At 46.0% G+C, this 122,335-nt stretch overlaps 5 protein-coding genes and 1 pseudogene across 12 annotated transcripts; 3 read left to right on the top strand and 3 right to left on the bottom strand.

Moving 5' to 3' along the window:
- The first annotated feature begins 19,121 nt into the window (after positions 1-19,121).
- Positions 19,122-30,156, top strand: LOC136460057 (F-box protein SKIP24-like). Of its 3 annotated transcripts, XR_010760321.1 has the most exons (6): positions 19,122-19,504; positions 19,591-19,764; positions 27,116-27,278; positions 27,362-27,527; positions 27,800-27,892; positions 29,081-30,156. XR_010760321.1 is itself a non-coding variant. In XM_066459893.1 (5 exons), the coding sequence occupies exons 1-4, from the start codon at positions 19,248-19,250 to the stop codon at positions 27,488-27,490; spliced, it is 723 nt and encodes a 240-aa protein (XP_066315990.1). In that variant the 5' UTR covers positions 19,122-19,247; the 3' UTR covers positions 27,491-27,527; positions 27,800-28,705. The 3 variants fall into 3 exon arrangements, 2 of the variants coding, with proteins under 2 accessions (XP_066315990.1, XP_066315991.1); XM_066459893.1 differs by lacking the exon at positions 29,081-30,156 and having other exon boundaries at positions 27,800-28,705; XM_066459894.1 differs by lacking the exons at positions 27,800-27,892; positions 29,081-30,156 and having other exon boundaries at positions 27,116-27,243; positions 27,362-27,501.
- A 289-nt stretch (positions 30,157-30,445) lies between these two features.
- LOC136457238 (uncharacterized) lies at positions 30,446-33,711 on the top strand. 2 transcript variants are annotated; one of them, XM_066457299.1, is made up of 3 exons: positions 30,446-31,122; positions 31,909-32,336; positions 32,882-33,711. In XM_066457299.1, exons 2-3 carry the CDS (start codon positions 31,944-31,946, stop codon positions 33,470-33,472), a joined length of 984 nt encoding a protein of 327 aa, XP_066313396.1. In that variant the 5' UTR covers positions 30,446-31,122; positions 31,909-31,943; the 3' UTR covers positions 33,473-33,711. The 2 variants fall into 2 exon arrangements, with proteins under 2 accessions (XP_066313396.1, XP_066313397.1); XM_066457300.1 differs by having other exon boundaries at positions 30,447-31,122; positions 31,937-32,336.
- An 18,121-nt stretch (positions 33,712-51,832) lies between these two features.
- LOC136457235 (pentatricopeptide repeat-containing protein At2g02980, chloroplastic-like) lies at positions 51,833-54,221 on the bottom strand (annotated as a pseudogene).
- A 457-nt stretch (positions 54,222-54,678) lies between these two features.
- Positions 54,679-60,320, top strand: LOC136457236 (type I inositol polyphosphate 5-phosphatase 10-like). 5 transcript variants are annotated; one of them, XR_010759701.1, is made up of 13 exons: positions 54,679-55,261; positions 55,671-55,772; positions 55,854-55,929; positions 56,541-56,600; positions 56,702-56,771; positions 56,848-56,952; positions 57,383-58,019; positions 58,094-58,287; positions 58,376-58,484; positions 58,864-59,012; positions 59,396-59,598; positions 59,697-59,848; positions 59,926-60,320. XR_010759701.1 is itself a non-coding variant. In XM_066457296.1 (12 exons), exons 2-12 carry the CDS (start codon positions 55,743-55,745, stop codon positions 59,705-59,707), a joined length of 1,644 nt encoding a protein of 547 aa, XP_066313393.1. In that variant the 5' UTR covers positions 54,679-55,151; positions 55,671-55,742; the 3' UTR covers positions 59,708-60,320. The 5 variants fall into 5 exon arrangements, 4 of the variants coding, with proteins under 4 accessions (XP_066313393.1, XP_066313394.1, XP_066313392.1 ...); XM_066457296.1 differs by having other exon boundaries at positions 54,679-55,151; positions 59,697-60,320; XM_066457297.1 differs by having other exon boundaries at positions 56,705-56,771; positions 59,697-60,320.
- Positions 60,321-62,185: 1,865 nt separating this feature from the next.
- LOC136460055 (non-specific lipid transfer protein GPI-anchored 2-like) lies at positions 62,186-64,739 on the bottom strand. Its single transcript, XM_066459892.1, has 3 exons — positions 64,040-64,739; positions 63,395-63,484; positions 62,186-62,525 (listed from the first exon to the last, which is right to left on the bottom strand). The coding sequence occupies exons 1-3, from the start codon at positions 64,404-64,406 to the stop codon at positions 62,404-62,406; spliced, it is 579 nt and encodes a 192-aa protein (XP_066315989.1). The 5' UTR covers positions 64,407-64,739; the 3' UTR covers positions 62,186-62,403.
- Positions 64,740-67,322: 2,583 nt separating this feature from the next.
- On the bottom strand, positions 67,323-71,868 carry LOC136457234 (uncharacterized). Its single transcript, XM_066457294.1, has 6 exons — positions 71,133-71,868; positions 70,356-70,536; positions 69,850-69,955; positions 68,886-68,976; positions 68,725-68,787; positions 67,323-68,302 (listed from the first exon to the last, which is right to left on the bottom strand). The coding sequence occupies exons 1-6, from the start codon at positions 71,724-71,726 to the stop codon at positions 67,643-67,645; spliced, it is 1,695 nt and encodes a 564-aa protein (XP_066313391.1). The 5' UTR covers positions 71,727-71,868; the 3' UTR covers positions 67,323-67,642.
- Positions 71,869-122,335: the final 50,467 nt, after the last annotated feature.

Below are 122,335 nucleotides of genomic sequence, written 5' to 3'. Positions count from 1 at the left end.
TTCAAAATGGTATCTATTGGTCTTCACCAAGCTTATAATTGGACTTCACATTGCTATTGGAGTAATGAATTGGAATCTATATGACTATCCTCTACTCCAACATTGCAAAGGTATCATTGTAATGTGCATGATCATTTCATCCCTTACTAGTATGCGGTTAGTGCATATAGTACATGCTTCATAGGATCATGCATAACAAATGAAATGATTAAATTCATAGCCGACCACTATTGCTTGAATGATTACTTGATCTAGTGGTTAGTACATGAATTTGTTCATGAGCTAGTGAACCCAAGTACTTGACTTAATTTGGATTGCTAAACAAGTAACAAGTACAACATTGACAAGATAACCCTTAAAAGAGGTGTGAAGAAGCTTGTCATTGGTTCAAACCGGACTTGAAAGCTTAAGCAAATCAATTTAGTTCAAGTCACATAAGAAGCTCATGATAATGATAAGAGTACAAGCACAAGACAACAATGCAAATGGATATCTAGTTTGTATGTATCAACTCACAAGTGATATCCTATAAGTGGTACTCATGAAGATAGCAAATGTTCAAGAAATGGTCTTTATTGATAAATCAACCAAGTGGTTCTATACTAGAAGATTCTTTCAAATGGTATTCACTTCCTACAAGTGGTATCTATACATAGTAGACGATGGTTCCACAAGTGATCCTCAACTTTAAGTGATCATCAAATGAATAATGCATCCCTCACCTACAAGAGCTTAAGTGCATAAAATGGATGACCCATGCATAGAATGATAAGATACATGTAGTACAAGTTGCAAATTCTAAATGGTATCTACATGTGGTGTCATTTCCAATATTCAAGTAATGTCCATCAAAAATGTAAAATTCTAGTCTCAACTATCTACCCCAAAGTGCACACCTTTGCATCAATAAGAAGCATATCTTTTATGGAAATTGATGACAAAGGGGGAGAGATTGTACAAAGATATGAAGCTTGGGGAGAGATTGTACAAAGGGGGAGAGATAAGAAGATAAGATATGAAAGAGGTTGGACATGGACATGGACAAAGAGGGAGCAACATTGGAGAAAATAATGGATCACAAGTCTTGGACAAGAGAAGCACACAAGTAGGGGGAGCAAGCTCATGAACTTTGATTGATTGCATTTGATATGTGCATATTCATGTGCTTGCTTGCATTGCATAAGTTTTCAAATTCAAATATGCATGCTTGTGTGGTGTATGCTAGTTGTAGAACTTGAATGATGATTTGATAACTAGCATGCATAGGATGATAGCTAGACACTTGGTATACTTTTCAAGAAATGCTAGCACCTTGTTTTAATGTTGATCTCATGAGGTATCTAGTGTTTTTATTTTCAAGTGACATCTAGCTAACCATGGTGCTAAGGATGAACTTAAAGGTGTAACTCCGATTGGTACACGCTTCAAAGGTTTATTCTATACACCTGTCGATGTTTTACCACCGATAGCCTGCCACGGGGGTACCCGGGGCAGTATGTTCGGGCTTCGGCGTATGTCGAACTCGATGGTTTACGCAAGAGACAGCCGATTTATCCTGGTTCAGGCCCTCGATCGTAGATCAAGTAATAACCTTATGTCTAGTCGGCCTTAGCCTTTGCGTTGGATTGATTATGATCTGTTCTGTTCTCTCTTTTGACAGGAGCATTGCCCTCCTTTATATAGTCAGGAGGCCAGAGTCCTAGTCGGTTTACAATGAGATTTCCTAGTAGGATTACTTGATAGTTCTACTACTAAGATTTATATGGGAAGAATCCTAGTTGAACTAGATCTTCTCTCTCCCTTGCGGGGTATCCTGTGGGTCCCATATCGACAAGCCCCCGAGCACTTCATGGTTGAGCTCTAAAAGTCTCGCTCTGCCCCTTCAAGTCTTGTTGAGTAGGAATAAGATGTCATCCGAGTGCTTTCTGGAGTGAAACCTTGTAGCGCTTCTTAGGATCTTTGAGTGGTGAGTGCTTTTCTGAAGAAAAAATACATCCATCTGGTTGTAGCCCCCGAGCCTCTTGCTATTTGGAACAAGGAGCTGGAGGATCTTGTCTTGAAGTTGTTCCGATTATTCGTTGAAGTTTTATCAAAAAGAACTCGAATATGGCTCGTTCTGGGTTCTTTTTGTCGTAATGTCTTGAAATGGTCTGTGTTGAGGAAGTCTTTTGGTGACGTGCGCTTTTTCGAAGAAAAAGGGCACTCACTGAGTGTAGCCCCTGAGCCTCTTGCTATTTGGAACAAAAAGTTGGAGGGTCTTGATCCTTTATGTTGTTTGAAAATTTGTGTTCTGAAGTAGTCCCCAAGACTTGGATTAAACCATCGTCCGAGTAGTCTCGCGGCATCCTTCCGAAGCGGCCTTTTAGTCTTGGATTAAACCATCATCCGAGTAGTTTTGCGGCATGCAGCCTCCGAGCTTATGTCCGTGTTGTTTTGTTCAGGAAGAAATCGGATGCGAGGTCCTGGCGTATTCTTTGATGGTCTGCTGTTGCCAGATGTAGTTGTATGGTGGTGGTTGAGTGTAAATGCCTTTTGTTCACGGGTTGTACTGTGCTGGTATATTCTTCCGAATATGCCCGTCTTCGAGTACTGCTTCCTCTCGCCTGAGTCATCTATTATTGAGTCCTGTCTTTTCACTATGTCCTTTGTTAGGCTTATTTCGTTGGTACTCCTAGTCCATGTGCGCCGATCCTTTGGTCTATAAATACTGTCCCGGAGTGCTTGTTTTCATTCATTGGATATTCTGTTGAAACCTTAGTGGTCATGATCATGGTAGTTTGTGAAGTAGAGCAGCCCCCGGGCATGTTTTGTAGTTCCTGTGTGTCTTGTCGTAGCTGGAGAAAGTCTTGTGATAGGGATTAGAGGTAGGCTAATCCCGCGACAGCATTGTGCCAGGATGTACGTGGTGGTAGTTGGAGGAAGTCTTGTGATGTGGGCTTCGTTCCTTCATCCGGCAGTTCTGGGTTGATCCTCGTCGCCTGTCTTGAGACCGTTCGGTGCAGATCAACACCATATCTAGCATCACATCGGTCTTGGGTAGACAGATGCCTGCCGACCTTCTATGCTCCATGTTGCCCTGCCGTGCTGTCGATTTCCGCTTTGGATGCACTGCGTCCGTCCTTTGAAGAAAACAGTGTAACTGATGGCGGTTTGTCCTTCCGAGTAGCAATTTGGGACACGTAGTCGTTCTAGAGCCTAGTCGTGTCCGTGTTCCTCTTTGCTACTTTGCTTTTCGTGGTGCCGAGTTCGTTGGGTCTTGTAAGATTTGTAATCTTCTATTTTTGAAGTCGCTTATAATGTAACGAATCTTGTCTTCTGAGTTGTCTTTGACTTTTCTGTTGTGATCCCTGTCGTTCGTGAGACTACCGAGTTCTTTCTTACATAACCGGGTTCTTTTGTTCCTCGTGAGGTAGCCCTTTCTTTCTTCTTTCTTTCTTTTTGGTTTGATGGGTTGTTCTTGTATCAATCTGATAACCCTGCCATGGCGTTGGACGGATAAGTCTGAAATCTGCCCGTTGGTTTGTACCGTTGTGAGGATTCGTGCCCTTCGTCGTTTTAGCTGCGTCGGTAAATGGACCGTTGCGTTCCCACATTGTGTTTTAACGGGCCTTATGGGCCGTTTGTATCACTGAAAAATCTATTTAAAGACCTTTTATCTTCCTTTCCCTTGTCGCCCAGCTCTTGCCTTTAAACCCTAGCTCTCAGAAATCCGCCGCCGTCATTGTCGCCATCACCCGAGCACCATCATTCTAGCTTCATCTTCCTCAGTGCCTTTTTTTGCTTCCGCCAGTTCATGGGAAAGAAGAAAACCGCAAGCAAGTCTCAGGCGACCTTCGTGGACGAGGAGTCATCCCTGTCTTTGATTGAAAACTAGGAGTTCGTGGCCATGAGGGCAGCTCAGAAGGTTTGGCCGGCTCCAACAACAAGCGAAGACCAGCTACGCGAGCTCGTTAGCGACGGCTTGATCCAAAGCAAAGTCATCGCTGAATGGAGAGTTCCGGGCGAGCATCGGGTTCCGGCTCCAGGTCCTGGTGAGATTGTCCTTTTTGTTTCCTTTGTCTGCGCTGGACTTTGTCTTCCTGCTTCCGCCTTCCTTCATCAGTTTCTTGGTTATTTCGGGGTTAGTCTGAACCATCTAACCCCCAATGCCGTTCTCCATCTTTCTGTTTTTGTTCACCTTTGTGAAGCCTTCCTTGGGATCCCTCCTTCTCTATCTCTTTTTCGCTTTTTCTTTCGTCTGAAACCTCAACCCTGCCGTGAAGAAACCAGCGCCCTCGGTGGTTGCAGAATTCAGTTTCGCTAGGGTCTCAAAATTAAGTTTTTTGATTATGACCTGGTCGATTCTGTCAAAGATTGGCGTGCCGAGTGGTTCTATGCTGCCAATTTGATCCCTTCTCTTGTCGTTCACTCCGGATCTGGTCCTGTGGTGAATGATCGATGGGACAACAAGTTTGAGTCACCTGCTGAGATTCAAGCGATCCAGCCACTCCTTGATAGGATTAGCATGCTGAAACAGTAGGGTTTGACCGGCTTTGGTATTGTTTCAAGCTTCCTTCGTCGCCGGGTTCAGCCTTTGAAAGAGCGGGAGCATCTCGGCTTTGAGTATTCTGGGGCCGAGGATCCTTCACGCATGGTCCCAGCTCTTGAGCTGACCGGTGAGGAGGTACTTGAGCGCCTCCAGAAGATGCTGAAAGGAGTGAGCGTCATTCCTCCTGCCATCTCTGAGTTCTCGGCCATCAACCCGCCCCCAGCTGTGAGCTGTCTATCTTTTTGTTTGAGTTCTTTATGTACTCTTGCTGCATCCGTTCTCGCTTAGCTTTTCCTTGTCTCGGTGTTTTATCTTTTTTCGCAGGAGCTTGGGCGGAACTTTGTCGATCCGATCCCCCTTGATGTTCTCCCTGCCGTGGCGGAGACTGGGGATCGTCTAGCTGGTACTTCTGCAATTAGTAAGTCTCAAACCTTTACAGCCCTTCCTGGGGTTTCTTTCAGATTTGTTGATGTATATGAAGAATATGTTCCTCGTCTAGTCCCTCGTGGTCCTCGCAGTGTCCCAAGTACTCCCTCAGGTACTCCAGTTGTTGCTAGCATGCTCTTAGGTGAGCACATTTAATACTCTTTGTTCTTTTATTTTCATGTTTCTCTCTTGAACCGAGTACTTTTCATCTCCTTTTCAGCAGGTGCTCTAGTTTCGTTGGCTGAGGAAGAAGAGGATGATGAAGTCCCCCTCATCATGCGGCGGTGAGTTGTTTTTCATATTCTTGTTGCATTGAATTTCTCCTCTTTGTTTTGAATTTTAGTCTTGAACTTTTTGAAGTAATCGGAGGTCGGGTGTGAGTTCTTTCGAGGCTCCCGCGCCGACTTCTTTTGAAGCTCTGGTGTCGAGTTCTTTGGTTGCCCCTGTCCCGAGCTGTACCGCTCCTCCGGTGCGGAGTTCTTCCACGGCTCCAGCCCCGGCTTCTTCCGCGGCTCCGTTGTCGGCTGTCCCGCTCCCGTCGCCGGGTGGCGGGGACGTCTTCGCCGTCGTGGTTCCCCCTGCGAGGCTTTCTCTTGGCTTCACGAAGAAAAAAGTAGTCGGGTGAGTAGATTCTAGCTTTATCTTTTTGGCTTTTATCTTCCTTCCTCTGGTTCTTATTGGTGCTTCCTTTTATCACTTTTCAGTGTTTCGTCTTCTCTAATTTCTTCATCGACTTCTTCTCTGCCTCCCGCCGTGCCGACGAGTTCCGAGCCTCGAGACTCACAACATTCTGTTGATGAAGTCGCCGCGGGGGCTTCAGAGCTACCTGGCGGAGTTGCGGACTTGGTCGCTCCGGAGGTAACTGTGGCCGTCGCGCCGGGTCCTTCTGAGGGTTTGGCTCCGGCTTCCCTAGAGGTTGCTTTGGTCGTTCCTTCTTCGCCCCAGCCAGCCTCTCCTTCCCCTTCTCTTGCTTCCGATGGCCCCTCCTTTTCCGGTGACGTGGTGCAACAGTTCGATGCCACTCGTCGGTTATCGGAGCTGACCACAGCCTGGGGGAGCTTGTCGACCCTCGCGACTTCTTTTGGTGAAAAGCTCCAGGTAGGTATTACTGCCACTCCTCTTTTGCATGCTTGTTTTTCTTCTATTCTTACGCCTTGTTTCTCTTTGCCTCTTTTTGCTCAGTCTTTCTCTCGTGATCATTCTGGCTTCTTTTTCTCATCTGAAAATGAGAGGAAGTTGTCTTCGGAGGTGGATGCTCTGAAAGCCAATCTTGACCTCCTCCAGGCTGAGTTGGAGACGGAGCGTGAAATGCACCAAAAGGAGGAGAAAGCCCTTCGCGCCCGGGTAGTGGAGACAGAGAAACAGAGAGATGCTGCGGTGGAGTCTGCGAAGAATGAATGCAAAGGTGCCGTGGGTTCTGCCTGTTTCTTCTTGTATTTTGACTTCTTTTTCCGCTGACTTGTTCTTGGGTGTCCTGTCTAGCTCTCCGAGTTGAGAAGCAGAAGCTCTCGGAGAGCATTGATGAAATGAGGGCCCTTGTCCGTTCTAGTCATAATAGAGCTGAGGAGGTAATTACTCATGCTGAGGAAGAACTCGCCCTTGCTAAGCTGATTAGGCGCGGAGCTGACAGAGATCTTGTGCAGGCCAAAAAAACTATTGAAGGCTTGTCCGGGAAGCTGGCGACGGCTACTGAGAATTGGAATGTTTTGTGGAAATCTTTTCGTTCAGTAGCCGATGTCCTCCGGACTCCAGCGGATGACGGGCAATCTTGGGCGCAGTTCATTCCCCAGATTCCGACTCGTTTCCAAGAGTTCACGAAGAGGTGTGCCCAAGTATGTACCAAGAATGTGCTGGCCCAGGTCTGGGTCCTTGCTCCAGAGGCACCTCTCTCCAAGATAGCAGAAGAAGCTGAAAGCCAAGAATATCTTGACGCCGTTGAGAGGATGGAGTCTGAGGTCGAAGGTCTAGCCAGTAGGGTTGTAGACAGTCTAAATATTGACATTTCCCTTTCTGATGACAACGCCTGACTCGATTGAGCATCCCCTTGTAATATTACACTCCTTTTTAAATGAAGATTCTTTATTTTTGTTGATGTATTCTTTGCCTGGGTGCGGTTGAAGTTACTTGACTTGCTGAGTACTTTGTCCTGTTTCCGTCTCTGCTCCGCAAAACAACTCTGTGCGTTGTTCTGACGAGACCCCTCGATTTGTCGAGTACTTTTCTTTTCTTCCTCCTTTGTGATCCGTCGAGTGCTTTGTCCGTGCTATGACTTGTTAGATGTAGATCTTTGCGTTAACAACCTTTCGCCTGCGCTATGTAAAACGACTCGGTATAGAATGTTGCCTTGACAAACTTCAGCATCCGAGTGCTTTCTTGAGTGGCGCTTGTGCTTTTCTGAGGAAAAAGTATTCCTATCTGGATGTAGCCCCCGAGCCTCTTGCTTTTCGGAACGAAGTGTTGGAGGGTCTTTTGAAGTTAAATTTCGGTCGACTCAGCCATTTTGCTTTTTGTTTCGGGTGTTAGCTTTAAGCTACCCTCATCGGCGAGCTCAAGCGTTTTTTCAGCTATTTTGCTCTTGGCCGGGATGCTCAGGCATGTTTTCAGCCATTTTGCTTTTTTGTTTCGGGTGTTAGCTTTTAGCTACCCTCATCGGCGGGCTCAAGCGTTTTTTCAGCTATTTTGCTCTCGGTCGGGATGCTCAGGCATGTTTTCAGCCATTTTGCTTTTTTGTTTCGGGTGTTAGCTTTTAGCTACCCTCATCGGCGGGCTCAAGCATTTTTTCAGCTATTTTGCTCTCGGCCGGGATGCTCAGGCATGTTTTCAGCCATTTTGCTTTTTTGTTTCGGGTGTTAGCTTTTAGCTACCCTCATCGGCGGGCTCAAGCGTTTTTTCAGCTATTTTGCTCTCGGCCGGGATGCTCAGGCATGTTTTCAGCCATTTTGCTTTTTTGTTTCGGGTGTTAGCTTTTAGCTACCCTCATCGGCGGGCTCAAGCGTTTTTTTAGCTATTTTGCTCTCGGCCGGGATGCTCAGGCATGTTTTCAGCCATTTTGCTTTTTTGTTTCGTGAAAACAACTCATTGAAGGTCATGACAAGACATGCTGTGGATGAATGCCATCTTTATTGATCATGAGTATAAACTACTACATATGTTGTTGAAGAGTATTGCTTTTCGTCGATTGTGAACGTTGGTCCCTTGTGGCTTGCATATCTGTTTTTTCTTGAGTTGTTTCTACGCGTAGAATCTTCTTAGCTGGCTAATGTGCCATGTATTGCTGACTTCTTTTCCATCTTCGGTTATTAACTTGTATGTGCCTGGTCCGGTGACTTTTGTGACAATGAAGGGACCTTCCCATGGACTGAGTAGCTTATGTCGTCCGTCAGTCTTCTGTATCCTTCTTAGTACTAAGTCTCTGACTTGTAGTGATCGAGGTTGGGTATTCTTGTTGTAATGCCGTCTTAAACCTTGTAGGTATCTGGCTGATTGGAGGGTAGCGTTTACTCTGATTTCTTCTGAGCTGTCGAGTTCTAATCTTCTTGTGTGTTCCGCTTCTCCTTCATCGTATTGCTCTATCTTTTGGGATGTCCATATCAAGTCGGCGGGCAATACGGCCTCTAACCCGTAAACTAGGAAGAAAGGTGAGTAGCCTGTTGCTCTGCTTATTTGAGTTCGTAGTCCCCATACTACTTTCGGTAATTCTTCAATCCATTTGGACCCATAGTCCACTAGTTCTTCGTATAATCTTGGCTTTAATCCGGCTAGTATGAGTCCATTAGCCCTTTCTACTTGTCCGTTGGCCTCTGGATGTGCAACAGACGCATAGTCTATACTGAAACCACAGTCTTGTGCCCAGCCCTTGAATTCTGTAGCTGTGAAAGGGGAGCCTAGATCTATGATGATTCGATTGGGCATGCCGAAGCGGTGCATAATGTCTTGGATGAACTCGACTGCTTTGGTTGCGCTGCACTTCGCGAGTGGTTTGTATTCAATCCACTTGGTGAATTTGTCGATTGCTACGAAGATGTACTCGAAGCCGCCTTTTGCTTTTTTCAGGGGTCCTACTTGATCTAGCCCCCAGCAGGAAAAAGGCCAAGCGGGTGGGATGCAGATAAGATTGTGAGCTGGTACGTGGGCTTGTCTTGCAAACATTTGGCAACCTTTGCATTTTTTGACAAGCTCTTCTGCGTCTTTCAAAGCGGTTGGCCAGTAGAATCCGGTGCGAAATGCTTTGCCAACCAGTGTCCTTGAAGCGGCATGATTTCCACAGCAACCTGAGTGTATTTCATCTAGGATTTCTTTGCCTTCTTCAAATGAGACACATTTTAGTAGTACTCCTGATGATGCTGCTCTGTAGAGTTTATCCCCTACTAGAACGTAGTTTTTGCTTCTGCGAACAACTTGTGTGGCCTCTGCTTTATCTGCTGGCAGTTTATTTTCTTTGATATAGTCAATGAAAACTTGGGTCCATGAAGTGTTGATCATCAAGATCTGAACGCCTTTAGCCTGAATTTCATGTGTTGTTTCACTGGGTTGTTTGATAGAGGGAACTGATATCTCTTCTATGAATACGCCGGGTGGAACTTTTGCTCTGTCTGATCCGAGCTTGGCAAGGACATCTGCTGCAATGTTGGAATCGCGTAGGACGTGTAAAATTTCTAATCCTTGGAAATGCTTTTCAAGTTTCCGTATTTCAGCACAATAAGCACCCATGTTTTTTTGGTGCAATCCCAATCTTTATTGACTTGGTTGATGACCACTGCTGAATCGCCATATACGAGTAATCTTTTTATTTCGAGTGTAATCACCACTCGTAGCCCGTGGATGAGGGCTTCATATTCTGCTTTGTTATTTGTAGCTTGCTATAATATCTGAAGGACGTACTTGAGTTGTTTTCCTTCTGGAGAAATGAGGAGAACGCCTGCACCGGCCCCGCCTAGTTTGAGTGATCCGTCAAAGTACATCTTCCAGTGGTCGAGGATTGTATCTGATAAAGGCTGTTGAATCTCTGTCCATTCGGCCACGAAATCGGCGAGGGCTTGAGATTTGATTGCTTTCCGTGGGGTGAAATTGATGTCAAGAGCTCCAATTTCAACTGCCCACTTGGATATGCGCCCCGTGGCATCTTTATTGTGTAGGATGTCTCCGAGTGGAAAATCTGTCTCCACGGTAATCTTGTGGCTTTCGAAATAGTGGCGAAGCTTCCGTGAGGTAATGAGTAGAGCGTAGAGTAGTTTTTGTACATGCGGGTACCGGATTTTGGATTCTGACAGTACTTCGCTGATGTAGTATACGGGACGTTGCACTTTATACATGCGCCCTTGTTCTTCTCTTTCTATGACTATTGCTGTGCTGATTACGGTAGGAGTTGCCGCAATATATAGCATCATATCTTCATCTTTCTTTGGAGGTGTCAGGATAGGCGATGAAGTGAGGTATTCTTTAAGTTTTTTGAAAGCTTCGTCGGCCTCTATTGTCCACTCGAACTTGTCTGTCTTCTTTAGTAGTTTAAAGAAAGGTAACCCCTTTTCGCCGAGTCTTGATATGAAACGGTTGAGGGCCGCCATGCATCCTGTTAGTTTCTGCACATCTTTGACACTTCTAGGTGGGCCCATTTCTGTTATAGCTCGAATTTGCTTGGTGCTGGCTTCGATCCCGCGCTGACTGACCAAAAATCCAAGTAGTTGTCCTGAGGGAACTCCAAATACACATTTATTTGGGTTCAATTTCCATCTCCATTTCTTCAAGTTTTCGAAGGTTTGCTTTAAATCTTCAATTAGAGTGTCTGGGTTCTTTGTTTTCACCACCACATCGTCCACGTATGCCTCCACATTTTCACCGATTTGATTCCCAAGGCAAGTCTGGATAGCTCTTTGGTACGTGGCGCCAGCGTTCTTTAGTCCAAACGACATGGTCTTGTAGCAGTAGGCACCAAACGGGGTGATGAAAGATGTCTTGCTCTGGTCTTCTTCTTTTAGTACGATCTGGTGATATCCTAATAGCAATCGAGAAAAGATAATAGCGTAGATCCTGCTGTCGAGTCAACTATCTGGTCAATGCGTGGTAGCCCGAACGGATCTTTTGGGCAATGTTTGTTGAGATCTATGTAATCGACGCACATACGCCACTCGTCCGTGTTTTTCTTCTATACAAGGACCGGGTTTGCTAGCCAATCTGGATGAAGGATCTCCTTGATGAATCCGGCTGCCATCAGTTTTGTTATTTCCTTTTTAATTGCTGCCTTCTTGTCGGGTGAGAATCGTCGTAGCCGTTGTTTTACAGGCTTGGAGCTTTTGTTAACATCAATTCTGTGCTCAGCCAACTCCCTTGGGACTCCTGGCATGTCGGCTGGCTTCCAAGCGAAGATATCTTTGTTGTCCCGAAGAAAGTTGGTGAGCGCGAGTTCCTATTTTGCCGAGAGGTGAGCACTGATAGTTGCTGTCTTGGAGGTATCGCCTGTGCCTAAGTCGATTTGCTTGACATCGGCTTCTTTTGGTGGTGCGATGATGCTGGGCTTTTTAGCCGGTATTTCTAATTCTTCTTGGCTTGTTTCTGCAGCGATTGCGGCTATTTCTTTTCTTCCATTGTCGGCTTGCGCTTTAGCTGCAATTTGGATTGCTTGAACGTCACAGTCAAAAGCGCGCTTTAAATCGCTTCGAAGAGAAAGGATACCGTTGGGTCCTGGTATCTTAAGCAGTAAGTACGGATAATGTGGTATTGCCATGAATTTGGCCAGTGCTGGACGTCCGAGGATTGCATGATATGATGAATCGAAGTCGGCGACTTCAAATTTGATAAACTCTGTTCGGTAGTTTGAAGGAGTTCCAAAGGTAACAGGTAAAGTAATTTGTCCGAGTGGCATGGCTGCTTTGTCGGGTACTATTCCGTAAAAAGGTGTGCTTGTTGGCGTAATCATCCCGGCGAGTTGTAGTCCCATTTTCTTAGAGTTTCTGAAAAGATGATGTTAAGTCCAGCTCCTCCATCGATTAGTACTTTGGTGACGGTCATACCAGCAATAGTCGGATCTAGAACCAGTGGATAATGGCCTGTGTTTCCCACGCTAGTCCATTGGTCTTCTCTGGTAAATTGGATAGGATACTATGACCAATTGAGGTATCTTGGTGTAGCCGGTTCTACTGTCATAATGGTCCGCAGTGCTAGTTTTTCTTGATGTTTGCTTCTGCAATCCGGAGCCCCTAAGAAAATCACTGCTAGTGTTCCCCTGGGTTTTTGAAATCCTTTGTCCTCGTGGTTGTCTTCTTCTCTTTTCTGATTGTCCTCTTTGGTGTTTTCCTTACTATCTTTTCTTGTGTATCGATCATTGAAAGTGTAGCAATTTCCGATGGTGTGCCTTCCACTAGGGTGCAATGGGCAACGTATGTTTTCAATGTCATCATATCTTTTGGGTTTGGGAAACTTCTTTGATTTGTCGGCCATTGCCACAGTATTGTCTGGTCTACGTTTTCTTTCTTGATGTCTGCTATTTCGGTGATTTTGCTTGTCCAGGTTGTCTTGGTTGCTTCTGTCCGGAAACCTCTCTCGTGTTTTTTCTTCTGCAGTAATCATCTTTTCTACTGTACGTCTAAATTCTTCATTGTTTCTCGGATTTTCTTTGCAGAAGTCTTGAAATTGCCATCTAGCCATGATTCCGTGAGAGAAGGCTTCAATTACTTCTCGTTCGGTTATGTCATGCACTTGAGCTCGTAGTTCGCCGAATCGTCGATAGTAGTTTCTAAGACTTTCACCTCCCTTTTGCTTGAGTCCTTTTAGTTCTGCATGAGTGATTGGGTGTGTAATGATTCCTGCGAAATTCTCACAAAAAGCTCTTTGCAAATCCTCCCAATTTCTGATAGATCCTGGATTTAGTTTATCGAACCATTGGAGGGGCATGGCCTCCAGTGCCATGGGGAAGAAAAGGGTTTTGATATCGTCGTCTCCTCCGGCTAGTTCAATTGATTGTGAATATATTCTGAGCCATTGCTTTGGTTCAGTTTTGCCATCATACTTGGAGTGATTAGACGGTTTGAATTTGTGAGGTAATCGCACCAATGCGAGCCTGTTCGCGAAGCAGGGGAACCTGTCGTGTGCCTTGGTTTCTTTGAATTTAGATTCGGCGCCTTCCTCTGGCCAACTGTCGTTCTGATGGGAACAATCTTGCGAGGTTGTCTGGGCAGGAACCCTGCTCCTAGTCTTCCTTAGTTGTTCAAATCGGTGGCCTTGATTATGTTCCTTCCTACTTCCTCAGTCATGGCTTCCACCCGGCCCAAGTCTTTCGAAAGCGGATTTCCTTTGATTTTGATCTTCTTGCCGGTGGGTTGTTGATCTGGCGGGTAGTCTTGATCGAGCTTTCTCTTCATGCGTTCTCGGGATTGTCGATCGGAGCAAGTCCTGGAGCTGTTCATACTTCTCACCAGGATGCGAAGTTGCTCCGAGTTCTTCTAATGCTTCTCGAATCTTATCGTAAGGCGTATTCGCCGTGCGTCTTCCTTCGACTTCTCGTTGCGATTTTCTTTTGTCGTACTCAGCCAATTCTGACTCGTATCTGATCCAAGCTTCCCTGCGCTACCTAGCACGGTGTTGGCGCCCTTGCTTCAACTTGTTTTTTCTTTCTCTAGCTTGTTTCTGACTATCTGTTTCTCCGTCGTAGCCCTAGGCAAAGGGTGATATGTTGGATTCTGATTCATCTGATGATCTGACATCGGGTGCTTCTGGGGGATTTAATGGTGACCGTGGTCGTCGAACCATGAGCACTTCTCGTGCATGAGTCGTTCTGTTATTGGTGTTAGTTTTCATGCTGTCGGAGTCGCTGATAACTTTAGTGGATGCCTCGGTGTCGTAGATCGAGTCTCCTTCTTGGTAAGGTAAAATAGCTGTTGTTGTTGTGCCGACTAGTTGGGTTTCGCTATCCTCAGGAACGGAATCCGACCAGTGGATGATACAGTCCTGCGATGTTATCGTTAGCACGAGACCCTCCTGAGCTCCTGTCAGTGGTATCCCAAATCTTGGATTGAAAAATCTTTCGACCTGTCCCTGATAGGATTTTGCCATGTTGTCGAGCCCAAATGGAAAAGAACTCGACTTCTTGAGAGAATTCTGGGGGTAATCCGAGTTGTTTTGGGTTGTGCTCTGGAATCTTGCCAAAAAAGAACTCGGTTTCTTGAAAGCACTCGGATAAAACTTCGCCTTGGAGCTTGAATTCGAATCGGATACGAGTGGTCGTGAAATCCGATTTGACTCGGATACTATGAGCTGCGCGAATCTTCTGGTGAGCTGATCCGTTGTAGTTGTTGAAATAGGAACTTCTTTTAGATGATCTGGATCTTCGAGGAGATGGCTTTGAAGCTTGCCGTTGTTGTCTGCCTCGTAGATCCATGAGCCGAAGATGAAAGTTGATCCCGTCGGGAAAATTATGTTGTCGAGGTCCATCGAGCTCTCGGAAGCAAAGTCGCCGAAAGCCCCTACTTGGCGCGCCAGCTGTCGATGTTTTACCATCGATAGCCTGCCACGGGGGTACCCGGGGCAGTATGTTCGGGCTTCGGCGTATGTTGAACTCGATGGTTTACGCAAGAGACAGCCGATTTATCCTGGTTCAGACCCTCGATCGTAGATCGAGTAATAACCTTACGTCCAGTCGGCCTTAGCCTTTGCGTTGGATTGATTATGATCTGTTCTGTTCTCTCTTTTGACAGGAGCATTGCCCTCCTTTATATAGTCAGGAGGCCAGAGTCCTAGTCGGTTTACAATGAGATTTCCTAGTAGGATTACTTGATAGTTCTACTACTAAGATTTACATGGGAAGAATCCTAGTTGAACTAGATCTTCTCTCTCCCTTGCGGGGTATCCTGTGGGTCCCGTATCGACAACACCTTAGCATCATTGTGTAGTATTTACTCTCCCACATTTTTCAATCTATGCATATGTGCAAGCTTCAAATGAAATACTCTAGCACATATGTAGGGGGAGCTAATACTACCATTTTGGGTTTGTGGTACTTGTCCAAAATCATTTACACATGGTAAAATTGCTTGGGCAAGCAACATGAATCCAAAAGAGCTTAATTTATATATCTTTGTAGAGTTGTCATCAATTACCAAAAAGGGGGAGATTGAAAGGTCCTTGTTTGGTTTTGGTAATTGAGTGACAACCTAGGTGGACTAATTGTGTTTATGTGAGATACATAGGTGATTAGTCCATAGGTACATGTGTGTGAGCAACATATGCCATGAAGGTGAAAATGGCTTGGAGATGTTGTAAAGCTCACACATGTGATGATGAAGGAGCTTAAATGCACATGAGACATGACATTGAGTCATGTGATCAAGGTGGAGAAGATCAAGACAAGACTTGGCTTGATGGACCGGTTGCAAGCGTGAAGGGCAAGTCGAAGGCTTTGGAGTGATGGACCGCGTGGCGGTGAAGCTTGAGCAAGACTTGGCGCCGATGGACGATGGCAACGGTGAAGAGCAAGTAGAGTCAAGATCGATGAACCAATATGATCATGTGATGATATGAAGTGGATCATATCATTGTTGATCGTGTTGGTGCATATGTTGCATCGACATTGAAGGAGATGGAATGAAATGCGCAAGGCAAAGGTATAACCTAGGGCATTTCATTTCACCGGTCATAGGTGTGTAGAGAAGTTTATGACCGGGTTTAGGATATATGGCCGTACTATCAAGAGGGGCAAACTTGTTTGCATATCGGTCATCTAGTGCCACTCGAGTGATCTAACTTTGCATTGTCGCTAGAATCGAGTGGCGTGGCAAGTTGAGTGGCTAACATCCTTTGGGAAATGATTGTGAAAATGCTAACACACATATACATGGTGATGTACACTTGGTGGTGTTGGCACATTTACAAAGGAGGTGGTGTTTGTAGGGGTGAGATGGGTTTGGGTCCCTCTCGGCGAGATTCGGCGCTTTCGGGAAAATGGAATGTCTATTTTCTATTGCGCCAGATGCAAATTCTGGTGGTTAGCTCAGTGGAGCAAGGGTGAAGAAGTAAGAAGTGAAAACGAGTTGGTCGCGAAGATGCTGGCGTCGGTCAACTGACCGGACGCTGGATCTGAATGCACCGGACGCTGGAAGGCTGTGTCCGGTCAGGCTGACGTACGGTGACGCAGTAGCTGGAGTGTGACCGGACACTGGCTGCGTCCGATCGCGTTCGACCGGACGCGTCCGGTCATGCTCGTGAGCTTACTGGAAACGACCGGACGCTGGGGGTTCAGCGTCCGGTCAGTTGAGTGCTGCTGCGTCCGGTCAAGTCAAGTGACCGTTGGAACCAGGACACGTGGTCGTCTGTGAGCGACCGGACGCTGAGGTCCAGCGTCCGGTCAACACGACCGGAGCGTCCGGTCGGCCCGACCGTTGCCCAGTGAAGGGGTAACGGCTAGTTTAGCCCTTAGGGCTATAAATAGAAGTGGCCCTCGGCCATGGCTGGTGTTGAGCACTTTGGGGGACTTTGTGTCCATGCTTGAGAGTGCTTAGGAGCCCTCCATCTCACACATACTTGATAGCGATCATTTGATTGTGTGAGTGAGCGATTCTAGTGCGATTGCATCATGAGGTTGCATCGAGTGGCACTAGGTGATCGAGTTGCAAGCCGGTGGTGCTTGTTACTCTTGGAGGTTGCCACCTCCTAGACGGCTTGGTGGTGGTCTCCGTCGAAGCGCGCAAGAAGTTTGTGCGGCGCTCCGGAGAAGTGCTTGTGAGGGGCATTGTGCTCGCCCCGCGGGAGCCGCGAAGAGCAACTTTAGTAAAGTGTGTCATTGAGCTACCCTCACTCAAGGGGTAGGTTCTTGCGGCGCCCGACGTGCGGGCTTAGCGGGTGATGCTAATTAGCCGCCGAACCACCAAGTGAGCGGTCGACACAACGGGGACTAGCGTGTTGGCAAACACGTGAAATTCGGGAGAAAAATCATCGTGTCAACCTTGTTCTTCCCGTTGGTTTGCATCCCTATTACATAAGCTTGTCATTACTTTTATACATATTAAGCTTGTGTAGTTGCTCTTGTAATTAGATAGCTTGAGAAGCTTGCTAATTACCTTCTTGCTTGTGTAGCATAGAAGTAGCTCCATTGCGTGGCTAATTTGGTTTTAGTAACCTTGTTAGTCACATTGCTTAGTTTGTGTAGCTAAGTATTTGCGCTCTCTAATTAGGCATTGGTTGCTTTGTTATTGAGCATTGCTAGTGAGCATCGTTAGCTTTGTGCTTTTGCTTACTAGCATGTGTAGGAGCTCCCTTGTTGCTTAAAGTACTAGTGGCATAGGTTTGTGTAACCTTGCTCCTAGAATTGTTTAGGAGAGCTCTAACTAGCCCGGCACCTTTGTTGCATAATTATTATCTTTGCAAGGTGCTAGTGAACATATATAGTGGGGTATAGTCTTGGTTAGACCGATAGTTTTAATTCCGCATTTGTATCGGTTAGCCGACGCGATTAAGTTTTAGAAAAGACTATTCACCCCCCTCTAGTCGCCATCTCAACCCTTCAACAGGGAAGCTCTAGAACCGTCAGAGCATCTCCAAAACTGACCAACAATGACAGCCAAAAACTGATTTTGGTATGTCGAGCAAAAACATCCTTCCAATAGCAGCCTAAATCACCACCTTATTTTGACTATTGCTTAAAACCAACGTCAAATCTCCTCAAATTTGTGCTCTTTCTCCGGGCGCTCAAAAATAGATTTTGGACATTTTTGGGGAAAACACTATTCCAGCATAAGCCTCTTCCTGCTTTAGCCAGAGGTGACCAGAGAGGTCTCACGAGATGATTAGAACCCAATACGGGCCTGTTTGGAATGCGGGATTTTTTTCCCATTCCTGCGTTTTTCCTGTGAAATTGAACTGATTTCTGTGAAATTCCTGTGTGATTCCTGTGAAATTTCTGCGTTCCAAACATGCCCTACATTTTTGCAATTACCAAAAGCTATAACTTTTGGTCTCTCTCTGTTTTATTTTTAAAGTCTTGGAGATGCTCTAGTCAATGCGCTTGCGAAAGCTCTAAGTCAATTGAGAGTGCTTTGTCATTTTTTAATTTGGTTTACAGATTTCAAATTTGCAAAGACATGGAAATACTCCATCCGTCCCATAATAAGCACTTGTAGAGTTCAAATCTTTTCCCAAAATAAAAGCACATCTACATATGAGACAAAACAACTCTCGTCCTATTCGTTTGGGCTGGTTTGGCTTATAAGACATGGCTGAAAGTACTGTTGGCTTGTTTAACGTGAGAGAAAAATATTGTTCGTTGGCTGATAAGCGATGGCTTATAAGCCAGATACGAGCAAACGAACAGACTGTCTAGTTGTCCTTTTCTACTTTCTCTTTTCTCAAAGCGTAATAATTACACCTAGGTATATATGTAATTTCTTACTGGCATTGATATCTTCGTCACACTTTTAGAAGTGCACTTACTCCGTATTAACAAACTTTCAGCATCTCTCAATTCTCAGGTCTTCTCTAACCTGACAAGTGACAACCGTCCAAACATGATGGGCGCTGGGCGGGCTCAGACGCTCAGGGCGTCCCCAACGAGATCAAATAGCCAGCCTAGATTGAATTCCATTGGCCACAAGGCAGACTCGGCACAGGCTAACGAGTACTGCCTCCGTAATAACTTTGACTAATTATAGATAAAAAGTATTCATGTTAAATACAATCAAATTAATTATGAAATATATTTTTATAATAAATTAATTTAAAGATATAATTGTAAATATTATTCACTAAAAATTTAGCCAAACATAAATTACTTTTCGTGATACGTAATTCATACTTACATTCTTTTCACCACAGCGCTAGCGATTTCTTCTTGGCCACTGAGAGCAACCCCATCGCAGGTATATAGGATCATGTGCCTCGTGAAAAAAGTGTTCATCCATGTAGGAGCAGCTGCATTCAGACCAACGCTGTCTCAACGTAAGGTACACTGCATATGCCTCCTTGATCGCAAACGGTACCTCCGCAGGCTCCTATGACAGTTTGAAAGGCTACCATCTTTTTACTTTTTGCATCCACCTGGCATCCGAGCCTACATGGACAAATGAAACCACTGTACAGCATGGAGCGTTGGGTCTGCTCTGATGAGGACGCCCTCAGTGGCCTGTGGCCGGGACCAATTCGTACCTTCCTGTCCTGATTCCTCCTCGCCTCTGAAGTCTGTCTGAACCCTTCCTCCACATCCAAACGAGACGAAAAGCGGCGGCCGCGTAGCTCGCCCTCTCGCCCTCCCGCCGCCTTGGCATCGCAGTACTCGCGCTCGTGCCGTGCGCCACCGACCAAACCTAATAGGGACATGTCGGCGTCGGATCTTCCCGACGAGCTGTGGGCGCGCGTCCTGGAGATGGGAGTCGCGTCGTCCGCGCTGGGGTTCCGCGATCTCTGCTGCCTCGCCATCGCTTCCCGCCGCCTCGGACGCCTCTCCGTCTACCCCGCCCTCTGGTCGGAACTCCTCTCTCGCGACTTCCTCTCCCAATCCCATCCCTCCACGTCCTCGGCCTCCACCTCCCAGCCGCAGCAGCAGCTCCACCCCAAATCCCTTTACAGAATCAAGTAATTTCGCCATCTCCCCTTTCGCCTCGATCGCTATTGTTGGTCTTGTGCGTGCAGGTTGCTCCACTGATGCATCTCTGCTGCAGGTTTGAGAGACACAAGGTGCGGATGGCGGAGGCGAGGCGGCGGGCGGTGTTCGAGGCGGAGGCGCGGGTGCTGGCTTCCAGGAGGCGGCTAGCGGAGCTGGAGGGGTCCATTCGGGAAGAGGGGGAAAAGATGAAGACGGCTGCGCAGGAGCTCGACAACCTCGAGAGAGTCAGGTCCGTTTGCTAGCTTTTTATGCCAAATCTATCATGTTTCATCCGTTTGTTGCTGTCTCTGTACTTTGCAAAGGCTTACTTAATCATCTGCGTCTTAACGAAACGAATGTATCAGATATTCGCACGTAAATTTTAGTGTAAAGCAGAAAGTAGAAACATCAATTTGCAGACCAGTAAGGAATTATCAGAGCTAAAGTGCGTCTATTCAACTGAAAAATGTGTGCTATTTTATCATAGTAGTACAGCTGTGTTTCTGAACACTCATCTAGTAATTGGCAGTGCACGAGAAGAAAAAAATGCTTATGACTGTTATTTCCATGATATATTAAGCTATTTGTTTACACAAGAGCCAGGCAGAGATTGTTCTTTGAAACCACATGTACGGCTGGTTAGTTCAGTCAATGATCTGCCCTTGTTTGTCTGCTTCAAATCTTCATCCAAACTAGAGTCTCCTGTATGTAACTCATTACAAAAAGGACATCCTACAAAAGTGTCATATTGATCAAGACAGTAGCTTCCATCCTATATTGAGCTGCTTGTTTACTCGAGCTTGAGATTGCTTTTTCAGACCACTGATTATAACTATTAATGTTTTTTCCCTGTTTGTCATGTTTATCGAAATTGAGGCTCGTGTATTTTGTTCATTTCAAAAGCAATGTCTTGCAAAAGTATCATATTGCTCAAGACAGTTGCTTCCACGATATATCATCTGGTCACTTAGACAAATGTTAGGCCAATCTTTCAGACCACATGTACAACTAGTTAGGCCATGTTAATGATTTGCTGCTATCTGTTCCATCCGAATTGAAAGCCTCTTGTATGTTACAGTACTGAAACAATGCCTTGCACAAGTGTTCTTGGTGAACCACGCGCTCCCTCGCGCGACGGCGGCACTGACCTCTTCTGTGGACCCACACGTCAGTGACAGAAGTAGGTAGAAAGGGGATTGAGAAAAATCTGTGCCAGATCCCCTCCATTTGAGGGATTGAGGGGATTTTTTGAGGGATTGAGAAAAAATATAGGGAAAGGGGATCTGCTGGAGCACTTTTTCCACCTCATTCCCCTATATGACAACTTTTAGGGAAAGGGGATTGTTTTTCCACCTCATTCCCCTATATGACAACTTTTAGGAGTTTGCCCATCCTCTGAGAGCTTCCCCAACGCTGTTTTTTTACTAGTAGCCCCAAGTGTCATGTAGGATCGGATAAAAAAAGTAGGTGCTCTACACTTGTCATAGTGGCTTGCAGAAACTACATATGCTTGGGGAGAGAGAAGGTGGTTCATGCTAAAAAAGAAGAAAAGAGGAAATAAAGGTGATGTATGATGAAAGGAAAAAATTTCTTTGCAAACCACAAGTAATGTTAGTTTGCATTGTGTGAATAGTAGTCTCAATATTTCCTAGTCTATGTGGATCACTTTATTTGCACTAGAACCACTAAGAGTGTTAGCCTCCATTGGTGGTGCCCTGATGTGTCATGTGGGGCCGCGCCTATACAAGGAAACGGCGCGCCCGGGATGCACGCAGGGCCATAGACGGCGTGCCAGCGGCACCTTAGGCGTGGTCACCGCGCACGCAGAAGGCGCTGAACAGGCAAGAGCCTAGAAGGCAGAAGAGCTGATCATGGCCTATATATTCTTGTAATCAGTATGGAGATAATCAAGCAAGAACAATTACCAAAATTCTCTAATCTACCTTTGCTGAAACAATAGGGTGCTGAGGGGTAAAACCTCACCACTAACCACGGATTGCGGCTACGAACTACGTAGCCAGGGTCCTCCTACCCTGTCCCTCGACGCCCTTGACAACTTGGCATCACGATCCAGGCCTTCCTCACCTCGCCGATCATCCTCGCCTTAGCTGCCGCCGCGTCCCAACTCTGCACCACCCACTCCGCAACGCGCCGCCGCCATGGGAGACACTAGCGCCAAGGAGGCCGCACTCCAGGCCACCCTGGACATCCTGGCCGCCACCCTCAAGTCGCTGCAGGCTTCCGTCGATGCCAATTCCCAGGCGATTCAACGCGTGGACGCGAACCGACTGTCGTCGTCTTCCTCGAGCTCCAAGTCCGCCTCCGGGGAGCACCACCAGGACCGGCCGCCTCGGTTCCAGAAGCTCGATTTACCGCGCTACGATGGCAAGTCTGATCCCCTGATTTTCATCAATCGTTGTGAATCGTACTTCTATCAACAACACATCATGGAGGAGGAGAAGGTCTGGATGGCCTCGTACAACCTGGAGGACGGTCCAGCAGGACGAGGGTACTCCGTCCTGGCGCCGCTTCAAGGAGCTGCTCCACCTCCGCTACAGTCCGCCCCTCCGATCCAACCCACTCGGCAAATTGGTGGCGTGCAAACGCACGGGCTCCGTGGAGGAGTACCAGGACCGTTTCCAAGCACTCCTCCTACGCGTGGGCCGCCTGGACGAGGACCAGCGGGTTCAGCTCTTCACCGCCGGACTCCAACCGCCGCTCAACCTTTCGACGTCAAGGTTCACAACCCCCAATCCCTTGACGCGGCCATGAGTTTGGCGCGCAAGCTCGAGCTGCGGGATCAGTACGCGGCGCCTCAGCCCCAGGCGACATCGCGCGCACTCCTTGCAGCGCCCGCCCCGCGCCTCGCCCTGCCGGCGCCACCAACGGTCACCCCGGCCACGTCCACCCCGGCCACGATCACCGTGGAGGGCCGGCTGGTCAAGCGACTCACCCAGGCCGAACATGAGGAACGCCACCACCTCGGACTTTGTTACAACTGTAACGAAAAGTTCGGCCGCGGCCATAACAGGGTATGCCAGCGCCTCTTTCTGCTAGACGGTGTTGTGGAGGACGCGGAGGTCTCTCCTGAGACGTCGGAGGAGGGCGCAACAGAGGAGGTCGTCCCACACTTCTCCCTCCACGCCATCGCTGGAGTCCGCCTCAATGAAACAATGCAGATCCACCTCAAGCTCGGTAACACCTCCCTCGTCGTGCTGCTCGACTCGGGGTCCACGCACAACTTCATCTCCGAGGCGGCGGCGCGGCGGACTGGGCTCCCTCTGCAACACCACCCCCGCATGACGGCCACGGTGGCAAACGGCGAGCGCATCTCTTGCCTGGGCGTCATTCGCCGGGCCGCATTCAACGTCAACTGCGACGACTTCCTCGCCGACCTCTTCGTCCTTCCCCTGGCCGGGTATGACATTGTCCTCGGCAACCAGTGTCTCGCCACGCTGGCCCCATCCTCTGGGATTTCAGCGCCCGCACGGTGACGTTCCAGCAGCGCGAGCACCGGGTCCGCTGGCAGGGCGTGGCCGGCCCGGAGGCACCCAGGCTGCACGCGATCGACGCCATCGCCAACCTGCTGGACGCGCTCCTCTACTCCGACGTCTTCGCCGAGCCCCACTGGCTACCTCCACCACGCTGCCACGACCACAGCATCGTCCTCCTCCTAGGATCGTAGCCCATGGCCGTACGACCCTACCGGTTCCCGGCGACACACAAGGATGAACTGGAGCGGCAATGTGCCGCCATGCTGGACCAGGGGCTCATTTTCCGGAGTTCCTCCGCGTTCTCCTCCCCGGTACTCCTCGTCAAGAAGGCCGACGGCTCGTGGCGCTTCTGTGTCGATTACCGAGCCTTGAACGCGATCACCGTCAAGGGCGCCTTCCCCATTCCGGTGGTCGACGAGCTGCTGGACGAGCTTCACGGCGCCAAGTTCTTCACCAAGCTCAATCTGCGCTCGGGCTACCACCAGGTCCGGATGAGTCCGGCCGACATCGCCAAGACGGCGTTCCACACGCACGATGGGCTCTACGAATTCCTGGTGATGCCGTTTGGGCTATGCAATGCCCCGGCCACTTTCCATTTCTCCGCCGATTCGTGCTCATATTTTTTGAATTTTGATGACATCCTCATCTACAGCACCACCTGGGCGGATCACCTCCGGCACCTTCGCGCTGTCCTCGCCTTGTTGCAGCAGCACCGCCTCTTCGTCAAGCGCTCTAAGTGCGCTTTTGGGGTCGGCTCCAACTCCTACCCGGGCCACATTATCACCGGTGCGCGGATTCCTTGGCTTAGCGGGCTACTACCGCAAATTCGTCCACGACTACGGCTCCATTGCGGCCCCCCTCACGACGCTCCTGAAGGAGGGGTTCAGCTGGAACGACGATGCTGCCGCGGCCTTCCAGGCGCTCAAGACCGCGGTCACATCGGTTCCAGTCCTGGTTTTGCCAGACTTCTCCAAGCCGTTCACGTCGAATGCGATGCTTCGACCCACGGCTTCGGGGCGGTGCTCATCCAGGAGAAGCATCCGGTCGCCTACTTCAGTCGGCCCGTCGCACCTCGCCATCGTTTCCTTGCCGCCTACGAACGGGAACTGATCGGCCTCGTCCACGCCATCCGCCATTTGCGTCCGTACCTCTGAGGCTACCGTTTTCTGGTACGCACGGACCACTACGACCTCAAGTTCCTCCTTGATCAACGCCTCGCGACGATTCCGCAGCACCATTGGGTCGGCAAACTCCTCGGTTTCGACTTCACCGTCGAGTACAAGCCCGGTGCCACAAACACGGTGGCCAATGCCCTCTCGCGCCGCGACACCGATGAGGGCGCCGTCTTGGCCATCTCCTCGCCGCGGTTCAACTACATCGAGCGCCTCCGCCAGGCACAGGCCACCGATCCGGCCCTCATCGCCATCCGGGACGAGATCACCGCGAGTACCCGTGCGTCGCTGTGGTCTCTGATCAACGGCATGGTGGCCTTCGACTCCCGCCTCTACATCCCGCCAACGCGACCCTGCTGCCGGAGATCATGTCTGTCGTGCACGAGGACGACCACAAGGGTGTGTAGCGCACCGTGCACCACCTTCGCCGCGACTTCCACTTCCCTAACTTGCGCCGCCTGGTACAGGACTACGTCCGCGCGTGCTCCACCTGCCAGCGATACAAGTCGGAGCACCTACATCCGGCCGGTCTCCTCCTGCCTCTGCCGGTACCGCAAGCGGTCTGGACCGACATCGGCCTTGACTTCGTGGAGGCTCAACCGCGCGTGGGGGGAAGTTTGTCATATTGACGGTGGTCGACCGCTTCAGCAAGTATTGCCACTTCATCCCCGTGGCTCACCCGTACAATGTAGAGTCCGTGGCGTAGGCCTTCTTCGCCAACATTGTACGACTCCACGGCGTGCCGCAGTCGATAGTGTCCGACCGTGATCCGGTGTTCACCTCCACGTTCTGGTAGGAATTGATGCGCCTCATGGGCGCCAAGCTGCACATGACGACGGCCTTCCATCCGCAATCGGATGGACAGACGGAGGCGGCCAACCGCGTCATCGTCATGTACCTGCACTGCTTCACCGACGACCGCCCCCGCCAATGGCTCCGCTGGCTGCCCGAGGCCGAGTACATCTACAATACGGCCTACCAAACTTTGCTCCGCGACACGCCGTTCTGTGTGGTGTATGGCTGGGACCCGCCGACCATTCGTTCCTATGAGCCGGGCGAAACACGCGTGGCTGCTGTCGCCAAGAACATGGCGGACCGCGACGAATTCCTAGCAGACGTCCGCTATCGGCTGGAACAGGCCCAGGCAGTCCAGAAGCGACACTACGACAAGCTTCATCGCCCTGTCTCCTATGCGGTTGGCGATTGGGCTCTGCTCCGCCTACGCCATCGTGCTGTCGTCTCCCTGCCCTAGGCGACCAAAGGGAAGCTGAAGCCTCGCTTCTTCGGGCTGTACCGCGTCACCGAGCTCATCAACGCTGTCGCGGTGCGCCGTGCTCTGCCCCCGCGCACTTGGCTCCACGACGTCTTCCACGCCGGCCTCCTCAAGAAGTTTGTCGGTGTTCCGCCAGCTGCTCCACCGCCCCTCCCAGCCATCCACAACGGTGCCGCAGTCCCCGAACCTGAACGTGCGGTGCGCACCCGCTCTGCTTGGCGCGCGGCGTCCGCCAGGTGCTCATCCACTGGAAGGGTGAGACCGCTGCCTCCGCGACAGGGAAGATGTGGACTCCTTCCTCGACCGGTACCTAGCATTCCAGCTCGAGGACGAGCTGCTCGTCGAGGGGGGGAGAGATGTCATGTGGGGCCGCGCCTATACAAGGAAACGGCGCGCCTGGGATGCACGCAGGGCCACAGACGGCACACCAGCGGCACCTTAGGCGTGGTCACCGCGCACGCAGAGCGCGCTGAACAGGCAAGAGCCTAGAAGGCAGGAGGGCCGATCATGGCCTTAGATTTAGGAGCAATTGGCTCCAAGCTGTTATGGCCAAATGACCTATATATTCTTGTACTCAGTATGGAGATAATCAAGCAAGAACAATTACCCAAATTCCCTAATCTACCTTTGCTGAAACAATCGGGCGCTGAGGGGTAAAACCTCGCCCCTAACCACGGATCGCGGCTACGAACTACGTAGCCGGGGTCCTCCTACCCTGTCCCTCGACGCCCTTGACATGATGAGAGGACGGTGGTACCATCAGCCAGTCAGGATTTGAACTGAGAAGCCAATACAATGGCATCTCTAAGGCTGCATTTGGTTGAGCTTCTGAAAAGTGCTCCTGCTGCCAAAAAGCATAAAGCCAACCAAACGGGTGAAACTTGAAGCTGTTTTTTCAGAAGCAGCCGCTTTCGTGTAATACAATTTTGGAAGTATCTTGGACCCTGCTTTTGGCTTTCTGCTTTTCAAAATGAATGGAAATATAGAGCTATTTCATGGATGTTTCAAGGGAGATAGAGAGAGGGAATAGGTTTTATACTTGTTTTAGTCAAACAGTTTACAGTTTTTCCACAGCACATAGCTCACGACAGCTTCTTTTCCACAGCTCACAGCTCAACCAAACATAGCCTAATTGTCTTCCCTCCAGCGGCAGTCTGAATCCTGTGGAGAGATGTTGCTTCTTTGCCTAGCACTACGGGCGTGTTTGGTTTCACGCCAAACATTGTCACGCCACAGGTTTTTGGCTGCCACAGAAATCGAGGACGCTGTTTGGTTGATGTTTCATCTGTGGCACGCCACAGCTTTGCATGCACCTGCTAGCTCATTTTTTGTGGCAGAGTGTGGCGCCGATTTCTGCCGCCTAAGGTTCGGCGCCGCCACACCTGTGGCTGTGGCAGTGTGTGGCCGTATACCAAACACGCCCTACATTGCTACAGACTATAGTCCTGCCATATAAAGGACAAACACAGTCCTTCCGAAGCATGTCGTTAGAGACAATATATTGCTTGGTACACAATGCATTGTCTGCGCTATCTCCAACCATTGATGACTTGGAGTTAAAATGGCTTCTGCACCATTTCTTTCATTACTGTCATGCTTGCATATTTCTTACCATTAGTGTATGCTGATTGTGCAATTTCTTACTCTCTGAAACATATGCAGGAGAGCTTCTGTGGCATTAAACGTATGGCAACCACAAGTTGTTCGTGGGCGTCAGAAGCAGTTGGTTCAGCAATGCACAGTTCCTGTTGATTCTCGTCTTAGTAATCTAAACATGGAGCTGAAAGTTTGTAAGCAACAAATAGCAACTTATAAGAATGCTTATGTATGTGATCATGGGTTTAACTACAATTGACAGAGAAGAAAAGGCTAGCCTTACTATAGTTGTGCTTTTGTTGTTATCATCAGAACAAAGAGAAGCACAAGTTGAATGATTATGAGGAAGCATTGCAACGAGCAAAGTATCACCCACTGCAGGATAGTCCTGCAAGTGGAATTGTCAATGAGCCACGTGCAAAGAGGAAGAAACTGAAATAAGCCTACAGTCTGCCTTCAGGTTCTCAAGGAACTCAAGGTATTCTAGATTGATTGAATATACTTGACACATTTGCTTTCAGTCTTTCACAATAAGAGTACCTGTGCCTGAAGGAGACTTGTATTTTGCTATGTTTTTTTTTTGTATATATGCATGTCCACATATTTAGTTGATTATTGACATCGCCATATATGGTCATTGTCAGAATATATAACTGGTAATGTACTAATGTGGGCTATAATGCTATATATATTTCTTACATGGGAATTTGATGCTCTTGTTAACTCATTTACATTTTTGTTTTTTCACAGATAGCAACACCTCCGTCGCACCAAGGGCTAAGACTATCTCCAACAACATCACCCAAAATACAAGACACATTCCATGTTTGGGTAGCGCTACAGGTAAAGGGTTCAATACCTATTTTTGGTCTTATCCAACAACAGGACCTAAAAGAGAACCCTTTCTGCAAATGAGTCTCCAGGAGAGATGATACTCATATTTGGGTTGTGCCTTTGCTATAACAAAAATGAGTCTCGCATATAGATATTCTGTTGGAGTCTGATACAGTACTATCCATGACCCAATTTTGGGTTTGGATCTCCATAGGGGTCATCCATCGGAGACAGCCTAAGACTGTCTCCAACAAAAACGACTCAAAAACGATACCCATTCACTAATATAGGTCATCTACAGTGAAAAGTCACGGACCCAAATCTCTGCCTTCTCCAATAGAGCCCGAGCAACCACACCACCACCCCTCGCTAGATCTGCTCCACCGCCACCGACACCCCCTCCTCGCTGGAGCAGGGCCGAGCGCCACAACCGACCCGCCCGCCCACCCCAGACCCTGCTGCTCGCGACGGTGCTGCCAGGCGCCCGCGGGTTCTACCTCCCGGGGAGCTACCCGCACAAGTACAACCCCGGCGACTACCTCAACGTAGATCCGGACGGGGGGCGCCGCGGTTGCGTCGGTGCCGGTGTTGGTGGCGGTGAGGCGCGGGGCTTGAAGCGGAGGAAGGAGGAGCGGCGGAGCGGCGGGCGGCGTGGCGGAGAGGAAGAGGGCGAGGACGTGCGGGCGGAAGAAGTAGGCGCTGCGGCAGTTGGGGCAGAGGTTCAGCGCCTGGTAGCCGCCGCCGGCGGTGGCGCCGGCGGTGGCGCCCGCGGTCGTCGGAGGGGGGCCCCGGTGGGAGAAGAGGATGTCCATGTGCTCGGAGCAGCGCGGGCAGTGGGCCTCCGTGCGGATGCGGCGCGGCTCGGGCTCGTCGGTGGAGGAGGAGCTGCCCCCGGAGCCCGAGGAGGAGGACTCCCACTTGCGCCGTTCCTGGAGGCGCCGGTGCGGCGGCGGGGTGGACGGAGCTCACGCCGAAGCCCCCCTCAGCTCCCCCTCTCTGCTATGCTTTTGCGTCGTCGCGAGAGACTACGCTTTTTTGCCTATCGATTCGCCAAGTACCCAAAATGGCTGCTTTGGATGCATCCTCCGTTGACGCGTGATTCTAAGACGCAAAACACTGTGCACAGTACATTTTACGTTTGGATCATCCTTTGCCTACGCCGTTGGAGACCATCTAATACATCTATCTTGGGAGCAGGCGCCGCTGTCTGCCTGTCTCACACATTGGAGAGCACAGCGAGCCGCCTTCATCCTTCGGCAGTTTGGCTCCCTGTCCATGTGTCCATGCGTGCACATGATGTAGACTATTATGTTGGCATGTGCAATTCTTCTTTTGCCATTATGCCAGGCACGAAGTTGCTATTATGATAAGATCGGGAAGCACCTCCTGTATTTTCATATATTGCTGCAAGAATCCGTCCACGGATGTTGTACACCGTCCACCGGCCAGATAATTCCGCAGCAGAAAGGTGCCGACTAATCTATCGTGGAATTGTCTGGCGTATGCTTATCCTTCACGAAGCTGCGGGCTAGAGGCTAGAGCTTAAGCTTGCCAGATTTGACTTTGAAAACCACTAGTAGTAACTTGTACGCAACTACGTATCTTGTATTTGTATACCATCATCCTTATAAAGACACTTATTTATTTTCGTTCCTTGAAATGAAAAAAAACTTCTCCATGTCTCGCTTGATATGCTCTTCGGCTTATTATAGGCGAGTGAATTGTTTGTTTCTATCCTCACGTACCTTTCATGCATCACCGAATCTGCGCAAAACGTCGAAGTCTGGTGTTAAGCATAGTGACAGAATCGGCAAAATAGATCTGTGCACCTCAGCGTCTGTTCGTGTTTTTCTTGTTTTCTGAAGAGCTTCACGGTGAAGGGGAATTCCCGGCCCCCAGCAAGAAAGAAAAATGTATTACAATCTTTCTTCGAACTCAAGTTGTGCAGAGTTATTGAGTACGACTGGCCAATGCTGTTACGGATCAGAACGGGAAAAAGATTCTGAAGAAAAGAACAGCGGTGTCCATGCTAGTTGCATTGCAGCTCAGGCCTCGTTTAGTTCTAAAAAGGTTTCCTAAAAAGTGCTACAGTAGTTATCACATCAAATCTTGCGATACGTGCATAGAGCATTAAATGTAGATGAAAAAAAACTAATTGCACAGTTTGATTGGAAATCGCGAGACGAACGTTTTGAGCCTAATTAGTTAATGATTGAACACTAATTGTCAAATAAAAACGAAAGTACTAAAGTAGCTAAATTCCTAAATTTCACTCCTAAACGAGGCCTCAGCATCAGTTTTGTACTTTTGTTCGCTTGGACCAGGAGTCCCGGCACCTCTCTCCCAAGTCCGACGTGGCAGGCAAAGCCTTCCGTGCCGCACCCTCCCGCCAGACGCGGGCGCCTTTGACCCGAACGTCTCTCTTGCGCCGAGGGCCACGGAGTGGCCCTACCTGTCATCCAGACGCCGACGGTAACTTTTTAGAAAAAGAATCCGAACCGCGCCTATAAAACCACCCCCCGTTTGTCCGTTTCCTGGTCCCATCACCGTCTCACAGCGTACTGGGACCCAACAATCCGGACCCACATGTCAGGGGGCGAAAAATAGTAGTATAAGAGACACCCCAAAGCGGCCTCTCGCCGCACCAACAGCCATTCTGCACCTCGCGTCCTCGCCTCTCGCGTTGTCCTCGCCGCGGCCTCGCCCTGATCCGGTCCCCCCCAATCCTTCGCCTTTGTCGTCGTTTCCTCCGGAGCCAAATTTAGCCAAGCGAAGCCGTGATCCGGTCCATGCGCGGAGCGTGGTAGCCGGATTCTCTCGCCGTCGTCGCCTCCCCTTCGCCGCCGCCGCCGTTTCTGGTCGCCGGGATCAGCCGAGTTGGATCTCGAGGCATAAAGCGTTGCGGGCGCCCGGCGAGGATACGATGCCTGCGGTGCTCGCCGCATTCGCTACCCTCCGAGCGGCCGCTGCCATCGCCTCCGGGGACGCCTCCTTCCCCTGTTCCCATCGCCTCAAGCATCGTTTTAGTAGTAATTTTAGTAGTAGTAGTTGTCTTTGACCTTCGGGTTCCCTCCGTCGCCCACGCCCCTCGGTCCTTACCTTCGCGTCCCGGTTTCGATCTGGTTGTGCTCGATCCGAGGGTTCCTTTGGCTTTGCGGCTTCTCTCGGTGTCAGAGTTTGGTGTCTGGATTCGATCTGCAGGGTGTTGGACGTGGTCATTACCACCTACAAGATAAGAGGTATCGAAATCACTCTGCTGTTGCCATGGAACCATTTACATTTATTAGGTTACAATCATGGAAACGGGTTCCGAATTTTGATGTTTAGAGCATTGTGTAGGAGACATTTTTATGTGCGATCCTATAAGTACGTAAATTTTTACATACACTTTCGCCTAGCTCTTTCATTAAACAAAAATAAGAAATAGTTCGGCTATGTTTTACGTGTACGAAGGGCGGTCTGGCGCAAGCGGTAGAGTCTTACCGCCTGTGACCGGAAGGTCCCGGGTTCGAGTCGCGGTCTCCTCGCATTGCACAGGCGAGGGTAATGCTTGCCACTAACACCCTTCCCCAGACCCCGCACAGTGCGGGAGCTCTCTGCACTGGGTACACCCTTTATGTTATACGTGTATGAAACCAGCTTAGTTTTCTATGTCTATCCTTGTCCCTCGGATCAACAGCCAACTACTTACTATTTTAGGTGTTTTAGGTTGTTTGTGTTGATCCAAGGGCGTAGAGTGCTGCTTGATTCCAAGAATTTTAAAAATAATCATGGCCAGAATATATGATTAAGAAGATACCTTTTTATGAATCTCATCATCTTCCGGTAGCTGTGCCCCTAGGTTGAAAACTAATATACTTGAAGGTTCAAATATCAGCAACATATGTTGATGCATATGATTGCGAAATCATCTATTTATGCACAGTTTTCATAACTCTATCCAGTAACTGTATGAGAACCCTTATGCAACCCTTATATTTGCATACAAATTGCTTATTGCTTATGCCCATTCCCCCTTTTAACAGAAACTTCTCTTTGTAATTTGGGATCAAGCTTGTGGATGGGCGAACCCTCGGCGGACTTCAGTGCTGAAGGTGTTAGCAGCAGATCAGGTCTCTGCCACAGCACCTGTTTAAAGCGTGGTTGTGAGCACGGTTGTGCTTGCTGGGAAGATGAATATGTCGAAGCTGTAATATCTTGTGGACAAGATGATTTGGCAGTTGAGGAAATTGGAATGGCTCTTACTGAAGTGATGCATACCCTTGATGATGGCGAAGGGCCAGGTCTGGATGAAGATTCTGACGACGACGCCAGCGATGATCCAATTCTTTCTCTGGAATCTGATTCAACTGATGATTTAGTGGACGTTGACTCTGTATCACCTGCTTTTCCTAGTGGCGATGCAACGGAATCATCAATTAACAATTCAGTTGCTGGGAATTCTTCAGTTAATGTAGGTTTCTAATTTACTTTAAACTTTAAAGTTGGATTCTTTCATTCTTTGCATATATTTGTGGTCAGATATTTTTTCCACACTCATATTATTCTGATACCTAGTTACTGGTAGCTATGTGACTCTATTTTCAATCACAATTGCTTTCACAATAATTAGGGACTTAATCATAGATGCTGATTTTGTATAGTTGTTGTCTGTGTTTTAGCACCTTTGATAACTGAAGGACACTTGAAATTTGATTCCTTTTATTTGTCCTCCTGTTTGGCTGAATATATTTTTGGACCAATTGATGGTATGATTCTATTTTTGTGAAGCTTAATGTTTGTGGGAGTTGATGGCTTTTAGTATTGTTCTTACTTATTGCAATTATGATTTCTTAGTTCATTATAGCTGGCAGCCTTATCGGTCCTTGTTTATTTGAATGAGTAACGAGTGTAGCATCTCATGGGGTAGTTACTTCCATATTGTATCTGCTGATTATGTAAAAGAATGTATGGACCAATTTTGTTTTGCTAACATGTATATAAATTATCTCCATGCAGGGCACTCCAAGGTTAGTTTCTGCAATGAAAGGAACCCGTGCGAAGGAGGGAATCATGACAAAGTTGAGCGTTTCTTGGGCCCCTGATGTATACGACCCTCCTATTACTTCTGACTCTCACACTGTGAGAGGTCACCATAGGAGTTCAACAAAGGGCAACTACAAATACAAGTCCTCCAAGAGCCGCAGTACCACTGGAAGCAAAAAGGACAAGAAGCATTCTAGGCACAGTAGCAGCAGTGGTGGAGGCAGCAAAAGGGACAGGAAGCATTCTTACCGCAGTAGCAGCAGTACCAGCAGCAGTAGAACTGTTACCAGTGGTTCTCTATATGGTAACGCATACACTGATGGTGGGATCAACAGCAGCAAAACTATGACATGTGTTCCTGAAAGTGCCAAGGTATCTCCATTGGTGGTAACTGAAAATGCTGCACCGCAAGAGACGGTTCCTGTACTCAAGACACTGGAACCAATCAAATGTGCTACCAGCTGCGGCAAAGAGAAGCCATTTGCCTTGCTGTCACGCCAGTTTTCTCCTGCAAGGTACAAGGGAATGTTTTCCTTTTGGAGCCAAAACCAACTGGCTTCTTGATAATCTGCTCTACGGAAGCTCACCTGGAAGTCTTCGTTGCTAATTATGTTGTATCAGTGATTGTTTGGTATCATTCCCTTCGTTGCCATGTTTGTTTCGCCTGTGTCTGAAACTTCAGAGATCATGTTTTCGAAAATTGCTCGTCAAAGTGCCTGTATATTTGAGTTTCCGTTACTATTATTTCCTCACTGAATCGTGTAATTCTTTTATCTATTTCATGTGTTTGGTATTGTTCCATTTGGGATCGTGTTATTTGCACATTTACTCCTACATTGTTGGGACTGGTTCAGTCGTTTGGTTACGTTGAATTGCAGCGATTTTCAGTTAAATGACGAGGACGGGGTATTCATCACCTGGTGCCCAGGACATACGAGATAGCTTGCAAACGGTACATTTTGCCTATTGGAACAATACGTTTATCAAGCGTTGCAAATTTTATGTTGACTCAGGATTAGGACTATGACCTTGTTCGCTTGTCTTGTAATCCGTACTTTTTAGCTTGTTTTTTTAGCTGGAATCATGTTTTTCTCTCACAACAAATCAGCTGAAACAGTGTTTCAGCTTGTTTTTTCAGTGAAGCGAACAGGGCCTATACGTCTATAGTCAGCGTTGCAAATGTTATGTTGATTTAGGACTATACATGCTGTCGGGTTCATAAACCCAGGGTCTCTTGGAGAACGGCTTCCACGCCAAGGCTCGGCCCAGAAGAACGGCCTTTTCTTCTTCTGGACCGGCCCAAGAGTCTGAACTCAACAGACCGGAACACTCGCTTCAGGCCCTGGCCGCCATCGGCCCATTTTTTCGATCGGAGCACCTCAGGCTCATGCCAACTCCGAATGTCCTCTTCGATCGGAGCGCTGACTTCAGGCCCCGGACACCTTCACAAGGCCTCCGCTCGGAAAGCCTGACCCGAGGACCGCCTCCAACCTCGACCCCGTGTCTCCAACCGAGGTTCATAAAAAACCCTGCTCATCGCTATTCTCCGACTGGCGCGCCAGAACCGACTGGGGACCATCCGACCGAAGACGCCCGTTCGGAAAGAACCATAAGGCGTGCGGAGAAAGGCAAGGCATGGCTCATAAGTCAAAACCACTGTACCAGGAACCATACCCTGCACGGAACAACGCTCTGCAGTCACCCTGACACAAAGTATTGTAGGGGCCGCTAGAAACTCCCATATGGTAAGCCTCCTCCACGTGTCTCTGGACACCGATTGCGGTATGGGCTCTAGGATTTGCCATACCGGATGAACATAGCGCAGCTCCTCACATGCCACTAGGCATCTAGAAGTATTTTGCAGGTACCGGCGTCATCCTTCCGGAAGAAGATAGCTCGACCTTTCGTACACATCTGACATCCTACAGCGACATCGACAGTATTGGGAGGCTGTCGATATGGGACCCACAGGATACCCCACAAAGAAGAGAGAAGATCTAGTCTAACTAGGATTCTTCTCTTGTAATCCTAGTAGTAGTACTATTCAGTAATCCTACTAGTAACTCTCATTATAAACGACTAGGACTCTGGCCTCCTGGCTATATAAAGGAGGGTAGGGCTCCTGGACAAAGAGAACAACAATTGTACAACACAACACTTGACAATCAATCCAATGCAAAGGCTAACGCCGACTGGACGTAGGGTTATTACTCGATCCGCGATCGAGGGCCTGAACCAGGATAAATCGACTGTCTCTTGCGTTAACCGTCGAGTTCAGCACACGCCGAAGCCCGAACATACTGCTTCGGGTACCCCCGTGGCAGGCTATCGGTGGTAAAACATCGACAGCTGGCGCGCCAGGTAGGGGCTTTTGGCGACTTTGCATCCGAGAGCTCGATGGACCTCGATAACATGATCTTCCCGACGGGATCAACTTTCATCTTCGGCTCATGGATCTGCGAGGCGGACAACTACGGCAAGGTTCAAAGCCATCTCCTCAAAGATCTGGATCATCATGAAGAATTTCCTATTTCGACAACTACGACGGATCAGCTCACCAGAAGATTCGCGCAGCTCATAATATCCGATTCGAATAAGATTTCACGGCTACGCGCATCCGACTCGAATTCAAGCTCCGTGTCCAAGGTGAAGTCTTATTCGAGTGCTTTCAAGAAACCGAGTTCTTTTTTGGTAGGATTCCAGAGCACAACCCAAAACAACTCGGATTACCCTCAGAGTTCTTTCAAAAAGTCGAGTTCTTTTCCATTTGGGCTCGACAACACGGCAAAATCCTATTAGGGACAGATCGAAAGGTCTTTCAATCCAATGCTTGGAATACCACTGACAGGAGCCCAGGAGGGTCTTGTGCTAACGATAACATCGCAAGACTGTATCATCCACTGGCCAGGTTCCGTTCCTAAAGATAGCGGAACCCAACTAGTCTGCACAACAACAACAGCTATTCTACCTTACCAAGAAGGAGACTCGATCTGTGACATCGAGGCGTCTATTGAAGTCATCAGCAACTCTGACAGTATGAAAACTAACACCAATAACAGAACGGCTCACGCACGGGAAGTACTCATGGTTCGACGTCCTTGGTCACCATTAAATCCCCCAGAAGCACCCGATGTCAGGTCATCAGATGAATCATAATCCAACATATCACCCTTTGCCTAGGGCTACGATGGAGAAACCGAGAGTCAGAAACAGGCTAGAGAAATGAAAAACAAGTTGAAGCAAGGGCGCCAACACCACGCTAGGCAGCATAGGGAAGCCTGGATCAGATACGAGTCAGATTTGGCTGAATACGACAAAAGAAAATCACAACAAGAAGTCGAAGAAAGACGCACGATGAATACGCCTTACGATAAGATTCGAGAAGCATTAGAAGAACTCAGGGCAACTTCACATCACGGAGAGAAGTATGAACAGCTCCAGGACTTGCTCCGGTCGACGATCCCAAGAAGCATGAAGAGAGAGCCCGATCGAGACTACCCGCCAGATCAACAACCCACAGGCAAGAAGATCAAAATCAAAGGAAGTCCGCTTTCGAAAGACTTAGGCCAGGTGGAAGCCATAACGGAGAAAGTAGGAAGGATCAAGGTCACCAATTTGAACAACCAAGAAAGACCAGGAGTAGGGTGCCTATTCAGACAGCCTCGCAGAGTTATTCCCATCAAAACAACAGTTGGCCAGAAGGAGGTGCCGAATCCGAATTCAAAGAAACCGGAACACACGACAGATTCCCCTGTTTCGCGAAAAGGCTTGCATCGGTGCGATTACCTCACAAATTCAAACCGTCTAACCACTCTAAGTATGATGGCAAAACTGAACCAAGGCAATGGCTCAGAATATATTCACAATAAATTGAACTAGCCGGAGGAGACAGCGATATCAAGACCCTGTTCTTTCCCATGGCACTAGAAGCTATACCCCTACAATGGTTCGACAAATTAAATCCAGGATCTATCAGAAATTGGGAAGACTTGCAAAGAGCTTTTTGTGAAAATTTCGCGGGTATCATCACACACCCGATCACTCATGCAGAACTGAAAGGACTCAAGCAAAAGGGAGGCAAAAGTCTCAGAAATTACTATCGATGATTCGGCGAACTGCGGGCTCAAGTGCACGACATCACCGAACGAGAAGTGATTGAAGCTTTCTCTCACGGAATCATGGCTAGATGGCAATTTCAAGACTTCTGCAAAGAAAATCCGAGAAACAATGAAGAATTCAGATGAACAGTAGAAAAGATGATTACTGCGGAAGAAAAAACACGAGAGAGGTTCCCGGATAGAAGCAACCAGGACAACCCGGACAAGCAAAATCATCGAAATAGCAGACATCAAGAAAGAAAACGTAGACCAGACAATACTGTGGCAATGGCCGACAAATCAAAGAAGTTTTCCAAACCCAGAAGATATGATGACATTGAAAGCATACGATGCCCATTGCACCCCAATGGGAGACACACCATCGGAAATTGCTACACTTTCAATGATCGATACATAAGAAAAGATAGTAAGGAGAACACCAAAGAGGACAATCAGAAAAAAGATGAAGACAACCATGAGGACAAAGGATTCCAAAAACCTAGGGGAACGGTAGCAGTGATCTTCTCAGGGGCTCTAGATTGCAGAAGCAAACATCAAGAAAAACTAGCACTATGGACTATCATGACAGCAGAACCGGCTACACCAAGATATCTCAATTGGTCACAGTATCCTATCCAATTTACCAGAGAAGACCAATGGACTAGCGTGGGAAACGCAGGCCATTATCCACTGGTTCTAGATCCTAACTATTGCTGGTATGACTGTCACCAAAGTATTAATCGACGGGAGAGCCGGACTTCAACATCATCTTTTCGGAAACACTAAGGAAGATGGGACTACAACTCGCCGGGATGATCACACCAACAAGCACACCTTTTTACGGAATAGTACCCGACAAAGCAGCCATACCGCTCGGACAAATTACTCTACCAGTCACTTTTGGAACACCCTCAAACTACCGTACGGAATTCATCAAATTTGAGGTGGCGGACTTTGAGTCATCATACCACGCAATTCTCGGACGACCGGCACTAGCAAAATTCATGGCGATACCGCATTACCCGTATTTGCTGCTCAAGATGCCAGGACCTAATGGAGTACTTTCCCTTCGAAGTGACTTGAAACGCGCTTTTGACTGCGATGTTCAAGCAATCCAGATTGCAGCCAGAGCACAAGATGACCAAAGTAGAAAAGAAATAGCCACAATTGCTGCAGAGATGAGCCAAGAAGAATTAGAAATACCGGCTAAAAAGCCCAGCATCATCACGCCACCAAAAGAAGCCGACGTCAAGCAGATCGACCTGGGTACTGGCGATACCTCCAAGACAGCAACCATCAGTGCTCACCTCTCGGCAAAATAGGAACTCACGCTCACCAACTTTCTTTGGGACAATAAAGATATCTTCGCTTGGAAGCCGGTCGACATGCCAGGTGTCCCAAGAGAGTTGGCTGAGCACAGAATTGATGTTAATGAAAAGCTCCAAGCCTATAAAGCAACGGCTACGACGATTCTCACCCGACAAAAAGGCAGCGATTAAAAAGGAAATCACAAAACTGATGGCAGCCGGATTCATCAGAGAAATCCTTCATCCAGACTAGGCTAGCAAACCCGGTCCTTGTGCAGAAGAAGAACACGGACGAGTGGCGCATGTGCGTCGACTACACAGATCTCAACAAACATTGCCCAAAAGATCCGTTCGGGCTACCACGCATTGACCAGATAGTTGACTCAACAGCAGGGTCTGCACTATTATCCTTTCTCGATTGCTATTCAGGGTATCACCAGATCGCATTAAAAGAACAAGACCAGAGCAAGACGTCTTTCATTACTCCATTCGGTGCTTACTGTTACAAGACCATGTCGTTTGGACTAAAGAACGCTGGCGCCACATACCAAAGAGCTATTCCAAACTTGCCTTGGGGATCAAATCGGTGAAAATGTAGAAGCATACGTGGATGATGTAGTGGTGAAAACAAAGAACCCAGACACTCTGATTGAAGATTTAAAGCAAACCTTCAAAAACTTGAAGAGATGGAGATGGAAGTTGAACCCAAATAAATATGTATTCGGGAGTTCCCTCAGGACAACTACTCGGATTTTTGGTCAGTCAGCACGGGATTGAAGCCAGCACCAAGCAAATTCGAGCTATAACAGAAATGGGCCCACCCTAGAAACATCAAAGATGTGCAAAAGCTAACGGGCTGCATGGCGGCACTTAATCGCTTCATTTCAAGGCTTGGTGAAAAAGGACTACCTTTCTTTAAACTACTAAAGAAGACAGATAAGTTCGAATGGACAGAAGAAGCCAATGAAGCTTTCAAGAAACTTAAGGCATACCTCACATCCTCACCAATTCTCACACCTCCAAGAAAAGACGAAGATATGATGCTATACATTGCGGCGACCACTGCGGTAGTCAGCACGGCAATAATCGTAGAAAGAGAAGAAGAAGGATGCGTGTATAAAGTACAGCGACCCGTATATTACATCAGCGAAGTATTATCTGAATCAAAAATACGGTACCCGCATGTGCAAAAACTACTCTACGCCCTATTGATCACTTCGCGCAAGCTTCACCACTATTTTGAAAGCCACCAGATCACAGTAGTGACAGACTTCCCGCTCGGAGATATCTTACACAACAGAGATGCGACATGACGCATATCAAAGTGGGCAGTTGAACTCGGAGCTCTTAACATCGATTTCACCTCACGGAAAGCAATCAAATCTCAAGCCCTTGCTGATTTTGTGGCCGAGTGGACAGAGATTCAACAGCCTTTATCAGATACAATCCTTGACCACTGGAAGATGTACTTTGACTGGGTCACTCAAACTAGGCGGAGCCGGTGCAGGCGTTCTCCTCATTTCTCTAGAAGGAAAACAACTCAAGTACGTCCTTCAGATATTATGGCAAGCTACAAATAACGAAGCAGAATATAAAGCCCTCATCCATGGGCTACGAGTGGCAATTACCCTCGGAATAAAGAGATTACTCGTATATGGTGATTCAGCAGTAGTCATCAACCAAGTAAACAAAGATTGGGATTGCACCAAAGAAAACATGGGTGCTTACTGTGCTGAAATACGGAAACTTGAAAAACATTTCCAAGGATTAGAAATTTTACACGTCCTACGCAATTCCAACATTGCAGCAGATGTCCTTGCCAAGCTCGGATCAGACAGAGCGAAGGATTCCACCCGGCGTATTCATAGAAGAGCTATCAGTTCCCTCTATCAAACAACCCGGTGAAACAACCCATGAAATTCAGGCTAAAGGCGTTCAGATCTTGGTAATCAACACTTCATGGAGCCAAGTTTTCATCGACTATATCAAAGAAAATAAATTGCCAGCAGATAAAGCAGAAGCCACCCAAGTTGTTCGCAGAAGCAAAAACTACGTTCTAGTAGGAGATAGACTTTACAGAAGAGCAGCATCATCAGGAGTACTCCTAAAATGTGTCTCATTTGAAGAAGGCAAAGAGATCCTAGACGAAATACACTCAGGTTGCTGTGGAAATCATGCCGCTTCAAGAACACTGGTTGGCAAAGCATTTCGCACCGGATTTTACTAGCCAACAGCTTTGAAAGACGCAGAAGAACTTGTTAGAAAATGCAAAGGTTGCCAAATGTTTGCAAGATAAGCCCATGTGCTAGCTCACAATCTTATCTGCATCCCACCCGCTTAGGCCTTTTTCCTGCTGGGGGCTAGATCAAGTAGGACCCCTGAAGAAAGCAAAAGGCGGCTTCGAGTACATCTTTATAGCAATCGACAAGTTCACCAAGTAGATTGAATATAAACCACTAGCGAAATACAGCGCAACCAAAACAGTCGAGTTCATCTAAGACATTATGCACCGCTTTGGCATGCCCAATCGCATCATCATAGATCTAGGCTCTCCCTTCACAGCTACAGAATTTAAAAGCTAGGTACAAGACTGTGGTTTCAGTATAGACTACGTGTCTGTTGCACATCCAGAAGCCAGCGGACAAGTAGAAAGGGCTAATGGACTCATACTAGCCGGATTAAAACCAAGGTTATACGAAGAACTAGTGGACTATGGGTCCAAATGGATTGAAGAATTACCTAAAGTAGTATGGGGGCTACGAACTCAAATAAGTAGAGCAACAGGCTACTCACCCTTCTTCCTAGTTTATGGGTCAGAAGCTATACTGCCTGCTGATTTGATCTGGACATCACCAAAGATAGAACAATACGATGAAGGAGAAGCAGAACACACAAGAAGATTAGAACTCGACAGCTCAGAAGAAGTCAGAGTAAACGCTACCCTCCAATCAGCCAGATACCTACAAGGTTTAAGACGACACTACAACAAGAGTACCCATCCTCGATCATTACAAGTCGGAGACTTAGTGCTAAGAAGGATACAAAAAACTGACGGACGACATAAGCTACTCAGTCCATGGGAAGGTCCGTTCATTGTCACAAAAGTCACCGGACCAGGCACATACAAGTTAATAACCGAAGATGGAAGAGAAGTCAGCAATACATGGCACATCAGCCAGCTAAGAAGATTCTACGCATAAAAACAACTCAAGAAAAAACAGATATGCAAGCCACAAGGGACCAACGTTCACAATCGACAAAGGACAATATTCCTCGACAACATATGTATTAGTTTATATTCATGATCAATAAAGATGATATTCATCCACAGCATGTCTTGTCATGACTTTCAACGAGTTGTTTTCACGAAACAAAAAGCAAAATGGCTGAAAACATGCCTAAGCATCCCGGCCGAGAGCAAAATAGCTGAAAAGACGCTTGAGCCCGCCGATGAGGGTAGCTAAAAGCTAACACCCGAAACAAAAAGCAAAATAGCTGAAAACATGCCTGAGCATCCTAGCTGAGAGCAAAATAGCTGAAAAGACGCTTGAGCCCGCCGATGAGGGTAGCTAAAAGCTAACACCCGAAACAAAAAGCAAAATGGTTGAAAACATGCCTGAGCATCCCGGCCGAGAGCAAAATAGCTGAAAAGATGCTTGAGCCCGCCGATGAGAGTAGCTAAAAGCTAACACCCAAAACAAAAAGCAAAATGGCTAAAAACATGACTGAGCATCCCGGCCGAGAGCAAAATAGCTGAAAAGACGCTTGAGCCCGCCGACGAGGGTAGCTAAAAGCTAACACCTAAAACTTGTCGACCGAAATTAAGCTTCAAAAGACCCTCCAGCTCTTCGTTCCGAAAAGCAAGAGGCTCGGGGGCTACATCCAGATAGGAATACTTTTTCCTCAGAAAAGCACAAGCGCCACTCAAGAAAGCATTCGGATGTCGAAGTTCGTCAAGGCAACATTCTATGCCGAGTCGTTTTACATAGCGCGGACGGATGCCGAAGTTTGTCAAGGCAACATTCTATGCCGAGTCGTTTTACATAGCGCGGACGAAAGGTTGTCAACACAAAGATTTACATCTAACAAGTCATAGCGCGGACAAAGCACTCGACGGATCACAAAAGAGGAAGAAAAGAAAAGTACTCGACAAATCGAGGGATTTCGTCAGGATAACGCACAGAGTTGTTTACAGAGCAGAGACGAAAACGAGACAAAGTACTCAGCAAGTCAAGTAACTCTGACCACACCCAGGCAAAGAATACATCAACAAAAATAAAGAATCTTCATTTAAAGAGGAGTGTAATATTATAAGAGGCTGGTCAATTGGATTAGGCATTGTCATCAGGAAGGGAAATATCAATATTTAGACTGTCTACAACCCTACTGGCTAAACCTTCGACCTCAGGCTCCATCCTCTCAACGGCATCAAGGTATTCTTGGCTATCAGCTTCCTCTGCTATCTTGGACAGAGGTGCCTCTGGAGCAAGGACTCGGACCTGGGCCAGCACATTCTTGGTACATACTTGAGCACACTTCTTCGCGAACTCTTGGAAACGAGTCGGAATCCGAGGAATGAACTGAGCCCAAGATTGCCCGTCATCCGCTGGAGTCCGGAGAACATCAGCTACTGAACGAAAAGATTTCCACAAAACGTTCCAATTTTCAGTAGCCGTCGCCAGCTTCCCGGACAAGCCTTCAATAGTTTTTTGGGCCTACACAAGATCTCTGTCCGCTCCACGCCTAATCAGCTTAGCAAGGGCGAGTTCTTCCTCAGCATGAGTAATTACCTCCTCAGTCCTTGTTATGACTAGAGCGGACAAGAGCCTTCATTTCATCGATACTCTCCGAGAGCTTCTGCTTTTCAACTCGGAGAACTAGACAAGACACCAAAGAATAAGTCAGCGAAAAAAGAAGTCAAAATACAAGAAGAAACAAGCAGAACCCGCGGCACCTTTGCATTCATTCTTCGCAGACTCCACCGCGGCATCCCTCTGCTCCTCCGTCTCTACTACCCGGGCACAAAGGGTCTTCTCCTCCTTTTGGTGCATTTGACGCTCTGTCTCCAACTCAGCCCGGAGGAGGTCAAGATTGGCTTTCAGAGCGTTCACCTCAGAAGACAACTTTCTCTCATTTTCAGATGAGAAAAAGAAGCCAGAATGATCACGAGAGAAAGACTGAGCAAAAAGAGACAAAGAGAAACAAGGCGTAAGGATAGAAGAAAAACGAGTATGCAAAGGAGGAGTGGCAGTAAAACTTACCTGGAGCTTTTCACCAAAAGAAGTCGCAAGGGTCGACAAGCTCCCCCAGGCTGCGGTCAGCTCCGATAGCCGATGGGTGGCATCGAACTGTTGCACCACGTCACCGGTAAAAGAGGGACTGCCGGAAGCAAGAGAAGGGGAAGGAGAGGCCGGCTGGGGCGAAGAAGGAACGACCAAAGCAATCTCCAGGGAAGCCGGAGCCAATCCCTCAGAAGGACCCGACGCGACGGCTACAGTCACCTCCGGGGCGGCCAAGTCCGCAACTTCGCCAGGTAGCTCCGAAGCCCCCGCAGCAACTTCATCAATAGTATGTTGTGAGTCCTGAGGCTTGGAACTCGATGGCACGGTGGAAGGCTGAGAAGAAGTCGATGAAGAAACGAGAGAAGACAAAACACTAAAAATTGATAAAAGGAAGCACCGATGAGAACCAGAAGAAGGAAGATAGAAGCAAAAAAGATGAAGTCAGAATCTACTCACCCAACCACTTTCTTCTTCGCGAAGCCAAAAGAAGGCCTCGCAGGGGGAACCACGACGGTGAAAACGTGCCCGCCACCCAGTGACGGGAGCGGGATAGCCAATAACGGAGCCACAGAAGAAGCCGGGGCTGGAGCCGTGGAAGAACTCTGCACTGGAGGAGCGGTAGGGCTTGGTACCGAGGCTACCAAAGAACTCAACACCGGAGCTTCAGAAGAAGTCGGCGCGGGAGCCTCAGAAGAACTCACACCCGACGTTCGATTACTTCAAAAAGTTCAAGACTAAAAGTCAAGACAAAGAAGAGAAATTCAATGCAACAGGAATATGAAAAACAGCTCACTGCCGCATGATGAGGGTTACTTCATCATCCTCTTCTCCCTCAGCCAAGGAAACCAGAGCACCTACTGAAAAAAAAGAATAAAAAGTACTCGGTTCAAGAGAGAAATAGGAAAACAAAGGAACAAAAGTATTAAATGTGCTCACCTAAGAGCATGCTAGCAATAACTAGAGTACCTGAGGGAGTACTTGGTTTGCGAGGCTTCTTGGAGACAGGCAGGCCAGATGAAGACTCATCCGTTCGCCCCCTCTTTGGGACACTACGAGGACCGCGAGGGACTAGACGAGGAACATATTCTTCATATACATCAACAAATCCGAAAGAAACCCCAGGAAGGGCTGTAGAGGTTTGGGACTTACTAGTTGCAGAAGTTCCAGCAAGTTTATCCCCAGTCTCCGCCACGGTGGGGAGAACATCAAGAGGAATCGGGTCGACAAAGTTCCACCCAAGCTCCTGCGAAAAAGGATAAAACACCAAGACAAGGAAAAGCTAAGCAAAAATGGATGCAGCAAGAGTACATAAAGTACCCAAACAAAGAGATAGACAACTCACAGCTGGGGGCGGGTTGTTGGCAGAGAACTCGGAGACAGCAGGAGGAATAACGCTCACTCCTTTCAGCATCTTCTGGAGACGCTCGAGTACCTTCCTCACCGGTCAGCTCAAGAGCTGGGACCATGCGTGAAGGATCCTCGGCCCCAGAATACTCGAAGCCAAGGTGCTCCCGCTCTTTCAAAGGCTGAACTCGGCGACGAAGAAAGCTCAAAACAATACCGAAGCCGGTCAAACCCTGCTGTTTCAGCATACTAATCCTATCAAGGAGTGGCTGGATCACTTGAATCTCAGCAGGTGACTCAAGTTTCTTGTCCCATCGGTCATTCACCACAGGACCAGATCCAGAGTGGACGACAAGGGAAGGGATCAAATTGGCAGCGTAAAACCACTCGGCACGCCAATCTTTTACAGAATCGACTAGGTCATAGTCAAAAAACTTAATCTTGAGACCCTGGCGAAACTGAATCCCGCAACCGCCAAGAACGCTGGTTTCTTCGCGGCGGGGTTGAGGTTTCAGACGAAAGAAAAAGCGAAAAAGAGATAGAGAAGGAGGGATTCCAAGGAAAGCTTCACAAAGATGAACGAAAACAGAAAGATGGAGAACGGCATTAGGGGTTAGATGGTTCAGACTAACCCCAAAATAACCAAGAAACTGATGAAGGAAGGCGGAAGCAGGAAGGCAAAGTCCGGCGTGGACAAAGGAAACGAAGAGGACAATCTCACCAGGACCCAGAGCTGGAACCCGATGCTCGCCCGGAACTCTCCATTCAGCGATGACTTTGCTTTGGATCAAGCCGTCGCTGACGAGCTCGCGCAGCTGATCTTCGCTTGTTGTTGGAGCCGGCCAAACCTTCTGAGCAGCCCTCATGGCCACGAACTCCTGGTTTTCGATCAAAGAAAGGGATGACTCCTCGTCCACGAAGGTCGCCTGGGACTTGCTTGCGGTTTTCTTCTTTCCCATGAACTAGCGGAAGCAAAAAGGCACTGGGGAAGATGAAGCTAGGATGATGGTGCTCGGGTGACAGCGACGATGACGGCGGCGGATTTCTGAAAGCTAGGGTTTAAAGGCAAGAGCTGGGCAGCAAAGGAAAGGAAGATAAAAGGTCTTTAAATAGATTTTTCAGTAATAAAAACGGCCCACAAGGCCCGTTAAAACACAGTGTGAGAACGCAACGGTCCATTTACCGACGCAGCTAAAACGACGGAGGGCACAAATCCACACAACGGTACAAACCAACGGGCAGATTTAGACTTATCCGTCCAGCACGGCAGGGTTATCAGATCGCTACAAGAACAACTCGTCAAACCAAGAAGAAAGAAAGGGCTACCTCACAAGGAACAAAGGAACCCAGGTTATTTAAGAAGAACTCGGTAATCTCATGAACGACAGGGATCACAGCAGAAAAGTAAAAGACAACTCAGAAGATAAGATTCGTTCCATTACAAGCGGCTTCAAAAATAGAAGATTACAAATCTTACAAGACCCAACGAACTCGGTACCACTGAAAAGCAAAGTAGCAAAGAGGAACACGGACACGGCTAGGCTCTGGAACGACTACGTGTCCCAAATTGCTACTCGGAAGGACAAACCGCCATCAGCTACACTGTTTTCTTCAAAGGACGGACGCAGTGCATCCAAGGCGGAAATTGGCAGCACGGCAAGGCAACATGGAGCAGAGAAGGCCAGCGGGCATCTGTCTACCCAAGACCGATGTGATGCTGGATATGGTGTTGATCTGCACCGGACAGTCTCAAGACAGGCGACGAGGATCAACCCAGAACTGCCAGATGAAGGAACGAAGCCCACATCACAAGACTTCCTCCAACTACCGCCACGTACATCCTGGCACAATGCTGTCGCGGGATTAGCCTACCTCTAATCCCTATCACAAGACTTCCTCCAACTACGACAAGACGCAAAGGAACTACAAAATATGCCCGGGGGCTGCTCTACTTCACAAACTACCATGTTCATGACCACGAAGGTTTCAACAGAATGTTCAATGGATGAAAACAAGCACTCCGTGACAGTATTTATAGATCAAAGGAGCGGCGCACATGGACTAGGAGTACCAACGAAATAAGCCTAACAAAGGAACACAGTGAAAAGACAGGACTCAATAATAGGATGACTCAGGCGAGAGGGAACAGTACTCGAAGATGGGCATATTCGGAAGAATATACCAGCACAGTACAACCCGTGAACAAAAGGCATTTACACTCAACCACCACCATACAACTACATCTGACAACAGCAGACTATCAAAGAATACGCCAAGACCTCGCATCCGAGTTCTTCCTGAACAAAACAACAAGGATATACGCTCGGAGGCTGCATGCTGCGAAACTACTCGGATGATGGTTTAATCCAAGACTAAAGGGCTGCTTCGGAAAGATGCCGCAAAACTACTCAGATGATGACATAATCCAACTCTCAGGAACTACTTCAGAACATAAATTTTCAAACAACATAAAGATTCAAGACCCTCCAACTTTTTGTTCCAAATAGCAAGAGGCTCGGGGGCTACACTCAGTGAGTGCACTTTTTCTTCGAAAAAGCGCACGTCACCAAAAGACTTCCTCAACGCAGACCACTTCAAGACATTACGACAAAAAGAACCCGGAACGAGCCATATTCGAGTTCTTTTTGATAAAACTTCAACGAACAAACAGAGCAACTTCAAGACAAGATCCTCCAGCTCCTTGTTCCAAATAGCAAGAGGCTCGGGGGCTACAACCAGATGGATGTACTTTTTCTTCAAAAAAGCACTCACCACTCGAAGGTCCCAAGAAGCGCTACAAGGTTTCACTCCAGAAAGCACTCGGATGACGTTTGTTACTACTCATCAAGACATGAAGAAGTAAAACGAGACTTTCAGAGCTCAACCATGAAGTGCTCGGGGGCTTGTCGATACGGGACCCACAGGATACCCCACAAAGGAGAGAGAAGATCTAGTCTAACTAGGATTCTTCCCTTGTAATCCTAGTAGTAGTACTATTCAGTAATCCTACTAGTAACTCTCATTATAAACCGACTAGGACTCTGGCCTCCTGACTATATAAAGGAGGGCAGGGCTCCTGGACAAAGAGAACAACAATTGTACAACACAACACTTGACAATCAATCCAACGCAAAGGCTAACGCCGACTGGACGTAGGGTTATTACTCGATCCGCGATCGAGGACCTGAACCAAGATAAATCGACTGTCTCTTGCGTTAACTGTCGAGTTCAGCACACGGCGAAGCCCGAACATACTGCCCCGGGTACCCCGTGGCAGGCTATCGATGGTAAAACATCGACAGGGGCGTCAACCATTATCCAGTTTACATCATCATAGGCAGCAAGACTTAGAAATATCTGTACTCTCCCTCCCTCACCTGTAAAGCCATCCCCTTCATCTATAAAAGGGGATGCGCTCCCTCCAACAAGGGGAGATCGACTTCTTCAAGCTCAGATTCACTAGATCGACATCAACACTCCTAACCGCAGGACCACCCAGTTCCGACCGCGACCCTTCCGGTCGGAGCCAACCGAACCTCTTTTACAGCCCCTTTTTCCTCCTTCTCGTTTGTACCCTCACTATAGACTTTGAGCACCTGGGCTCAGGAATGAAGTCACCGACCGACCCCGACTGGACGTAGGGCACGTTGCCTGAACTAGTATAAATCCTGTGTCATTGAGTGCTAGGCCACCTCCAATCATAACGTATAGCAAAACTATAAATATTTACTAGTTAGTCACTTTCTGCACCGATACATACTCAGAGAAACTCTATTGTAATGTTGATATGCAGCCTTTTCAGTTTAAGATCCATGCCCCCAGTCTCAGGCTCCAATGGCCAACCGCACTTCGACTCTGTTTTCGTAAACGTGTCTGGGCAAGACTCTGTTTTCGTAAACGTGTCTGGGCACGTATTGCACTTTGACTCTGTTCATTGTTCATCCATCCCAACCCAATTCAATGGCAATGAGCCTCTGCCTGCGGAGTGGCTGAAATTTTCCGCAGGTTGTTGATTTATTCCAAAATTTGTTTGGAATTTAAGGGACAACATGGATGGAGCAGCATGACAGTATTTGTAATTTTCTCAAACCTCGCTTCTTCAAAAAAATTCGCCCATTGCGGCGCGAATTTTGGAAGGTAACAAGAGCGCAGTTAGTCGAACATGAGAATACTCTAAAAGCTTCCGCACAAGCTTAGAAAAAAAAAACCCAGCAATTCTTCCTATCATCATGGCAAAAGGTGTCCTCAAAAAGAACAAAACCAAGAAATCTTCCTATTGTCACGGCGAAAACAGTCCACGTGGTTTTTGCAGCTCGTTCGCTGACCCGGCACCACCGCCGGATGATGCTTGCTGCTGCCCTGCAGTCTGCACCTCTAGCGACTCTCTGCCGCCGCCGTAGGCCATCAGCATCGGCAACATGTTAGCGTCGGCGAACCAGTTCACGTCACAATCCACATCGATGATGCGACAAAGGTCGTGGCCATAGTCGGGCGGTGGAGCTTCAGCCGGCGCTGGTTGCTGATTGCCGCCATGTGACGCGGCGCCACCGCCAGACGGTCCTTGCTGCTGCTGGCCTGCCTGTGTCCCGGCGCCTCCACCGCCTGCCTGCTGCTGCTCTGGGAGATGCTTCTCGTATGGCTCGCCGCCGCCTCCGTCAGGCGTCGGTTGCTCCTCCTCGTCGCCCTCCACACTCAGCGACTTGTTTGTAATCTTGCACAGCACGAAGTCGTTCAACTAGGCGACGCAAGACAAGCAAAAAAACATGTCAGCAGTACGTATTACAGTTGTGGCATGATCGAGGATCGGATCAGGGATCACCAACCAGCATGGGGTCGAGCGCGGTATCGTTGCCGGGGAGCCTGCAGGAGTTGCTGCACACGAACTCCACCATCTTCCACTTGGAGGGCTTCGACGCCGACTTGTTCTTCGCCCGCCTTCGCCTCCCATGGCTGCCCACCTCGTAGGTGTCCTCGTGGAACGTGAGCGCGCGCCTTGTCCCTATCACCTCCTTGCCGCCGAGGACCGGCTTCTCAGCTCCCGTCGCCTTCCAGTGGCCCTCGTCGTCGCCCATGGCACGCTTCGGCCGCATCCCGCCGGCGTACTTGCGCTGCCGCGGCGAGAACAGGTACCAGGAGCCCTCGATGCCCTCCCCCAGCTTCGGCACTGTAAGAGAGAGGACGAAGGTGAGAGCGAGAAGAGACGACCTATAAAAAGATTGGCTGCGTCAAGCCGTGTCGTCGACTCGACTCACCCAGCTTCTTGGGATGCTCGGCATAGGCGTTGTGGCCGTCGTGCACGACGCCGGTGGGGAGCGACTCGCCGCGCAGTTTCCGCTCGAGGTAGTCGACGATGAGCTCCTGGTCCGTCGGGACGAACCGGACGCCGGGGGCGCTCAGGTAATCCTCATTGTAAGCAGCCGCGACGCCGGGGACGCCCGGGTAATCCTCATTGTAATAAGCAGCCGCGACGTCGGGGACGCCCGGGTAATCCTCATTGTAATAAGCAGCCGCGACGCCGGGGACGCCCGGGTAATCCTCATTGTAATAAGCAGCCGCGACACCGGGGACGCCCGGGTAATCCTCATTGTAATAAGCAGCCGCGACGCCGGGCGTCCACGACGTAGATTCAGACATCTATCGTTGTCGGTTTTCTCAAGACGGATGGTGCCTTGCTTTGGTCCGGATTTGACGTACTGTACATTATACTCCTATATATGTGTCCGAGTTCGAGTACACCACGAGGCGCCCGTGCCCGAGGACAGCACGACGACGTACATTAATCCAACTCCACAACATCTCATAAATTAAGTCGTTTCATCATTAGAAAATACTCATTCGTTCCGAAATTTATGTCTTTTTAATTTTGTCTTCAAACTCCTCTAACCACTCACTTTCGAGACATTTCATGGTGGATTTAATTTGATGAAATCATCTTGAAGTTATAGTTATCTGTACACTTATATGTAAACTTGATCAAAGTTAGAGAAAGTTAATTAGCTAAAACAACTTATATTTTAGAGCGGAGGGAGTATTCAAAATTCTAGCAAAGAATAGGAAATCCTGAAAATTGTAGTTATGAACTGAACTGAGTATGTCTATGTAATAATCCTTTTTTTTTCTGGGGCCATATGTCTCTTTTGTAATAATCCTATGAAGCTCAATATATGTTGGATTACTACATAGGGAATTTCTAAAGTGAAGGACTCTACAAACATGCTCGAAAGTTGCAATGGTACGCATACATTTTGCACGATCACCGAATGAGTTACAACTCATATATATATATATATATATATATATATATATATATATATATATATATATATATATATATATATATATCACATTATCTATTTCAATACATATTGGAACCAGATTAAACAGAGACAAACATAAGAATTACTTGGCTCTTTAGTATTAAGTACATGGATTAAAGAGTGCAAGGTTTCGTCGTTTTTTTGTCACTCATAACCGTCTTATGGGGTCCGAAGGACCCAATTGTTTCCGGTATCAGTACGAGTCAGAGTAGCATTATTCGTACGAGTTCGTCTTGTTCGCTTAGCTTATAAATCGTACTTTTTCAGTCAACGAACAATATTTTTCTCTCATAACAAATCAGCCAACGGTACTTTCAGCCATGACTTATCAGCCAAACGAACAGGGCATAGAGTAGTATGTCCAAGCACGATGGAATCCGATTTCAAAACGAATTGGAATAAGAGCATTTTCATGGTCCAGCACTCTCATGGTCATATAAGTTAGAGCAGAGCATTCATACATGGTGCGGAATCCGGTCCCAAAATTAATTCTGATAAATCTTTAAAGCTCCCGTAACCATAGATTTAGAGCAGCACTCATCCAGGTAACCATAGAGTTAGAGCAGCACTCATCCAGGTAACCATAGAGTTAGAGCAGCACTCATCCAGGTACGATACAGAGTTTGATTTGTAGACGAATTGAAATGTACAACGCAATCAGTGAATAAATCTCCGAGCCGTAAACCGTCTAGGTAACCATGGAACATCCTGAACGTTCCATTGCAACGGACATATATGTTTGCTAGTATATTAACAAGGAAAAGAAAAGAAAAGAATCACCAAAAGTCCTTACAAGAGCAACTTCCTCCCATAAATTTGTGGAAACGAACGCGATCCCTAACGATGATTTCTCGGTTGTATGACTTGCTTATTATTTTTGCCACTTCATGACAATCAGGGCAAAATCTCAAGTTCTTTACCACCCGAATGACATGAGGGGCTATTGTCTTTAGCAATCCATATGCGATGGCTAGTCTTTCACTATGTTCACAAAGTGCAACTTCCTTTTCCTCATCACCAACGTCATGCAGAACGGCTGCAGTCCAAGGTTTGTGGCCAGCTCGTCGCACCCGGTCTGCTATTTCTCTCAGGACCAGTCTTATCTCCTTGATTTCAGGGTGTGAATCATCGCTCACCACAAACTCATGCAAGTAGCCGTTTATTTCAATTGAACTGCATCCAGCAACAGCAGTAACATTGCTGTCTTTCATCTTCTTCCTCAAATAGCTCACTCTGTCCCACTGGGAGTTCGATGCGTACAAGTTGGAGAGCAGAACGTAGTTCTCTGGATTGTGAGGATCCAACTCAAGGAGCCTCTTTGATGCTGATTCCGCTATGTCAATCCTGTTCAAGCTTTTACAGGCCACAAGAAGAGTCCTCCAGATTATTGAATTTGGTGAGACAGGCATACCAATAACGAAGGAGTAAGCATCATCCAGAAGGCCAGATCGACACAAGAGGTCAACCATGCAGCCATAATTCTCCATTAATGGTTTAATTCCCAAAATTTGCATAATAGACCAATACCGTCGCCCATCGTCCACTAACCCACTATGAGCACAGGCTGACAGCACGCCGATAAAGGTGACATTGTTAGGCCTCACCTAGAATATTGAAATACACACAAGAGCTTAGGTGAGATATGAGAATTGTAATGGCCACTTATGGTTTGTGAAGGCAATATATGAAATCCTAATAATGATTGGAAACTAGGTTGAGTACGTGAACTATCAGTGCTTTCTCTGGAGAAGTAAGTTGAGCATGTAAGCTACAAAATAGAACATACTTCAGTAAAAACTAGATTCTATTGCTGGCCAATTGTATTGAACTACATATACAAGTTAACGCGTATGATTTCATTATCACTGAACCAATAAAATCAGCAAGTGCCTAACCAATCCCTAGATACATATCAATGCAGCATTCTTACCTTGAGCTCTAGCATTCTTGAGAAAAGTCCCAATGCATCCTCTACAAGCCCATGAATTGCAAATCCAACTATCATTGCGCTCCATGCCTTCATATCCTTCTTTACCATCGCATCAAAAACTCCTCTCGCCCGCTCTATCAACCCACACTTAGCATACATATCGATCAAAGCGGTGCTCAGCTCCAGATCGACAGTGATACCTTTCCTATCGATATAAGCATGCACCCACTTCCCCAAATCAAGTGCCCCCTGCCTTGGCGCAAGCAGATATCACACCGACCATGGTGACCTCATCCGGCTCCACCCCCACCGCCTGCATCTCCCGGAACAGCCCCAACGCTTCATTCACCATCCCCACCCTCGAGTACCCACTGATCATCGCGCTCCAAGCGACCAGACTCTTGTCCCCGACCATGCCATCAAACACCGTCCTCGCAAGCGCAACATGCTCGCACTTGGCGTAGAGGTTGAGCAGTCCGGTCTGCACGTAGGCGCTTGCCTCTAGCCCCTGGCGGAGCGCCTGCGCGTGCAGCTGCCGCCCCTCGCCAGGAGCTGGCACGGCCGCGCACGCCTTGAGCGCGAACGCGAGCGTGAAGGTGTTGGGACGCGGGGACCCCGCCCGCAGCATGCGGCGGTAGACGGCCAGGGCGGGGGCGGGGCCCGAGGAGGGGAGCGCGCGGATGAGGGAGTTGTAGCAGAAGGCCGTCGGGTCGGGGATTTGGTCGAACAGGCTGTGGGCGTAGAAGGACGCCGCGGCCGCTGGGGGAGCAGGGCGCCGAGGCGCAGGCGGCGAGGAGCTTGGAGAGCGCGAAGGCGGCGGTGAGGCGTGGGAGGCGGATCCGAGTGAGGTGCGCGTGCGCGCTGCGGAGCGCGAGGAGGCCCCGGCATCGGCGGAGCAGTGAGACGATGTGGGCCTCGAGGGCCTCGCGCGGGAGTGCGGCGGCTTCCTTCGGTTTGAGCAGGTGCATGCGAGGCGTACTTCCTGCGGGACTCGGCCGCTCGGGACGTAGCAGCGGCGCAGGGCGTAGAAGGCTAGGGTTGGTTCGTGTGCAGGGGTGCACGCGTCCGTGTATTCGTTGTGTACACAACGTATTGGCGCCCAACACTCCACTGCACTGCGTATCAGCATCAGAGAGGAATTGAGCGTGATTGGTTTGCTTTTAAAATTTGTCGTGCCATGATTTTGGTTAGTATTTGGTTTGCTATCAAAATTTGTTAAACTCTCACATTTAGCTTTTCAAATCTATGACAATGTTTTTTTTTTTGTCTCACTCTTGATTTGTCAAATATTTGGCACAACAAATTTTGGATGTCAGCCAAGGCTCGGTGTTTTTTTTTAAGCATCAGAGAGGGACAGAGCAGGGAACGAACGAACGAATCCCCGCTTGGCGTTTCGCAACTGGAGTGTGCCGGGGCAAGTACGCAAGCACATGATGCCCCACCATACAAAGGCCGCGCCGTGCCGCAGAACCCACGTCCGAATCCAGCGAGAATTCTCGTCGCTGACAGCGTCGTCTGTGCGCTTCTACTCTTCCCCCACTTTCTCCCCACCACGGGCTTCCCCCCTCCTTCCCTACCGGATTCACCTCGTCCCCTCCCCGTATGGCGCAGCACGTGCGCCCCTCTAACTCGCCCGCCGCCCCGGTCAACTCGACCAGCCGGCGCCCCGGAGGTGGGCGACGCATGCAGATGCGGATCGAATGCCGCCAGCCATTCTAGCGGGAGGCGTTCCTTAAACTATTCTCCTCCGTGCGACAGCTGCGCCCTCCCGCGGTTTAAAGAATCCACGGAAGGAGGGCCCCGATGGCCATGCATTCCCCGGCCTCCCCCGACCCCTTGCCGGATTCCAGGGGCCGCGGCCCGGCGTCTGCTCGTGGAGTTGGTTTTCTTGGCCGGTAGGACTGGCGGCGGCGGCGGTGGTCACTGGTCACACGCCGTGCAGGCAGGACCGCAGGAGCGGTGATTGGTGAGCGCTCTTGGTTGTGGCGGCTTCTTGGCGGCGGGTTTTGGGATCCTGGCTCCTTGGGGAGGAAGCACTTGGAGGTCGAACTGTCGAAAAGGATCTTGCTGGCTTAGGTGGGTATGCTTGATGTGGCATTGTGCATTTCTTATGTGTGGTTTTTTTCGAGGGGAGGATTGGTGATTGAGAGGTTGCATATTGGTGCGGTTTTCATGACAGTCGTTGGAAGGTTTCCCGTTGCAACGGCTGCCGTGTTTTTGTTTTGCGTGATTCTCGTCTGTCGTAGGCGCAGCGAGGTGATTTGTTTTGAATCGCATGTTCTCTCTTTTTTTAATCAGACGCAGACGGTTTTCGTGAATGTGATTTGCTACAATTTGGTTCAAATTTGCATTTTATAACCCTTTTGTTTTTTATAAAAAAATATTCCTTTTTTAGAATTAAAGGAAAATTCATCCGCAAGTTTTTCTTACTTAGCCTCTGCTTTAATCTTATGTACTCTTAACTAAGTACATAAACTGGCCGCAGAATATTAATTACATCGCACGGTGTTCAAACTTAAATATCACAAAGGAAACCTTCTACTGGGTTCAGTGAATAATGGCGTCCACTGGCAAGGGAAAAACAAAGGTGATATTGCTGTGATTGCATTACTACAATTGCATTATGCAGAAACGATACTCAACTTAATTCTGTTTACTTGTATTCCAGGGTTGTGGCCCAAAACTTTTCACAACAAAGGAGAAGACAGCTGCTAAGAGCACAAACAATCCAAGCCGCCATGCTGGTTGGTTCACATCCTTATTTTCCAAAGTTCTATCTAGCAGACTAGCACGGGGAACAATGCCACCTGAATTTTACTTAAAAAAAAACAAAAACAAAACTTTGCCTGTCTTATGAATAGACTTTCTGGTAACTGTCACCTGCCATTCCAAACGTAGAAGGACTGATGGATGTTGTCTTAATTGACCTTAACACACCCAATTTGGATCCCTGAAGAGGAGCTGAAATTGTGGTGCTGAGAGGCAATTGGCTGTTTGGATACTTTACAATTGAACCCAAGAATCTGTCCCCAGTTCCACAACATTATTCTATCACAATAAAATTGCATCACCGCAATTGCTCTGAAATCATGTAATATTTGTTCATTTATTAGTTGCAACCATCCACTTGAAGACATACTTGCGAACAACCGAACAACTACACTCCCTACTGTCATTAGTTCTTGCCAAGTTGCCATGAACCTGTTGCAAAATTGTTTTTGATTTTTCTCCCGAGAATTTAAATCAAACACCTTCTGCTGTTAAGTGCTAACAGTTCTCTAAAAAGAATCTCTAGTTCTTCCTAATACCATGCAACTGGCTACTAACTTTTCTGGGTGCTCATGTATAACACCAGCTAAGCTCGCGCCAAGTTCTTCTAAGGCATCATCATCATCCCCCTTGAGAACGCTTTCAGGTACTCTGGTCTGAAAAGTACTGTGCGTTTCATGATTTCCCAAATTATATTTTCGGTGGTTTTGATTGGCTTCTTATGCTGTTTTAAACTAAATGGACCAGAAGTTAAGAGCATGCGCCTCAGCCATTTCCTTGCCCAATCTTCTAATAACACTACAACTGAACCCATCAGGTATAATGTCTATGTTTCATATCCTACCATCCTTGAGCCTGTTTTATGCTAACTAGGTCAAGCTGTCACTGTGCAGAATATTTGTTTCCACCTGGAATGTTGGAGGAAAAACACCTAGTGCTGCACTGAACATGGATGATTTTCTGCCCCCTGATGACAATTCGGATATTTATGTTTTGGGGTAGGTCTAAAGGGCGTACCCAGCGCAGAGAGCTCCCGCTCTGTGCGGGGTCTGGGGAAGAGTGTCAGTGGCAAGCCTTACCCTCGCCTGTGCAATGCGAGGAGACCCTTGTTGATTTTTTTAGTACCTGCAAAAATTGCTTCCCATGTCATTAGCTGTATCGCCGATGTTTTCTGTTTTCATGTTTACTTACTTGATTCTAGATTTTTCTCACATATTAGTACTAATACACAACTGAAAATGGTAAATTGGTGAAGTTTTACTTGATTCCTCCATGGTAGTGTGGTACCATACAACGTTGTTGCATTGACATATTTGGTATTTATTTGAAGCACAATGAAGTATATCTACTTTCAAAAATATTTTAATGGAACTTTTAAGTTTGATACAAGCCAATGTAATTGCTTTTGTTTGTTTAACATTTGAACAGTTTTCAGGAAATTGTTCCTCTCAATGCTGGTAATGTGCTTGTGATAGAAGACAATGAACCAGCTGCCAGATGGCTTGTTCTTATAAACCAATCACTAAATCGACCAGCTGACATTGATGCCAACGTCTTTCAGCATGAACCATCTCCCTCTGTTGATTCTTCTTCCTCTCGAGCTTCATCAAGCCTCGACACCTCATTCTCTGACCTATCAAAAACAGCAAGTGGCACCACTATCTTTCAGAAATCCTTGCTAAAAGCCATTAGCAAATCTTTCATGCCAGTCCGTAGAAAACAACTTAAGGCCTGCAATTGCCCGGTAGAAATGACCAAAACGTCCTACAGGGATGCTTGCTTTGGATGTAAAAAAGCATATGCAGATGAGACTGATTCCTCTGGAGAGGATGAAGAAGAGAAAGGGAAAGATAAAGAGAAATCAAGGGACTCTGATGGCTTTGTGGTCGATGGAATTACTTCTGGTCCTGCCATTAGGGATCCACTAAAATATAATCTCATAGCGTGCAAACAAATGGTTGGCATTTTTGTTACTGTGTGGGTGAAGAAAGAACTAGTACAACATATTGGGCATCTAAGGAAGTCTTGCATAGGGCGCGGGATTCTGGGCTGTCTTGGAAACAAGGTCAGGACAGAATCATATCAGATTTATCCTGGATGTAATTATTCTATCTATTCCTGAATGCACTTCTACTGCAGGGATGTATATCAATAAGCATGACACTGCACCAGACAAGCTTTTGTTTTGTCTGCAGCCATTTGGCTTCAGGTCAAAAAGAAGGAGACGAATTCAGGAGGAACTCGGATGTTCTAGAGATACTGAGGCTCACAATGTTTTCGAGGATTTGTAGAAGAGCTGGAAGAAAAATCCCGGAGAAAATACTTGATCATGAGTAAGAATGATGTGCCATGTGTTAACATTGTGAATATATGTTCCTTTTCAACATAATTTCCTACTAATTTATGCACTGTTGGTTTCAGTAAGGTGATATGGCTTGGTGATCTGAACTACCGTATTGCACTGAGCTATGCAGATACCAAGAAGCTTTTAATGGAAAATGACTGGGATGCTCTTTTTGAAAAGGATCAGGTAACTTTTCTGTCTCATCAGGAACGTGCCTGTGCTTGAGGGTGGGGTGGGGGGATCTGTAGGACTGCTTTGGGTCTACATCTGCTTCTTTAGTGAATGCCAGAGTTCGAGGATTATCTTTCTTTTAGGAAAAAAAAACTCATCGGAGGATTGGAGCCAGTTCTAAATATGCCTCATTTAAAGAATTAAGTTAATAATTATTCATTGAAAGAAGATAGGAAGATTAAATAATTTGTTTGTTGAAGATGCTACCGCTTTATGCTGACAAGCACTACAAAGGATATCTGAAAAGTTCCAGTAAATCTTTTGATAGCTGATCCCTCCCCAATAAATTGTTATGTCATCACATCACCTTATGTTGTGTATTATTTTGCTTCAGCTTAAAATTGAACGGGATGCTGGGCGAGTATTTAAGGGTTGGAATGAGGGGAAGATATATTTTGCTCCAACATACAAGTACTCCTTTAACTCAGATGCTTATGCTGGTGAGACTGCAACATCAAAGAAAAAGAGAAGAACTCCTGCGTGGTATGCACCACTTTTAAATCTAGTTTCTGTTACACAAAATTACCTAATACTGCCTTCATTTCTTTTTACTCCCAAGTCTCCCAAGTGTCAAAGGAAACATGGTATTCCACAGAAGAAATGAGACATTCTTATTAATACTTCTATTTCAATAATACAATGAAAACCACCACATTCTGCAGTTTTTATATCGTATAAGCTAACTTGTTTAGGATAAAGTTGCTATGCTCCATTGATATCTGTTCCTACACTTTTTTCAGCTTACGATGTAGTTTGGCTGTGTTTTCTTTCCAGTGTTGTGCTGTGAAAATACTGTACTTCTGAACCATCGTTTACTTAACTTATTTATTGCATCTCATCCCTCTGAAGTAGTTGAACTTTGTCAGGTGTGATAGAATATTGTGGCGTGGGGATGGAATTGTGCAGTTATCCTACTACCGTGGGGAGTCTAGATTTTCGGATCACCGTCCTGTTTGCGGAACCTTCGTTGTTGAGGTTGAGGTACTAAACAAGATGACGAAGAGGCGCTCATCAAATGCTGACTTGAGAATTGACGCTGAAGAGCTCTTACCCACGGGCAAGGGTAAAGGTAATGTTATACCTACTGCTTGCATTATTATTATTCTCAAATTTTTTTGGTACTAAATATTAACAAGAATATTCTATGATATTCATTCCATTTGGCAGGCATCGCATGAAATGTGAGCTCTCTGAGAACATGATAAGAATGTATATAGCTTTGACCAGTATATACCCAAAAAAAAAAGGAGAAGCACCACGAAGGACGCCTATGTGGAAGAGGGGTAAACCACGACCAATGTCCTCCCTCATCCTAGCAGGTTTCATGTGCTTTTGATGACTTCGGGAAATTGTTTTCTTTTGAGGAACCACAATATCTAACACGTAGTGTTTGCAGAGTTCCGTCAGGGGCCCTTTTGTAGGTCTGTTGTAATTTCTTCAGCTTAGCTGGAGGCTGCAACTGAGACAACATTTTTTTTCTTTGAGGAAAGCAAGAAATTTATTTTCCTTTATTTTATTACTAGAGCAGGATAAGCAAAGGCCGATGTTTCTTTGTTTTTTCCCCCGGTTATGCTGTTTGTGTGTTGTGTCATAGGATACACAAACTAATCGATTACTAACTCTGTATTGGGGCACTTTGTCTTCATTGGTTTAACTGTGTCGATGTCGATTGGACTTTCAGTTTTAGGGCAACCTTGGAACCAGTTCATTTTAGGAGCTGGTCGCCTTTTTTCCCCAGAAAGAAAGAGATCGATGATAATCTATGCTTTAGTCGACTCTCTCTCTCTCTCTCTCTCTCTCTCTCTCTCTCTCTCTCTCTCTCTCTTCTCTTTTTTTTTTTGGAAATTCGATTTGAATCACCTGTTTGTCACCAACTCGGGTGTGCCGGAGCCTGAAGAACCTGAAGCTACTGAAGAACTGGAAGCATCTGACATAACGGAGGCAGCAGCACGGGAGAAGCAGCTGGCGGGAAGAAGGATCAGGCGCGCCAATACTCGCGTCATCGGGCCGGACTAGCTGTAGGCCCAATTAGGCGTCGTATTGCTCCAGCCCATGTAACGGGAAGGGAGGCCCAGTCTGCTGGCTCCTATGTAACGCTTGCGTGCGAGAGAAGATGAGAACTTGAACCTGACTCGAACCGAACCCAGCCGCTGGGCGTCGGCGGCGAGCTTCGGCGATCGAGGGAGTCTCGATGTACGGTAACACTACATGGCTACATCCGTGTGCCTCCAGCTTGAACCATGGATTCAGCGACAGTTTTTTTTTCTTCATAATACTCCGTTTCGTACTGTGTCACATAACGTGCTCGACCGTGTGGCGGCAGGCACATGTAAAATCTGCGGAGGAACGGACGGCTGTCGAGCTGTGGCAGAGGCGGACGTGGTCCGTAGCCGTGCCGTGCGGCTTCTGGGAACCGTGGGAGAACGTCGGCAGCTGCGGATGCCCGGCGTCCTCCGTAATGCCGGGCAGAGCTAGCAGGCACGTACGCCACGCTATGCCGCAGAACCGGGCCCGGCGCACTTCCACGCCCCGTCTCGCCGTGCCAGTGCCTCTACCGAGCCATTGAGTTGCTGTACGAATTCGTCTCCACGCATGCCCCAGCCAACGGGCTGGACAGCAACGAACGGGAGTTGTATACCCAAACCCAACCAAAGTACTGCAAGAGCAACATTTTTGGATCTTCCTGTCCGTGACCCCTGCACCTGGAAGCAGTCCCTCCCTACACGCGACGAGGAGAAGCTACTATTGCAGCCGGACTCGCATGGTCCGATGGATGGGCAAGCAAATGCCATACGTACAGTACAGTTTTTTTTAAGCCGACGAACAATATTTTTCTTTCACACCAAATCAACCAATAGTACTTTCAGTCATGGTTTATCAGTTAAACAAGCCCAAGCGAACAGGGGACTCTCCTCATTGGCCCTGTTCGACTTGCTGAATTTTAACTGAAATTGGCTGAAAAATACGGTTCTAGTTGAATTGTTGTGAGAGAAAAATATTATTTCAACTAAAAAAACAAACCGAACAAACTGAATAGTAAGCCAAACTGGGCCATGAATGTTCCAACGGCCAGCGCTCAAGATGAACGGACGACCACCGTCCACCGGGGGCTGGAGTCAACGGCCTGCCGACCGCCAGATCCAACGCTTCTCCGGTTCAGTTCCTCCCCGGCCGGCTTCCCCCGGCCCACACGACTCTCGACAGCTCATCGCCAAGTTTCGCTCTCGAATTATTCCATCACCCGTGCCAATTCATCGCCGCCACTGTTCGCTAGTAGTATTGCCACTGCACAGCATTTGCTGCCTTGTCGCGTCCGTGTGTGGATCGTGACTCGTGACCTTGTGACCCGAGGCAGATCGAGAGAGACCAACAGTGCCGGCGACATTGATCGAACTGCGTATAGTACTCCCTAATTCTCGTTTTTTAAAAGTTAAACGGTTTAAACTTTAACTAAATTTATATAAAAATATACTAACATTTATAATATAAAATAAATATCATTAGATTAGTTATAAAATATATTTTCATAATAAATTTATTTAAAAATATAAATATTAATACTATTTATTATAAACTTAGTTAAAGTTGAGAAAATTTAACTAACACGCATCTCATAATTGCGTTCTTTTGCGGACGGTGGTAGAAAGATACGAAGACGATGATGCTATGTACACAGAGTCACGAGCTCTAGCAAATTACAGTACACGCCCCCAAGGAACTATTATTACAAAGAAACAAATCCGGAAGAATCTCGTGCCTGGAATAGTTGTTTGTACGTAATAAGTATCATAATGCACAAAACAAATATGTGTTGTAAGAAGAATGAGGAAGAAATCACAAGTCTAATAAGACGACTGGCAAACTCTGACATGGTCTAGAACATAATCCCGGCGGCGGCCGTGGCGAGGGGTAGCGCGGCGAGGGTGATGAGGCTGCCGGCGGTGACGCGTCCCGGGGCGTGGCTTGAGGATTTGGCTGACCCGGCCGGCGTGTTGGCTGAAGAACACAACAGCGATTGGAGGCGAAGTTATCAGAGCAAGTAGGCAATCTAAGATTCTTTTTTGATAAAGTCAATATAATATTGTAAGGGGTGTTTGGTTTAGTAGCTACTAAACGGTTTAGTTACTTTTAGTAACTCCAGAGTTACTAGAGAGAACTAAACCCCTTTTAGTAGCTTTTAGTCATAGCGTTTGTTTAAAAAGTTACCGACTAAAAGCTCAGCCCTTAAGAATGTGTGAGCGTGACAAACTGACAACTGCTGAGGGAACCTCTACAGAGCATCGGTTAACATCAGGAGCACAGAAATTAATTAAGAGCTGTCACTGATGGATATTTAGTGCTAATATTCTCTATTCTCTTCTATGCAATGGATTTTCAGGCAGCGAGCAAGCAAGAGAGAAAGAGCTAAAAAATGATCTGTTTTTCATAATTTTTCTAGCACATATTGCTGGTCTCGATACCTATTTCAGTGTCAGCGCTTTCAATGCTTTAATCCTACAGAACTGGTTTTAACAGAGGTGTGCAAAGTGATACATCTCCAACAAAGATAGGAGTACGAGGCCACGTTTAGATTGCAAAAAAATTCAAACCGATGAATAGTAACACTTTCGTCTTATTTGGTAAATATTGTCCAATCGTGGACCAACTAAGCTCAAAAGATTCATCTCGTGATTTCGAACTAAACTGTGCAATTAGTTATTTTTTTTACCTACATTTAATGCTCCATGCAAGCGGCTAAAAATTAATGTGATGAAAAGAGAATGAAAAAACTTAGAATTTAGAGGTGATCTAAACAAGGCCTGAGCTAGCAAAGGACTGAGAAAATCAAATCAAAGCAAGTAAATAATAGTAAAGTTACCACTTACCAGGCACTTCTGGGCCGCCAGAAGATGGAGAGAGGCCTGACACGGGCGCGGCAGTAGGCACCAATCCCGCGGGGATAGGGACTCCGAAAGCTGCAGATATAAAATAGTTCACTCAAACTTAGGTCCAGTTTAGTTACCAAAATATTTTGTAAAATTTTTCACATTTTTCGTCACATCGAATCTTTGGACGCATGCATGAAGCATTAAATATAAATAAAAAATAAAACTAATTACATAGTTTAGCGAAATCCACGAGACGAATCTTTTAAGCCTAATTAGACTATGATCGGACACTATTTACTAAATAACAACGAAAATGCTACAGTGCCCATTTTGCCAAAAATTTTGGAACCAAACGAGGCCTTAAAAGTAACCAAACCACACAGTCTTAGTTTAAGTGAGGTACCTGAACAAGTCATTAGCTAGACTAGAGCAACTTCCATTTCGTAACTTTATCTTCGTACTACAAATACAAAGCATGACAGCATGAGCAAAGAGGTGGGTTTTCTCGCCGTACTACTCCTATTAGTGTCTGCCATTTTTTCATATTTTTGCAGGAACAGTAAGCAAATTTAGCTACGAATGGATTTGACTGGTTAGCTGTGCGCAACATGGCAGTACGTAACGTAGTGCGCGCGTACGTACCTGCGCATGCGGCGACGGGCGGCGCGGTGAGGCGGCAGATCCCCGGGAGCGCGAGCGCGCGCTTGTAGTCGATGCTGACGCCGTAGGACTCGGCGCCGCCGCCCAGCAGCTGGCAGAGGCAGACGGGGTGGGACTCGAGCAGCCCGGCCAGCTCCGGGCAGCAGGGCTTGTCCGGGTGTCGCGTCGTGCTCCCGGCCGTCACGTACGGCAGGCAGTCCGACATGTTGAGCACCGCGTTGAAGCACTCCTCGCTGATCCCGGCCGCCGGGCCAGGGGCGGCGGCCGGCCCCTGCGCCGACGCCATCACGAACGCCAGCGCCACGGCCAGCGCTGCAACAAGCACCGTAGGCCGCCCCAGCATTGCCATGCTATGCTCCTACTGCTAATGCTAATGCTAGTTAGCCGAGGCGGTGCGGTGGTGGTTTCTGGCGCGCTTTGCTGAGAACTGACCTGACTCCTATATGCTACGACTGCCTGTGTGAGTGTGACTCTAACTGACGGCAGCGTGCGTACCGGCCGGGGTGAAGCGTGTACCGAACTACCGATGGAGCAGGGCCGGGCCTGGTCGAGCTGCAGTTTGCGGCGAGGTAGTCGCAGCGTGTCTTTAGCGAGCTAACCAAAGCAACTGGTGTCGCTACTCACTACGACTGCCACTCCCCTCCAAACCAAGAGTGTTCCTGGCCGGGGCGATTTTCTACACGAGAAACGTTGCCAGGTTACGTGCAGTAGTTCATAGGAGCCGGTGAGAATCACAGCAAAACTGCCCGCGCGGCCGGGTCCCCCGCGATCCGCGATCGCGATCGGTCCAGGCCCATCCATCTCCCATCTGCCACTGCAGTGCAACTGTGGAAGCCGCCGCTCGCTGGTCGTCGGCGGTCGCTAGCCACCCGGCCGCTGCCCCTGCGCGCGAATGAATGCGGATATGAATGCGGCTGCCCCTGTAGGCCGGGGCGTTGCGGCAGCCGGCAGCAGCGCGCTGGGAAACCGGACCGAGACGGAACCGGAGCCGGAGCGGGCGCCGGTGCCATGTGCGTGCGGGCAGCGCTCGCACCCGACTTGAATGCCGCATCAATGCGGCGGCCCCAGTGCGGAGACCACTAGACCAGAGACCACAGCACGCTCCAGGCATGGCTGCTTGCTCGCGCACAGCACAGCGATGGCCGATGAGCCTCGGCCTTGTTCGTTTGAGAAATTTTATTATTCGGTGCTGGTTTAAAGTTGTCTTTATTGGCCCTGAAACAAAATTTCTTATCTATTTGGCCTCCCTCGAAGTTTCGTTTTTCAATTTGGTCTTACCGTCATCTCCCGCCTCTAACACCGTTAAGTGGCACACGAAAAGACCAAACTACCCCTGAGACATTATGAGAAACCAAAGGTCACCCAGGCAGCATAAAAACATAATTTTGAGCACTTTGAATCCAATTTTCATAACACAAATTTTTATGTTATGAAAATTGGATTCAAAGTGCTCAAAATTATGTTGTTATGCTGCCTGGGTGACCTTTGGTTTCTCATAATGTCTCAGTGGCAGTTTGGTCTTTTCGTGTGCCACTTAACGGTGTTAGAGGCGAGAGATGACGGTAAGGCCAGATTGGAAAATGAAACTTCGAGTGAGGCCAAATAGGTAAGAAATTTTGTTTCAGGACCAAGAAAGAAGGATAACTTTAAACCAGGGCCAAATAAGAAATTGCTCCTTGTTCGTTTCCTCGGCCCCGTTGGCTAGATGAATCTGAAGAAATTTGTGAAAGAAAAACATCGTTTCAGATGAAAAAAAGAAGCGGATGAAGTCGGGTTTAAGGGCACGCGAACGGGGCTCGTCTCAAATGTTTGACATACATATGGAGTATTAAACGTAGACTAATTACGAAACTAAATACACAGATTGTGACTAATTTACGAGATGAATTTTTAAGCCTAATCAGTCCATGATTTGATAATGTGGTGCTACAGTAAATATATGCTAACGGCGGATTAATTAAGCTTAATAAATTCGTCTCGCAGATTACTGAAGAATTATATAATTTATTTTATTATTACTATCCGAACATTCTTATATGACACCATAAACTTTAGCTCCTAGATTAACTACTGGCTGTATCAAGTGTGCGTCGCCTTTAGTGTGCTCCGAAAATCAGTTGAGGCCATGAGAGGGATCGGGCTAGAAATTTGAGCTCCTCTTCCGACATTCAAGCGCCGTCCTCGAGAGGGTGAATACGGAGTAAGGCTGTTTTCAACGGGATATCCGTTAGGAGATCCAAATCTAAAATGGATCTTCAACGTAATAACTATATTCTCTAACAGAGTACCTATATGGAAGACTCATTTTGAATGTTAGAAGATGTATAATTCAAATCTGAGTATCTTTTTTCTGGAGATCCATTTACAGAAAAGATTTTCTTTTATGTCTTGTTGTTAGAGAAGACAAAAAAATAGATATTAAACTCTTTGCTTGTAGTACTATTTAAACGTAAAATTGGTCTTCTATTTTAAGTAAGGGTGGTCGGAGACAGTCAGCACTCGGCATGGCATGTCTTACACCACGCCACAGTGCCAATAGCGTCCGGCGTTGAGCGAACAATATGGCTCTGAGCCTCTTCTCTGATCATGCTTGTGTATGTGTGCCACGTTGCATTTCGGAGCAGCAAAGCAAGGATCGATGCTAGTACCTTTTCAATCCGTTTAGAGCCTTTTATTTGGAACACAGGAATTTTACATGACCCATTCATGAATTTAATAGAAATCAGTTCAATTTCACATGAAAAACACATGAACCGGATTTTTCCCCGTGTACAAAAGAGGCCCTTAGATTTGTATGTCAGGGCTTAGCATAAGATGAATTGTGTTTCAAACCTATTGTTGAGTTGTCTCCGGTGAACAAGCTTATGTAGTTTTCCCTTTTTACTACAGATTTTACTGAGTTTGAACACGGCATTTGCTTTGGAGCTTCTACATGGATGGTTGTTGAGCAGTTCTAGTGAGTGTCCTTCTGGTCCTGAAGATGTAGTCCTCTAAGTTGTAACTCCTCTTTGCGCAAAATGAGTTCACATCTGCGAGACTGCATCCTGCGAGGAACGACGGCCAGAGCATTAGAGCATGCTGCTGTGTTTTGTACATTAAGGAACGGACAAAGAGCACGTCCACGCATCGAGAAATGTATAGTATGGTGATTGCATCGTGAAATCAACTCATTCATCATGCATATACAATTATTAGCTTGTGAGGAATAAGATGACGATCAACTCATTTCACTCCACAAACCAAATAAAAAAGTAAGGAATAAGAAGATGGACCACCTCATTCCTCAAACCAAACACACCCGTAATGTATATATATTCCCGGAAGGTAACATAACAATTCAACTACAACAAAGTTTCTTTAAACACCAGACCTCTCCTGGAATATGCGAAGAGCTATAGTATGTGTTGTGCAAAGTAAACTTTACAGGAGGAGGTAGCATAACAATTCAACTACAACAAAGTTTCTTTAAACACCAGACCTCTCCTGGAATATGCGAAGAGCTATAGAATGTGTTGTGCAAAGTAAACTTTACAGAAGGAGAAGCGCTTTGTCTTTTAAATTTGGATACCCGGTTCAGTCAAATTTTCAGACTGCGGTATCATCTTCAGGCTCATTAAATTGCTCTTCGTACGCATCCTCCTCGAGCCCGTCCTCAATGCTGCTGTCAGCACTGACACCACCGTCGTCTTCATCGTTGTGGTTGGCACTATCAGTATCTTCTTCATCAATCGAGCACAACTCTTTCCAATCACCATTTTCGTTTACACCAAGGATGCTGCCGTTGGCCATCTCGGCATTCTCCAAGTCGTCTGTACCAATATTACTTCCTATTTCAATCTGATTCACCTTAACACTAGGAAACTGTAGAGGCTTATTAGGCCAGTCCTTAAAGAAATTGTTCAAGGTCATGAATTTGAACACCTGGAGAAGTCTACGTCTATCCCTCTTGATATCAGAACTAAGAAGCTTCTGCAGGAGGGTTGGTTCTCTGCTCTTGGCCATTGCATCATCAGCGCGAGGAGTACGGTTCCATACCTTAGATCTTTTAGACTGAAAACCTCCACGCTCATACCTTGGTCTTTTGTTATTATTGAAACGATTTCCAAAATGGGAATCCCTGCATTGAGTTTTCCTACTATTTTTATTTTCGATGCATTGATCCCCAGTGTCTGATAGATAGCCAGGTGGTAGCTCAGGTAGGTCAAAACCCAGTTCTTGCTGCTTTGCTAGGACTTCCTTCAGCTCCTGCACCAAATAAAACAGTAGCATCTAAGAGCCAGACCAACATACATTTCCTTATTGAAATAATATCATCAACATTTATGTGCCCACTACTTGAATGCTGTGGACAGCACTTATACTCCCTCCAGTCACAAACAAGTAACATTTTGGACATCGAGACAGTCTTCAAAACACAACTTTGACTAGTACCTTCTGCTACAAAATGTTTTACAAAACATTTCAAGACAAATCTACCCAAATCATTTTCGAATATCCAAACTCAACACATAAGAAATAGTATGCAAACACTTGGAACCCCAAAACATCACTTATTTGTGACTGGAGAGGGAGTAATTAGAAATCATTTAAAGCCAAACCAATTCCATTTTCCTTTAAAAATGAGAAGGTACATCATGATCATAAATTAATAATAACAATAGGATAACCTGACGTCGTAGCTGGGCATCTTTGTCCTTGTTTTCATCATCTGACTTTATCTCAGACAACTTCTGCATTTTTTAGTATATAAGCAGCTGGTCAGTAAATGTTCCTTTCATGCAGACATGAAGTTGGTCAGGCCTAGTGAAAGGATGGTGCAAACATGGACCTTATTTACGTTGACACTTGTAGGGTAGTTCTTCTTTCGTGCCTCTACCCATCGTTTAACTTCATTTGCGTCATAAATTATTGGAGGGGGCCTGCAAGTACATGTTTTCCATAAGAAATAGGAATCTGTAACCCAATGATTAATTTGTGTTTGTACAGCAATAAAGAACGGGAGGCTAGGCAGATAAACTTCAAAGACACAAATAAAAATGCACCAATAGAAAGTGAATGCAGAAAAAAATAATATGAAGTTGAGGCTCTCTTGTTCAATGTGCTGTCCTAGCATATCAACCTGTTTCTAGACATTAATAAGGCATTAAAAAGTTGAGGCTCTCTTGTTCAATGTGCTGTCCTAGCATATCAACCTGTTTCTAGACATTAATAAGGCATTAAAAAATTCACCAGAGAAGCATGTGCTTCAACTATTCTAAAAAATATAAAGGCATATGAACTTCTGAGGGTTTGATGGCAACATAAGCATACTAACTGAGCAGTGGACGCTGTATCCAAGTTACCTAAGTACTACCTCCGGTCAAAACTACCTGACACATTTGACTTTGAATGGTCTTCCATGCATATCCTTGACCACTAATTTCTTCTAGAATAATATTCTTAAAATCCTCAAAATTTAAGAGGTTTTGCAAGTATTCTGAATACAAATATACACATATAAATTACATGTGTCCAAACTAAATAATGTAATAGTTATTGATGTTTGTAGTTTTCAAGTTAGACCAAATCTTGTCCGCAACGACAAGCTTTTGTGACTGGAGGGAGTACTTAACACGAAAATTTGGTAAAATGCATAATAAAAAGGTCTGAGGTCATTATAACTCCAAACAGACTAGAAGAGATGCCGACATCGCTAACACTTAATCTGGTTCTTCTCAATGAGACACGTGTAGCCGGCTTATTAGTAATAGCAATGATATTAACAGTAAAATACACCATTTGGTAAGTCATACTTTCGTCGTCCTCCAGATGCTGGAGCTGGAATATCACTGCAATGTCCTGATGCTGAACTTTTGTGGCCCATGAAGTTTGATTTTATTTCTCCCAAGTTGTTGCTTCCTGATAAAGTATGAAATAATCATGTCAGTTAGTTGGAGAGATATTATTCAATATGATAGATGATGAAACAACAGTGGCAGATTTTGGAGAGGTACAAGTAAAATGGAGCTTAGAAAGATATTTTCCCACAAAAAGATTCAAGGTTAAGTGGATGTGAAGGCTAGTTTTACATATTGTTCGAAAAAGAATGCATTGCAGACTTGCAATGATGAAAGACGCTCCAGCTTGATGATTAACATTTAGCATAGCTTCAGTCCAAAACATACGATCCCAGCTCCTTGAATACGGAGAGAAGGTAGTCATTGTTTAATTTTGCAATCTTAGAGTGTATGAATGTTCAAAAGCAAGAGGTGAAAAGAATTAATATGTATGGTTAACAGCATGTCATAGATCACACTACCTCTTCCATGACTTTGATTAGGGTGCCTTCCTCTGCCCCTCCCTCTAAATGCACCAAATTGCCTGCCACCTCTACCATCTCTTCCAGTGCTAAATCCTGATTTCTGATCTGTTATTTTGTTCCCACTTTCAGAGGCAAAATTAGATATGCTGCCAGCTGCTTTATTCTCAAAGTGATACACCTGTTGTATTCAACAAATCAGAAATTAAATGAGTCAATGCATTCTTTAATTAATGGGGGAAAAATGTCACTGAAACGCAATAATCTAAACAGAATAGGTTACAGCTGATGATGTTAAACTTATCTACACAATCATTAACAGATGGCAATAACATAAGATGATACAATACAAACACTTAAAAGAAATAAGGAACCAATCTAAGAAAAGTTATAGAGCATAAGAGGAATAGAACTAGACCACCAAAAGGTTCAAACCACCAATGTGGAAATGAACAAAGGGCATCAAGAATAAAGTTAGCCTTGCTCATAGGGCCATATGGTGGAAACGTCGATGGGAGATCAGGTGACTCAGCAATGTTAGGTTAAACATTTATTGTTTGATTGCAATACAGCGTGGTTTATCTCTACTGACAATCATGCTTGGAATCCAGCACACTGATTGGAATCTTAAGCATATGGAGTGGCCATCTTAATATCATCTCCTACGAATATCCATGAAAAGGTCTGCAGAAGAGAAAGCTATGCCAATGCAAATGCCTAGTGTTAGTTCATACCCATAGATCAATTTCAACAAATAACGGCACATGATTCAATCACCTCGCCGTTGCCGCCAGCACTGCTATTCTGGTCCTTCCTCCCAACGTCGATAATCGGCCCCGGCGTGCCACCGCTGCCAGCTTTGCTGTTGTGGTCCTTCCTCCCAACGTTAAGAATCGGCCTCGACGATCCCCCGCTTCCAGCGCTGTTGTTGTTGTTGGGACCGTTCCCCGCATGGCTCATCATGGGACTGGGTGGCCGCGGGCCACAAAACCCAGGACCGCCAGGCCGAAAGGCCCCGCCGCCATTGAAACCGGCAGGCGGCGGGCCGCCCGCGAAGGGCGCAAACTGATTGGGGTTCGCCGGGAACCCTCCGGGAAAGAACGGCGCCTGCTGCTGCTGCTGGAGCGCGGCGGCGGCGAGGAAACCGAGATTCTGGAGGTGCTGGGCCTGGCCGAGGAGCTGCAGCGCCAGAAAAGGGTTGGCCGCCGCCGCTGCAGCCATGGGGTTGGCGGCGGCGGCGAGGTTGGGGACAGGCGGCGGGAAGGCGGGGTGCATGTGGGTACCGGGAAGGTGAGGCCGGCCCGGGTCGCCGCCGGGCCGTGCGCGGTGGTGTTGGTTGAGGTTGGGGCGGGGAGGGTGGAAGGGGCGCATAGCCGCGCCGGCGTTTTTGGTCGGCGAAGAGGGCCGCCGTCCAGTGACGGTGGGGGAGAGATTTTGTGTAGGGTTTTAGGCCTCGCGGGCACGTTTGATACCTTTCCTGCCTCTCTTCCTTTCGCGGAAAAGAAGTGCCCACCCCGGCCGACCCTAAAAAAAATGAGAGTTTTAGCTTTGGGCCATTAAAAAAAAGATAGCCCTTAGCTCCGTGTCACTAAAAAGTTCAACGCAGGTACCACTTAAGACTATCTCCAACAACATCATATAAAATACAAGACCCATTTCATATTTAGGTAGCGCTATAGGTAAAGGGTTCGATACCCATTTTTTGTTTTCTCCAGCAACAGGATCCAAAAGAGAACCCTTTCTATAAACGAGTCTCCAGGAGAAATGATACTCATATTTGGGTTGTGCCTCTGCTGTAACCCAAAATAGGTCTTGCATATAGATATTATGTTGGAGACTCAGTAACATCCATGACATATTTTGGGTTTGGGTCTCCGTATAAGTCTCCATTGGAGACAGTCTTATATAAGTTTTTTTTCTCCCAACCCGATGCGTCCACCTTCCGTCTGACAGCCTTAACATGTGGGCCCAACCGATGATAATGTCTAGAATACCCTTCCCTCACAACCCTGTCCTCTCACTTTCTCTAGTGGGGCCAACCTGTAAGGGACTTGGACACCTTCGTCCTCAAGAATGCAGCGGGGAGGGGGGAGCTCATCCGTGTGCCGTCACAGCTGCCGGGGCGGAGCTCGCTGCGCGCCGTTGTGGTGGCCGCGGGGCGGAGCTCGCCGCACGCCAGTCGCGGTGTCTGAGGCGGAGCTCGCTTGTGCGTGCCGCCATGCCCCTGCCCCTGGCGCCAAGCGTGGGAGAAGAGGAAGCTGTTCGACAACGACAGCAAGCTGCTCATGACCCTGGCCAAGCCCACACTCGTCGCCGCCGCCACCATTGTTGACCTCGGGTTGAGCTCATTGATCTCCGCGCACACAGCCCGATTCGCCTCCCCGTTTCCTTTGTCGGCACCACAAGAGCATGTCGTGTTCGCCCATCCACCTCTTGGCGTCCATCTATGGCCGCACCGGCGTCTCCCTGGTGTCCGGAGATGGAGCTCACAGCTGGGCGAGAGCCACACCGCGCCATATGGGACGGCCGCATGCCGCCTCGAGGCTGGCCGCGAGCCGCACCTAGGGCCGGCCGCGCCACGCCCTCAAGGACGGCCACGCCGCCCTGCCGCGGCCTGCTGGCCACCACCCCCGGAGCTCGCCACGTTTGTCATGGCAGCCCAGCATAGACAGACGGCAGGCGCTCGCCAGCCTGAAGAGGATGGCGTGGGAGGACGGAGTGTCGCGTGGCCTCCTCTCCGGCATGCAGTGCGGCGGCGGCGGTGGTGGCGTGCACGTAGGCACGCGGAGTCACGGGCAGTCACGGACCCGTGCTACCCAGCCGATTGATATTGGAGAGAGAGAAAATAAAATAAGTGAGGAAAAAAAGAAAAGGATGGAGAAAATAAATCCATGAGGCCATTTTAGACTTTTTACACCTTAGTTTAACACCGTTATCAGTGAAGGTAGACGGAATGATTTGTAAGACAAAAAAAAGCTTAGGTGAGTGGCATATAGATAAGGGCCATCTTTTTTAATGGTACACATGTAAAACTCTCTAAAAAATGCTCTCTCATGCTGGCAAGTCTAATCTTGCTAGGAACGCACCCGAAAGCCGTCGGTTCTCTTACCGCGCCTCTCTTTTTTACAAAAAAAAAGTTTATACCCTCTTTGAACCTAGATACTGAAGTCTTGAATTAAGAATTAGAATCAGATTTATTCAATTCTGCTGTTGGTGTCCACGAAATTGAGATTTACAATTACAACCTCAATTCCTTTTTTTTTGTTTGGCTTCCCCCCTCCCCTCCTTTTTTCTGTTTGATGGTAGCTCACCGTAAGTACTGAACTAGGGGTGAGGCTCATTGAAAGGTCCTAATATGGCTAGAGGGTGGATGAATAGCCTATTTAAAACTCTATAAATCTACTAGAGCAATTTGTTAGTAAATTAAATGGTAAAATACAAACTTGCTCTAGCTCTACAAGGGTTGTACGCCACCTACCCAACAATTTTAGTTGCTATGATCTTTAGGCACATAAGAGGCTAAGTCACTACTCACTAAGAGCTCTCAATAAGGCTACACTAAAGAGCTCCACTAGATAAAACTAAGCTACCAAGCAAGCTCTTAAAACTAGCTACACTAAAGAGTTTGCTACAGCTAGTTTGCAAGAAAGTAATGGAATGAGTAGGGTGATTATACCACCGAGTCAAGGAATAAACCAATCACAATATGATGACAACCAATCACCGGGAGAAATCCAATTATAAGAGACACAAGATTTTTTTCTCGAGGTTCACGTGCTCGCCAGCACGCTAGTCCCCATTGTGTCAACCAACACTTGGTGGTTCGATGACTAAGAGGTGTTGCACAAAACTCATCCAACAAATGGACACCGTAAGAACCTATCCACAAGTGAGGTAACTCAATGACACGAGTAATTTACTAGAGCTACCTTGTGGCTCTTCGTCGGGGAAGGTGCAAGACCCCTCACAACCACCGGAGCTAGCCATGAATAGTCACCAACACGCGCCGAAGCTCCTCCGCGGAAGGGTGGGAAAAGAGGTTGTATGGCGGTGGTTTCGGCGACAGTCTCCGTAGAGCCCTAGGACTCAGAGTCTAGATTTTCCTCTAGGATGGTTTGGAGGGATGCTTTGGGGTGTCGGCTGATCTGCAGCATGTTGACAGCCGACGAGAGCAGGTCGGCGAGAGGATAGATGTCTCTCACCTGGTCGGTGAATTTACCTCTTAGGGCATCTTGATAGGTGGCGACGACGCTGGTGAGCCCAAAGGGTAGGGCCATAACCCCTAGAGTTCCTGATCAGCCTCTGATAGATCTGAATCAGAGGATGGTTGGCGCGGTGAATTATTGGTGAAGTCGACCTCAGAGGCGGTTCTAAGACCGGATCTACAGTCGTAGGTGTTGGGGTGGTCAGCGTAGAATTGATCTGCACCGGCTCGATGAGCTCTCCATCTCCATCAGCGTTGATGACCCACGAGATTGATCTGACCGTGAAGATCTAGCCGAGCTGTGGGAGTGACGAAGAGCCTACATAACGTACCATCTTGTTCGACATGGAAATAGCACGTACACCCCTACCTGGCGCACCAACTGTCGACAGAATATCGTCGGCAGTCCTCCGAGGGGTATCCCACGAAGGTAGATTGATCGGTAGATATGCGTGTAATCGAGAACAAGAAGGCAACAGAGACATAAGAGTTAGACAGGTTTGGGCCATCAGCGTGACGTAATACCCTACTCCTATGGTCTGTTGGATTGTATTGGCTATGATATGATGTTGTGTGTGTTTGGAGGGGGTCCCTGCCCGCCTTATATAGTCTGGGGGGGCAGGGTTACAAGTTAGATAGATCTAGGAGATAACCAGAAAGCAATAGCAGATTACAAGAATCATGGGATCAAACATATCCTAACAAATCTCGTAGTATCTTTAGGATATCTTCCCGGTGTCTTGCGAGGGGCGCCGAGCAGCACCGTGCTCCGCAAGGCTTTGTCTTGTGGGCTAGACCACCCCTAGGGGCGCAACCCATGTAGTCTGTTATGGATATCTAGGGTCATACCCCCACATGCTCCAAGCCATCTAGGTGGTAGCAACCACCAAGAGAAACAAGAAATCCGTAGCCATAATGATCCCCAAGTATCACTAGATGCAATCACTCAAGCAAATGCACTTGGAATCACTCCCAAACTCACTATGATGATGAATCAATGATGGAGATGAGTGAGAGGTGTTTGCCTAGGTTTATAAAGATGTCAAGTATGTCAAAATACCAAGAGAGTGAGCCCCAAGCCGGTCAAACCCTTTAAATATGCACCCTCAAAGAATAGAGTTGTTGGCTCTACGTAGACCTAACCGGATGCTACGATCGGACGCTGCCCTGTGTGGGGGTATTAACCCCTATACCCTTACGGCTAAGCTTGGGTCGGCCTAGATCGATGGATCCGGTCCACCCGAAAGACGATGTGTGGCCCAGCCAAGGTCTGGTCCACCCGAAAGACGATGTGCGGCCTAGCCAACCTGATCGGAGTCCCGTATAAGGAGTCAAGGCGGATTTGGTGATCAAGCAGGATCCGGGTCGGTTAGAATAGGAATCCTTATCTTGCCACATATGGCAATTGTAACTGACTAGGATTGGTTTCTAGATCTGTAACCCTACCCCCCGGACTATATAAGGCGGGCAGGGGATCCCTCTAAAAAATATCTCTCATTGACATACAGCAATACAAATCAGACACAGGACGTAGGTATTACGCCTTCTTGGTGGCCAAACCTGGATAAAACCTCGTGTCTGTCTTGCGTCACCGTCTTGTTTGTGGCTTGCGCATCTGTCTGCCGCCAATCTACTACCTTGGGCATACCCCTAAGTAGACTACCGACCATATTTTGTCGATAGTGGCGCGCCAGGTAGGGGGTGTGCGTACTGCTCTCCAAGCAAACAAGATGGTCATCGTCTCCGGCTCCATGGCTACGCCGAACGGCCTCACGTTCACCATCAGCCAGATCACCTGGACCACCGGCTCCGATGACTCTATTGCTGTGACCGCGGAGGAGGCGTGGATTCAGTCCGCGCCGACCACTACTTCACCTGCATCGGCTACGGCTCCGACCACGACGGATACGGCTCCGACTACTACGGATACGGCTCCGACCACGATGGATCTGGCTCCGACCATGGTACATCTAGCTCCAACCATGCCTACGTCACCTTCAGCCACGCCGACAACCCGTCATCCGCTTCCCCGCTACAAAGGGAAGCCGATCGACAACACCGACCTGCTCGACTTCATCGATCGGGTCGGCACCAAACTCGCTGAAAGTCTAGCCCTGGTAAGTACGATTCAAAGTCAACCTAATGAGCAGGTAACCGCTCCCCACAACAGATCTACCCGACCAGCTCGGACCAGTCGTCCTACACGACTTGGAACAGATCTCGTGGTCATATCTACTCCTGAGGGGTGCTCCGCTCATCGCCAGCCAACCTTCGCAACAGGTCTCCGACTCTCCGAGTATGAAGCCTCGATGGAGAACCACCAGGTCTAGCCCTACGGCCTACGAAACACTGCCTCTAGCTACGCATACAACTTACAACGCCGCTCAGATCTGTGTTTTATGCGCCGACCTCGACCGAAGCCACTCAACTTCGTCAACATGATCCGGATTGAAGATTATCGTGAAGGATCCATCCACACGGTCCAAGAGGGTGACTCCAGCTCCTCGTCTGGCACCGCATCTGATGCCTCCATCCACACCAAGCTCCAGCATCACGGAGATGAAGGTGTCGAATACGATATGGATATCCCAGATCATGCCCTAGGGTTCCCGCAATTCCTGTCTTTCCTGCCAAGGCGAGGGGGTTTGATCAACGTCGTCAGCAATGATGAACCACCGGCAGTTGGCGAAACAGAACAAGAAAGGACTGCACGCGAAGCACGCAACATTGACCGGTTTAATCGCCAGCAGATCGAAGCCGAAGCAGACCAAGAGGCACGGTGCATAAGGGTCCAACCACGTGACCTCAACGATGCTTTCGACAGGGTGGGAGACAAACAAGTCTTCAGGACTCCAAGTGCCAACGTAGCCGTCTCCATGGTGACAATGCAACGGCTACCGAACACCTCGGAAACCCAAGTAGTTCACAATGAAATACAAGCCTATCTGACGGCTGCTATGGCCCAGACTGTGGAGATTGCAAACCAAGCTCGGGCTCCATGCGTATCAGTCGAGTCAAGCCACAGCCGCCAGCACCCAAGTCGTTCATAGCCACTCAACCAACGTGGCTCGCGCAACAACGATGGCCATGATGGTGGCTAGAATGACAATCGCCGTTGGGACAATGACCGCCGAGACAACCACGATAATCGCCGCGATAACCACGGCCGCAAGGCTAATCCAGATGGCAATCGAGATCACCACGATGGCAATAACGATCTCCGCCATTACCTTGGTGGACGCGATCTGCGCGCTCGCATCAACCAGAGAGCCGACGATTGAGCATCCTACGAAAGCCATCGCCGTATGGAGTATGACACCACCCACGGCCCGCTGAGTCTAAAGCAGTTTACTCCACACCTTCACCAAGTCATATGGCCTAAGAATTTCAAGCTCGAGAAACTTCAGAAGTACGACGGCAAGGAAAACCCCGAATTATGGGTCATGCTCTATGAAACTGCATGCAAGTCAGCCATGGCTGACGAGCATGTCATGTCTAACTACTTCCTAGTCACTGTTGGTCATACAGGTCACCAATGGCTGGTCAGCTTGCCGGCGAACTACTTTGATTCTTGGCAGGAGCTTAAGCAAGCCTTCATCGACAATTTCATCGCTACTTGTGAACAACCCGGCAATAAGTATGATCTGCAATGGATCCAAGATCAGAAAGATGAACCACTATGCGAGTACGTACGGCATTTCTTAGAGATGCGCATCAAGGTCCCATGAATCTCCGACAATGAGGCAATCGAGGCTTTCATCACTGGCCTCCGCTTCCACGACGCCCTAAGAGACAAGCTCCTCTGGAAGAGACCTAAATCAGTCACAGCGCTCTTGGCCACCGCTAAGAAATATGCGGACGCCAATGACGCTAAAAAGATAATTGTTGAAGAAGCAGCGAGGGTTCCACGCTTCGACCACCCTCCACACCGCGACGATTACCGCAGCAATCGTGGTCGGAACGATAATTTTGACCGCCACAACCAGCGCAATGACTCCCACGACCACCATGACCAACGTAATCAGCGGTGCAACCGTCGTGATGATTACAGGAGCAAGCGTGCTTGGGAAGATGACGGCGACGTCAATACTGTGAAAAAGGGCGGCGGACATCATAACTACGAAGACGACTACGCCAAAGCATTGAAGGGGCCCTGCCAGCTCCATCCTAAGTCTAACCATACCATGGAGAATTGCCGCATCCTCAAGACTATCTACACGCGCCAACAGGCTTCGGATATGTCCGACAAGCCTAACAACGCAGGGGAACAGCACAACGAAGATAACGACGACGACGATGCAGTCCCTCGTCATAAATACGTCAAGCCAACCGATCACGTGCACACCATCATCGGCGGCAAGGTGTCCATCGAGACCAAACAAGAACGCAAGCTGCTTGCCCGTGCTTGCTTGAACGTGGCAAAAACCGACAACCTTCTCACCGATCCACGGCTCCCTCCGTGGTCTCACCACGAAATCTACTTCAGCAGGAAGGACCAATGGGCTGCCATACCTAAGCCAGGGTGTTTTCCCCTGGTCCTCGACCCTTGTATCAACAAGGTTCAGTTCGACAGGGTACTGATCGACGGTGGCAGCTCCATTGATATACTGTTCAAGAACAGCCTGCCCGCCCTGAAAATAGCCTAGGAGGACCTGAAGCCGTACGAGGCACAGTTCTGGGGCGTTCTCCCCGGACAGAGCTCTACACTGCTCGGGCAGATCACGTTACCCATGCAATTTGGGACTCCGGACCACTTCCGCACCGACTACGTCAACTTCGTGGTCGCTGACTTCGACGACACCTACCATGCTATTCTTGGTCGACCGTCGCTCACCAAGTTCATGGCCATACCTCATTACAGGTATATAGTGCTCAAGATGCTTACTGAGAAAGGAGTTTTAACCCTCAGGGGCAACGTATACGCAGCTTATACCTATGAGGACGATAGCTTCAAAATAGCAGAGGCCCACGACCTCTCTAATCGCATGGCCGAGACCACGCTCGATGCTAAGAAGACCTCAGCTGACCACCTAGAGATCCCAGAGCTTGAGGCTCCATGCAAGAACATCAGGTCCAAGGAGCACAAGGCGATCCAGCTGGTCGATGGTGATCCCAGCAAAACGGCCCTTATCAGGGCCAACCTGGATCCCAAATAGGAAGACGCGCTCGTCAGGTTCTTGAGGAGCAACGTGGATGTGTTTGCATGGAAACCTTCCGACATGCCCAATGTACCTCGAAACTTGATCGAGCACTCCTTAAATGTCAACAGCAAGGCCAAACCAATCAAGCAGAAGCTATGATGGTTCGCTCACGACAAAAAGGAGGTGATTAGGGTAGAAGTTACACGACTTTTGGCAGCCAGATTTATTAAAGAAGTGTATCATCCGGAGTGGTTAGCCAACCCAGTTCTTGTACGCAAAAAGAATAATGAATGGAGAATGTGCGTTGATTACACTGATCTCAACAAACACTGCCCTAAGGACCCCTTCGGCTTACCTCGCATAGATGAGGTCGTAGATTCAACCGCTGGTTGCGAGCTGCTTTCCTTTCTCGATTGCTACTCTGGTTATCACCGGATCGCTCTCAAAAAGGATGATCAGATCAAGACATCTTTCATCACGCCTTTCGGCGCCTACTGCTACACGACTATGTCGTTCGGGCTCAAGAATGCCGGGGCTACCTACCAACGCGCTATACAGGCCTGCCTCAACGACGAGATAAAAGACGGCCTCGTCGAGGCTTATGTTGATGATGCAGTTGTCAAAACCAAGGAAGCACGTACCCTTGTTGACAACCTAGAACGCACCTTTGCAGCCCTCAATACGTTCCAATGGAAATTAAACCCAAAGAAGTGCATCTTTGGTGTTCCTTCTGGCATACTGCTCGGCAACGTCGTCAGTTACGACGGCATACGCCCTAACCCGGAGAAAGTCAAAGCTGTCTTAGACATGAAGCCCCCAAAAAAGGTGAAGGATGTCCAGAAGCTTACCAGATGCATGGCTGCTCTAAGCCATTTCATATCAAGATTAAGAGAAAAAGGACTACCGTTCTTCAAACTGCTCAAAGCATTCAAGAAGTTTGAGTGGTTGGAGGAAGCAGACGCTGCCTTCACGCAGCTAAAACAATACCTCACATCACCTCTGGTCCTTACTGCTCCCAGAGAAGACGAAACTCTCCTACTTTACATTGTGGCAACCAATCGGGTGGTCTCCACTACCATGGTGGTCGAGCGCGACGAGCCAGGCCACGCCTATAAGGTACAGCGGCTAATTTATTTTATCAGTGAGGTACTCAACGAATCCAAGACCAGGTACCCACAGATTCAGAAACTGCTCTACGCCATACTGATAACATCCTGAAAGTTGAGACATTACTTCAACGGATATCGTGTGGTGGTCATGACCGAGTATCCTTTGGGGGACATCATTCGTAATAAGGATGCGAACGAGCGCATCGTCAAATGGGCAATGGAGCTATGCCGCTTCTCCTTGGAATTTGCAAGCCATACTACAATCAAGTCTCAGGCACTCGTCGATTTCATCGTCGAGTGGACAGACTTAAGCACGCCTACCTCTCCGGGATCCGAAGAATATTGGACGATGTACTTCGATGGCTCTCTCAACATTGACGGTGCGGGAGCAGGAGTTCTTTTCGTGTCACCATCCAAGGAGCAGCTTCGGTACGTCCTCAGGATTTATTTCCCAGCATCTAATAACGCCGCCGAGTATGAAGCATGCCTACATGGTTTACGCGTTGCGGTTGAGCTTGGTGTTAAACGTCTCTATGTCTATGGAGACTCGGCTCTGGTCATCAACCAACTCAATAAGGACTAGGACACGACCAGCGAAAAGATGGACGCATACTACAAATCGATAAGAAAGCTAGAAGGCAGGTTCTATGGCATCGAGTACATACACGTGGTCCGGGACAAGAACCAAGCAGCGGATGCGCTGTCAAAGTTAGGATCATCCCGAGCCAAAATCCCACATGGCGTATTCGTCTAAGACCTACTCATGCCTTCTATCGAAGAAGAAGATTCCACGGTCGACAAAGCTCCAGACCAGCAATTGGTGGCTACGGTTCCGGCGCCGAGCACAACCGAGCCGCTTCCGACCACTCATGAGCCTGACTAGAGAGTACCTTTCATCAAGTACTTAACAGATGGCAGCGGTTATACTGATCGGACAGAAAACGAGCGCCTGATGCGTCGCAGTAAGCAGTATCTGCTCGTCGATGGTAAGTTATGGCGCAAAAATGCAAAGGAGGAAATCTTGATGAAGTGTATAACCCAGGAGGAAGGTGAACATCTCCTGGACCAAATCCACTCTGGCTCCTGCGGCAACCATGCGGCCTCAAGAACACTGGTCGGTAAGGCTTTCCGAGCAGGGTTCTATTGGCCATCAACAGTAGCCGACGCAGAGAAGCTAGTCCGCCACTGTGAGGGTTATCAGTTCTTCGCCAAGAGAATCCACGTACCAGCACATGAGATCCAGATGATTCCAGCCTCTTGGCCCTTCACATGCTGGGGACTGGATATGATCAGGCCTTTCAAACCGGCTCCTGGGAAATTTACATGCGTCTTCGTGCTGATCGACAAATTTTCTAAGTGGATAGAATACATGCCTTTGGTACAGGCATCCTCAGAGAAGGCTATCACATTCCTCGACTAGGTCATCCACCGTTTCGGCATACCCAACAGCATCATCACCGATCTAGGAACTCAGTTCACCGAGAACGCTTTTTGGGACTTCTGCGATGAAAGGAGCATAGTAGTAAAATACGTCTCGGTGGCTCACCCTAGAGCTAATGGACAAGTTGAGCGAGCAAATGGCATGATCCTGAATGCATTGAAGAAGAGGATGTACAGAGAAAACAACAAAGCTCCTAGACGATGGCTAAAAGAGTTGCCAGCCGTGGTCTAGGGCCTCAGAACTCAGCCTAGTCGTAACACCGGCGTCTCACCATACTTTATGGTTTATGGCGCTGAAGCAGTCCTCCCACCAGATATAGCTTTCAGATTAGCACGGGTAGAGAACTTCGATGAAGGCAAGGTCAATGAAGTACGGGAGCTAGAAGTGAACAGCGCAGAAGAGAAAAGGCTCGATTCTTGTGTACGTACGGCCAAGTACCTTGCTGTTTTGCATAGGTATTACAATAAGAACGTTAAAGAGCGTTTCTTCGTGGTCGGGGACTTAGTCCTGAAGTGGAAGATGAACCAGGCTAGTGTCCACAAACTCGCAACCCCATGGGAGGGACTCTTCATGATCAAGGAAGTCACACGATCAACGTCTTATAGGTTAGCTCACCTGGACGGTATGGACGTACCAAACTCGTGGCACATCGACAAGCTTAGACGTTTCTATGCTTAAGTACTGAGATATGTACTCCTCTTGTACTTTCGATTTACTTCAATAAAGCAATTATGATTTCTCTGACCACTCTAATGTGTCACTTCAAATTTTATGATTATTCTAACTTAGCCAGTAAAAGCCGACCACCACTCCTTCTATGGTTTTTGGAGCAGGCCTTGTCTCCGGTTCCTCCCAACACGTGCATGGGATCCGCTCTCTATATTATGGGTGATCGGCAGGTCCCCCTTGGTTTGACTTGTCCGCGTCTATGTGTGCACAGGTCATTGTACCTCACACTCCGACCACATGACAAACTAAGGCCGCACAAACTTTCCAGGATGATGTGTCGAGCAAAATGGTACAACTAAATAGAACGTTAACATGTTCTCACTTAGTTACACCAACATAAAGTTTCAAGCTTAAATATGTTTTATACAAAGCAAACAAGCTTATAATAATATATAGTTACGTTATTACAAGCTTGCCTAAAGAGGCTCAAGTTTACAATAACACAACTATGTCCTCCTTCTACAGCTCTAAGCATATTACATTGGCTGGTCGAGGCGCGTGGCACTTACTGCTCACCGATTCCGACATCCTACTCGAGTCTCGAGGACTCTTGTGCTAGTCAAGCTGAAGGGGATGGCCCCGCCGATGCCTGGCTGGTCGAGACCGCAGGCTTCGTTGGTTGGCTTGCAACTGATGGCATTTCCAGCTGACTTGTCAATGGCGTACCCTGTACAGGTGTTGTCCCACCTCTACACAGGTTAATGTCGCCAATTATCTTGTGCATATTGTCAATCTCGTGATTTGCATTTGTTACTCTTGGACTCTTCGGTCCTAGATGGCTAGGCGTCGCCGAAGAGCACCCGGGAGATTGTGGTGTGCCTCGAAAAGTTTGTAACGGTCGATTCCGCTACCTCGAAATCAACTAGTGGAAGGAGGAAAAGGAGTTGGAAAAGACTTTGGCTAGAGTGACCTTTATGGTAACCTCTAGGGCTGACCTTTGCTGGGTCACCCGCAGTCCCCTCAACGAAGAGTAGGACTCGAACAAATATCGTGTCTCAATTCATATTTCATTTGATATTTGTGTTGCTTCAACTCTTGTGCAGGTTCTCTATGTATATTGTCATCTCTAGTAGGTACCTACAGTTTGGCTAGAAGATAGAAATCAAAAGGAGCAAGTTCGGGGCTGATCAACAGAAATCGTGTATACCGGACACATCCGGTATTAGAGCTTAGGACTGAATATTATTTGATCTATGTTATAACTTTGTGTTGCAGGGTTGTAGCTTCTAGATATATTCTTTATACCTTGTTTACTCTGTGGCTAACTTGTGAGGGGTGGTATTACTCTTAATTTGGAGTTTCCGCTTTGGAAACTCCCTTTTCTAATTGTTTTCGCATTTAAAGGTATTAATTTTTAGAAATGCCTATTCACCCCCCTCTAGGCGGCATCCTAGGTCCTTTCAATTGATATCAGAGCGAGGTTCTCACCTAAAGCTTCACCGCCGTGAGAAAAGGATGTCGACGCCTATCGAGTTGGAGCCGATGCTTCTCTAAAATGATGGTTCAAACTTTCTACCTTGGTCAATTCATGTACTCAATGCTTTTAGAGATATTAGTCCTCTTGTTGAGCATATTGTGGATGCAAGCATACCTTTTCCTATAGTTGATTGGAGCAACTACAAAAATTGGTCAAAAGAGTAAGAGATATGCGTGCAACTCAATGCTCAAGCTATTAATATCGTTTTGAGTACATTGAGTGCAGAGGTTCAAGATGAGGCAATCTTTAATGGACAACCACCTCCAGAGAGTGCTCATCTCATTTGGACTAGACTTGTTGAGTTATATGGAAAATCCAAATGTGATGATGCACTTGAGATCGAGTCAATGGAAAGTATGCCCATTGTGTCGTCATGTAGCGAAGAAACCTCACAAGACCTCAAGAGCGCCGAGCCAGAGCAAGAAGTGTAAGCAGTGCATGACCTATTGTCTAGCTACACATACCGGACGTGTCTGGTATGCCTACCGGACGTGTCTGGTATGACCGAGACAGCAGAGTAGCAAGCCACTGTTTGCAACAATGCTCAAGCCCAGTGGCGACCAAGTGATGAGTCAACCTCAGTATCTCATGATACTCATCACGTGTGTCTCATGGCCAAGAAAAGCAAGAAGAAGAGTAACAAGGAAGATCAAGAAAAGGAGAAAGCACAAGTAGATGATCAAGATAAGAGTGATGTTGAAGTTGAAGACAACTACAACCTTGATCATCTCAACCGCAAAGACAAGTTCATCATCATGAAGATAGTTGAAAAGAATGATGAGCTTGAAGAAGAGATTGAGAAGCATTAGCAATCACTTGAAAAGCAAGAATTATTTCTCATCTCCAAGATGGAAGAACTAAAGGCTCTAAGTGAAAGGTATGAAAAATTATCAATTAGGCATGCTTTAGTTACTAACTCCTCTTCTAGTGTTTCACAACTAGAGAAGGAAAACTTGGAGCTCAAGGCAAGGCTAGATGAACTATCAAGCAAGTATAATGTGCTACAAGCAAACTATGTTCATCTAAAGTGCTCTCATGATGAAGTAGTAGAATCAAGCATCATGCTTGAGGTGGCTCATGAGGTTGTGATCACATCGGTAAATTTTTCCCAACCTCTCACACATTCACTCACTAGTACACCATCTCAATTAAATATTTCTTATACTATTGAATGTGCTCCTTTTATAGAGCGCACACTTTTACAGAACAAGGCCCGGTCTGAGTTGAGCTACTCGACTTTGCGGTCAGAATGAGTTATCCAGCTAGCTAAGTGAGAGGCATACGTTCAATCTTGTCAAAAGTGCCAACAATGGTACGGTCTTTAACCAGCACAGATGGAATCATATGAGTCAACCTACACATAGACTCTGCCCGGCCTCCATTTACATTACCTCATGGTTCTTTTCCACGATTGCAAATATAGCTAACCGTGCTTCGGTATCCACCTATATCTCGTAGGTGACAGGAAATCACCCGACTTCTACCGATCTAAGCATGGCTAAGCATATATTCGATCCTAAACCTACATAGGGTTAAAGGTATATGTATTTGGACAAGGTAGATCTATGTATCAAGTGTTTCCAATCAACTCTTATGACCTAATGCATCAAACATAAAGGACTCAAGTGATATTTTGTAAAATATAGGAGGCTTAAAATGCTCCGGGGCTTGCCTTTCAGAAAGGACATAGGCCTATGATTTGGGCACTCTAGTAATTCCTCTTGGTCTAGATCTCCTCCTTCTGGAGTCTCCTGTTGATCCTCCTGCTCCTTGGCCCCAAACTCTAGAAGAGTGACTCCCTCGGGTGATCCTATATGCATGTACATGCATATAATAAGTAATAAGAATGCACAAGAGATAAAGTGCAAGAATGACATGAGGAAATGTATAAACATGCACACTCTTAACACAATATGATGTAGTGATAACAAGATTATCTTTCGTTGACCGGGTAGGTGTATATCTCTTCTCTAGTAACTTAAACAAACACTTGCTAAGGTCTAGCAACCTAAGATAGAGTTGTTCCTTATCAGAGAGAGGCCTAAGACCTATGGCTAACAACTTATCTTAATTAGCCTAAGCATCTACTATCAAGCATCAAGCTCATGCAACAAAACTTAGATACAAATGCAACATAGAGCAATAAATAGCTTGCTGCATACAACTAGTCAAATCTAGACACAACCAACTGTACCAACAGATTATATGCATCACAAACATGATAGAAAGTACCATGGTTAAGCCCAAATCAATTATATATAAGCCTTTCTTAATTAATCAAATAACTTAGGTGAAAATTAGAACTACTACTTCCAGTGCTCAATAAATTCTAGAAAAATTACATAAGCCTATACATGCTCCCAATAGTCTACTGTTAAAATTTCATGCCATTTAGATAAGTATAACTACCTCTTTAAAAATGACAAGTTACATATGCCTATTTTAGCAAAAATAGTATATCATAGTGAAAAGTGTCGAGCAATAGATTTAATATTTTTCTTACTTTCCTCTTAACATGAGAATACTGTGTAAAAATTTGTATGATCATATGTTATGTATTCTTACCCCCAATTAATTTCACTAGAAACTAGCAATTAATTAGGATTAAATATGAAGACCATATTTTAAATGTCTACTGTAGGTTTAGTATTTTTCCTAGCTAAAGTATGTCAAAACATGATCAACAAAATTAGAATCGCATTTTTCTCACACCCCTAACTCAAGTTATGCATTTTCCAAGGTAAAGGCCGTTTTAAAAGCACTTAACATGGATAATTAATACTGCACATAAAATATTCCCAAACAGCAAGTTTAATGGTTCTATTAGATAGAACATTTCATAACAAGACCAACAAAATTGGTTTCACTCAAATCGGACCTCTGTAGCTCCAGATATTGAATTTACAATATCCTCACAAAATCTAGAAAAAGATTAAAAACGAAAACAACTAAACCCTAACATATGCTACGCGTACACAGCTCTGTGCACCCCCAGAGGCTGACTGTTGGGACCCATGGTCAACCCAACCCCACATGTCATAGGCATAGAAGCAGGGGCAACGCTTTGACCGGCCATAGCTCGCCAACGGTGAACTTTTTGGTGACGTGACCACCACCATGGATTCCAATCACCGAGACACATCTATCAGGATAGGTTAGCAAATGAATTTTGACTTCCATGCCAGCAGCGACGGAAGGGGTGGCCACTATGGCGGAACATACGTATAGTAGCATGGTGGCGGTCTACTGCGGCGTACACATGGGTGGCGACATTGGCCGGAGGCCAGTCGTGTGAGCAACAGCAGCCCTAGGCGACTATGGAATGCGAGAGATAGAGAGCCGAGAGGGACGTGAGGTATGGTGGCCATGCACGAGCCTCAGCTCAACGGCATCCATGGTGTCCATGGCAACAGCTTCGGTCCGAGAACCCTCACCTAGAGATGACGAGCGATACGGCTAGGTCGGCGAGGTGAAGGAACTCGTGGCATTATTGTGGCTACGACGAATCAAAGGATGGTGCCTGGTTACGGAGGATTTGGGTAGTGAGCATGCAACAGGAGATGGCAGTGGCTCTCCCCTTTGGCCAAGAGAAAGAAGGGAGGCAGAGCGAGCGAGTGCGAGATTGGAACGAAGAGGTTGTGCAATGCTCGACTTTCTACGTGGTGATGCGGGCCCGACACCGGCGTACGCGAGCAGAGCCGATCGCCCATGAACACGCTCGGACCGATTAAAAAACCTAAAGGAGCTGTTAATACTACCTCAAAAATACACCTAAAACCCAAACTTCCTCCCTCCGTAACTCCTAAATCGGTTAGTGATTCGTTCAACCAATTGCACTGCGTGATAGAGCTACATGAGTACTCCAACATTTCTTAAAAGATCATGGTCAAATTTGAGCTGGTTTGCGATATATAATTCCCCAAAGTAGGGTACCCCGAAACTAAAAATTCAGTTTTAGTCCATTATGGACTTAGCCAATTTCAGGGTTTTAAAAACAACATTTTTGCAAAATTTGTGAGCTCTATTTGACCATGTTAGATATTGAATTAGCTTATGACCCTTAAATAAAATTTGTTACCCATGACAAGAACTACAACTTTTATTTAGGTCGCACAGCCATGCAAACACTCTAAGCTACTGTTCAACTTTAGTCAAACTAGTATCATGAAAATGACATTTCAAATGAAACCAACACTTAGAAGCAAATTTGGTCTATGTCATGAATATAAACATTGTTGCATTTATCATTCTAGATGTGTCTAAGGTGTTTTCATGAACTCACAACCATCTCATACTTTGGTCATACATGATTGCAAGCATAAGCATATATATAAAATCAACATTTCATGTGACAATGTATAAGAATGAGGTGAAATTTCATATGCTCATGTTCATGAATACTTGGATGATGCTTGTGCTCATAAAATGCAAGTGTCAAATACAATGCTTAACACTAGGGTATTACAGCTTCATCTATCTTCTTTGGTTTAATGGATGACACAAATAAGAAATGCTCTTCAATTATAGTGTCCAATGAATGATCCCTTGCAATATGAGTTGGTTAGAGTATTGGAACATTGTTGCTTATATTTGCTTTCTCATTGGATTGAGATGATATACTAGCCACTTGATCTTGTTCATTGTTATGAGAGCTGCTTGTACTTGCTTGATTAGTATCAATTTGCACATTTGAGTTAGAGAGCACTTGCACTTCATCATCTTCATCATCAACCACTTGCCTAGACATTAATTCATCAACATCCACGTTCTTCATGGCATTTGAAAGTTGAATGCCTCTAACATCTTCTAAGTTCTCATTCTCATCTTGGGAACCCTTGGTTTCATCAAATTCTACATCATGAACTTCCTCACGAGTATCACTTGCTAAATTCCAAACTCTATATGCTTTGCTTGTAGTGGAGTATTCAAGTAAAAATTCTTTATCACACTTCTTCTCGAACTTGCCCAATCTAGTGTCTTTCTTTAAGATATAGCATTTACAACTAAAGACCCAAAATTTTGCAATGTTGGGCTTTCTACCATTCAAGAACTCATAGGGTGTCTTCTCTTTCAATGGGTGACAATATAAGCGGTTGCTACAATAGGAAGCCATGTTGATAGCTTAGGCCCAAAAGGATTGACTCACATTATACTCACTAAGCATAGACCTTGCCATATCAATGAGTGTTCTATTCTTTCTCTCAGCAAAGCCATTTGATTATGAAGTGTACTTGGCCGAGAATTGATGTATAACTCCAAATTCATCAGATAACTCATCAATTCTAGTGTTCTTGAACTCACTACCATTGTCACTTCTAACTCTCTTGATCGTTGTTTCAAACTCATTGTGAATGCCCTTGATGAATGATTTGAATGTTGCAAACACATCACTCTTGTCCACTAGAAAGAATACCCAAGTATATCTTGTATAGTCATCCACTATCACAGAGCCATATTTGTTTTTACTAATGCTAGTGTATTGTGTTGGCCCAAATAAATCTATGTGCAACAACTCAAATGCCTTGCTAGTACTCAATATGCTCTTCTTAGGATGGGTGTTTCCTATTTGTTTGTTGGCTTGACAAGAGCTACAAAGCTTATCCTTCTCAAACACAACATCTTTCAAGCCTCTAACCAAGTCATGCTTAATCAATCTATTTAATTGTTTCATTTCAACATGACCAAGCCTTCTATGCCATAGCCAACCCATGCTAGACTTAGTGAACAAGCATGTTGACAATTGAGCTTCACTAGCATGGAAATCAACCAAGTATAGATTCTCATATCTAAAGCCTTTACAGATCAAGTTAGAGCCATCTATACTTATGATCTCTACATCATCTACTCCAAATATGCATTTGAATTTAAGATCACACAATTGAGCCATGGATGGCAAATTGAAGTTCAAACTCTCAACTAGCATCATATTGGATATGCTTATGTCATTGGATATTGCAATCTTATCAAGCCCTTTGACCTTGCCTTTGCCATTGTCACCAAATGTGATACTATCATAACCATCATTGCCATTGGTGTTGATTGAGTTAAACATCCTTACATCACCGGCCATGTGTTGAGTGCACCCACTATCAAGAACCCAATGCCTTCCTCCAGCTTTGTAATTGACATATAAAAGAAGATCAATTCTTTTTAGTTACCTAAACTTGCTTGGGTCCTTGAAGGTTAATTACTAAGCTCTTTGGCATCCAAATGGCTTTCTTATTTGAGCCCATCCATGGTGCACAAATAAACTTAGCCTTCACACCATTAGTACCATTGGTAAGCACATAGAAAGAATCAAGCTTAATTGAGGATACATTGGCTTGAGACTTCTTTTTCATGCACTTTTGACCGACTTGCTTGCAATTAGTGTAAAACCGACCATTGTTCTCACAAAACTAGTCTTGTGAGTAGCAAAGGCCACCTTGCCTTTCTTGGGGGTATAGCCCAACCCCTCTTTATAGAGAGAAGCTCTTTCACTACCCAAGCACATAAGCAAGTGGTCCTCACCACCATAGGCCTTAGCCAAGGTGTGATTGAGCTCTTTTACCTCCTTCTTGAGTGTCACATTCTCAACCATTAGTGAGGTATCATAAGTGAAACCATCACTACTGGATGAGGTAGAACTAGATATGCTACAAGAAGGGTTAGTGGGAGCAACAATGATAGGCTTATAGAATGATTCATCAATTATATCACAAGTTAAGCCTTTGTCACATGTTACAACTTGCTCCTTCTCATTTTGCTCATTAAGTAGAGAGGAATGAGCTTTTTTAATCTTCTTGTGAACCTTGTGTCGGCACAAAATTTCGTCCCGTGCCGAGGGCACACGAGCAAGCTAGAAGGGTCTGCTCGATGGAGCTGGAGATCCGCCTAGCTTCAGTACAAGAATGGTCGATCATGCACACTCCTCCGAAGACGTGTCAGTCAATTTGACTCTGCAATTGACAAGGAAAGAAAGCTAATCAGTAATTTAAGGTGGAACATGCCGGTGTTGCCAGATAGTCCCGAATGTGCGGCTCTAAGAGCCGATATGAAAGGAAATCAACTAAATAGTCGATTCTAGTATACTCATAAGATTAAATCAATTAAAGCTTATGGAATTATGGAAGGTAAATTGGTTATCGCTCAGGATAGATCTCGTTATTTAGACCAACATTAGTCAATGGCAAAAGGATGTCAACAATAATTAATTTATGCTAAGCCAATGACTGTAAGTAACTGAATCCCTTTTTCATATAGAATATGCGGCTCATCATCATTTAACCATTTAATAAAGATAAATCTAATGAACATATTAGATCTCGTCTATCGCTATGACCAGTGGGACATGGGGCAGAATCATGCAGGCCATAGAAACAATAATAGATTTAATGACCCTAATTCATTACTAATATCAGTGGGACATGAGGCAGAATCATGCAGGCCGTAATACAATAATAAGATCATGGGGCTAACACATCTTTCAACCTATCTTTACTTCAACAGTGTCGTAACATGAAAAGCATATGTAAAAGCACTCGATATTGGCTAAAACATCCGATTCATGCATAGCGCACAGTTAAGGTCATGCCCTATCAGGAACAAATCTACCAAGTAACGATCCCTACTCCACGGTGCTAACAGTGGGATGTGAGGTAGAATCACACAGGCCATGATAACAGGCCATGAAACGGTTTTCGTTAGCCAACAGATCTATTCAAGACAAAACATGCCTTGACCGTACACTATGCACGATCAAGATTGACATAAAACGGCCGATAAAATATAACTCATCGTTTAAGATACAGATTAGATCAGTTTAGATTAACAAACAATGTGTTAAACAGGATATAAGGCCGATCTAGATCAATCCCAATCGGGGCGAAGTGATATTGTTGTAATTGAATAAATAATGGAAGCAATAAACAATATCGGTAACTTAATGAATCTATCCGAAGGAACGCATCCTTAGATAGAGCCGATAACTTGACCTTAATCTAGTTCGAGCAGTGAAGGTCGATCGGATCGATACAGTCTTACTTGAACTAGACAAGAGTCGATAACTAGCTTATACCAGAGTTGTAGTGGAGGTTGACCGGATCGATGTAGCCGTATGTACAGAAGTATAAGCCATGACGATACTTATAGACAAGCAGTGGAGGTCAACCGGATCGATGCAGCTATACTTTACTAAAGAACTCACCAAGATCTACTCTACTCCTACTCCTAAGGGGTGGTCGGAGCCAAAAAAAAGTAAGTAACTTATATTTGATTGATTGTGTGTCATTTACAATAGTCGGGGTCCAATATTTATACCCGAGACCTACGCATGATTTCTACCTAAGCATGACTCATCACAATTTTTGGCCATAGAGAAAACATTATGAATTTAAGATAACTTGGACTCTAATCTTTCCCTTTTTATAGAGTCCAACATGCTTTGTCTCAGCGCCGATCAAAGCCTTTGTCGTTATCTGCTGGCACTATCTAAAGAAAGCCTATTCTAGTGTTGCATTCGAATCAGCTAATACCGATCTACACGTAATTGATTCCTTGATGACATGACCTTGGGAGCTTTCGAGTCCCTACGATTCTTCTTCCAAATTTTGGTGTAAACACTTTGCCAAGCTTCTCATGGACTTCCTCTAGCCTCTCATGAGATACATTGAGCTCATTAAAGGCTTGCTTAAGGGCTTTTAGTTCATTGCGTAAGTCTTTGTATTCCCTTCTCTTAATGTCAAAATGTTCTTTAGCATCTTCTAACATGTCAATTAGTTCATCTTTAGTGGGTTCATCATCATTGTCAGTTTCACTTTCACTTTCACTTTCATTATCATGTTCCTCATCACATTCATCATCATAAGTTTGTACCTTGGTGGCCTTAGCCATGAAGCATGATGGAGTGTCAAAGAGAGAAGGCTTCTCATTTATATCAATGCTTGCAAGAGCCTTCTTCTTAGTGGTCTTGTCATCATCACTATCATCATCATCTTTTGAGGAAGCATCACTGTCCCAAGTGACCACATATGAACCACCCTTATTCTTCATCTTGAAGGTCATCTTGTTCTTCTTCTTGCTCTTCTTGTCATCATCATCATTGTCGCTATTGTATGGGCATTAAGCAACAAGATGATCCTTTCTTCCATACGTGAAGCACCTTCTTAACTCTTCCTTATTCTTGGATGAAGACTTCTTTCTTTTAGCATGATAGCCCTTCTTCACCATGAACTTGTCAAATCTCTTCACAAAGAGAGCCATCTTCTCATCATCATCATCCCAAGAGAATGAGCCTTCATCTTCACTTGATGTGTCTTGCTTGGCCTTGCCCTTGGATGATGTGGCTTTAAATGCCACACTCTTCTTCTTATCATCCTTCTTCTCATCTTTCTTCTCCTTCTTTTCTTCCTTCTCATCATCATCTCTATATGCATCATCGGTCATGATATCTCCCAAGATTTTGGTTTGGTGTCATTGTGTCCAAACCAGTCCTCACTAGCAAGGTGACCAACATGCCAAATGTTATGGGTAAGCATCTCAAGAACTTATGAGAGAAGTCCTTGTCCTCCACTTTCTCACCAAGTGCTTTGAGATCATTGACAAACACCTCGATCTGATGGAACATGTCCAACACACTCTCATCTTTTTTCATCTTGAAGCTAGCAAACTTCTCCTTGAGAATGTATGCCTTTGCACCCTTTATTGCCTTGGTGCCCTAAAATGATTCTTCCAACTTCTTCCAAGCCTCATGAGCCATCTCAATATTCTTGATTTGCTTGAATGTTCTCTCATCAATAGCATCATGGATGACACTAAGAGCAATATTATTATTTTGGAGTACCACTTCTTCGGCCGCGGTGGGATTCTCTGGATTGGCTGTCTCAATTTTGGTCTCCATTACCTTCCACACCTTTCTATTGATTGACTTGATGTGTGCGGTTATCTTAGACTTCCAATATGGATAATTTGTGTCATCAAATTGGGGTGGCTTTTTTGTATTGTTGATTTGAGCCATTTTAACACCAAAGTTTGTTAAGCTTCAAATCACGGTGACCACGGCTCTGATACCACTTGAAAGGTCCTAATGGCTAGAGGGGGGGGGGTGAATAGCCTATTAAAAATTTCTACAACAACACTTAGCAAACTGGTTAGACAAATATGAGGCGAAGTGAATATTGCACTAGCCTACTAAAAATACAAGCCACATACCACAATTCTAGTTGCTATTGTCTCTAGGCATACAAGGCTAAGTCACTACTCAAAGTTAGTGAGCTCTCAAAGACTAATTAAAGAGCCTCACTAACCAAACTAGACTGACACTTGCTTGCCCTCAAAACTAGTTACACTAAAGGGCCAAGCTACACTAAGAAAGGTAAATACACAGGAAGGATGGAGTGTTATACCACCGTGTAGAGAAATGAGCCAATCACTAATGGAGCCAATCAATCACAAAGAATGAATACCAATGAAGATCAATCACCTCGGAATCAAATGATGACACATGATTTTTTATCGAGATTCACTTGCTTGTCGGCAAGCTAGTCCTCGTTGTGGTGATTCACTCACTTGGAGGTTCACACGCTAATTGGCATCACACGCCAAACCCGCAACCGGGTGTCGCACAGCCAACACAAGATGAGGATCGCACAAGGCATGAGCAATCCACTAGAGTACCTTTTGGCTCTCCACCGGGGAAAGGTCAAGAACCCCTCACAATCACCACGATTGAAGCCACAGACAATCACCAACCTCTGCTTGACGATCCTCATAGCTCTAAGCCATCTAGGTGGTGGCAACCACCAAGAGTAACAAGCAAACCCCGCAGCGAAACACGAACACCAAGTGCCTCTAGATGCAATCACTCAAGCAACACACTTGGATTCACTCCCAATCTCACAAAGATGATGAATCAATGATGTAGATGAGTGGGAGGGCTTTGGCTAGGCTCACAAGGTTGCTATGTCAATGCAAAGGCCAAGAGAGTGAGCTAGAGTCGGCCATGGGGCTTAAATAGAGGCTCACACAAAATAGAGCCATTGGCCCCCTGCACCTCACTGTCTTCGGGATGACCGGACGCGCCGGTCAAGATGACTAGACATGCGGCACCCCAGCATCTAGACGTGGATCACTGTCCATGTGTCCTCATTTAAACCACGCCCGTTAATCACCAATGGCTAGTTCGCTCCCGCGCTCACGTTAAAGAAGGACTGGACACACCGATCAAGAGATCGGACGAGCCAGCCCTGCGTTAGATCCACGAAGCCACATGCGCTGCAACACATGACCGGATGCACCAATCAACCATAGAACCCACATGTCAGATCATTTCTAGAGAACTCCTCGAGTGCCAAAACCATGATCAGATGTGTCAGGTGCACGCAACCGGACACACCACCACGTCAGGTCTTCTCTGTGCTCACACAGCCGCTTACATCACTGTATGTCATGAATGACTGGATGCACCCTCTGCGTGTCAGGTCACATGTTGACCCAGCGTCTGGTCACTGTCCAAGACATAGCTCGAGCACGCTAACCTTGACTAGACGCTGATACTCCGAGTTCGGTCACAACTCCACCTGCGTCCGATCACTGTTTCACAATGACAATCACCTCCTTTACTTCACCAACTTCTTCACCCTTGCTCAAATGTGCCAACCACCAAGTGTATCACCTTGTGCACATGTGTTAGCATATTTTCACAAACATTTTTAAGGGTGTTAGCACTCCACTAGATCTAAATGCATATGCAATGAGTTAGAGCATCTAGTGGTACTTTGATAACCGTATTTCGATACGAGTTTCACCCCTCTTAATAGTATGGCTATCGATCCTAAATGTGATCACACTTGCTAAGTGTCTCGATCACCAAATCAAAAAAGCTCCTATCAAGTTTCACCTTTGCCTTGAGCTTTTTGTTTTTCTCTTTCTTCTTTTCTAGGTCCAAGCACTTGATCATCATGGTCATCACACCATCATCATGATCTTCACTATTGCTCTACCACTTGGAATAGTGCTACATATCTCATGATCACTTTGATAAACTAGGTTAACACTTAGGATTTCATTAATTCACCAAAACTAAACTAGAGCTTTCACATATTGATAATTGTGCTTCTCTAGCATTGAAATCAACTAAGTATAGATTCTCATATCAAAATCCTTTGAATATCAAGTTATAACCATCTATACTTATGATCTCTACATCATCCACACCAAATACGCACTTAAAACCAAGATCACATAATTAAGCTACCGATAAAAGGTTGAAGTTCAAGCTCTCTACTAGTAGCACATTGGAAATGGTCAAGTCATTAGATATTGCAATCTTACCAAGACCTTTGACCTTACCTTTGCCATTGTCACCAAATGTGATACCATCAACCCCATTTCTCTCATTTGTGTTGATTGAATTGAATATTCTTGAATCACCAGTCATGTATTGTGTGCACCCACTATCAAGCACCCAATTCCTTTCTCCGGCTTTATAATTGACCTACAAAATAAGATCAAATCTTTTTAGATACCCAAACTTGCTTGGGCCCTTGAAGGTTAGTTACTAAGGTCTTGGGCACCCAAATAGCTTTCTTCGTTGAACTCTCATGAGGTGCACCAATGAACTTAGCCTTCACACCATTTGCATCCTTAATAAGCATGTAACAAGAATCAAATCTAATTAAGGATATATTAGGTTACTTGTTCTTGTTAGTCTTGTAATATTGCTCTATATGCCTAACTTACTTGCATCTATTGCAAAACCGACCATTGCCCTTCACAAAGCTAGCTTTGGGAGTGACAAAGGTTGCCTTGCCTTTCTTGGGGTATAGCCTAATCCCTCTTTGTTGAGAGAAAACCTTTGGCTACCCAAGCACTTTAGCAAGCAGGCATCTCCACCATAGGCATTGCCTAAGGTAAAAGTGAGCTCATTCACCTCCTTCTTGAGGGTCTCATTTTCCACCATTAGTGAGGCATCACAAGTGAAACCATCATTGAAAGGTGAAGTGGAAGTAGTAGTGCTATAAGAAGGGTTAGTAGGAGCAATAACAATGGGCTTATAAAATGATTTATCAAGAATATCACATGTTAGTCCCACATCACAAGACACAATCACTTGCCCCTTCTTGGCTTCCTCCTTAACTTGCTCGAGGAGAGAGGAGTGAGCCTTTTCAAGCTTAGAGTGAGCTTTGACAAGTCTCTCATGGGTTTCCATTAGCCTCTCATGAGTGGCATTGAGCTCATCAAAGGATTGCTCAAGAGATTTGACGCTCTTGCGTAATTCTTTGCACTCCTTTCTCTTCATCTCAAAGCAAGTATATACTTTCTCACACATTTCCATGAGCTCCTCCTTGGTGTACTCCTCATCATCATCACTCCTACAATCATCACTTTCACAAACATCATCATCACTCACATCGTATTTTACCTTGGTAGGCTTTGCCATGAGGCATGTTGATGGAGTGTCAAAGATGGAAGGCTTGTTGTTGATAGCAATGCTTGCTAGTGCCTTCTTGAGAGACTTCTTGTCATCATCACTAGCATCACCATCATTGGATGAACCATCACTATCCCAAGTGATCACATAGCCTCCACCATTCTTCTTCTTTTGGAAGGTCATCTTCTTCTCTCTTTTTTCCTTCTTCTCCTTCCTCTCCTTCTTTTCTTTCTTCTTGTCATCCTCATCATTATCACTATTGTAGGGACAATCTGCTATAACGTGATCCTTGCTCTTGCACTTGTAACATCTTCTCACATACTCCTTGTTGTGATCTCTTCTCTTTCTTGCACCATAGACCTTCTTCTTCATGAATTTGCCCATCTTGTGCACAAAGAGAGTCATGGCCTCATCATCAATGTCACTAGCATCTTCATCATCACTTGATTCTTATTTCTTGTACTTGCCCTTTGTTCTTTGATGATGAGCTAGCCTTGAATGCTACACTCTTCTTCTTGTCTTCATCTTCCTTCTTCTCATCCTTGTCAACCCCTCCCTTTCCACATGGTATGTCTCTTGTGTCATGACATCACCTAGTATTTGGTTAGGGGTTAGTTGCTTCAATCCTCCTCTAATGATGATCAATCTCAATGTCTCAAATCTTGGAGGTAAGCACATCAAGAACTGATGAGAGACATCATCATCATTGATCTTCTCTCCCAATACCTTCAAGTCATTCACAATCACTTGGAGCCTATGGAATATCTCTAGAATGCTCTCATCATCCTTCATCTTGAAGCTTGTTAACTTGTCCGTGAGGATGTATAGCTTGGCACTCTTCACCGCCGGTGTGCCCTCATATGTTTCTTCCAATCTCTTCCACACCTCACTTGCTCTCTCATAATCCTTGATTTGCTCAAACATCTTGGAATCAATGGCATTGTAGATGGTGTTGAGAGCCATTGTATTGCATTGCTTGTTGGACTTGTCATTGTTGGTGAGATTATCTGGATCAAGAATCACATAGTCACACTCAGCCACATCCCACACTTGGTCATTGATTAAACCAAGATACATCTTCATCTTTCTCTTCCAATAATCATAGCATGTGCCATCAAAGAATGGTGGTTTGCCCCTCACATGATTGAACATAATTAGAGCCGTCTTTTGACACTAAGGTTGTTAAGCCTTCAACTAAATGGTGACCACGGCTCCGATATCACTTGAAAGGTCCTAATATGGCTAGAGGGGGGGGTAAATAGCCTATTTAAAACTCTACAAATCCACTAGAGCAATTTATTAGTAAACTAAATGGTGAAATGTAAAATTGCTCTAGCTCTACAAGGGTTGCAAGCCACCTACCCAACAATTCTAGTTGCGATGATCTTTAGGCACACAAGAGGCTAAGTCACTACTCACTAAGAGCTCTCAACAAGGCTACACTAAATGAAACTAAGCTACCAAGCAAACTCTCAAAACTAGCTACACTAAAATGCTTGCTACAACTAGTTTGCTAGAAAGTAATGGAGTGAGTAGGGTGATTATACCGCCAAGTCGAGGAGTGAACCAATCACAATATGATGACAACCAATCACCGGGAGAAATCCAATCACAAGAGACACAAGATTTTTCTCCCAAGATTCACGTGCTTGCCGGCACACTAGTCCCCGTTGTGTCGACCACCACTTGGTGGTTCGGCGGCTAAGAGGTGTTGCACGAACCTCATCCAACAAATGGACACCGCAAGAACCTACCCACAAGTAAGGTAACTCAATGATATGAGCAATTTACTAGAGCTACCTTGCGGCTCTTCATCGAGGAAGGTGCAAGACCCCTCACAACCACCGGAGCCAGCCACGAACAATCACCAACACGTGCCAAAGCTCCTCTGCTGCTCCAAGCCATCTAGGTGGTGGCAACCACTAAGAGAAACAAGAAATCTATAGCCACAACGATCCCCAAGTACCACCAGATGCAATCACTCAAGCAAATGCACTTGGAATCACTCCCAAACTCACTATGATGATGAATCAATGATGAAGATGAGTGAGAGGTGTTTGCCTAGGCTCACAAGGATGTTAAGTATGTCAAAATTCCAAGAGAGTGAGCCCCAAGCTGGCCAAACCCTTTAAATAGGCGCCCTCAAAGAATAGAGCTGCTGGCTCTACGTAGACCTAACCAGACGCTGTGACCAGACACTGCCCTATGTCCGGTCACGGTGAGTCTAGTCACCCGATGGATGCCATATGTCCCCTGTTTGAACCAGCACCGTTCATCTCCAACGGTCGAAAATGATTCACTCGCGCAGTTAAAGATTGACCGGACACGCCGCTCATGCCACCTGACGTGCCATCGAGCAGAGTCTGGTCATTTTTTGAGAAGCTCCAGAGCATGAAAAAGGACACCGGATGTGCCTGGTCAAAGGTGACCTGACACGCCGCAGTGTCCGGTCCTCATAACCTCACGCACCAAGCCGACGTCAGCGTACGTCAGTGCTGACCTGACACGCCCCCTGTGCGTTTGGTCGTGCCACACCGCCTCCACTGCTATGCGTGATCGGACGTGACCCCAGATCAGGTCCAGCCTCTGATCACATCCCTTATGCTCTCGGCCAACGCATAAGTGCAATCAAGCCCTATTGTGGGTTTTGGTATTGATGACCACCAAATTTGAGGACTAATGAGATTTATCGAGATGATAAGCAGGGAATCAAAGAATGAGGATGATGAACAGGTTGTAGGTGTCCTAATTACAAAAGGTGGCTAGACCTAGCTCAAAGGAGGTTTAAATTCTTTATGTTTTGAATTTGAGTTTCAGGAAAGCCATACTATTAAGAGGAATTTTAGGACAGTTGGTCAACTATTGAATCAGATGCTCAAATTCATAGATTTACATCATTCCACCTAGTCAAAATAGCCAGCCATACCTATTTTGGCTAGGGCGGCAGTGCCGCCCTTAACTGACCGTTGGGCTTGGGGGTATTTATACTCTTTAGACCTAGCCCACAACGGTCATCTTCTCCACTCAGTCATTCTGCTCGAAACTAGATAGAACCAAAGCTCACCTCTCTCCTCTATTGTTGCTCCTCCATCCCTCAAGCTAATCCTTGATTCCAACCATCAAAACTTGAGAGAAAAGACAACAAAACTCGATTGGAGAGAAGATCCACTGATTCCCAAAGTCTAAGAGCATTTGGTTCACGTTTAGCCGGCGATTCTAGGGTTTGTTACTCTTAGAGCTTGCTCCTAGCCGGCTAGGCATCGCCTTTGTGCTTGCCAACTTGTGTGGTAGCCTTGGGAGGTTTGTAACCTCATTCAAAAGCTAAGAAATCACCCCTCACTTCAAGAGTTCACTCTCTTGATTTGAGAATGAGGGTAAGGCAAGCCTTTGTGGCAAGCTCAAGCCTTTTGTGGCTTCCTCAACAATGTGGACTTAGGCAAACCTTAGTGGTGAGCTGAACCACGGGATAAATCTTGTGTTTTGCGTGCTTCATCTTTACTTTACATGCTGTTTATCTTATTGCTAGTTGTTGTTAGGGTTTAGTTGCTCGATTCACTTTTGCGTGAAGTTTCTGTGGTATATAGTCTTCGAACTGGATCTTGAAGCTATATTGTAGGATTAAGTAGCTAGTGGGGTCAGATTCATCTCTGTTAAATCTCAACTATGTTAGATTATTTTTCGTAGAGCGGCAGTGCCGTCCTGTAAGGCTGGCAGTGCCGCCCTCTGTTCTAACAGAGTTTTGAGTTGAATTTTTATAGGCCTATTCACCCCCCCCCTCTAGGCCTTCTTTATCTTCCTGTAGATCCTACAAGTGGTATTAGAGCAAGGTTGCTTCGTATACGCTTCACCGCGTGAAGTATGGAAGAAGGAGAAGGTTCAAAGACCGTTCGTGTTGTGGACGCAAGTGGTGTGCACGTCGAGGATGTTGGCAGCAGCGAGCTATCTATGTCCACAGCAAGTGATGCCACCATCAAAGAACCCAAGACCACCGATGCCGAAAGAAGAAAGGCAAGAAAAGAAAGAAAAGCCAGAAAGATTGCAACAAGAGAAGCTAGAGAAAAGAAGGAAGAGCAGCGACTCAAAGACAAGAAGAAGAGAAAAGAAGCTAGAAGAATTACAAGAGAGGCAAGAGCTAAGAGATGGGCAGCAAGAGCTCAAGAGCAAGAGAAGAATGAGTGTGATGCATCTTCTAGTGAGCTCTCTAGTAGCTCGGACGATGGAGATGATGATGTGTCATACCATACTTCAAAAGATAGCAAGGAGGTGAAGAGCAAGGACAAAAAGAAGGATAGCAAGGATAAGGGCAGCAACAACAACAAGAACAAATATGCCGTCGTATCCTTTAATTATTCTTATTTGTCTAACCATAACAAAAGGTCTTTTGTCAATGTGCCCGCGGGCAAGTTGCCTCATTTTGATGGGACAAATTTTGCCAAGTGGAAGCACTTGATGAGTGCCTATCTTGTAGGTCTTCATCCCGGTCTTTGGGAGATTGTGGTGAATGGATTGCAGCCACCGGAAGATCCCGAAGCACCAACAAATGAAGAACTAGCTGCTGTCCATCTCAATGGTCAAGCCACAAGTATTCTTCTTAGTGCCTTGGATGGAAATGAGTACAACCGAGTGATGAATGTCAATGTTGCAAAATAGATTTGGGACACTTTGCATCTAGCACATGAAGGTGTTGATAAAGTAAGGAAGGCAAAGATTGATTTGTTGATGACCAAGCTCAATAGGTTCGTGATTGTAGATGGAGAGGGGCCACAAGAGATGTTTGATAGATTGATGACCTTGGTGGGCAAGATTAGAGGCTATGGATGTGATGAGCTTGATGATCACAAAATGGTGAAGGTTATGTTGGAAGCCTACTCACCAAGAAATGAGACCGTAGTCACCTTGATTAGGGATAAGAAGAAGTTTGAGCACTTCACACCTAATGATGTGCTTGGAAGATTGTTGACATTTGACATGCAAAGAGATGAAGCTAATGAGAGAAGACTTGGTGAGTTGCAAGCCAAGCTAGAAGGCATGAAAATCAAGGAAGTAGCTCTCAAGGCCAATAAATCAAGCAATCAAGGCATCTCCAACAAGGCAAAGGGCAGCAAGCAAGCATCAACAAGTCAACCCAAGGAAATCAAGTCAACTCCACAAAATGATGATCCAAGTTCATCCTCAAGTGAAGATGAAGATGATGGGGCTGATTATATGAAGATTGATGACATGGCTTTGTTCATGAAGAGCTATCACAAGGGGTTGAAAAAGAATGGGTATAAAATAGTGCAAAGAAGGTTCCCCAACAAGAAGAAGAGGACTTGCTACAATTGTGGCAGCACGGAGCACTTCATTGCTAAGTGTCCCTATGACAAGAAAGAAAACAAATACAAGAGGGACAACAATGAAGGCAAGCACGAACACAAAAAGAGATACAAACAAATGGGAGAGGCACACATTAGGCATGAGTGGGACTCAACTAAGGAGTCAAGTGAAGAGGATGTGAAAGTTGCCACCGTGGCTATTCAAAAGGCATCCTCTACATCAAGGCTCTTCAACAACATGTCCGATGATGATGACCACGGCTCCACTCACGTTTGTCTTATGGCAAAGGGTGAGAAGGTAAAACGAAGAGTCAAATCTCCTCCACTTCCTAGTGACATCTCTAGTAGTGAACTTAGTGATTCTAGTGATGATGATACTAGTGATGTTGAGAAATATGCTAAATTGACTAAAAAGTTAGATTCTAAGACCAAGCTATTTATCATGAATCTAATGGAGGAATTAGAAAGTGTCAAAGCTGAGCTAGCCGATAGAGATGATTATCTTGAGGAAACCGAAAAGATGTATATTGGCTGCAAGGAAGCTCTTGAGTTAGAGAGAAGTGAGGTGGACTCTTTGAACAAGGCCTTGGCCAAAGAACAAAGAGAACATGCTCTCACAAAGAAGGCAAATATTACACTCAATGACAAGTATTGTGTCTTAGTTGAAAAGCATAACAAACTTGAGAAGAAATATAACCTTCTACGTGAGAGCACCCCACTTCCCTCCAAGACAAATGACACTTCTATTCCCTCCACTAGCCAAGGATGTGGAAATTGCCATAATCTTGACTTAAATGTTCATTCCACTAACCTTGCAAACTTGGAGGTTATGAAAAAGGAGATTGCTAGGCTCAATGCTATGTTAGGAAAAAGGTGCATGGAAGACAAGAAACCTGCTGGTGGCAAAGGTGAAAAACCAAAGAGGCCACAATACAAAGATGGAAGAAATCCACACATCAAAGATAGGCTTGGGCACACTCATGGAGGTAAAACCAATGGGAGAAAGGTAATCAATGGATATGAGTGTGTTCAATTCATGAGCAAAGGGCAGGAAGGTACAGATAGGTCTGCACAGATGGTGGCACAAGGTCAGCCCAGAGCAGTACCATGGCCTATGGGCGGCAGTGCCGCCCCCCACAGAAAAGGGAAGACCACCTCCTACTCATCTGCTCATGTCAAGTCCAAGAAGAAGGTGTCTCTTCCAGAGCAGGTTGTCCAGAAACCAAAGAAATCTATTTGGGTCACTCCAAATAGATATGCTTACCAACCAAAAGCAAAAACACCTCCACAATGTTTGGATTCTAACTTTGTTTTGCAGCACAATAGCAAGAGGGAGGTGTTTGCCAAGTTTGTTGGCAATGGTCGAAATTTTTATCATAATGCTTCTATTTGGGTTCCTAAAGTTCTTGTGACTAACATGCAAGGCCCTAAGAATATTTGGGGACCTAAAGCTAGGAACTAAACTTGTGTTGCAGGCATACTCCTCCAGTGGGTCAAGTTGGGTGCTTGACAGTGGCTGTACAAATTATATGACCGAAGAAAGGAGTATGTTCTTATCATATTCCCCAACTATAAATTTAGATGAGAATATCATATTTGGTGACAATTCAAAAGGGGTGTGATTGGACTTAGTAAAGTAGCTATTACACTTGATCATTCAATTATAAATGTCTTACATATTGATTCTTTGAAGTACAATCTGCTGTCTATTTCTCATTTATGTGAGATGGGCTACAGTTGTCTCTTCACGGATAAGGGTGTGGAAGTCTCTAAGAGGGAGAATTCCTCTATTGTCTTTACGGGTCACCTCAAGAACAAGCTTTACCTAGTTGATTTCAGCAAAGGGAAAGCTAAGCTTGAGACCTATTTAGTGGCAAAATCTAGCATGGGTTGGCTATGGCATCGCCGACTAGCTCATGTTGGGATGAGGAACTTGGCCAAACTCCTAAAAGACAACCACATCCTTGGACTAACCAATATTTAATTTGAGAAAGATAGGATTTGAAGTGCTTGCCAAGCCAGAAAGCAAGTAGGTGTACCTCACCCACCAAAGAGCATCATGACCACCACACAACCGTTGGAGTTGATTCACATGGATCTCTTTGGACCAGTCGCCTACATAAGCATCGGGGGTAACAAATATGGTTTAGTTATTGTTGATGATTATTCTCGTTTCACTTAGGTGTTCTTTGTTTATGATAAGTCCCAGGTACAAGAGAAAGTCAAGATATTTATAAGGACACAAAGAGAGTTCGGTCTTCCTATCAAAAGGATAAGAAGTGACAATGGGACCGAATTCAAGAACACTCTAGTTGAAGAGTTTCTTGATGATGAGGGCATCAAGCATGAGTTTTCAACTCCTTACACCCCTCAACAAAATAGTATAGTAGAGAGGAAGAACCGTACACTTCTTGATATAGCAAGGACAATGCTAGATGAGTACATGACGTTGGACCTCTTTTGGAGTGACGCTGTCAACACCGCTTGCCATGCCATCAACCGTCTCTACTTACACAAGAAACTCAAGAAGACTTCATATGAGCTTTTAATCGGTAACAAACCAAAGGTGTCATACTTTAGAGTATTTGGGTGCAAGTGTTTTATACTTAACAAAAGACCCAAAACCTCTAAATTCGCACCTAAAGTTGATGAAGGCATTCTTCTTAGTTATGGATCAAATGAGCATGCCTATCGTATCTTCAACAAACCCATGGGTAGAGTTGAAGTCACGGTAGATGTGATATTTGATGAATCTAATGGCTCTCAAGTAGAGCAAGTTGATTCAAGTGTTATAGGAAAGGAGGATCTATCATGTGAGGCAATCAAGCAAATGGCTATAGGCGACATTAGGCCACAAGAAGATCAAGCCACTGATGATGAGGATCCCTAGGCTGTTGCTGCACAAATTTCCACTGACGTACTCCATCAACAAGGGTAGCACTCACTTGCTGAACATCAGCAGGGCAGCAGTGCCGCTCATAAGGGCGACAGTACCGCCCCATCTACCTCAGCAGCAGCTCCTTCAACTCCTACTCCACCACCTCAAGGACTCAACCTAGAGCCTATCTTTGAACAAGAAGAGACTGAAGGTCCAGAAGAGGAACAAGGAGGTGTTGAGCATCCAAGACTATGTCAAACTATACAACGGGATCACCCCGTTGACAACATTCTTGGGAGCATTCGAAAGTGGGTAACAACTCGCTCACATTTAGCAAATTTTTGTCAATATTACTCGTTTGTTTCCTCTTTGGAACCTTTCAAGGTAGAACAAGCACTTGGAGATCTGGATTGGGTCATGGCCATGCAAGAAGAGCTAAACAACTTTGAGAGAAATCAAGTGTGGAAATTGGCGGAAAGGCCCAACACCAATGTCATCGGTACTAAGTGGGTCTTCCACAACAAGCAAGATGAAAATGGCGTGGTGACTAGGAACAAGGCAAGATTGGTGGCCCAAGGCTTCACTCAAGTAGAGGGCTTGGACTTTGAAGAAACATATGCACCGGTGGCAAGACTTAAAGCAATCCGAATACTTCTAGCCTTTGCTGCCCATCATGACTTCAAGTTGTACCAAATGGATGTCAAGAGTGCATTCCTCAACAGCCCAATACAAGAGTTGGTGTATGTGGAGCAGCCACCAGGATTTGAAGATTCCAAGTTCTCTGACCATGTCTATAAACTCTAAAAGGCGCTCTATGAGCTTAAGCAAGCACCAAGAGCATGATATGAATGCCTTAAGGAATTCTTGCTCAAGCAAGGCTTTGAAATAGGCAAAGCCGACCCTACACTCTTTACTCACAAAGTTGGAAATGATATATTTGTATGCCAAATATATGTTGATGACATAATATTTGGTAGTACTAATCATATGTATTGTGATGAGTTTAGTAGGATTATGACTAAGAGATTTGAGATGTCCATGATGGGTGAGCTAAAATTCTTCCTTGGATTTCAAATCAAGCAAATGAAGGAAGGGATGTTCATTAGCCAAACCAAGTACACCCATGATATGCTTAACAAGTTCGACATGGTGAATGCCAAGCCTATCAAAACTCCCATGCCAACTAATGGACATCTTGATCTAAATGAAGAAGGGAAAGCCATTGACATCAAGGTATATCGTTCCATGATTGGCTCTTTACTTTACTTATGTGCATCTAGGCCGGACATAATGCTTAGTGTGTGCATGTGTGCTAGATTTCAAGCTAACCTGAAAGAGTGCCATTTAGTGGCTGTTAAAAGAATCTTGAGATATTTAGTATACACTCCTAACCTTGGCTTGTGATATTCCAAGGGCTCCAAGTTCAATCTACTTGGCTATTCAGATTCCGATTATGCCGGTTGCAAGGTAGATAGAAAAAGCACTTCAGGGACATGTCAATTCCTTGGATGGTCCCTAGTGTCTTGGAGTTCTAAGAAGCAAAATTGTGTAGCCCTTTCCACCGTCGAGGCTAAGTATGTTACAGTCAGTGCATGTTGTGCTCAACTACTTTGGATGAGGCAAACCCTTTGTGATTTCGGATGTTAATTTACCAAAATCCCACTCTTGTGTGATAATGAAAGTGCCATAAAGCTTGCAAACAATCCCGTAAGCCACTCAAGAACCAAACATATAGACATCCGACATCATTTCTTGAGAGACCACGAAACCAAAGGAGATATCGAAATTCGTCATGTGAGCACCGAAAAACAACTAGCTGATATCTTCACTAAGCCTCTCGATGAGTCAAGGTTTTGTGCTTTGCGTAGTGAGCTAAATATACTTGATTCTCGTAACATGGTTTGAAATATGGCACACCTCTATTTGATAACCTAGCGACATAGGAAAATGATTTAAAAAAATACTATATTGTGGTTCAAAACCATTTCAAAAGGCCAACTAAGTGTCATGACCATTGTCTGTATTGTTGATTGCTTACTGGTCATGATATTTAGAGAATATGTATCCATATCTGAGGTGAAGGAGGTCATAAAGTTTTAGTGTAATCCCTGCAAAATTGGCAGGGTGGCAGTGCCGCTCTTATTGGCCGGTAGTGCCGCCCTCTGAAAACTGGACCATTTTCTGCCAATTTTGGCTGGGTTGCGGGGCCCGTTTTCTTCTACTTATTCCTTCTCTGGCCCCCGACGCAACTCTCTCCTTCTCTCCCAGCCGACGCCAACACCCATGCTCCTCTCTTCCTCTCTCTCAAGCACGCACCGCCGCCGTTTCTCGTGACCTGCCACCTCGGCAGTGCCGCCCCTGCTGCCGGCCAAGGCTCTTCATCGTTGGCCACTGCAGGAGGCTCCTGGCCGAGCTATTTCTTCTCTTCTCTCTTGACTCCAACGATTTGGAAGCAAGGTGAAACCCTAACCCCTTTTGATCTATGCAATGAGAAGCTTTTAGTCATAGATTTTAGTTTCTAGGGGGAGTATGAAGGGTTTAGAAAGGTTTTTGATGGTTGGATTGAGTTAATTTTGGATTTCACCAGTTGGATGATTTTGGGGAGAGCGGCAATGCCGCCCTTGGGACCATTAATGGCACCCCTAGCAGATTCTAACTGCTATACTCAAGCTCATAAATCCGATGAATTTTAGAATGGATTGGATTCATTTATCAAAAATTGTTTCTAAAGTTTTTCATACTCAATCTTTTAAATTCATGGCTATGGTTTCATGTATTCCTTGCTTAGACTGTGATTCTGAAATTGTGACGATGAATAGACACTGTTAGAAATAGGATTTAACCAGAACGAGAAAGTTGAAAATGAAATAGTGAAGCAACTGAGGGCGACAGTGCCGGCCTCAGGGGGCGGCAGTGCCGCCCTACCATGCTGAATCCAAATCCAGCAAAGCTTCCTGTGTCATTTTCAAAATTCTTTTTCTTATTAAAACCTGCTTGCAGCTGTGTTTAACTCATTATCTTATACAGTTTCTTATCAAGTCTCATTTAAATTGCATAGATGGACCGAGGTAAAAGGAAGGTGTTGACAACGAAGCAAAAGGTCAAGAGAGGTAGGGGATAGGCGAGCTATACTCCCAGAGACAGAAATCTTGATGAAGATCTTGCTGAAGAGGAAAACATTCAGAGGATGGGAAGAACTATTCATGTGTGGCTTGATTCTCCTTTGCACATTTCAGAGTTTGATAGCAGCTACATGAGAGATAACACTGATAGGTTTGATCTCATTCCTCCCCAAAACAGTGATGATCATAGAGTTGTTGATTATTCCATGAGTTGGAAGAAGACAGGTGAAGCCAGAGAGATTGATCCCTACTCCTCTGACAGATCAAATGGCATTGATTATAGATTTTGGAATGCTTTCCAATCTGATTTTTATGCTACAGCCATTCTATCTAAGTCAAAGGGCAAGATTAGCAAGATGCAGTACATTGACTTTGGTGACTTGGAGAGCAGGGATGATCATCAGTTTGCTACAACAATCAAGACCTATGACCGCTTTGAGATGACATACATCATGAGTTTCAGGTATGATTGGAACAGGGAGATTCTTGCTCAGTTCTATGCTACTTACTATTGGAACAAGGAAGTGGATAAGCTTCAATGGATGACTGATGGGCGACATTATCGCATTGATTTTGTCACCTTCTGTCGTATTCTTGGCTTTGGACACATCCATAGGGGATATGAGAGGATTCATAATGAGCATCGTCTTGAGCCAATGGAAGTAAGCTTCATGTGGGAGGATCAAAATCTTGTAGTTCCTGATTGGTCAAGGACCAAGCTCAAGAGTTTCTATTACATCATGAACAATCTTTTCAGGATCACTCTCAACCCTAAAGACAATACAACATATTTGAATGGCTATATCACTAATGTGTTGTCTAGGTTTCCCAGCTATGAAAAGTTTAATGTTCCAAGATTCATTTGGGTTGAGCTAGCATATGCCATGGATGATGGAAGAAGATCTTTGCCCTATGCTCCTTACCTCATGTTTATGATTGAGAGAGTGACTGGCATGTGGTTCCCTAAGGATTATGAGCACACTGTTTACAAGATCAAGAAGACCCATGGTGGTTTAAGGGGACTTGGATTAGCTACTCAGCACATTAGTTCTAGAGGACCTAGAGATCATGGGGCAGTAGGCTTTCACCCTTCTGGAGCTACACAGAGAGATATTCTTGAGCCATCCAGGGCTAGGGAATAAAAGAAGAAGTCAAAGTGGGGAAAGATGATTGCATAGATGAAGGCTATCTTTACTCATTATGCATATGCTTCATAGACTGCTTATGAGGATCGAATGGAGAACAGAGAAGCAGTGAGGCATGCTAGGGAGATGGCAGGGCTACCATCACTTCCACTAGTGCAGCCACCACCTCAGTTTCCTAACTTGCCTCGCCTTTCTTCTTCTGATGAGGAGCAGGATCAGACACATGAGCACCATGATGAACAACCAGATGATCAGCAGCATGGACACTCATATGAGCCATTCAGTCAGTACTATGGATACCCATAGGGACAGCATTTTGAGGAGCCCTCAAGTCAGTAGGACCTTGGTGCAGAGATCCACCCTATAGAGGCCGATCCACAGGTTCAGGCAGCTTTGTTTCGCACATATTCTAGGAGACCGTGTCCTTCGACGAATCAGTCAGGGACTTCTACTTCAGCTGGGGTAGCACCTTCGCGACGTTCAGCATGCTTCACTTCACACACCCATGTCGCCGGACGTGCCCGCGTCGACTTCGACAGTGATGAGTGATTTCTCTTCTCTTTCTTCTTTTTTTGGTACTTGATGCCAACGGGGGAGAAAATTAGAGGGGTCAATAGTTTTTCGATGCCATATGTTCTTCGCTGCTGCGCTTGATGTTCAGATCCGATGAGAGTAGTTAGGTTGTGAGTTTGAGAGTCGCTTAAAACTCTATTTTATAAACTTATGCTACTTTGTGACTTAATTTGCTTCGAATATGGACATGTATTCATGGTTACTGCTTTAGCTTGTCATATTTTGATTTTAGATTGTTTTATATTCACATGATATGCTATAGAAATTTGATTGCTACCTGACTAATATAGTCAGGACGGCAGTGCCGCCCTATGCTGCATCAGCCAAGATCTTATGTGCTTGAACTGATAAAACCTGTCATGTGCATCAAGTTTATTCCTATGACACTTTGTTTAGCACCCCACAGCAGGCATGGATGTAGGAGGAGGTTCCCATCACACCTAAAATGTGAATTGTGGCCTTTCATGCTAAATTGAGAATTCAAATCTCTATTCACATATTTAGGGGGAGGCTCCTACACCCATGGTTCAAAAATCTCAGTTTAGATTTCATATCATGTGTAAGCTCTAATTGGGTTGTCATCAATTACCAAAAAGGGGGAGATTATAAGTGCAATCAAGCCCTATTGTGGGTTTTGATATTGATGACCACCAAATTTGAGGACTAATGAGATTTATCGAGATGATAAGCAGGGAATCGAAGAATGAGGATGATGAACAGGTTGCAGGTGTCCTAATTACAAAAGGTGGCTAGACCTAGCTCAAAGGAGGTTTAAATTCTTTATGTTTTGAATTTGAGTTTAGGGAAAGCCGTACTATTAAGAGGAATTTTAGGACAGTTGGTCAACTGTTGAATCAGATGCTCAAATTCATAGATTTACATCCTCCCACCTAGTCAAAATAGCTAGCCATACCTATTTTGGCTAGGGCGGCAGTGTCGCCCTGTTAAGAGCGGCAGTGCCGCCCTTATCTGACCGTTGGGCTTGGGGGTATTTATACCCTTCAGACCTGGCCCACAACGGTCATCTTCTCTACTCAGTCATTCTGCTCGAAACTAGACAGAACCAAAGCTCACCTCTCTCCTCCATTGTTGCTCCTCCATCCCTTAAGCTAATCCTTGATTCCAACCATCAAAACTTGAGAGAAAAGGCAGCAAAACTCGATTGGAGAGAAGATCCACTGATTCTCAAAGTCTAAGAGCATTTGGTTCATGTTTGGCCGACGGTTCTAGGGTTTGTTACTCTTGGAGCTTGCTCTTAGCCGGCTAGGCATCGCCTTGTGCTTGCCAACTTGTGTGGCAGCCTTGGGAGGTTTGTAACCTCATTCGAAAGCTAAGAAATCACCCCTCACTTCAAGAGTTCACTCTCTTGATTTGAGAACGAGGGTAAGGCAAGCCTTTGTGGTAAGCTCAAGCCTTTTGTGGCTTCCTCAACAACGTGGACTTAGGCAAACCTTAGTGGTGAGCTAAACCACGGGATAAATCTTGTGTCTTGCGTGCTTCATCTTTACTTTACATGCTGTTCATCTTATTGCTAGCTGTTGTTAGGGTTTAGTTGCTCGATTCACTTTTGCATGAAGTTTCTGTGGTATCCAGTCTTCGAACTGGATCTTGAAGTTATATTGCAGGATTATGCAGCTAGTGGGGTCAGGTTCATCTCTGTTAAATCTCAACTGTGTTAGATTATTTTTCGTAGAGCGGCAGTGCCGCCCTGTAAGGCCGGCAGCGCCACCCTCTGTTCTAACAGAGTTATGAGTTAAATTTTTACAGGCCTATTCACCCCCCTCTAGGCCTTCTTTATCTTCCTGTAGATCCTACGCAACGCAGCGCCTCCTCGCTATAAATGACCAGACGCGCCAGGGGTGAGTCCGATCACCCCATGGCGGAGTCCGGTAGAGCACCTTCGCCTCCTTTTCTTTTTCTAAGTCCACAACCACTTCGCTCTTGCTTCTAACTTGCTAACCATAAATTGTACAACTTGTGTGCACACGTGTTAGCATTTTTAAAGCATTTTACAAGGGTGAAAGTTAGAACACTAGGTTCCTAAATGCATATGCAAGAGTCATGTCACCTAGTGGCACTTGATAACCGCTTAGCCAAAGATTTTCTCTCTTTATAGTATGGATATCGATCCTAAATCACTCACACCCTCTATGGTGTCTTGAGTACAAACCAAAAATGGCTCCTATCAATATACCTTTGCCTTGAGCCCATATTTGTTTTTCTCTTTCTTCTTTCCCAAATGTGAAGCACTTGATCATCTCTTTTGTGGCCATCACCTTCACCATGACCATCATCTAGCTTTACCACTTGGATTGGACTATCTCATCAAAATTACACACTTAGATCAAAGGTTAGTCTTAGGTTTGATCAATTATCCAAAACCAAATTAGGGCTTTCACTCGTATTAGGTGAAATTCGGCGGTCATCTCCGTGCCCGTCCCCCTCTCCACGTGCGCCTCCAACCTCTGGCGCCTCCCTTGTTGGTCACCACTCCCATAGCCACCCTCGTTGGTCGCCCTAGCCACCAATGATCGCTCTGAGTCCTCTCTCTCTCTATGCGCGCGCGCACCCCCGCCCTTGACATCTACCTCTTTATGCTTTCCCCTAGCCCCTAATGCCTCCCCCGTTGGTCACCTCCCTTGATTTGCCCTAGCTTATGACGTCTCCCTTATCTGTCGTCACCCTCAACCTTCTCCACACATGTGCTCGACCACCTCCGTGTGCCAGGGCCCTTTCCATGTTGGGTCTAGTAGGCTCCTCTCCTTGTTTATGACTTCTTTTTGGTACAAAAGTAGGTAAATGAGGAAGGTCATCACAAATGCCTCATGTTCTAGAAAAATACGAAAAGACATTACATGCATCTTGCTATTGAAAGGCACATCATCGAGCCCTTAAATCCGAAAAAATATTGAGTACTCACGTGGCTTTGAATCCTACTGAACGGGTTCCACGAATCGAACTAGTTGAGCAACATTCAGGCCTTGTTTAATTTCATGGTGTAAAGTTTTAGGGTGTCACATCGGGTGTTAAATGGGGGTGTCGCATAGGGTGTTCGGATATTAATAAAAAAATTACAGAACCCGTCAGTAAACCGCGAGACGAATTTCTTAAGCCTAATTAATCCATCATTAGCACATGTATTACTGTAGCATTTTATTGTCAAATCATGGTCTAGCAATTGATTATTTTTTAGTCTATATTTAATACTCCATGCATGTATCCAAACATTCGATGGGACATGATGTAAATTTTTTAGGAGAAACTAAACAAGGCCTCAATTCAAAGTTATTAGAATTCTTTTAATTCAAAATTTTGAATATAAAAATTCAGAGTTATTCAAATTCTTTTAGTTCAAAATTTTTAAAATAAAAACCATTTCGATCTTTTAGTTCAGAATTTGAACTTTACCGTGCCACTTTATGCAGTTGATGGAGTGGCAAAGTTGCCTTTGCGCTGTGCTAAGAATTGAGAGTGTTCGGCTGCAAAAGACGCAGCTACTGCCGCGTCTATTGCTTTTTTCCCGCAGCCAAACGCCCCCATTTTTGGCATGCTATACTGCGGTGCCGCACGCACCTTCGGTCTCTTCTCTGGCAGACGATTTCCCGGTAGAGCTGGCGTCTGGAGCGACGCCCCCATCCGAACGCCCGCGCATGTTTGTGTATAGATTCCCCATTTCTCACGCGCACTTAGGGACCGCCCGCGCCACCCTTTCGACTTGCCCTACCCGCCTACCCATGGGACCACCCGCGCCTGCTCCGTTCACGCGCACGCAGGAATCCACGCGCCCCGCCTGCGGATTGCACACCACGTGACTCTCCGAACATACATATGAAACATGAAACACTTGGTACAATATACGTCTGAAACAGCTGAAACATTTGGAACATACACTTACAACATATGTGTGAAACATATGCAACATCTAGATAAAACAAATATTTTTTTTCCATATATATATTGCAACATATGCAACATCCAGATGAACAACTTGCAACATTTGTCTAAAACACCCCTAGAACATACACTTGTAGCATGCGGTTGTGAAAGGACCTAGGATGCCGCCTAGAGGGGGGTGAATAGGCGTTTCTGAAAATTAACACCTTTAAATGCAGAAACAATTAGAAAGGGGAGTTTCCAAAATGGAAACTCCAAATTAAGAGTACTACCACCCCTCACAAGTCACAAGTTAGCCACGAAGTAAACAAGGTATAAAGAATATATCTAGAAGCTACAACCCTGCAAGACCAAGTTAGAGCAGAGAATAAATATTTTCAGTGCAGGCAGGAAATACCGGATGTGCCGGTATACACGATTTCTGCAGATCGGCCCCGAACTTACTCCTTTCGATTTCTATCTTCAAACCAAACTGCAGGCACCTAATGGAGATGACAATATACACGGAGAACCTGCAGAACAGCTAGAGCAACACAAATATCAAATGAAATGCGAATTAAGACACGATATTTGTTTTACCGAAGTTCGGACTCGTTTGAGTCCTACTCTCCGTTGAGGGGGCTGCGGGCGACCCAGCGAAGGTCAGCCCTAGAGGGTACCACGAAGGTCACTCTAGCCGGAGTCTTTTCCAACTCCTTTTCCTCCTTCCACTAAATGATTCCGAGGCGGCGGAATCGACCGTTACAAACTTTTCGAGGCAACCACAATCTCTCGATTGCTCTCCGGCGACGCCTAGCCGTCTAGGACCGAAGAGTCCAAGAGTAACAAATGCGAATCACGAGATTGACAATATGAACAAGTGCTCAAGTGGTGGCTTGCTCTCTTTTTCAAATTCTTTCTCAACCCACAAATTAATTTTGCAATTTGGATCACACACTCACTAAGAGAGGGTTTAGGAGAGTTGGCAAGGCTCAAAAACGTGTGTCTATCTCAGCAGAATCAGCAGCCTCCAAAGGTGGAGGCTTGGGGGTATTTATAGCCCCCTTGAAAAACTAGCCGTTTTATAGCCGTTGCAATACCGGACACGTCCGGTATGCATACCGGACACGTCCGGTATGACTCATACTGCGCCAACGGTAACTTAGTTACAGTGATGTTGTGAGGCGTCGGAACTCCCGAAGAATGCCGGGACTTCCGACCGTCGGAACTCCCGACACAAGTCGGAACCCCCGACCCTCAGTAATTTTGAAGAACATGTAACTGAGTTAAAGTTAGTGAGGTGTCGGAACTCCCGACATATGTCGGAACTCCCGACCGTCGGAACTCCCGACTTACGTCGGAACTCCCGACCCTCACGGCTTTTGAAAACTAGCCATTGGCTTCTGGTCATCCATACCGGACACGTCCGGTATGAATACCGAACACGTCCGGTATGACCAGGACAGTAAAACCTCCAAGTTTGTTGAAGTGCGAGACATCAGAACTCCCGACCCATGCCGGGATTCCCGACCGTCGGAACTCCCGACCTACGTCGGAACTCCCGACGAACCAATCCGAGAGCAACAATTTTACAGCTGCTGGACAAATACCGGACACGTCCGGTATGAATACCGGACACGTCCGGTATTGCCAGACCAGCAAGAAATCAGTTAGGTCTTTTGTCGCTCAAATTCTCAAAACTCACATGGGTTGGCTTGAGCACTTATGAAACATTATCTATCAACATGATGCATCCCTCTTAATAGAACGGCATACCTATTAAACTCAAGATCAAAACAAAAATGAATCTATACCACTTGAGTTGATTTCTTTTGAATTTATGCCGTCCCTTCCAATCTTCATCAAGTAAGGGTGCTAACAAGTTGATGTTGATCTTTTCACTTGAGCATAGCCATCTTGAGCATGTGACTTGATTCCATTCATCAAATTTGAATAACCCCAAATGTATCAAGTCACTTCCATCAAATACTTCATTATAGATTTGATTCTTCACATCAATATGACCATCTTAGCTTGATTAGTACCTCAACTAAATGCAAGTACTTTCTTCTTCACCCTAGCTAGGTTCTTCGGCCGCCAAGCCATCGCTTGCCCTTCACCCTTGCTTAGTACCTCGAAGCCTTTCCTTGCTATCTTCACCATCTCAAGCCATCAAGTCACATCTTGTGTTGAATCATCCATTCATATGTATTGTTATCTTTTTCATTTTAATTTAGCAAGCTTCAAATATGAGACCATTCCATATGCAATCCCTCATGTCTCATTAACAAATGATCACGTGCTTGCTTTCACATAGTACATGGAAATCCCACAATAAATAAGCTTTTACATGAATTCAATTTGCATTGTTGTCTTGTGCTTGAACTAGATTGTTTATACAACAACACATCATTTTGGCTTTCATTAAGTACCTGTGAGATAACCTATTACCTGTTCACACTTAGCAAACGGGTTAGTACTTTAATCACGTTGTCATTCAATCATCCAAAACCCACTAAAGGGCTAGATGCACTTTCAATCTCCCCCTTTTTGGTGATTGATGACAACTTGATTAAAGCTTACAAAATGATATAAACATTTAAGCTTTTGGGTTCAATGATTTATGAGAGGCTCCCCCTTAATATGTGCTTATGATTAGAATTCACAAAATGACCTCAAATGTCAATTGCACATATTAAAACAAAATAGGAGACTCCCCCTAAATCATTGCATCCGTGGGGTGCATGTGTGTGTGACAAAGAGAAACCGTGATGCATATGACAAGATATATCATACAAGAATAAATATAAAGGCATCACATCAAATATTTTCATTCTAGCATGCATAGTCCTTATGAAAATAAATATGACACATGTAATTCACACATAGCACTCATTACAAATTTTCTCAAGTCCAGAAACCACTGATATATATAGATAAAGATCATGACTCAAGAGATACATAGATAAAGCATAAGTCTCATCTCTCACAAGATACAATCTATCTCAAATCCAAGATACATCAATGAAGCTCAATAACAAGAAACTACAGCCTGCAGTACATATCTTCAGGTACAAAGATAAGCAAATGAAACTATCCTAAAGCTTTAATCAGTCTCTCCCCCCTTTGTCATCTATCACCACAAAGGTCCAACAATGACATACTAAGGACAAAGGGGCTACAAGCTGACACGGAAAGCTGAGATCACTCATCATCAGCATCATCTCGACCAGCATCCTCATCATCTGAGCGTGCAACACCGGCTGGACGAGAACCACCCGCACCAGACGGGTCATAGCCACCAGACCCGTAGAGGCCACCACCACCTGTCAGGTCACTCCACCAATCTGTAGCATAGTCGTCGGCAGTGCTGGGACGTGGCTGAGAGTGAGTAGGCACACGAGCCTGAAGTGGTAGAGTGTCAGGGTGCTCAGGTGCCTGCTGCTGCTGCTGTTGCTGTATGAACTCAACATACTCTCTATCATATCTGGCCTGCTGCTGCTCCTCAGTCTCAGGCTCACTAGCTGCCTCATCTGATAGAGGAGACCTAGGAGGATCAAGCTCAAGATTAGAAGCAATTTGCTTCAAAGTCCGAGTGTCCTTCCTCCTAGCCTCCCTCTCCTTCTGTTGCCTAGTCTGGATGTCACGGCACATCCCAAATATGGAGCTGAAAAGCCTGCGGATAGGCGAAGGAGGACTACCACGGCGTGAAGTAGAACGTGAAGGAGCACGTGGTGAAGGTGAAGCTCCTGCTGGTGCACCACTCCCAGGTGCATCTGCCTCTGGTGCTGCTGCTGCTCCTCCTAGTCCTGCTGGAGGTAACCCTGTCTCAGGCAAATCTGCAATAATTTTTAGGGCCTTATGAATCTTATCATACTCAAATGTGTGCCCTGTCACCTACTCAATCATATGCATGATATAAGGAGCAAAACCACAGCCCTTAAGGGGCCTCTGTCCAACACTCCTGATCTCGGACCAAATAAAGTCAAACACGCTGAAGGGCCGAGCATCAGGTGCCATCCTGTGGAGTAGGTTCCTGGAGTAATCAGCAATGGTGCCCTTGTCTCCACCCTTACAGTCAATAGTCTTCCTGAACATCCTATCCAGGTACCTGTAGGTAGGGTGAAGACCTAGAACCTTCCCCACAGCTCCTCTCTCACCACCAGGAGGATACATATATGCGAGCTACTCAGGGGGGTAACACCTGCTCGATGTGGATCCTGTCCCTCTGGAGATCATCCTCTGAGAAGCCAAGATGAGCGGCAAAAATATCATAGTCAACACTGTACCACTGGCCCTCAAGCATCCAGTGCATCCGCCTCTCATCCTCCTCAACAAAGAGAGTAGCATAGAACTGAGCTACTACCTCTGTGTTCCAGTCATGCTGGAACTCCATGATCTCATAAACTCCTGTGCTCTGGCAGATGGCAATAGCATGATTAACTGAGGCCTTCTGCAACTCTCTAATATATTACCAGTCAATCCATTGAGACCTGGCAATTACTGGGTTCCTGGTAAGAATCACACTGGAGTAAAAGTCCAAGTGAAAGGCTGTCTGGAAGCGGTGATCATACTAAACCTTAGGTAAGCTCCTCGGATCAACCCTTCGCTCATCTCTAGCCTTCCTGGTCATACCCTTTCCCCTGTAGTCAACTCTGGGAACATAGGAGGGCACATTGGGCAGACGTGTCTCAAGAAGACCATAATGCATCCCTTGACCAGGCTGGTGCTGAACTGGAGGAACTGACTCCTCCTCCTCAATCTCCTACTCCTCATCTGAGCTGTCACCATTTGATCCTCTGTCAGTGCTCTTCCTCTTTTTATCTTCTCTGGGCTCTACTCTGAACTCATCAGACTCAGTGTCAGAAGAAGAGCTCCCTGGTCCCTCTGCATACTGAGGTGCTACACTAGAGGCAGCTCTGGTAGGCCTCCTGCTGCTCGGCTGGAATCCAGGATGCATCTCCTGTCTCGCCTTCTTGTACTTCTCAAGAGCTGGATCATGCATGTGCTTGGACCTCGGCTCCTGTCGTCCACTCATTGCTGCTGTCCTGTATCCAAAGATTTCCAAAGAATTTTAGATACATGCCCATAGCTTATTTTTGAATTGTAATTAGACATAGATTCTTTTATCCAAGGTTTTACAATCACCTCGACACACCATTGTCACAAGGTTTGCAAAACATAGATACAGAAGAAACTGTGCCTAATAAACAATTCTAGGATAGCATTGAATCAAAGGAAGCAGAGAGCCTGCTCTGCTGGGTCATACTGGACACGTCCGGTATCATACCGGACACGTCCGGTATGGGCGACCAGCAACCCTAACCAGGGTTCCTTGATTCAAACCAACACGGATTAATACCAATCTTTGGGCATTGCTTCTCCATTACCAATGCAGCATATTTACCGAAGGAACTTTCAAATCATGTATTGATCATGTAGATCGGACGAGGTCCGTGATTAGGGTACCTTGAGAGGAGAGAAGAGAATGCGATGCGAAATCCAAATCCATGGGCCTTCAATCCTTGATCCAAGCCTTCTCCAATGCAATCTCCCTCTCTCTCTTTTCCTTGATGAAATCCTCGGTCGCCCTAGGTGGGAAGAAGGGCGTCGGCTGGTTGGTTGGAAGGAGACAGACAAGTCTGGGCCAAAGGGGTACTTCTGTTTTTATAGTCCCGCTCATACCGGACACGTCCGGTAGCATACCGGACACGTCCGGTATACGCGGGCTGGCCCAAATAATTTCCAAAATGTGTTCTCACTCTTCCAAACCCTTTCTCTGTTGTTGCTCAGTCCAATAAAAGGTGTATGATCTTGATCCAAACCGAGTACTATCACTTCTCTTATCCAATGCCATCAATTTATTGTTTCTTTTCCAAATATATGGCATAATCAATAATTTGCTTGCTTGAGAGAGATAAAGTGAGACAAAGTAGAATGTGGACTTAAGAGAGCCATGTCATGTGTGATTAGCTGATCAAACAATCAAGGAGAGCTATAATCATCACATGGCAAGGCTAGGTCACAAAGACCAAGATTCAAGTAGTTTTTCAAATTCACACTTCCTACTCATGCTAGTTAGGGGTTTTGAAAAACATCTCTCCTATGTCACACAAATGCACATTCTAACATATAAAGGGCCTTAGATGCACTTACAATACATGTATGTAAAAACATACCTTTGCCTTGAGCCCACAAGAATTCCACTAAGAAGATACATGGCATGATAATGTTTATATTGACCTTGATTGCCAAGTAATAATGCTTGATACAAATTCAATTTTTTTATCCAAAGGACTACAAAGAGTGCTAGATAAATTTGTTAGTCCACAATGGTGCAAAATAGAAATTTAGCTCCCCCTAAATAAGTGCTTTAAGTAATTTGAATGACTTTCAACAAGCACTTTTATTCTGATAAGAAATTGAGAGCCAATTTTCATTTTGACCATAAACCAAATAAGATTGCCATATTTAAAAGTGAGTTTAAGAGATGCTCACAACCTACTTAGATTTGATAAAACACAAGCTTCTGAGTATGTTAGGGATATATGAAAAATGTATGGATCGTATACTCAGTTGCAACACTATTAGTGTTCTGGTCCATGCAATACCGGACACGTCCGGTAGTGTACCGGACACGTCCGGAATACACAGAACAGAAACACTGACTTTCTGTCCCTGGCCATACCGGACACGTCCGATAGTAATACCGGACACGTCCGATAGGTGAAAGACTAAGTTGCTGCTTGTGATTCTTTGTTTCAACTGTAATATTTATTTATTGTATACTTGCATCTCAACAAATAAATTACTTCTACTAGAGAGCGAATAAAAGCATCATATGGCAAATATGATAAACATCAAGTAAAACTTATTAACCACTTTCAATATTTCACAAATATGTCTATTTGTGAACTATAGAACAAGAAACGAGCAACGTGGCTATCCTACAAGGTTTAGGTACTTGTTACCAACGGTGAGGATGAAATATATGACATGTTCATTGAATTATCTTTGGGTCAACCATATAAGAGATTATGATGAGAATTGGTTGATAGATTGAGTGAATATTGTCAATTTGCTTGCTCAACCACCCCGAAACCTTCATCTCATCACCAAGTACCTACATCATTAACCTAAGCACACTTTGGTACCCAACTCTTGTTGGGTCCTTTTGAGTTAGTCAATAAGTGCTTAGGCACCCAAATGGCTTTAGCATTAGTTTGTGGTGAACACATCACCTTACTAGTGCTAACTCCATTTGTGGTCTTCCTAAGCATATCATTATAAACAAATGTGTTTGGCTTAGGAGTTTTACCATTTGGGCATTCATAGCTTAGATGCCCCTTTCTTCTACAAGCATAGCATATGCGGCCTTTGTGTACTCTATGCTTGCTTTGCTTGTATGGACATCTATCAACCTTGTGGCCCATCTCATTGCACCCATAGCATCTTCTAGTTGCAACTTGGGTTTCCTTTCTTGCTTCTTTGTACATTGGGCATTTCTTGGTAGGATGCCCCAATTTCTTGCTCATGAGACAAGCACTTTGTCCATGACTCTTCAC

The sequence above is a fragment of the Miscanthus floridulus genome, chromosome 6 (genome assembly GCF_019320115.1).
Source record: "Miscanthus floridulus cultivar M001 chromosome 6, ASM1932011v1, whole genome shotgun sequence".
NCBI lineage: Eukaryota > Viridiplantae > Streptophyta > Magnoliopsida > Poales > Poaceae > Miscanthus > Miscanthus floridulus.
This window is presented reverse-complemented; position numbering and strand designations above follow the sequence as displayed.

Bases quoted from the DNA above. Each gene is read 5' to 3' on its own strand.
- LOC136460057 (XM_066459893.1), top strand. From the start codon at position 19,248: ATGTCGGCGTCGGATCTTCCCGACGAGCTGTGGGCGCGCGTCCTGGAG. The intron at 19,765-27,115 runs GTCCGTTTGCTA...AAACATATGCAG, and splicing joins GACAACCTCGAGAGAGTCAG to GAGAGCTTCTGTGGCATTAA. The intron at 27,279-27,361 runs GTATGTGATCAT...TGTTATCATCAG, and splicing joins CAACTTATAAGAATGCTTAT to AACAAAGAGAAGCACAAGTT.
- LOC136457238 (XM_066457299.1), top strand. From the start codon at position 31,944: ATGGGCGAACCCTCGGCGGACTTCAGTGCTGAAGGTGTTAGCAGCAGA. The intron at 32,337-32,881 runs GTAGGTTTCTAA...ATCTCCATGCAG, and splicing joins CTGGGAATTCTTCAGTTAAT to GGCACTCCAAGGTTAGTTTC.
- LOC136457236 (XM_066457296.1), top strand. From the start codon at position 55,743: ATGGCGTCCACTGGCAAGGGAAAAACAAAG. The intron at 55,930-56,540 runs GTTGGTTCACAT...GTATAACACCAG, and splicing joins CAATCCAAGCCGCCATGCTG to CTAAGCTCGCGCCAAGTTCT. The intron at 59,013-59,395 runs GTATGCACCACT...GAACTTTGTCAG, and splicing joins AAGAGAAGAACTCCTGCGTG to GTGTGATAGAATATTGTGGC.
- LOC136460055 (XM_066459892.1), bottom strand. From the start codon at position 64,406: ATGGCAATGCTGGGGCGGCCTACGGTGCTTGTTGCAGCGCTGGCCGTG. The intron at 63,485-64,039 runs GTACGTACGCGC...TTATATCTGCAG, and splicing joins GCCCGTCGCCGCATGCGCAG to CTTTCGGAGTCCCTATCCCC. The intron at 62,526-63,394 runs GTAAGTGGTAAC...TGTGTTCTTCAG, and splicing joins TGGCGGCCCAGAAGTGCCTG to CCAACACGCCGGCCGGGTCA.
- LOC136457234 (XM_066457294.1), bottom strand. From the start codon at position 71,726: ATGCGCCCCTTCCACCCTCCCCGCCCCAACCTCAACCAACACCACCGC. The intron at 70,537-71,132 runs GTGATTGAATCA...TGAATACAACAG, and splicing joins GTGCTGGCGGCAACGGCGAG to GTGTATCACTTTGAGAATAA. The intron at 68,303-68,724 runs GTTATCCTATTG...TATTTGGTGCAG, and splicing joins ATGCCCAGCTACGACGTCAG to GAGCTGAAGGAAGTCCTAGC.